Below are 144,179 nucleotides of genomic sequence, written 5' to 3'. Positions count from 1 at the left end.
GAGACCAGAAGAAAGGGGACAACATTTGGACCGGGGATCCACCAAAGGGAATAAGATGAAAAGGGAGAGACTAGATGGCTAGTGAAACCCTGTCATGACCAGGAGAGTGGCCCATTCATCTGCTCTAATTCAGGGCATTAGTGCCTCACAGGATCAACATTGTCAAGGCTACAAACAAGAATTGTTATAGACTTCACTGCTGCAGATTCTTTCATGTCTCACACAGCATTCTTTTATGCAGTAAATTTCACAACACTGTGTGATAGTAGGGCCACTGTGGACGCATCAAAGTGAAGTGCAACACTTTAAAGGAAAAACATGTGAAACTAGTTTAGGGAAGAGAATGATTTCAATATTTGTTTTTGCTGAGAAAGTGCGCTGTGCACATATGTTGTGACCTTAAGAGTAATAGAAATAATAATAGAGTCTTAGCATGATTAATCACCCTCTCTGCCCCTGATTCCTGCAGGACTGCTGATATTCTATCTCCAAAATTTCTATTGATTCTGATCAGACTGTGTAAAGTTGTGGCATGACCTTTCTTTACAATTCCCTTGCTCGGGTCCCTCTCAGCATCTGTGTCTCTCAGCACAAGAAAAGGCTCATTAATGGTTTCGCAGGTTGCCTTTATTGCTACGTCCCATCTTTGGGCATATGATTGATTGTTGGCATCAAGTGAAATTGGAAATGCTCTTTGCTGTGATTGTTTTGTTAAACAACAGCACAGTATTTATTACAAAGGTCAGATCGCCTTATCGAAGAATATATGATCCCAATCTAGCTCAGAAACTGCTTTATTAAGACGTGCCTTTATACTTCTGTGCCACTTGAGTCGTGTTTAGCTGCAGCCTTCAGCTCTACACAGGTTTGTGTTTCTTTTGAATGTGCACATAGAAAGAGCACACTGATGTTTAGATATCTGTCATAGCTATATGGCATTTCCCTTTGTAATTACCGCACTGATTTTAATTAAGCTGCCATATTTCATATTTTGTATATAATTTTTAATAACTGGGACATTTGTTTTTTTAAGTCACTCACAACAACATCTGTATGGTTGGGATCAATAGCTGATTATCAGGGATGATTAAAAAGCTTTTAATTAATCATCCAGCTGCAGCTTTAAACACATAGAGCTCAGTGATTTAAAAAAAAATGTTTTGATTTCAACAGTCAGACATTCAGAAAATGTTGTGTACCTCTTACTACAATACACACAGATTAAAAAGATCTAAATATAACTATAGTTTTTTTTATTAGAAGCTAGTTCATTAATGCACTGTATGTAAAACTGAAATAATTATAAATAGTATATTCAATGTTTAAATTGTAACATAAATATACCTGGACATTCATAGTCTCCACACTTTAATTAGCACAAACCTTGAAATGGGTTCGGCTCAACTAAAATGATGGAATGCAACATTTTTGCACAAATACTGCTGACTCTCTTCAGGCTGTGGAACAAAACATGATAGTGATGTGATACACTGGAGCTATTTTCACATTGGGCATACAAAACAACAATTGCTGCATTATACAGTAATGGAGGGACAGAGTGAAAAGCAAAATGTCTGCAGCAAAGCAAAGCAAAGCATGTTCCAGTTGTAGTAACTGTTGCAACAAGTAAAAAACAAACAAAAACAAACTGTTGTTATTTCATATTCAAATTCAGAAATACAGCAATGACACAACATATGTTTGAAGAATTTGGTTAGTCTTAACATGTTGTACACAAGTCTAAATTTAATTGAAACATCAGAAGTAAGGACACAGCGCTGTGATAATCAGTATAATTGAATAGTTGATGGCTAAGTGCATGCTCATTAAGCGCTCTTAAATAAAGTGCCCTGTACCACTTTAAATGTAACATTTTTATATTTACATAGTGGTTCTTTTCTAACATTTTATTGGAATGAGACTACAAATATGCATATTTGTTCAGGACTGTTTGCACCATAACATCAAATCTAATTCATCAGGTATTGATCAAATCAAGGAGGAGAAAATCATTGGCAGCATAATTTCCCTCTGGTTTCTAATCTAATTGCAGTACATTTAGTTTATTCTCAAGTTTGACAAGTTTTTTAAATGTTCAAAGTAACGCTGGTGTCTTTGACAAGTGTTGTGAAATGACAAATGTGTCCACAGCACACATGACAGGCCATTTGAACTTCACAGTTGATGTGGGATTTGCAAGCCATCAATGTGTATGCGTAAAGAGGAAAATCATTGATCCTTTAATGCTGTCCCAAAGGGTCCACTAGTGGGGGTAAAATAAAGAAGCCCTTAAACTCTGCAATCGCCAATAATGAGCCGTCATTACTCAAATTACAGCATGCTCTGATTGGGTTTAACGTAATGAAGAAAACAACATGATCAATCATCATCAAGGCCGGTGTCGTCATGTCAGAGTCCGGTCCTTGTGCTGTGTGAGTGGCGGGGCAGAGACCAGGCCGTGTCCTTGGGGCAACCATCCATCCTCAAACATTAACATCTCCGCAGCTCCTGGAGTATCTCTTAGATTTGAAAATACTGCCATGACCATTGCTTAATGATACTAACACAGATATATATATATATATATATATATATATATATATATATATATATAAATCAGGTGATGAGAGGAATGTTTGATCAGAAGTTAATTCTTGCTGTATATGATAATAATGGTGTCTATCCAGTGCAGACTTATTCATGGCAGCTGCTGTCCAGATGCTGACTTCACTCTGTCTTTTTGGCAGCCCTAGGCACAAAAGTGAAAATTTGTAAAGAGCTGAATATAATAGTTACTTTTCATAATCTCTCTACCATGGATGGCTTGTCAAGCACCCACACGCTCTATTATCCTTTCAATACCCTGGGAGGACTTCTTTCAGAAGTGTGCTGACAGAATGGTTTCTGAGAATAAGTCGTCTTTAGGAAAGGAAAAATGATTTCCCCCTGGTTCATTGCAGATAGCTCAATTAAGATAAGCAGGACAAATCTAAGTCGCATTAAGAGGAATTTGTAAATGGGAACGAGAAACTCCCACAAGCAATGGGGAGAGTAATTGTCTAATAAGGAGATTGCTGTTATTATTATTTATTGTCTTGCACTGTAATCGTATTGGCCAAATTGAATGCTGAGAATAATCCACTCAACATACTGTATAATAGCCTTGAAGTGTCTTCACAGTATAGTAGGCGGTACATTCTTATTCTCTATGTGTCTACTCATCTTCTCCCACTTATTTTCCAATGAACAGATCATCCAGCCCGGCTGCCCTCAATCTCATGCAGGGGCTGCAGGAGGCACATAGCAAAGTTTTATTGCTGATCCAATCCCTGTTTAGATTCAACGTGCATGAAAGCTCCTAAAGTTGCCTACCATCAATAATGAGGTCTCATTTACACAAATTACTCCGAACGCTGATTAGGTATTATCTAACAGCAAGGGCCACCTCGATCAATCATCATCAGCCCGCACGGCGTCAATGGACATCGAAAGGTTAACCCAGATCTTGGAGGCCCTGCCACAGTCAGCAGAATCAGAGTGGGAGGCCTCTATGCTGTCGATTGAGCGGCCAGACAATTAGGTAATGATTAAAATAGCGGCACCTGGGACTCAATAAGAAAATGAGCCGTCCCGGCATAATCTGGGAATGATTTGTTTACAAATCCATATAGCTGTGGACGAAAGTCACTGAAGTGCAATGTGTTAAAAGCAGTAAGTCCTTTAACTTTTTTTTTTAAGTTCTGTATGGATTATCTTGCTGTTTGACATTCATGTAGAAAAAGGTACAAGAAAAAAGGTGCACCGTGAACTCACACGTTGTCCTCTGGCCTGGAGGTGTTTCTTGCACATTTGAAAATATTTAACCATGTGATAAAATCATAACCTGAAACTTGGTAAGGCCGAATAAGTAAACTGCAGAATGCCAGAGATTATCATGCAATATTTTTTTTGGGGGGGAAAGGACAATTAAATGGGTATCAAAGCAGAAAGCTTACAGAAAGATTTATTCATAACGCATGTATTTGGATTTTATGAACGCTATGTGTTATCCATAGTTAGGCGGGTAGCTGACCTGATTGACAGGTGGGCACAATATAACGGTATATATATATCAAGAGGCTTAAGACCCGCCTCAGCCTTTCGTAAGGTGAACTTAAAAGTTAGGCTGAGACAGGATTTCCAGCATGGCAGCCTCAGATGCCCCATGCCGTAACAGATGGGTGACATCCATTAATATTTACACTTCCAGTCTTTGGTAAATCTGTCTTCAAATCCTGTCAATGTGCAAAAACTAAATTTTTTATTGGGGGTGGTTTCATTACTTAGAACACAGTCTTTTCATATAATGTTAAAGGTTTATTGACCAGCATATCAGGGTGGCAGGAAGGGGGGCTATATGAGCAACTTCAAGTCCCCCTATTCAAAGTAGACCTAATGTTGTGATGAACATGTAGGCTATTTAAAAATGCTAAAAAAAAATCGTTTTGGTTTACAAAATGTCTTTACAGTGTTGATGATGAAGTGACTTTGCTGCTTTTGGGAATTGATTTGTTGCTTTTGTTTTATTCTTGCAAGTCTAATTTCATGTGGGGACATTATAACTAAGCGGTACTGTGAATTACTGTATGTAAAGTCATCATTCATTTCCCTTTAATCTATATTCATGGACATGTCTGCAATTTTTGCAAATTGAAATATTGTTCAATAAGGTTTTTTTTTTTTTGAATTACAAACGTTTTATACTCTATCAGATTCTAGTCTGCAAGGAACTAATTGTCTTAAATCGGTTCAGTGAATTACAACAAATCTTTGTGTTTTGTCAGCTACTTTTTAGCTTTAAGTAGGATATTTGTGCCCGGAAATGTGGATTTTTTAAGTATGTATCACAGACTGATAATTTGCTATGAGGATGCTAACATGGAGGAGGTATTGGGTTTTCCAGGACGGGATAAAGATGAAAAGGAGGACTTTCTGAACGAGCTGCATCAGAACTGTAAGTAAGCATCATGAGCAGAAAGTAAACTACTTATTGTTTCTGTGTGTGCCGCGGGCTGCTGTGTAGGCCTGCTGAAGTTTCTTCATCTGCTTTATTACAGTGTGTTCGCTCACTGCTGAAGAGATTCGTTTATATACAGATGAAGTTTGAAGTGGCTTTGATTTGGATTGTGATTGTGTGCTGTTGTTTACTTTTTGTAAACAGCTTTTGGAGCAGTAGGCTATTATTGCATGGATTGATTAAGCGTATGATATACATAAAGAAACGTGAATCTCCATTATAACCCGATGTTATTGAATCTCGTTTTTACTGTAAAACTATGATTAGTTTTTATTGTTAAGTCATAAATCCCTATTACTTTCTTAAAAATAGTCCTGCCATCTTAAAGTCCCACAATCAGAATGACCTGGCACTAATGGTGCAATGTAGGTTATATAAGCCAAAACATTAGGATGAAATTCATTTCTTGTAATTTTATTTATTAACACTGAAAAAAGCCCATAGGACTTTAGCTGTAGAGTTGACACTACAGAAAATACAAAATGAACCTTCTTTTACTTTGAAATTGGACTGTGAATACACAAAGGAAACACACTGTGTCGAATGAAATCGCACAAAACATCTTGTCCAGTAGTATATCAGAAAAGTGATATATTATCGTGTAAACATCCTCATTTGATTTTATGCAAGACACTATGAAGGCTGTACAGTATGGCGCATATCAAGTTAATTGAATTTCCTCTTGAAAAAGATTAACGTAGATTAACGTAAGTATCATCTTCAATAAGGAACTGGAAGGTGTTTTTAAAATATGAAACTTTGAAGGGATTTACAGCTAATTGTCTGTCCATCGCTGCAGGTCTTAAGCCTTAAACCACAGAGTGGTACTGACAAATCTGACTTAACTCAGTTTGCCTTTAACCATTAGCACAAGATTTGGATAGAAGCCCATCTGGAAAGTTAATCTGGTATCGCTTTGGCTAATATTCCAAACTGGCTGAGCATGAAACATGGTTGAAACAACCTGCACAACCCTGCCCACCACTGACGCTGAAGTTTAGAGTCAGAACTGTGGGAAAAGTGGCATTAGACTTTCATATTAGATTGCTTTTCAGTTTTCAGTCTGAAGATGTGATTCTTTTGGCCGATGATTCCTTTAAACTCAAAGGAATATTATAAAACGTTAAGTGCAACTTCTGCCTTGACAGCATGCATTATGTGAGATGGAAATTATAAAGTTGACGAAAAGCTCTTTTTTTCTCTCCGATCGTGAATGTCGGAACAGGAAGATTGGAAACACTTGTGTGGAGATGAATGTGTGTTTGACAGTAAGGATGGATCAGCTGCTTGTGATCTAGGAATATGTATTAAAAATGTCAGTTAGACTTTCAGCACTTGTGAATTAGCATTCTGAGCACACAGGATTATTCAGACACACAAAATGGCCCATACACAGACCACAGGCATCACTCTTTCTCATATGTGGGCTTCAAAGCATTACTGTCTCCTCTCAGGCCATTATGACCTCACTCGTGCACTTCAGCTGAGAGCGAGGTGCAGCGTAACATTCAAAAGTTTTTTCTCCAGCACTCATCTCTGTGGTAAGTTATCTGGCACTCCATGAGGAAATAACAGCCTCTAGACATGAGCGGGACTGTAACCTGGTAGATACTGTTAGCATGACGGGCTGGAGGGCTAAATGACACGCAGGGGGCAGACTTCATATCTGTGGCTGGCGTTCTGAATTATGGCACGGTTCATTTCTGACATTTGCACATGCTCAGTGAGTCATCTCTCGGTAAACACTGTTAGGCTGGGCTCATTTTTAAAATTAATGCCATAATTCAGAGTGAAGAAATATTCATTTAAACACAAGGTTGTTTTGTATTTAGACTCCATGTGTGGATGTCCCTTTATAATGTGAGAACATGTGGAAAGAGAGGAGAAGAGCGGCTATTTCAAATATACTGCATCTTTCAAATTTGTAAAAAAATGAATTAAAATCGCACACCTCTGTCTTTGTTCCTCATTGTTTGACTTGTACTTCGTCTTGGACAGAAATAGGATGATCGTAATTTGAATAATTTGACCTCCAATTTCAGAAAGTATTTGCATTGCATTTCCAGGAAAGAGATTAGAAATGAAAGTAAATGTTAACGGGAGTGGTACCTTGATCAGAATATCATTATTACACTCCCTGTTATTCACTTACTAAACATTATTATCAGAAGGAGAATTCTGGATTCAACAGTCGCACGTCCTATGTTTAGCTGCAATATTCCAGTGTCATTGGATATGTTACAATGTTTGACATTATCTGCACAAGTAGGATTTGCCCCCAGGAGCATCGTGACACAAAGCCAAAACTGGATAATATCATACTATTCATCACATGCTTCTTATTCAGCACTTGGGAGCTGGCTCGAGCCAAATACTTGCTCTTTGGAAAACCTTGTTACCCAAATCAGCTGGAGGCCCTCAGTATACATCCATCCCATAAGGCGTGAGCGCCTGGTCATGCTGTGTGCATCCTCTAATACAAATGAACTTCTTCAGATAGGTGTGACACTTGCAGCAGTGAACAAACAGCGCGGCCTCTTTATGTAATGGGTAGCAGTGGGACACGGCAAAGAAAAAGATGAGACGTGAGGCGAGTGCCATCGAGACGCCAGGATTAAGACATGTCCCCCACAGCCAAGTCACATGCGTTCCCTTTGCTTGCCGGCAAACAAGTAGGGTTACAATTATTATGAGGCTCACCTTTCAGAGGGGTTTTTGGATGGAGAGATCATTAAATTAACCGCAGGGCACTGCATTTGTGACCAGAAGTACATGAGCCACTTGAGGGCGGTGGCCTGCACTCTGTGTTTCTCCAGATGCATGTATAGCTGTCCTCAGAGAGCCGATACGACACCGAGGTGAGGCTGCCTCTGTAATGGTGTTAGCCTTTTCATCATTATGTGCTTAACACAGTAGATCTTCATTATTGGGGTGATTTTTCACAGAATACACTTAGCCCAACATTATGTTTCAGTGACCCAGTTCAATCTGTGGTGCTTCACGTTGACTTGACTGGGAGCTCTTCCCTCTTAGAGGATGGTGAGAGGTAATGAACGAGTGCCTCAAAGAATTTTTCAGCCATCAGTCTGCCGCCTTTTCAAAGAGGAGGTGATTGACAGCATCCTATCAGTGTAAGTGTGCAGTGTATTATCATAGTTGTCCATCCTGTCTAACAGGAGAGGATGTCCCTGTCTTCACAAGATGCTTTTCACGGAGTGGTTCTGCCCGATCGTTGTCAATAAATAAATCTGATAATTGTCAGTGCAGACAGCTGTTTGTGACAGCTTTGTTGTCTTGACTCACTGCATCCTGTCATTCTCACAGAGGGAAAAGTGAGTTTTATATACTCTGACTGCCATGCAGGGAGCGGAGACATTTGCACATGAATCAATTGTCAGCATCACTGTACTCTGACAACTCAGTGACAGCTCAGATACACCAGGAATGGTGTTGTGCACATTTCTCTCAGCGGCATCCAAAGTTTGTGCTGGATATTTTTTTTCCCAGCCATGTGATTCAAGGAATCTGGAATATCAAGGTTATATCTATCATTATGAAAACAGAAGTGCAGAAATCTTCAGAATTATGGACGCCAGCCGAACGGGGAAAGCAGATGAAACATCTTTTTTTTTTTTTTTTTTTTAAATATCTCCTCTTTCAACAGCTACTTGAAAGTGAGCCTCTCCGATTATGATTGTGGCTCTTGTTGCTCAAGATAACTGCTTGACATTTGCTAAATCAGTCAGTGTCAGTCTTGCATACTCAATTTCCCTCCACTTGAAAGCTCCCTCCAACTTTGGCATTTTGCAATGTTCTGTCACTCAAACAGAATTTGCTATGGGTATCGATAAACAAAAAATCTGACAGCACAGCAAACAAGAAGCTTTTTTTTATAACAGAAATAACTCACAGTGTTTTCCTTCAGAGCATCTGGGCATAAATTGATACAGGAGGAGAAGTAAAAGCAGTGTGTTGCATGCATCAACATATGTATTTTCTAAGCTGCAGATTGAAATAGTGTGCTTTTTTATAAAGAAGCTTATTTTTTTTGCTTGACGGTAACACTTTTATCTAGAGTGCTTTGCAACAAGTAAATTAGAGTTTTGTATCTTAATATAGGATATAACATATCAGATTGCACATGCTATATGCTGCAGGGATTACACTAGTCAACCTCCTGTTACAGAATGGCATATTTAAACACATTTCTCATGGTAGCAGAGGCTTATTGTCACTTTTGGCATGTATTGTAATGCTATTGGTCCACAGTAAGCGTCACAACCCATGGGGTTAATAAATTTAAGAAAATGAAGATGACCTTCTGTCAACAGTAAGCCACTTACACTGTTAGGCCATGGCACATTGATCCGTGCTGGTGAGAGGAGTCCTCTCCAGTTGCACTTCATCCTGGACATGTCTTAAATGTTCTGCCAGTGTCAGTGCACTCTGAGCACTCCCGGTGAAAAGATAATCACTGCGATCAGTGTTCTTTAAGGCTCGACCGGCCACAAGAATCTGTTCACATCAACGATTGTGCACTCACTTGTGCCTAATGGCTCTTAAGTTCCCCTTGCCCTGCAGCCTCCCTGCACCCTGTGACTAGCAGCCTGTGAGCTCTGCGGCTGATCAATTAAAACGACCCAAACGTATAAAGGCCCGTCAATAAACAGTCCCCTATGACTCAACGCTACCTGTTGAAATGTGTGGATTCCATTCATGTGCACAGTCAATGCAGCTCAGTGTCATAATCGCAACTAATTATTAGCTAATGGAGACAAACCTTGTTTAAACTGAGGGACTGTAAAACATGTTAAATGGAAAATTTAGTTGAATCAGTTTGATATGTCTATTTGGAAGTGAAATTTAAATAAATATAAAATATAATAAATCATTGTTTTGAAATGGGTTTTGTAGGGTTAGCTGTTTAGCTGTTTTTGTATTACGTTGTTGATTGTGAAATGATGCAGAAATAAATTTCCAATTGTCCACTGATCAGTTAAGATGTTGTTAAAAGCTGACACTGCACATTTACATCATCTCTGTGTGCTAGTAATCATTAGGAAATCCTCCCTTCACAATAATTTGATACCTTCTTTCTCCTCTGAACTGTGCTCTTTTTTTTTGAAGGACAGCAGTAACAATGTTTAGGAAATAAAAGCATCATGGGTGCCTGGCACGCAAAGCCGTAAAAAATATCATGCAGTCATTATATGCTGCAGTATGTACAATGTTGTTTTCCATCATATGGTGCCAAAGAATGTTCGCTAAATGAACAGCATAAAATACAAAGGAAGCTGTAGCATGAGAGTTAAAGGGAAAAAAAAGAGACATTGCAATTTGCATGGGGAGCGTGCGCTACAGTCACCTCTCCGTTGTTCCAGATGAGATTGAAGTTGATGCTATAAATGGGCCGGGTAACTCCCTTAAGGGAGCCTCGGTTGACATGTGTTACTAAATCTTATGGAGATGCCATCTGCCACTGTGTTAACTGCTGGGAACGCTGACCTCTGCAGACACTGAAGTCATCCAAAAGTGATCAGATCAAGACAGGCAGACTCTCTGAGTTACAACTTTTTGCAGGTTGACAGTCCGATTCTTATTTTAAATATAGAAATCTTAATTTTCCTGCAGAGACATGTGGAAAGAAGTAGCAGGTGTAAACATAACACACATAACACTAGGATGCCCCCCCCTGCAGTTAAAGGTTGAGGTTATTTGCAAAAAATGGATAGAATTGTCAACTTCCTGAAACTTTAAGTAGATGTTGTGTGTTTATTTTGTGAAGCAGCCCAAAGAGTTTAGTTTGGTGATCAAGTCCAGACTTTGTAACTGACACTGTGGAGTTGTTGTGGGTGGATACACTCGCCTGGAGCGTGGGGTCATGACTTTGACGTACCGGGCTCTCTGTCCTCAGCAGTGAGTGACAGGAGGAGGCAGCTCGCCGATGCCTTTCACGTGGGAATCACAGCTTGCAGCAATATTGAAACAGAACCGTCTGCTAAGACTTTGTGGGAAAATTCAATTGTGAGTTTTTTGGTCCCTTAATGTTTCTCTTAAAGTAAACCACTGTCCAAAGTTTATTAGTTCAGATAACATTTTTGTCCAAAGAAACGAGCAGCTGTGTTTTCAGTCCTGCCCACAAAGGTCACTGGATAGACACCGACTAAAAATAACTTCTTCTAAAATGTCTTGCTGCAACAATTGCTGAAGTTCCAGATGCAGAGACGGTACTTGTTTTTCACATACAGTTATTTGATATCAAAGCCATCGTTCTTTGTTTTCACCAGGGACATTATCTAACTAATGAAGCTAATTTAATGAGCGGATTGGTAATTTATTCTGACAACGGGACGGGACGGAAGCGACGTATTAGTGTTGACATTTGGCTAAAAGGAAAGCTTCAAAGTGTGTTCTTCTTAGCTGTGTTTGACAGTGAAGGCATCAGTTGTGTCAAAGTATCTGCTTTGCCGTCTTGAACCGTTGTGCAGCACTAATCAGTTAGCGAGCATTTCGGAAGTTCTCCTGACTACTGAGCCATACAATCTGCACACCTCAAAGACACCTTTCCTATGGAACAGCGGGTGGCTGCTCGCTTTACAGTTTATAAGTTCTTCCCTGAGTGTTGTGTGGAAGTTTGCAGGCTTATTACTCAAGGGGGGGTCTTCAATGTTTCCCTTGCATGTCCCATGGGTGTCTTTTCCAGCTGTAATGAGGCCTCCTGGACCAGAGAGCTCTCTTTAAAACAGGGAGTAATGAGTCCTTGTTGGCAGAGAGAGTGGGGATTTGCTCTACTCAGTGGAAAAGGAAGGTCACTGAGAGGAGTTTTATTTTGGGAAACTGTCTTCTTTCTGAACCAAACAAAGCTTAAAGGGAAACACTACAAAGTCCGAGTCCAGGAATTGACTATCTCGGTCCAAAAGCAATCCAACACCCTCCAAGTTCTAACGTACACCTGACAGCTTATGTCAGATGTTTTCTCCCTGATAGCAAAGAGTAATAAAAGCTGGTAAATGCATTCTTGCACTAGAATATAAACAACTGCAATGCTTTTGTGAAATGCATTAATTCCCTTTTAATGGATTTACATATTAATAAGCGAGCAACTAATCAAATCTAGGGCAAAGGTGCATTCATGTCTTTAACCATTAGGAAATAACACAGAACATGTCAGTCATGTCAAAAAAACATTAAGTTATGTAATTATCGAGCTTTTCAAGGACGTAAAATTAAATAAGCGTTCTGCAGAGAATCTGCAAGTTGACAATGTTATTAAGAGCTTAATGAAAATGCCTTTGTGTTTTAAACAGATACATACGCTTTAAATCAACAATTAAGCTTGTTTTTCTTTGCATGTCTCTATTTATTTTACAAGGCCAAGTACAACACCGTGGATTTCAACCGATCACATGAAGAATAGCAACAATTTTTATTCATGTTCACTTTAACCTGAAAAAATGGGTTCTCGCCCTACACGGACCTACGGTGGGGAAGATTGAGTGCAGCACCACCTGCTTACCTGGGGTTGGGTGAAGAGGCCAGTCGGCACTTTGTGACTGCATGGCGTCATCGCTCTGCACCAGTAATAGCAAGTTGCACCGCGTGCCACCATAACACATCCCGGCGTAATTGTCCCTGACAAGAGGCCAACTTATCAACACTTGCCTGATAAGCATTACGGCCAGATGACAGCGTACAGAACTGTATTAGCAAGTGTGACATATCATATTACCACTGTGAATACAATAAAGGAGATACTAAACACTGTGGCAAAAGCAATGACCATCATTTTGTCATCGTCCTGTCCAGCTTTAATGCCCAATTTGCTTTGGGTAATTTGCTGTGCATTAGACATGTTATCATATGGTGATAGTGCAGATATGGCTTCATTTTATGTGTTTGAGGTATATTTTAATGACATTAGAGCCTTGTGTCGGCACTGTAGGAAAGGCTAAATGTTGAAATGAACTGGTGCTTGTTTTAAGTGGAACTTTTTGCACCTAGAGAGTCATCATACATGAAGTGAAGTTGCAAAAAAAAAAAAAAAATCTTTGGTTCCCTTTCTGAAAATGCAATAAGTTGTTCTACGACTTTTGCTCTAAGACTTGTGCCTCCAATTGGAGCTTTTATGACAAAGACTTTAGATGCTGATTTCTAACATGCAGACAGTGGAAAATCCATTTCCCTTAATTGTTTTACCACTTCTATTAAAGGCAGTGCCATGTGTAACAGGAGCCGTCAGATACTGGGACAGGTCTTGAACCTGATAACTTGTACATGTTTTATAGCTGTTACATTATAAATTATTTCCACAGACGGAGGCCTTGAGGGATCATATTCTCTCAGCTTCAGTTACTGGTAACATCTTTTAATGATATTAACAAATTTGCAGCTCTAGTGTTTCAGCGCTATCTGGGAAATCTTAAACGGCTCCATGGTAAATACTTGGTTATGATATTATCAGGCGCAGCCCATTGTGTGCTGGGTGGATCGTATGGCTATTAAAAGTGGGGCCAGCAGTGGTAATAACTAAGCTCATAAAGGCCTGTGAACAGCCTGTCCGCATTTCCTGTTGTAACAGTGAGATACTGGCAGGAAAAACAGGAAAGAAACAAGCGATTTAATGGTTGCTAAAGCTGCTTTTTATTTGTCATGGCTCTACAGTGCTTTGTTAAACCTCTCATTAACCTCACTTTTAACTTCCGACGCCATGTTTGATACAGTGTTGTGTTTCTGCCTCAGCTTCAGTCGTGCCTTTACTAATGAGGCACTCAGAAAAGTGCGCGCTCAAATAAATGGGTTTTAGGGTTCACACTCTTGTATCCTTTTGTAAGGTTCAATTTGCCTCACGCTGTTGGTACATATGGATTCCTTTGGCAAATGGAGTCCATTCATTATTGGCTGTACATTTACCTTGCCACGTCTTCTCATTAGTTCCATGTGGGCTATAATGTTTCCAGAACAGTTGCCAATAAAGAGAGGTGTTACTCTCGGAGGATAAACAGTACAATACAATATAACATGGTATTTTTTCAGGCATACTGTTACAAATCATATGCCGTTAATCTCATGTGGTGTACGTTCCCAGCTTTAGCCTTATCTAAATATTAATATTAGTCATTTGGAGAGGGAAGCCAATAACACAAAGAAAGTCTTTTTTAAAATGTATTATATTTGAGTTTTAATGTCATTGTAATCCAGAGAAGCATGAAATTAGTTCATTCTTATCTCCCATTTATCTGATGCCAATGCATGAAATAATGAGCTGCCAGATAACATCCTAAAGAGCCATGAAAACTTACTCGAGCTGTGCGGCTGTGCGAGACATGACAACTTTTAATCTCAGCATGGAACTATGCCAAAGCCCGTTTTATCCCAAAGACAGGGGAGGGATTTGCTTCCACTAATGGAGTTCAAAGATTGCAGCATGTCGGATGTGGAGTCATAGTAAGTGAGTGACAGTGCAAGGTATGAAGGTAAGAAAGGGTATGTACATCGCTGTGTGAGTGCGTGTGTGTTGTTTAAAAGGGCTTTAGCTTCATCACTCATCAGACACTGTCACTGCTGTTTTCCTGCAGTTCTGACTTTTTTTTTAATAGTCAAAACCGGCGAGGATGTGCACCAAAGCTGCTCAGAATCTGAGGCAGAGGGGCACCGGCTGCATCCGAGCCGACAGCTATTTATGGGAGATGACAGTTTGCAAATATCTCAATCTGGGGAAAGGCTCTCGGGGTGACGATGAGGAGTGCCGTGAAATTGGAGGAGTCAGCAGCCAGCATTTATTTCATCAGGCTTTTTCCAATGAGGTGCAATTGCCTGACAGCATGAGGTTATTGGCGGATATGTTGAAACACCCACAGACCCATCCAGAATAAATGTGTGTTTCTAATACAAATGTACTCCAAAAAAAAAAGACAAAAGAAGAAGGGCAGGGAAATAAAGAGATAAGAAATGTTTGGGTAAAATCACAGTCCATGAGTGGGGCTTGCTGTGTTGAAACATATAAAGTGTAGTGTAGCCACACTTAAAAAGGTGATCTTCTGGCGTGCTATTTTAGCTCAGTTGTTGGAGCATGACGGCCCATGTACAGAGCTGTCAGTCCTCTCCGTGCTGCTCACAGGTTCAACTCCTGATCCTGATGATGTTTGGAAAAAAGGCCGTCCACTTCAAATAAAGGAAAATAAACTAAACATAAAGATAAAAAAATAATGGGAACTTTTTGGTAAGACATCATGGGGTTTTAATAAGAACAAATCCGTGACACATGGCCATGCAGTGAGGAGTTGACCTTATTGCTGTGCTACTAGAATCATGATTTAGATAAATAGAGGGTATCGCACAAAGTTTTGTTTTGACAGACAGATCAGTGGCATAATGAAAGAGACAGACAGACAGAGAGGGAGAGAGAGAGAGAGAGCCGCTGTCCTGCTTCGATCACTTAGAGCAGCTTCTATTTAACATGAGACATTGGAGTGCAATCAGTGCATCCAAGGAGGCACATAACAGCTCACTTCAATCAATCAATCACTATTTGTATAGCGCCAATTCATAACAAGTGTTACCTCGAGACGCTTTACAAAAGAGCGTATGGGATAATGTGCATGCGGGATTTCTCCTTTGTATTCCTCACGTTCCTGTTGTCCGCAATTCCTTCCCGCTGAGGTGGAGGTTGGAGCAGTCTGTGGATGGATGAGGTTGAAGGTGGTGGTGGTAGCTGGTTGAGGGATGACACAGTCCGATGGTAGTGGCTGGGTATCGGGCGATGGTTGAGGGATGACACAGTCCGATGGTAGTAGCTGGACATCTCTGGGCAGACTTCTCTCTCTCTTTTACCTGCAGAGCCTGTATCAGAATAAAAGCCCTATTTTCTATTCCTACAAATGGTTAATATATAAATAAGACATGTTGGCACAGTATGGAGGATTTGGAGTTGTTTAAAGCCACCTCTGGTTGAGTTGTGCTAAGTTGCAAAAATGTAGTAACAATAATGTAAATTGCTTCTATATCAATTAATATTTTCATAACTTTTCAAATAATTAATTTTGATTAACTAATTAATAACATTTGGATTGACTAACATTACATTAATACTCAGGCAAAATGGTCATGGTGATTTATTTTTCCCATGTCGTCAAACTTTTTACATGTGAAAACGGTAAATTCCCGTGTAGCCTTACATGGCTGTATTCTGACCAAATGACATACAAATGTTTGCATTTTTTTGGCTCTATCACATCGACCACTGAATGGCTACTGTGTGTTCTCAGCACAGATCCAACGAAACCACACTAACCTTATTCTACCCTCTAACAGTGCATGCATGAGCCCTATGTTTCAGATCAAAGCTGTGTCACAGCCCATAGCTTCAGTGAGACACTGGATTAGAGGAGACAGGAAACCCGTTTGCCAGCAGGTATGTGCAGTTCAGTATTACAGCTGCGCAAACAATATTAGACAAACTGGGGAAATATTTTCCTAAGGAAGTCAGTAATTCACCCCGAAAAATCAAGGGAAAGGTACGACGGATCATTTCCAACTCTCAAAGTTTTAAACACAGCCATTTGGTACTTTTGGCTGTACTCAAGTGACTCTTTTAAAAGAAAATATGAACTCAAATACACCTTCAAAAAGTAATTATGTTAAGTGTAGTCATATGTTGGATCACGGGCCTATAAGCTATGCAGTTGTCATTTGAGTCAACTCTGACCTGTAAATGAGGCCTGGAACCAACTGATTTCATCAGCAACAGCTGCATTTTTTCACGACGCCTAAAATGCTTACATTCCTCAGAAGATCATATTTCTGTCCACTTCACAAGTCAAGACCTTTCTCCCTACTCTAAGTCTCACCTGGTTTTATGTTGACCTGGATTTTATTGAGCCTGGCAGTGTGTTTGAGGCACGCTGGTTAGACATCCGATGACACAGCGTTCATTTTAGAAGCCTTTCAGCTGTGATTACATAAAAGCATGGATATCTCCACCAAAGGGAAGTTAAAGATCAGCACCGACTCAGTGTCTGTGAATGTGAACTATTAAATGTAGTCCATCCACATTCATAGATTTGGTTCTCACATGTCTGTGTTTACAAACCCTTTGAACTTTATCTTTAATATGTCACATGTCTCAGCAAACCATGTGTGACTGTTGGAGAAAAGTTGCAGATGTGCAGATCCGGCACTGGAGGATTTTAGTTCAAGAAACAAATAAAGTGAAAGGTATAAAACAAAAACAAAAAAAAACTCCAAAATGAACAGTCCAGCAAACTCAATACACTCATAGTAAGAGGCTTTCAAGCATCATTGGGTGGCAGTAGGGCAGTCTGTAGGGACATGGGTTAGGAACCGGAGGGTTGATGGTTCAAGTCCCAATGTGCACCAAAATATTGAAGTTGGTCTGGTAGCTCAAGAGGTGCCAGGTCACTTCCTGAGTACTGCTCAGGGACTCTTTAGCAAGTCACTGACCTCCCAACAGCTCTGGCACGCCCCCTTGAGCATCTTTGTGCGTGTATATATAGTTTGGCCCTATGTGTGCGAAAAGCATGTGTGTCAATTATAGTGTAAACTGGAATTATGTATGTAAATTTAAATGAAATGAAAATAAAAAATGAAGAACTACAAAGCAGTGATTGAATGTAGACCTCGATTTTGCCAACAATGATTTGATTGGAGAATTAGTGACACCATGTACTTAAGAGTAAAAAAAAAAAAAAAGTAATAGGCAATGCACAACTAGAGTATGTAAACAAATCAAAACACGCATTCCTGGTATCAAATCAAAAGTAAGCCATTACTTTTAATGTATTCATGTCAGATGCTGTTTAAAGTAAGGTCAAAAACAGTGCGGCGCATCGACAGGAGGAGAAGAGCTGATGTAAAACACAGCGTTTAGGAGGGGCTGTTTGCGAGGTGATACTTTTTAATTGCTTCAGACAAATTTGTTTGGAGACGAGCGTCACATTCAGAACATTAAAGTGGATTTCAGCGGATGAGCATGTAAAGGCGTGTCCTTGGGGAGCACTGTGATGCGCTGGTAATGAGTGGAGGTAATGAAAGACTTCACATAGACAGATGTATCCATTTAAAATAGTAATAACTACAGTTAAGATGGCAAAGAGCAAATTACGCACAACTTTCGCTGAAGCAAATGTTTATTCAGACTCTGCAGGGACCTGTCATTTTTTTTTTTTTACCGAGTCCCTGGGAAGTTAAGGGAGCTCCCGACGACTGTCATTGCCACTCAGACAAGGTCGAAACTGTGATAGAGACAGCATGACAAGTGCTGCTGGGTACTGTGCCTCTGAGACCAGGCTTGGCTCGATGTGTTGCGCACCATACATCCGTTGTTATGTGTGCCGAATGTGTATCAGCTAAAGAGTGAGATACAATTATTTTTTAAAGATGAATTATACTATAAACGGCGTCTTTATGCATGATTAAAAAGGGTTTTAAAACCAACCCTACATTTGATTCCACCGTAGGCCTTGTACTGTATAAAGTTGTTGACATTAGAAACAAAAGATATCCTTCTCGGAGAGTGATCTGATTGCGGCTCAGTCTGCAGGCAGAGCATGTGTGACCTACAGAGGATGCGTGTCCATCCATATGGATGTCGTATCTCCGCGCTGACAAGGTAGATGACACTTTATAGAGCCGTGTCACTCATCAGGCTGCATGTGTTTGCCAATGAAGTGTAGGTGAGGCCTCAAAAACCCTTCACCCCCTTGGCTGCTGTTTCAGGTCCGGCCTGCCGGTGAATCACCAAAGGTCAATAGACTCAAATGACAGAGACGAACACTTCTTCATTCTGCTCTGATGGAGAGCTAGGAGCGAGCTAAAGACGAGAAGCGTCGTTTGACAGCGGCCTGCTCCTACCTGAGCAGTCACTTTGTGCCGTGTGATTCCCCCGGCGCTGTGTTGCAGAGATGCTTGTGTGGATTTCAGGCCCTTTGTAGAGGAGTCACCTGAAGTGATGGATAGTGCACGAGTGAATGAAGATGAACCTCTTCCTGCACTATGTGTTTGTTGTTTTCTCCTGGAGGCCATTTATCCTGATATAGACTCGAGTGGGAACATCAGTACTTCCCCTTTTGTGCTGGACGGAGACTGATATTCAGCGTCATAAAGCTTTAGTGGCTTTCTGCTACAAATCTGTGGTGTAAAACTCTGAAGAATGGTGTTTGTTTTAAACTTTGAAGAATGAAGTGGTATTTGCGTGTTTGGAGAACGAGAGAGAGAGAGAGAGAGAGAGAGAGCGAGAGGGAAAAGGGAGAAACTGAGGACATGAGTGTCTTTGTTTGTGAAAACTGTTGCCTCTCACAGTCAGCGTGCACAGAGCTCGCCTGCCTGTGTGCCAAAGCCGCGCTTCCCACGCAGCTAATGGCGGGGATGTGGAAAATGAGTGGCTGGGTTCGGGGCGACGGAGGCAGGGGATGTGTTAATTGAAAGTTAGGATCACTTTGTGGCCATTACGAGGAAACCTGAGACGTGTTAACGCAACAGAGTTAGGCAGCACCTGCTGTCACCGGCTAATTGTGTTGGGTTTGGTCATGTCTGTCATGGAGCGGGTTCCCATCACGCTCTGCCTCCAGTTACAGCTGTATTACTGCCAGAGTTGACATTACAGCAGCAGCCACAGGGGAGCCAGGAGACAACCTGCGACCTCACCGCCACCGCTCAGGCTGATGGATCCTCAAAAGCCAATATATTTCTCAACCATGTCATTATTTCACCAATAAGGTGTGTGTGTGTGTGTGTGTGTGCGTGTGTGTGTGTGTGTGTGTGTGTGTGTGTTGGGGGAGGTGGTTCTTAGATTTTGCTTAGAATTGCAATTTCTTTTTAAAAGTCAGTTTCATTTTATCAAAGTCTCATTACTCTCAGATTACTGTATTGACTGACTGAATAAGCCTCTGCTAGGAAAAGAAAAAACCAAGCAGTGTGTTTCCATTTCATCCTCACTTACATATGCATCAGTCACAAACCAGGGTGCTGTGCAGATGACTCACAGAGGAGGCATACTGTGCTTTTGAGGACCTGCTAGGGGCAGCAATGTATAATCTGATTTAGACTAGAGCAACCTCCTATTTATTTTTAATTGTCCCACTTTAGCATTTAAGAGCTATTGATCCCCGGAAAAGCATTAAGTGACAGAATCACTATTACAGTTAGTGCTCCCTGCTTGGGGATGGCACATCAAAGGACATTTTAATGTCACTGACTTTCTGAGGGAATTTGAAGCCGGGTTTTGAACAGGCCAGCCTATGAACGTAAAGGACACACAATAGACAAACGCAGAAACAAATGTGAGGGCAATTTGCAGCTAATCAAAGAATAGCTGGGAATTGATTTTTTTTTTTTTCTGGGGAAATGTTTGTGGTGCCAAGATTTCACGAAACAACAACATTTTTATAATTGCACCTTTGTTAAGTCTAAAAACATTCATGGTTGCACTTTATTATTTATAGAAAATACACAGAAGGAGTATAGTTCATGTAGGAAGAACATTTCACCTATAGTGCTGCACCTTTTCCTGTCGATTTTTTCGAATTCTTCACATCCCTGGTGCCTTATTTGTCCACTATTTGTCTGCAGAAATCACACCTGTAATCTACCTGGGGCTCTTTGTTGAACAGTCGCCTTGCATTGACTCTGCTCACAAAATGTGTCCCTTTCAAGTGAGACCCCCCCCCCCCCCCCTTCTTCTGCCACCATCCCCAGATGTTTTGATTAGCAGCGACTCGTATGCTGGTCAGATCCCGGGATTAATGATGGATAATTTGCCTAAGGTTGGCACAGCACACCGCCACGCTGCCAGCCTTTGGATGCCATATGGGCAGAAGCAGCTGTTTTCATTACTCTCCCTTGCCCAGATGTGTCAAACAGGATGCCGACTTCAATCCGCAGTCTTGCTGGCACTTGGTGGGGGGTGCTTTCTACTAGCTTGGCAGCTAATTACTTTAATGTAGCCGGGTACGGAGGCCCTGCGTGTTTTTTAAAGGCCTTTTACAAACAGCTGAATGCCAGCTGTCACCTCTGTGCACAATGAGGGAAGATGGATAGGTAGTCGCTGCGAGTCTGATGAGGTTAGCTCCGGGCACAGACCCAGCCCAGACCAGGGGCAGGGTTAGCCTCTGCTCATGAACAATGGGAAGGTCGTCCCAAATACATGCCAGCGAGCCACGTGTTCACAGCACCGCAGTGACACCTCTCACTTTACTAAAATCTGCACTTTCAGTTCTGACCTTGCCCGTGTTGACCATGTGGCTGCATTTGCCCTCTCTCTCTCTCTTTATGCTCAAAAGAAAAAAAAGAAAAAATCTACTGCGGGCCTCGTTCAATGAAACCGATGTGAATGTGGTAATCTGAGTCGCTGAGGTACAGTGCCAAGTCACAGCCAAGACCACACACAGGATAAGCTGGCACAGGAGCAAAAGAACGGCAAGTGAAAACAGAAAGGAGGACGCTGCCAGGATGTCAGCTGGGTCTTTACATGAGATTGCACACACCACGGAACATGTGTTCAATGTGTCCCATTTCCTGCTGAGCAGCTCTGTTTTATTGTTCAGTGATAAATCCTCAGATTTGTCCCAACTGCCACATTTCTCATTGTTCAGACGTTTACGCCGCTGCTGTCTTCAAACTGTGTGTAATGTGCTTTAAAGTGATTGACACCATTCAGATAAAACCTTTCCTTTTATTCCGGGACATTGACACATGTCAAACGGCTTGAATAATACAAATAATAGCTTGGTGCACTCAAGTCAATTCCATCATTACGGCAGCGCAGGGTATCAATAAGTTTTCATTATGTTGAGATGCCATGTCTATAATATCACTTAAACAGTGCCCAGCAGCAAGAGAGGAGTGCTGACATGCTGAAAGGGTCAACAGCAGCTGTCTGTGACTTTGATATTTCCATCAATAAGGCGTCATGTTTTCACACCTGTATGTCCTCTCTCCTGTAATGATCAACAAGGGGTTGCAAGCAGTCAATACGCCGTGATAGTTTCTTCCTATAGGGCACAGGATGATGAAAGTCTTCATGCTGTGCCTGCAGTCATCAAGGTGCTGTAACGTGTTGACCAGATATTTTGAAATGCGTTTAGTTATTTCCTCGCAGGTCACCAGATAAAGGTTGAATTCAAAGGTTTTGGATTTTTGAGGCGGCGCTCGTCTTATTGACGGGCCTCAGAACATGAGGCGGAGAGGGGATAGGGAGCAGCAGAAGCTCTCCCTCGCAGGCCGATTTCCGACAAAGTCACAAGGGTGTTGTTTTGTTGCTGCTGTTTTTTGTTAAGTATTGATCTTAATGCTGCGCTTCATGTTTCGGCCTCCGCTGGGGAAACTGTGAGTAAAGAGAGCATTTAGTAAATCAAAAGATGTTCTTTTAAGCAAGGGTACCGCTGGCTTTCTTCTCCTTTTTCTCTCCCTTTGTATTTTTGAGTGACATTTTGTTCAAATTACTGACTGTGCCTTAGGGAAGGTGATGCCGAACCTTTAAACCGTCAGCGTTGTAAACACAAGTGCTGCCTCATTTCCTCCATGTAGTTCATAATTCAAAGTGGTGTTTGTTCACCGAGGCTCCAACTCTTCTCTGTGTAGTGTGCATCCCCTTCATAGCACTTTTATAGTCATGCTCACTTTTGGGCCTTAGCCTCTACTCCCATAGGAGCCTATTATCCTTCTTAACATATGCAAAAGCTTGCTGGATTGTGCATCATACTCGCTCAGGGACTTGACACGCTCGCGTTATGAGGCTGGTACTTGTGTGCAGGCTGCTCAGCATTATTGTAGGGTTGCTTCTCATTTGGAAAGCTCTCCTCACTCTGAGCGCTTTCACAAAGAAAGTCATTATAAGTTTGGAGCTGACATGAAGGGTCATACAGCAGGGAGGAGACTTTAAGATATCTGTGAATGAAACTTCTAAAGTTTAATGACAACGTCAGACTGTACATGTCATTTATTTGAGTTTGTCCATTTTTTAAGTAACCTTATTTTCTGCCTTCCTGATACAGTACAACACATTTTTTTGGTGCTCAAGTCACCTACAGACCATTCCATTCTTCTTCCACAAGCAGTATGTTATAAATATTTTTAATTAGATTCGAGGACATGGAAAAACTAGCAGTTTTTCTCATCACCACGTCTGCTCGGAAAGCGCACACTCAATAGAGACGGGGGCACCTCAGCGCTGCTTTGATTTCAGCTATGAAATTTTAATTTAAAAAAAGAAAGGAGGGAACATATTGCGCTCATTCAAATCTAACTTTGTTCCCTCAAACTGGAAGATTGGATTTTCTTAATTAAATTATCCCCCTTGTTCACATACTCAAGGGGGCCATTGGCTCAAGGCAGTGAGAAAATGTGTCTGGGTTTTTGGATGCTCGGCTGGCATAATGCTGGTTTGTGAAGAGAATGAAATGTTTTGTTCTGCTTAGACTCCTTTTTTCCATTCCATTTGGACTCCTTTTTTCTAACTGGCCGTCCCTGCTTTCTTCTGTGCTCCTCTGTGTTGTGCCAGCATCAGCCCTGAGCCTCTCACCGAGAGAACGCTTTGATGTGTCCCCACTGTGCCGCCGCCCCCCTGTGCCCTGATTGGTGGATAGCAGGCGGGGCTGGCGGGGCAATGTGGGAGTGGATGTGGGATGAAAGCGAGCGGGGCAGCGAGGGGGCACCTGCACACAGAGCCTTGCCTGTGTGTCTGCTTCATCTTCAACTGCTTCCCTTGACCGAAGGCTGAACTCCTGTGTCAGCGACCATCACACGGTCGCTGTGACCTCCCTCTCTCCTCTCTCCTCTCCCTCAATTTATTTCCTCTCTCTCTCTCTCTCTCCCTCCATATCCTCCTCTTTTCTTTTGCTCCCTTTTGTCTGTTTCTCAATAAATGTGTTATGAGAGAGTAGCAGATGACAGGTGAATTTCTCTGTGTGTGCAGTATTAAGCAGAATGTGAATCAAATGAAATTCCTGCTTTATTCAGACAGATGAACTAAAGCAGGGGAATAAATTCTCATTTTAGGAAGCATAAGGTATTACTTAAATACATCATCCTTGTGCTAAGAATAATACTCACTGAAGACTTATGATGAAAAAAAAAATACCGATTTTAGAATTCAGATGAACAATATCTGACTTCATGTGCTAGCTGTAAAGCTCCTCTTGATTCTCTCCTCTGTGGGAATTTAATTAACCATAAAACAGTGCATTATGTCACTCCTTTAATGTCATTTAGAGCTGCCAAAGGTCAGATCTGAGGGACTCCCCTTTTTTACTTTTATGGGGATGTCTCGGCAATAAGAGTACTGTTTCAGCACAGCTGTATGCCAGGCCGGGCCGCTGTGCAACAATGAACATCTCTGTGCCATCACATTTCAGACTTTTCTGTGTCAAGTGGAAAAAAATGGGGGGGGGGTCATGGCAGGAATATGGTCTGCTCATGTTACTAACAAAAGATGGCAGTACTTTCCTTCCTTTCATAAAACCTTAAATATTATTAGTCAGTTTTATATTATGGTTGATAAAGGTGTAATATCGGAAAAAATAATATAGATGGGAAAATATGTGACATGTTTGTCACTGATTTCTTCTTTCTTTTTCTCCTCGAGATTGAAATAAATGAAAGGAATCACTTCAGTTTGTAGCAACACCTTTGACCAAAAATATAATGCACACTCTATCTCCTGTGGTGATAATTGACCTAACGTCTGCATGCATATATATATATATATATATATATATATATATATATATATTTATATATATGTATGAGAGTATTTTTCAGAATAAAGGTGTTAATTTCTTTCTTCTCATCGAGTTGCTTCTTCTGCACAGCTGTGACCTCTCTCTCTCTAGCTGCTTCCACTCTCAGGAAACACTCAATGATGAAGATCGGTCTGCCTTTAGAGCTTCTCGATGTACACACATCTTAGCTGACCCTGTGTAAATGCAGTTGTTGCAGAGGTGACCTCCTTGTAAATGAGGGTCACGGTTCAGGTGCTAAGGGTCACAGGAGTCGGCCCTCTCTGTGCACGAGGGCACCTTTGTGGCTGCCACTGCTTCAACCCCCAAATGCTGAACGTGCATTTGATTGTGTTAGAGCCAATAACGTATGGTGCTCCGAGGCAACACAGAGGTCACCTCTGGGCCCATTGAGATGTGAAAGGTGACAGGCAGCAGGATCTAAGCCAATAGAACTCAAAGAGCATCTGTCAGACGTCTTGGACAGAAGTGTTTGCTCAGCAATCAGACATCGTTCTTTTAAAGAGACACAAGTGCTTTGTGGATAGAAAGGTATTCTTGAATGCCGTCTGATTCTGTAGCTGGTAAACTGTTCAGTGTGAGGCTAATTGTTTAGTAACACTAATAAAACAGCTGTTAAATAATACATCCTCTTATTAGTCTTTAATAAACCTTGTTTTTACTCACCTATACATGTTTGACAGAAACACAGAGGAATTGTTAAAGAAGTGCGAAAGACTTTCATTGCTGTCTGTGCTTGAGAATTTCAGAGCAAAGCATCACAACGCACAGCACTTAAGCCAAATCCCAAAGGCCGTGACTGGCGCAGCGTGTCCCACATTAGCTCAACCACAGCTCACTGAAATGGACTCGCCTGAGTGGAATGAAACCCATAAGGCACCATGCACACCACGCCGGCGGCTTTATCAGACAAAGATCAATGGACGGCAGCATTCACTCGGAGCACCCAAGCTGCAAGGACAAATACAGTATCTTGGGGGGTTGTGAGAGTCATTGATAGGCTTAGGCTGTGTATGTGTACGTCTCGCCTCCTTTAATCAGGTTTCCCAACAGCAAACACTGGGCGTCAAGTGATGCGTTTCAGGCAGTGAGGCCTTTCAGGCAGGACAAAAGGTGGGAGAAGCTGTGGGACTCGGAGCCCGGCCCTCTCCTTGGCTGAATGTCTCGCAGTTTTCCAGTGGAGCTCAAAAGGCCTTTGCCCTTCCAGCTGTAAAATTGGCAGACGGGGAGCCTTGAAAATCCCCCAATAACTGTGAGTCCACACAAAACTGCAGAGATTACTCTGAAGGAGCTAACCAGGCTTAAACCAGCCCACATCAGACGGTGGTAGAGACGGATAAACAACATGTTTTCCAAAGCGTTATAGCACTATACGAATATACACAATGTTGTGTGCAGTGCTTTGTTTCCCTAATAGTGAACGAATGGATGCAATTATTCTAAGCCATGGTAGAGACGAACACCGTGTGACTGTGAGTGATCATATAGAGAATTTACCTGACTCAGTAGCATTTTATAATTAAAGGGTTGATCTGAGAAGGAAAGATCTTAGTTTAAAGAATTAAAACATCCGTATATAACGTGTATGAAAGAAGGTAGAATAATAAGACCACATTATAGAGGGGTTTGTTTTTACCCTGAAGAATAGGGTGGTGATCATAGTGGAATCATTCATCATGATTCTTCACATTTAAAAATGTTCATATTTCGAGATGTAGTAGCTCTAGGGAGAGAAAATCAGTAATTGTTTCACATCAAAAGCGAACAATTGAAAAATCAGTCTTTCCTAGTTATAATGAAAAGAACCTTCTATGTAGGGTTTTGTTGTTTTGTTACACTATCTCACACCATTCATTTTCTTTGGTCTAAAATGAGTATTAAATGTTTTTGAAATGCTTCAGTATGTGTACATTGCTCTACTGTATTGATCGCCCTGTTGTTAGCATCTATACATTATGCCGTTGCAAAGAGCGAAAGTGCTGGAGGTCTGCGTTCATAATTATTGCATCACAAGCTAGTGAACTGAACTAAAGCCTCTCAGTGGAGAGAATCATTTATTTATGAAGTGGCCCTTGACTTAAGAAGGTCATGGATCTTATGAGGGGTTTTCAGAGCATACCATAAAACAACTGATGTGGATACGTCATTATGGAGCTGTTTATGGCGGCTTCAGAAATCTTGTAAGGAACAATGAACTGCTATGTTAGTTCATTTATGACAATATGTGAATCTTGTGATGAACTTGCAAAGCAAACCGCAATATTCTTTTTCAGGCGTTATTAGACCATCAAGCACGTCTTCAAAATAAAATTAGTCAATGCTAGAAGTAAGAATGCCGATGACATCATAATACAACTTATCAGACCTTTTACCCGGGTGTATTTGGTTCTTCTAATCTAAATGTTTTTATGTGATAGCACTTCTGTGTGCAACATTTGACAGAATGTAGGCAGAGTGGGGTTTTAAGGAATTATAGGGGAAAACATTATGCACTATTTGACCATTTGTGTGGGTGTAAAAGCTTTAACAAGGATTTTTTATATTCTCTTTAACTGTTAAATAACTTGTATAGGCTAGAATCGTCGATGGCAATCTTGACAAAGGCTATAGTGAGCTATAAAAAAAGAAACATTCTGGAAATCTGTGAAATTATATCATTTACTCTTGCAATGAAACACACAACACAAACTACTCTTCGGTAACCTTCAGCAAATGTATGAAATTGACTAACGCCAAGGTTACGACATAGGCACAGGGACTCTGTGAAGGTAGCCAACGTTGGAGGTGTGCAGTTGACACGGAGCACATCAGTCAGGGTTCGGCTGTGTTGTTTACATGATTCACAGGACTCGCTGCTCATCACGGCCTGTGCCACTCCGTCAGGAAGAAAGAGAGAAGGATTGTAACTTTGGCCCTATTGTTTAACAGCTCCCAAAGACAGAGGACACAGAAATTATTCTGAAGAGCAGGAGGCACACGGTGGAAAATGACCTTTAACTGCACTTCCTTAGCTGAATCTCATCCAATTAGAGCACTGTATATTTTCCCTAATAGCAGCTGATGAGGCAGGGCGTATGAGCGAGCACGCCCGAGCGGCGTTGCTATGCAGCGAGATGGCTGCTTAGCACCAGAGGAGCGCTGGGGAATAAGTGAGCAGAGAGCTTTAATTTGATAGGGTTAGAATCCTGCAGGCTCCAGGGTCGTGGGTCACCAGGAGCTTGTCTCACACTGAATATGAAGAAATCAGAAGTAAATTGCTTACATCTGCTGCCAGTGGCTGTGAAGGCTGTGATTGGCTCCCAGAGGTGTGCACTATCTAACGCAGGCAGCGGAAGGGGGCCTTGGTGCAAAGAAGGCTTGTAATTGGAGTAATTCTGCATTAATAGATGTTAAAAATCCTCCAAGCAGCTGGGTTTGAAAGCAGTGCCTTCGTGAAATGCAGCAGGATTACGGGGGCATTATTCCTTTTTTTTCTCCCTCCCTCTTTAAATGCCTGCACTACATTGCAATCACAGCAGCCGGCTATAAATGCTTTGTCTTCCTTAGAAAGGCAATGATGGTTACGTCAGACAGGAGAGCAGATAAATAAGGTAAACAAAAGTGCCATGTGAAAATTACTACCCATCAACATTGTCCACAGCCTGGAATGAGCGGAGATGGCTTGTAATATTACTGCCAATGAATAATGTTATTGCAGGTCAAAGTTTGAGATGCTCCATATTGCATCCTCCATGTTTCCGTCTATAGATTTCATACCGGCTATCTGCTTTGTTTGCCTTGTGTTCATTGTGAAGAGCTATTCCTCCATTGCTTACAAAAACACTGCTGCACATGTTCTCCTGTCTGTGTGACACTGTGTGGTGGTTCATGCGTCTCATCACGGCCCTTCTTTGGGACGCTGTCCAACAGAAAATGGGACAGGCTGTGAATTATCACAAATGCTCTGGCAAATGACACTTCATTGGAAGGTCTTTGTCACCAATTATGTGTCTATTAAGAAACAGTCAATCAGTCAATGTGCAAATAGCTAACCCTCTGAGGGCTCAGCTATTGACAGGAAGCTGTCAATAGTCCATCTGATATGATTTAGCTGTGGAGGAACTCTGTGCTCACCGCAGAAGCTTGACAATCCAGACGCCTGTTCTGAGGCGAACTCCTACTCTAGCTAGTTTATTGACCAACAATTATTTTAATGAGGCTTTTTAATGGAAATGTATTATTCACACTGGATTCTCTGAGCAGCCTGCTGAACCTTTTGATTACAAGGTCTTCGACACATCAAGTGTAGGTCATTTCTGTGCATAGCAAAGTAAAAGTTTCCATTTTTACATCAATGGCGCGGCATATTTTTGTGTTATGTAACACAAATGAGCCACTTTCCTCTTTGTCTTGTGGCCTCCAGCATATTATGCAGCGTCTACATTTGACTAAACCAAAACGCAAATTGGATGTCTGGCAGACTAATTTGATTTCCCCCAAAAACCCCTGAAACTGAAACCCTGTTAGTTACCTCAAATGATGGACACTAATACTGTTTTTTCAGCGTGTAACTCCAGCTCAGCAGACTATCCCATCCCAATCAAAACAGTTACTTCCCAAATGTTATTACATTATATTGCCATTTTCAGATAAATGACTGTAAAACGGCTCCGATTCACCATTGATGTCCATGTACAAACCCATTACATCTAGTGGCTTACTCTGGTTTCATAGAGTCCCACTGTCTCATTTGAGTCACTTGTATACATGAGATAATGTGCTATAATACCAACACTGTGGATTAAGAAATATCTCTTCAATAAATACAGCATTGGCATAAAAAAGGTATTTCAAATCAGGATGCAAAAATCTGTCAATCTCCATAACAAGAGTACGTTCATTTTCAGTGTTTTCTGTTTGGAGGGCATCATCGAGCTCCGAAAGCTGTCACAAGCTGAGCACAAATGAGAAAAAAAAAAAAAAAAACAGGCATATCTGCTTCGTACGGGTGCTGGGAGATGTTGGCTCCTGCTTTTCAGACACTCTTTCCTGTCAAAGACTGACTGGCTTGTCAGTAAGCAAATTATAAAATGAATGACAATCCTATGACATTGCATTTGCTTTAAGCAGTCAGCTGGGTTACGCAGCACTCACTCACACTGTGACACTGCCTGATTGATAATCAAACACAGCCACAGGGCACACGCTGATAACCATACCTCGAGATAGTTATTCCTCACCATAAAATGCATGTGATCTGGCTCAGCTATTGCCATTAGGTAGATAAGTGCATCTTTTTCAATTTCCTCCTCGGAGCTCACAGGAGACTCTTTACGTTCAGGATGGATCAGACTGGCAGAGAGTGAGCAGAGGAGCTGATAGTCCTCAACTATCCGCCATAATTACCATGACAGACTCACTTAAGCTTCTCCTCCATCCAGCAGTAACTGACATGCAGAGATCCCAGGATTCTAGTTGTGCGTAATGGTCGTACATGGGCAGAAAAAAAAAGCAGAGGTTACAGCGTCCACGCTGAGGCACTTGTTCTCGTAATGAAAGGTGTCCAAGGGATGGAGGTTGACTACATTTATTCTACCGCTATGATCTTTAAAGACTGACGGTATTTGAGTTATTAGTCATAGACTGTATGGGGGACAAATCAAGTTTTTATTGTTAATACAATTTAAACCAAAAGAGAAACATACTTATCGTACATCCCTTAAGGAATCTCCAGATATGTGCTCATTTTAAAACAAACAAAGGAACTTAGCACTCCTTTTTTTTTTTTTTTTTTGCACATTTGAATAATAGTTTCCTTGTTTCTGATATGATTTGTGGAGGGAACAAATAAACAGATAATCATTAAAAAAGCAAAGTAGTCCCATAAATCAGTGGTGGGTGTTCCAGCTGAGGTAGCTCAATAAGCTCTCCCTTAAACATTGGCCCATGGTAATGGGAATATCTGAGGGTCAATCGGGGTTAGGTAGTCTTCCTCCACAGGAAATGAGCTTTTGGTGGGCTGTGTTCCCAAGGTAATGAGCAGTGTGTGTGTGTGCGCGTGTTTAATCTTAGCTAATAATGTTATAATAACTGGATAAATTTTTAAAACAAGCAAGTGGTAACATTCTTCGGACCACGTGTGCAACTTGAATTCATTGCATTATTTGACAAACAAGACAGAAGAGATTCTATGTAGGACATTAGTGTGTTTTTATTCAGAGGTCTGACTGTTTTTCTTTTATTGCTTAACTTTCAGCCTTGTTAAGTGGGGGTTGGGGGCGCATGATGACACCAAACAGCCTCAGTATAACCTTTGTTTTCTGGGGTCAGACGTCATTGTTATTATTAGTTATCCAAACAGTTGCTCTGTTAGTGAACTTCCTCATCACATTCTTGTTTGCATGGTTTCCCTCCTGAAATGCTACATGATGCAGCCCAAATGTAACTCTACAAGTCAGAAGTAAAACCTCTGTTCTCTTCGTCTGCTGCAAGGTCATTATCTGCTCCAAACCTGCCGTAAAGAAGCAGCGGTGAGGAGAGATGAAATCACGTCCTGATATGCAAATGACTTCCTGAACACTCCATATTGTGGAACCACATGCATCTGGCATGATTGGGCAGAGTAGGACAAATTGTCCTCGGCCAGGGCTTTTCGCTAGTCAGCAAATACTGCTGTTAAACATCGGAGCCATGTTCACAATTAGCATGACAAAGGTGAGCAGGGGAAGAAAACACTGAGAAATAAATGACAAAAACATCCAATACAGACTGAGTGCTGAAATCACAGAACAAATGCATCCAATAAATACTTTCTTCATGTAGAGCTGATTTCAACCCGCCATTTTGATCACGTCATTCCCTCTGGAAAATTGCAATTAAGTTTGGAGAGATAAAACATGCCAACTACTCTGCATTTCAAGGCTTGATTGGCCTATCAGCTAGTCAGTGTGCCGCCATGGTTTTCATCACTGTTAATTGATCCTTTCTTTAATTAATCTGGAAAGGAAAGCCCATATCTCTATCCTGTCTGATCGTCCCCTCTGTCTGTCATAACACAATAAAGGCCCTATCCTATTGCTGCTAGCGCTGCCTTAGCCTCTCCCTCTGGCTCCCGGCCAAGCCGACTATTTATGGAGCACCTATCTGACGAAGAGCCTGCCGTACGGAGTTCAATGACCGGGTTCATTAGCGGTGCTTTTCCCAAGCTACTTCTAATTTGCATGCAGTGACACCTTGCTTTAATATGGATGTGAAGGTTAGCGGTGGGCCGAGACACTTCTTCAACTACCCATTGGTCTAAATGTTATTTCTCTAGCTCCTTGTTCCTCCTACTGTAACTAACACTGCAGAATTATCCCTGTGATTTAATTATACCCCCGCTTTTTTTTTTTTTTTTTTTATGCTTTGTTCCTCTGCTGGCATGTCATGTATGTTAGCATACACGGTGTTAGCATTCCCTGCTTTCACACCGAGTAAAAATGTGAGACACATAACTTGATTCATGATACATTTTTATGATTTTGAGTATTTTTGAGTATTTTTTTTAATCATCATTCAGCAGTGCACAGTTGTAAAATTAGAGTTAAAATTAAATGTAATAAATTGAAATCGTTAATGTGTTGTTAAAAAAAGTCTTCAAAGTGATGTAAATATGACACGAGCATTTCTGTCTTATCTAATGAAGTTGTTTGTATGATTTTATTTGATGTTTGACTTCATCCAGGAAGAATCCTCAGGACTTTTTTAACAATACTTTCTTTGTCCGTATATATAAAAAAAAAAAAGTCTGTGCCCTCTCTTTTGTGTATCTGAACAGTTGGCCTGTGATTCTGACAGCTCTACCTGCTGTAATGGTTGCCTCCAGGAGGTGTGAAACAAGGTCTTAACACTTTGGCTTCTCACTAAGAATGTGTGCTTCTGTCTGTGCTCACAGTTAAAAGTTACAATTGGACCATAAAGCGTTTTTCCCCAGCAGACTGTAAAGAAATGGATGGGAGGCAGCTGAGAAATGAACATGTGAGTATCTGTTTCTGTCTAATTAAATCCGCAGAACAGCCTCAAGCCTTCCTGTGCCAAGACTGCATTCAGACAAACTTGTACATCCTGTGGTCTGGCTTCTGTGGTAGCACACTGCCACCTATTGTTTAAAGTCGTCCTCTGTGCTCGGAAACCTTTGTGTGCTCCTCTGCTGATTGCTGGAGAGACAAGTCAGCTGCTAACAGATAACTGATGATAGTGACATCAGTCATGTGCCGGGATAAAACACTCTTTTAAGATCACATAGCTCTTTTGAAGGCTTCTTTATTACTATTTGTACAACACATAGGCTACCTCTAATGGCACAAATCATCTGAGCAGGAGAGTATTGTAAACCCCCGGCTCTTATGTGTTATCATTGTGAAATGTGTTTTCTTACTGTGGGATTCTGCAAAGGCTCATTTGTTGTTGTTGCTCTTGAGAACAAAGCAAAAGAAGAAGTGGCAGCTGGAGGAGCAATTTTTGTCCATCAAGGGCTATTGAGAGTTCAATTATTTATCTTGTGAAGTGTTCCAAGGATGTGGTCAGCTCATCAGGGTTATAATGCACCGAGTGAGAGGACATGTGCACGGAGCGCAGGGAGGAGGATGTTGTTATAGTCTGAAAAAAGTCAGCTAAAGCTTGTTTCCAGATACAAGAACTCCCACGCTCTGTGCAGCTGATGAGGAAGTCTTTAGAAACCCACTCTGTTCATATCTGTGCTGTGTGAGGAGGACCGAACTGTGAATGTTCAACGTTTAACAAAACTTCAGCTGAATGACTTAATACCTCTTTTTTTTTAAATTATATTTCTTTACTAAAAGTGCACAAAGTGAAACTCGAGGTCAAGCCTGGCAGCCACTCGCACACAGCAACACACAGTTTGTCCTTCGGAGAAATTCAGTGGGAGTCTTTAGTGGCATTATAGAGTGTCTTTACTATATGAAGTGTCAAAGTTGATGTTGTTTGCTTAGTTTTATTTATCATTGACAGACTTGTTTTGAATGTTGCAGACATTCAATAAACATCATTTTTATTTTAAGATTCTAAACAAAACAAAAGATTTGTTTGATTTTGGAAAGAACATTTCCTCATCAGATGAAACAAATTACTTTGCCAACTTTGCTGAGATTAATAATACCACGGTCTGATTATGTTGCTCATGTGTTGATGTTGGATTAAATATTAACACAGTGAATGTTTGATTGTTTCTGATCACACCTCTAAAGGGGGGATCTCCGCTACCAGCCACTTTTACAATCATCATAAACAAAAGGGGTTTAAAACCAACCAAAAGTTACAGTTTTTTTTAAAACTTGATCAGGCCAGCTGGAGCAACGTGACTATATTTTTCAAACCTCTTGTCACTGTTATAACAGTCAATCCAAGTCACAGTCCTTGCATGCCATTTTTTTAAGATATGGAGATGTATTTTTAAATGAGATTCTGGCTAAGACTATGGTTCATATCCATATAGTTTATGTTGCGCACCGGTTCACCTATTTGTCCTCTCACTGTGTGTCTCTCTTCACCCTCGCTCCGCCTCTCTCCCTCCCTGAGCGAAACACAAAAACAGCCTTTATAATAAAATACACAGCTGTGTGTCGTTTATTATTCAGGAAAAGGAAAAAAAAATGATTTATTTCATTTATTTATGGGGCAATTTTATTTAATATTATTATAGTTTTATTTCAACGGTTAGTGTATTTTATGTCACTTTTCATGTCGTCTACATGTTGACATGCGAAAAGTGTCTGTGTGATATTTGACATTTGGCTCATGTAGATTTGACATAGAACTGACTTTGTTATTATTTTCTTAACAGAATATAGTGTAGAGATATTTATCATGTTGAAAATATTGAGATTTGTTTTTTTTGGCCGCCCAGCCCTAAAGTGTAGGCATACTTGGTCTGATTCTGATTCTGATTCTGATTTGCAGAATATTTAGTCAAATATTAGAAGAGTGGCAGGAGAAAAGCAGCATGAACATAATTTATCATCTACACTTAATGCCAAAGAACCTTCAGCCACATTCTTTTCCAGCAGAGATACATTACAACAGTTAATGGAGAGAGGTTGGCAGGAGAAAACAGGATATGCATTATGTCCATAAAGAACGTCAAAGCCAGGGATGAGATCATTCACTGTTTTTGGTCTAACTCGCTTTAGAGCAAATAATACATCGGAACATGAAAAACGTGTCATCTGCAATAACATTTCTATAAGTTATACTGTTCTAATGTAGTGTGACCAGTGTTTGTAGGGCTCATGTGTATGATTGTTAAAATGCTCTTCTAGGAGAGTCCTACTTTCTGAGTTCTGATTTTACATTTTATTCTACTCAAAAATAACATTTCACCAGCGTTTAAACAGAAGAGAAAAACAATCTGATGTTCTTTGGCTAAACCCCCCAATGCACCAGACCTTCTGCCCCCCTCCATCAAAGAACAACAAAAGCAGCTTCAGCCCACCCATCCCCTGCTGCACATGTGTCATTCACTTTCTTTTCAACATATCAGAACATAAATGGCAACTTGATACATGTCCAGATCTGATGTTACCCAAATGAATTTGGTGAAAGACAAAGTGGAAGTGAGATCTTGTGAATTTCCACAACCCGAGGAAAATACATCACTAGTTTATCCCCCTCAAAAATAAAAAAATGGATCACTTTCAGAATTCCTACTTATGTCCATCCGTTTCTCCCAGTCAAATGGACTCTGGAGAAGTGACTGATTTTACACTGAACTCAATAATCCAGAGACTGTGCAGCTTAAGTCATGGAGCTCCACTGTGCGTATGTTAACACCATTAAATCACCTCAAATGCCTACATGATTCAATCTTTTTCACAGTGGACGACAAGTGAATTGAATTTCCCCAAAGTGGCTGTCCATTTCCTGTCTACATGTGACGAGTGGCTATTCGGTTGCCGGGGAATTCAGACCCACTCTCCCCTTCACTTAACTCTCCATATCACATTTAGCACAGAAGCGGGAGGCTGCCCATTTTTCAAAAAATACAAATCAAAAAGTGTTACACGAGAACGTTGGAGAGGGATACATTCTTCTTCGGATTGTGGATGTTCCCCCTCCCGTCTATGAAACATTTATTTATCTTTGAAAGTGTGCAAATGATCTTAAAGAATACAGTTATTCTTTTCTGGGGGGAAGGATATCTTTTCTATGCCTCCACAGTAGACCATATTCAGCCTAAATTTTTGGCATGGAAGCCAGATGAGGCCCCGGCCTTGTGCGAGCCTGTCAGTGGCACTCTATAGCACAGTGGCTCTTAGTGGCCGTGACTCCCTGACCTGCTTTCCCGCTCCACTGTGAATAGCTGCTGGCACCTCTTTCCAAGCCTGTCTGCTAGATGAGGAGCAAGTTTAAAAAAGACACAGAGTGGGGATTTTTCGCATTACATATTTATCTTGGTTATGTGTTTATAGCGCTGCACAGTTCGACAATGCCCTCCAGATCAGTTACAAGAATAACTGATTTATTACAGAGTTTATTAGGCGCTGAATCCATAACTTACTTTTTGTAGTAAAGGCAAACACCCTGAGAATAGAAGAACTAATCAAACACAGAACAGCAACTCTCCCTGTAGATTTTGTTAGAAACTTTGTTACATTGCTTTATTTAAGTGTAATTATTCAAAGCACTCAAATCAAACGCGAGATAAAAGATTTCCAGCGTGTTCCAGCTGTAGTGGCACTGAGACACACGAGGCACACAAGGGGGCTGCGGAGTGCTGATTCCCCTAACAGACTGTTTGCTATACCTGCTTAAATCGTGGGCATTTTAAAACCATGTTTGGAATAAACGGGCTGAAGGGAATAGAGCACCGAAGAGCTGAAGGGAAAAAAAAAATGGAGAGCTCTGCAGACTTGATTGACAGGCCTTGTCAGTAAGTCTCTTCCAGTAAGAGGCACCTGCCTCAATCCTGGTGGGACCCCACCCCCTCCCCCCGCTCCAAAGTGAAGCGCAAAGGCATTGTCTTAATTATCCCCCTCCCCTCCCCCATCACATCTCAACAAGGAAGAGAGGGAAAAAAAACCACAATTAACGGTAAGCGTTTAGGGGAGAGAGATTATTTACTGGGGCCCATCCAGTGGAGACAGACGCCCAGCGGTCCTGAGAGACAAGCATGTCCATCAGCTTGGGGAAGCCGAGCAATCCAATTAAAGCAGAGATCTTTCAGGCGGTCAGTGCTAACCGGTGGTGTTCTTCATCTGACAGTGACATGGCTTTCATAATGTTTTATTGGCTTCAGTTGATCTTTCTTTTTTAAGGGCAAAACACTTGATTTTGGGTGCAAAACATGCAGGATTTCATTTGTCTGTAGCCAGACGAGACGAAAACAAAAGCCTTAAATGTATTAATCATAGTTTGTGAGATCAAGAAGAATAGTTGTGAGTTTAATTATGACATGCATGACTCCTTAACAGACTTGTTGCACTATCACAAGTTGTTCTACATGGTTGTCTGTCCATTACAGGAGGAACGAGTAAGACAACTAACAGCATGCAAGGATTTGAAAGTAGTAAGATTCCAGCACTAGTTTGCAGACTTCACTTCAGACCCTCCAGGCTGAGGCTAAAAAAGATTGGTGCGATTCAAAGAGCAGGACTTTACTTTGAGTGAGGCGAACCAAATGAGAGTCTGGGCCCCGGGGTCTGCGGGTCAGCTAGCAGGTGGGGGAATGAGATGAAGCAAAGCGGAGGGGTGAAAAAAACAGGGTGGCAGAGTGGGGACGTCACATCTGGGCCGAATTGGGAAAGTAATACGGCGGGGCCGAGAGAAGTGTTTGAGGATCTGGAAGGCAGATCTCCTTTCGTAAGAAACAGCAGGTTAGTGTGTCAGCGGGGAGTCCAGATGAGAGTGATTAGAGGTGGCCTTTGAGGAGCAGGTGCCTCCTCTACCTCTGCCGCGAAGCCCTGAGTGGACCGCCATTAATCAAACATAGTCATAAGGCATTTAAGCAGAGGGTACTTTATGAGCATGTCAAATTCCACCTTGTATGTGGTTTGTTTCAAACGTATGAATTTTCTGCATGTGGACTATTACGGGGCGGCATTGCACGGCCTTGAAGTTGAAGCTGTGATGGAAGAAAGAAGTAAAAAGCGGCCTCTTTGTAATTGTTAGTGCATTACCTCACTTAACATTACATCATGGTAGATTTTGTAGAAACACTATTTGACAATCTAAACTCATGTGGCCAGCAGATTTAACAGAGCCTGACCAGTTGTTCCCAGCTATTAAAACAGAGACACATCCACTGACAAAATCCTGTTAGAAGCCAAGAGTAACAACAGTGTGTGCTAATAATCTCATAATTTCCCCCATGGCTGTATCATCCTCACTGTCTCTCTCCGCTCCCCGGGTCCCGCCATGCTCTGCATAGCAAGGACGGACACGTTTGAGCATCGATTCAGCGCTACATTAAGTAATCTAGTAATCATTTACACCAACTGTTTTTTTTTTGGGGGGGGGGGAAACAGAAGCATATTAAACAGGCATTAATGTCACTACGAGGAGACCGGAGCGCTCTGGCTTGCGATGTGGGAGCTGTCTCACTTGGACGGCCCACGTTAAGGGTTTCTGCTCTCAGTTACCTCCTCGAGCTGTACAATGAAGTGGAAGATCTCCTTTTTCACGCCACCATTTCCACCCCATTTCTTTGCATTGCATTGTTATCCCCACCTCCAAAACAAACAGAAAAAAAAAAAACACAAAAACAATCCAGTCAGTCATGAAGCTCTTCCCTTAAAGAGAGCGGAGCGTGCATCTGCTTGCAGGCGAGTGGGCAGAGCAGCTGTGGACACAGACCACTGCATGAGAACCACAGTGTAGGTGTTTGTCAACATAAAATGCTTCTAGACAGACGCAGAGACTCTTTTGAAAAATACATTTAGATCTGCATTGAAGCACTGCTTTGGTATTCACACCGCCACATGATTGCATGCATTTCCCTACATTCAGGTCCACTTGAGCATCGTGATACTGATACATGTAGTAATGTAGGGAGCTAGATCATGAAGCCTTTATAGTTTGACAAGTTCTCCTTAAAACAGTTTTTTGTTCTTTCAAAACAGGATGTTAAAACACACCTTGTCTGTATTGTGCCTGAAACCTGGAGAGCTTTAATAAGAACTGTATGGTCTGTAGCTGTGAGCTATCCTAAACCTTAAACCTTGGACAAAGACAGGAAGATGGAGAGGAAATCTGAGCCGAAGGCGGTCTAGCTTGAACGGATTTATAGACTTGCCTCAAGTGCATGGTGCAGATGTTTTGGTTGCAGAAGATTGAAAATGTGTTTTTTTCTCACCTTGCAATGGTGTTCATAAAAAAAAATAAAAAAAAACACATTATGGTGGATGCTTTAGAAACAACAAGATTTAAGAAATTGATTTAAGATTGATTGATTTTTTAAAATACTGAACATTGAAATTTCATATGCTTAAAAACGATAATTTACAAACAGAAAAAAGATTATCAAGCAAAAAAAGTATGGATGGACTAAATAACCTTCATACAAAAAATACAGAAGCTGTTTACAGTGTTTTACAAAAACTAATATTTAATATGGTAACACGTGGAAACACGTAACTTTAAAAACTATATTTCTTCCGCTTCCAAACTCGGGCCTGACTGAAGTGCATTCTCCTCCTCTGGCGTAGGTTTTACGAAGGAGGTGTGGGTGGCTGGGAATCAGTAATGATTTACAAATAATAAGTAGAGGAATGAAGAAATCAATAAATCAGTAGATCTCTGGATATTTGTGAGGCAACCTTTTTTCTTTATTTATCCGCCTGTTTTATTTGTTTTCAGCTCTCCAAGGCAAGAGCAGGAATCCCAAATTATCCAGGGGGTTAGGGGGCGCAGTGCCCCTGAGCCCCGAGCCCCATAGCGGAGGTAACGTATTCAATGGCCTGGGGCGAGTGGAGGAGAGAAGCGGCCCTGCTGCATACTGATGGCAGGGAGAGGAGCCAGTAATTGGAGCTGCAGAGGAGAGGGGAGAGGAGGGCAAGCACTGGGAGATGATGGCTTTGTTTTCTCTCTCTCTCTCTCCCTCTTCCTGTCTGTGCCGCTCAAACTCCTCCCCCCCCTCCCAGACCTCTCTCTCTCTCTCTCCCTCACACTTTCTGAGTAGAGATATGGAGAAATTGAATAGAGATACTTGCTAATTGGTCTCTTGCTGCTTGCTTAAAGGACCATAGACATTCTTTTTCATTTGCCTATTGAAACTAATAAACTATGTCTGTGTGAGTGTGTGTGTGTATGTGTGTGTGTGTGTGTCTCTTAGTGTGAGAGTGTAAATCAAGGATTACATGACACTCTGTGTACTTCTAATGGAGAAAGGAGGAAGGTGTGACGGACTGCTGTTACAGTGCGTTGTTGTTCTTCAGACTGAAAGAGAAGCTGCTCAATAAAATGAGCATGTTCTTTAAAAAAAAGATTGGAGTGTATTTAAAACAATATCAAAGGCTGACTGGATCATTTGCTGCTTTATTTCTCCCACTTTGTGTAAAACATATGCTTTCCGTCTATGAAAGCCAATTTAAACCCAGCGCCGGCTGATATGATGTAAATTGGTAAATGCCATTTTAATCAGAGCACATCGCCGCTAATTAAGAAAATTACTCTGACAATTGGTTTGAAGCCGGTGTAAGAGCTCAAGCCAACATTGCAATCAGGCTTGTTCCTTTTGGTGCTTCTCCCTCATGTGGGTGTGGAATGCTGGGAATGCGGTTACATACATTACAGAGCATCACCATTAAAATCAGACAGGAGAAAAAAAAAAAAAAAAGTGACATTAAAGTGAATCTGTAGCTTAAATAGCTTCCAACACTGCCTCATTATACCCACGATGTCCTCGGTTGACACAGTTAAACGGTTTTGAAATAAGCTGGCAAATGGCCCCGAAAGAAGGGAAGGCGGTTGTTGTGGCACGTTGAAGTCATCGCTGTTGGCCGGTCTGCCCTGCACAGGTTGAAGCCCGCAGGTCAGCAGAAGGACAGAAGCACGAGGGGGCTTTCATTTCCTGTCAAAGAGGAGCAGAGAGAAGCTTTCCGAGGCATCAGTCGCAGGCTAATTGGGCCCCTGTGGGTGACACTGCAGCATCATAAATAAAACAAACACAGTTGTGGTGTTTCTGCCACTGGACTCTTTTAAACCTTCATCACAGAGCGAGCGGTTCCGATGAAACACCCGGCCTAATTACTCTGGTACGGGGGCTGTTATCTTTTCTGCCTCGCTGTAATTGATCCTCTTTTTTTTTTTTTTCCTGCATGCATTTATGTTTTTAATCAGAAATGAGAGAGCGCGGTGCCTGAGAGCTGAAAGACCTTGTAGGAGCTGATAATTAGCGGCTTTGGTTAATGGGCCTAACTGTACTCAGTCGCTACGTGACTCTGGTGTCACGACGTGGCAGAGCTTGGGAGAAGATGGTGCTACAGGGGTGACGCACGTGATTAGTCTCCACACTTCACCACAGCCCTCTTCACACCTCAGCCTCAGCACACAAGACTCCGGTGGAGAAAATTGCACACCCATAAACTGCTCTCACTAATCAGATCGACTGTGAGTGTGTCAACCTCTGACTGATCAGTGACCAGCCGCTAAGCTATAATCTTTGTTTCCAGTTCTCTTGTGAGGGACAAAAACTATGAAAACACAAGAGCACGAGGAGTTATACTTCGAAGTGTGACAGATAAAAGTAGCGTGGAGAGACTGTAATGTATGTGCTGCATTTGTATGTTTGTGTAGCAGCATGTATGCTAATTTGGATAAATATACAACTTGCCCTCGGCCGTGAATTATAAATTGGGCTAATAATAATACTCACAGTCTCTTGCTTCTTTTAAATTCACATTCGATCAAAATACATCAGCCCCCAGATTGTCATGTCGTGCATTCTTCATTCTGTGGAGATTTCACTTTGTTATGCAGCCAGTGGCTCCTTCCTTGGGACCATATATCCATATTCATTCAGAACCTATAGAATGTGTCAAACAGAGGTGTCCTAATTGTGTCCTTGATGAAAGGCTATTAATATTGAACACTTTCCCATTCACCCGTGTGCACGCACGGAGAAATGTGTTTTCCCTTTTCTTTCGGTGAGACAAAAAGCAGACCTGTTCATATCTCTAATGATACCTGATTCCCCAGGGGTTAGCGGGCGGCGAGACTAGCTGTGGCTTTAGCAGATTCATCAAACAAAATATGCCGCTCTTTCCTCAGGAGGCTGAGAGTCACATTGCGTTATATCACTGTTAATTAGAATGAAATATGCAGTTCAATTATTCTTTGTATTGTTTCCCCGATGCGTGTGCTTGTGCTAACTATAGGGCACTGATGTAACGCCAAATGTTGGAAAGCTTAACACTTTATTCCCCCTCTTTTTCTTTCAAAGCCTCCGAACAGTTTGTCTCCATTTTTTTCTGAGTAACAAAAGAAGCCCATAACTATTCTGTTTAACAAAGCATTTAACAGTTTGAAGGTTCTTGCTCTTCTCATAAGCAGTTCTGTCATGATTGTGGCAGTATAGCTGGCCTGATTGGCTGGGTGGCCGCATGTCTGCTCCCATGTGACATTGTGTTTTTTGAGGCAGGCGGGAGCTGTCCTGTTGCCGATGTCAGTGCCCGACAACCTCTGATCCTGCAACAGCAACTGTCAGACCTGCACCTGTAACACTGAGACCTTGTGTTCCCCCCGTCCACAGAGCAGGGCCACGCTCAGACATGCTTTGCATCTTGCCAGCGCTCATTGGCCCAAGCAATGCTCCAGAGACTGAGCATGATCCCAGCTGTTGTCTTCATTTTAATGCACTCTGAATAATATTAAAGCAGAATCAGTTGAATTTATTAATAGAGCTTGCCCCTTAGAGAGATGCTTTTAAAGGCCAATGATTTCATTTCAGCTCTTAAAGGCCATCTTCTATTCTTGATGCTATAAAGAATTATGGCTTTTGCCATGTCTTAACACTGCTGTGTACTCTGGGCCACAAAATGAATTATTAGTAAACTGGAAGTACTGAAAACAGCCGCTATTAACGACCGTTTTTTCTCTGTGTTGCTACCCCAGATATATTCCCACCCGCACTCCCAGAGACGACATCAATCCTGGTTATCTTGATGTACATCTTCTATCATAGGGAGAGAATAAAGCAGAGCGCAGTCTGGTTGAGTTATAATCAGGAAGAAAAGGAATAGCAGGAGTTATTTAAATAAAAGCTCTCTATGAATCCTCATTTGAACGTATAGACGAAATCATTAGGGAACTGTTTCAAACTGCTTGTTTTTTTATTTTCCTTTTAGGTTGTTTCCAACTGTGTTGTTTCTCTCAAATTCTGATCTAACTTGGTGTCAGCTTTCTCTCTGGAGGCAGACCATAACCTCTGCACCTTTAATTTAGGCCATTTGGGACTCTGAGTGCAGTCCCTGATCTTTGTGACCCGCTTCTCAGGTGGTACACGCAGACCAAATAACACATGCATACGAGCTCTAACACATGTAAGTCAACCATGAGTCGTGCTATTCTTACTTTGTCCTACTGTGCGCAGTGTGTCTCTCAGAGAGGAGGTCAGAGAACCTTAACGGCATTGCACATGTAACAATTACTAAGGAGGTGCAGAGAGAAGTGGCTTATTCAAATGAGGATTTCTTTTTTTTTTTTTTTTTTGCTATGCATCTTTTTTTTTTGTAAAGCAGCACAGAACTGTGACAGAGAGAAAGGTTGCAGTGTTCTCTCTCTCCTCACTCTCTGGTAGTTTGACGCCCGCTCCGGGGCTGAACATCAGAGGAGCGGCTGCTGAAAAAACAGGTTGTATGGGTCCTTGCACACAGCCTGCCTGTGGTGCTGCCTGAAGGACTGCCATGGAAACAAGGAGTGTGACAGGCTCAGGGGGGATCCGCCACAGCTGCAGGCACTTCCTTTTTGACAGCCTGATGAAGACATCACTGCCACACCATGCACAACAACAACAACTACTGGAGGAAAAAAAAATGTGATCAGACAATGTTAACTGCTGTGTGGCTCAAATGTTCATTAGCAGGCTTGTAAAACATCCAGGGATTTTCCCCACTGCACACTGGGACCATATTGCACAGTGACTTGTTCTGCAGAGATTCTTTTTTTTTTGCCTTCCCAAGAGAAAAAACATTAATAAATAATTTCTTAAATCTGATTAAGCCTCTTTGAAAAGGGGCTTATACGTGTTTTTGTTTATCCACTATTTAAGTTTGTTTAAATAGGTGGCATGATTGTGCATTGGTGCATGCAGTGCTGAATCGACAATCAGCGTAAACCCTGTCAGGCTGAATGATACAGGGAACATCCAAGTCCACAACCTCAGTGCCACACAATCAAAGATTTGACAGCTCGGAGGCAGGGAACCGTATTCCTGCACGACCAATCATAATGTCACCTGTAGCATTTGCCTCAGTAATATAGTATATGCCCACAACTGTTGTTGTTGGAATTGGAGTTTCTGGGCTCATGAATGATCACATCTGAATGTCCAGATGCAGCTGTTTGTTTGCTTAATATCGACTAAAAGTACCCTGAAAGTTTTGCTTTGGTTCCACCCCTTGGGGACAATTCATCTGGTCTTGCCAGGGATCCGCTTGTACCCTGCTCCCCTCATGCCCCAGCTCTGCGTTCCCTCCCAGCACAGCCAAGCCCCCCACTCCCAGCCCCGATGGAGCCAAGAATGTAGGAGGGTCTCAGCCAGTGTGTGGGATTTAGCTCGTCAGAAGCTCAGGGTCACCTCCACACCCTCTCACTTTGAAATGGACCCCTGGTGGCAGCTCCTGGGAGAGCCCAGTGATGTCTCTATCAGCCTGTCAAAAGAGATAGCCCGGGGCTCCACCAGGTCCCCCTGAGCCAATCAAACTCTTCGCAAAGCACAGATGGATGCTCTTTCACCAGCGTGCTGCTGCTGAGGGGAGGGGGGGGGGAGGGGGGGGCACCCGACCGCGATGCTCAGTCCCCCAATCAGTTAGAACAAACTCCCATCGGTGGGGTCTAAGCCTCAGTTCAGCCCAACTTCAGATCAGTTCTGTGAGTTTTAAAAGAGAGGACATGCCAATTGTCTGCCATCAGAAAGACACAAAGCAGGAAACTTTGCTTTACATGCAGATGTGTATGAGCACAAATGCCTCATACATTTAAAAAGTACAGCATAGCTATATGATATTTTAAAGTTAATTTCTTCCTTTTTTTCTGAATGTTAATTTCAGTTAAAAAAAATACATAAAAAAATGACCACAGCTGTTTTGCAATTTTTTGTCTGTGTACAAACTTGATACGTCAGAGACTATTGATAAAGGATTTACTACATCTCTCTCCTTGGAAAAAAAACTATTGTGGGGAGACTGATGGAAAAAGCAGAGTATGTGTATGTTGCCATTAGATAGGCCAGGTGTTTTTAGAGGAAATGTAGAGCACTAAGTGCTGAGGATGGAGGGAGTACTCTCTGTGAGATGAGCTCTTTCTCTCTCATCTGGACCCTGTTATTGTGAGAAAGCAACAAAGCACTGCATTAGGAAGCACAGTGGAGACACACAGCTTTGATGTGAGCTCGGTAACCAAGGCGCAGCGGTGGCCGGTGTGTGAGCTCTGTTCCAATAGCTGTGTTGTGTAATCAGATGTGTTTACTGTGTATTCAAGTAAAGAAGTGGTGTAATTCATCCTCACTAGTGAACACTTATGTGGGGGAAAAAGAAAAAACAATTGATAAAAATGATCAAGACTCTTTATTTGGGATTTTAGAGGTCTCAATTTGATGCTGAAGATTTGATACTTTGCAAAAAGGAAACTCAAATTAATCAGTCTGAAATACAAAAACTTAAAAAAAGTCAGCATGAGATTACTACAATAAATATATAGAGGCTGACAGAATTATATACATTAAATCAATAAGAATAGTAACATACTGTACTCTGATGCGATATTATAAGGGTGTAGAAAAACATTATTTTGATTATTATTCACAAGTCTTAAGGAATATATGTAACATTATGACCTTAAATTTGATTAACACGTGGATAATGTTGCCACAGCCTGTTTAACATAAACTTTTCTCCAAACCTAACCTTTAGGCAAATTTCTCAGTTTCATCGAGTTAAAAACAAAACTTAAGAGAGGATGTCTACGGTAAGCTAAACCCGACACTTCTCATTCTTTTTCTAAACTATATCCAAAGATGAAGGCTGAGCCTTTCTTTTCTTTACCTCCAGGCTTGTGATTGACAGCGCCATGTGCTGCCCCCCTAGCTGCTGCAGTTCACAGCCTCTGTCAGGGGGGTGGCAAACACACAAGCCAGAGAGCGGCTGGCTGCCCCTCAGCAGCAGGGGGCAGAGTTAGGGTGGTACGTTGGGGTGCGTGGGGTCACAGCTCTGCTGACACTGGAGCATTGTTGTCAGGTGGACAGCATCGTACCATACTCAAAGGGAGAGCAGCCCTCCATCCTGCATGTCTGTGCAGCTTACTTTTTCTTTCGCGGCTGGCTGGTGGGCGCTCTCAGCGCGCTGTACTGCACCTGTAAAAACAAACAGGAGTTTGGTCAGAGGCAGGTAATCCGAGCTCAGTGGAGCGCACGGTAATGGCTCCCCTGAGGAGAGCTGGTGCAGGGGAAAGCGAGGCGGGCTCGCCTGTAATGAATCATTTTTTAAACACAGGAGCAGAGGGGATTAATCACAGAGAGGAAGGATTTGAAGAGTCAAGGGTGCCGTACCAGTGTACGCCCCCCTCATTCTGCACCACAGTCACAATATTAGAAACAGACATCAACTGTTGAGATGACCTGCCAGGCCAGTGAGGGAGTAGCAAACTGCATAATCACAAAGTGTGAGCTACGTCCCCTAAAGAAAACTTTGATAAAGCTGAGAATAGTAGCAACTTATTGTTTATGCTGCCAGCATCGGTAAATGTGTAACTTTTCTCAAGCTTTACAGATCGACCCTTGATGGGACTTTGATTTCTTCAGGGGAAAAAAAGGCCTAAAAATAACATTTCAACCTAAAACTTTTACATTTTTCAGTTTTTTACAAATGAAGAATAGTGCAAGATATATTTCCTCTTTACAGAAATTCCTTGATGTTCAAATATATGTGCTAGATTGATTAATGTTATTGAATCATAATTTTCTTAACATTCAAGAAATTAGATTCAGTTGTCCATATTTCCTTCTTTTTTTTCAAACTACAACCAACATCCAAAGAGGGCTGATCATAGGGTAAAGTGAAAAAGAGAAGAGCTGGAATTTGCAAAGTTGCTTTTGAAGCCTGCTTGCTGAGCTCAAACAATACGGTGAATCTGTTGAATAAAGGTAAAAACTCTATGCTAATTAGCTGGTGTCCATTATTAGAATGGGAGATGGAATGTGGGAACAAAGTGACTGCCTCCTGCATCAGAACATGAAACTGTCCTCAGAACTGACAGATGCTTCTTATTTCAGGACAGACACAGCGTTGTCAGAAGTCCCCGTTTGAGGCAGACTTTGTAGATGTGCGCAGGCACTAATTGCCAAGTCACATTTGCAAGAAAGACAGGAGTCAATTTTCAGCCTTTGTGGTGTTTTTGTGTCCATACCTATCTGAGGTTTGAAGTTCTAAGTCAACAAAAACAAAATATGTGGTCTATTGTTTTGGGTCTCCTGTGTATATGATGTTAAGGTTATTTTTCACAGTAAGTAATGAAACACACTTATGATGAATCTTAAGGGTGTTTTGTTTTTTATGATTGGCGCTATTTTCAAGATGTACTTTTTCTTTTAAACCAGGCTAAAAAGTATTGTCTCCATGAGATTTGAAAGTGAGTCGCTTTCAAAGCTCAAACATTGTATCCCAACGGGGGAAGAAGACATACAAAGGATTCTGAATCAAAATGTATTCACCACCTTGTTTTGCCAACTCAGTCAGCCAAATCTCAAACAACACAGGCTCCCTCCAACATCACAGAGAAGTCAGGAATGGCTTGCTGCAGGAGGACATCAAGGGTGCAGCAGAGAAACAGACTGGGGTGAGAGTGTCTTTCCAGATCCAGACTGTCAGGATTTCTCACTGAATTCCGTCTGGCGAGTTACCTGCGAGATGAAGGCACTGTGTGGCACTTCATTTCCTGGCCTAGCAAAAAATCTCAGTCAGAGAACGGCGAGCACCCAGCACCCGCTTTACAGCACCCTGACAGCTCTCCTCAGCTCTGTGATGTAAATGCAAATGACATATCAGCCATGGCTAATATGTAATCACATATGGCACCCAGCAACACGACTGGGGCTCACGACTACATTAATTGACTCCACCACCCTGAAGTGACTGAGGCCACGTCAGAGTTTCTGTGCTGACACAACAGCCGGAGACGTCAGGGGGGCCCATGCCTGCCCTCGGCCAATCACCAACCTTCATGTCACAGTGCTTCAATCAGACAGACAAAATTGCTAATAACGGAGCAGGCTGCAGCAATACGGCTGAGGACAGGTTTGAGCATCTCCTTATTCAGACACTACGGCGACTACAAGGAGCTACACTGAGGAATAATTGGGCCAGGGCTGCTTTAGAGGCGAGAGTCCATTAATAATCAAACAAAGCCAGAGGATATATTTCTGCAACACTTGGGAATTCTGGTACAGCAAATAATGCAGACATCTTTAGGGAATTCCATCCCTATCTGTATGTAAAATTGGACCCTTACCTTTTGAACATCACAAGGCACCCTCTGGAGGAAATTCAGTATTTCATTATTGTCAATAGTATATGGGTTGCGCAGCTTCTTGGTAAATTTGTTAATGCCTGTGAAAACAAGTACACATTAATAAGTAAGTGTGTCATACCAAGCTGCATTACCTGCACTGCTCTGCAGAGTAAAAGAGAATCATTCTAAAAGAGTTATGTAACCCCATCTGTGTACTGGATAGACTTCCAACCAGTGTATCAGTTACTGCCAGTGGTGCAGCGGATCATAGTTGATCTGTGATCAACCCCCCCTCCCCCCCCCCACCACCCCCCACTGTTCAGGCTGTTTGCGATCAACAGATCAATGAAAACTGTATCATGCTGGTGTAAAGTAAATGTGCTGCAGATAATGCCTTGGAGAACTGCAGTAGAAATATGAAGACTGTTTTGAATTTTATTTTAGTGTTGGTGTGGTCAAGAACCTCACAATTAAATTAAATTTCATTTCTTTAGGTCAAGACTTGATTCCATTTCGATTTAATAAAGTGAAGAAAACTGAGGATGTGCACTGTTTAAACTCACAGTTACAGTCATAGAAAAGTTATACATTTTTTGGCCAATCGACGATCTGATCTGTGACACAAATCCATAATCCAATCAGAACTGTGAGATTTGTGATCTGTTGCACCACTTATAACTGTATAATGCAGAAATCCAAATCCAAAGAGACAAATCAGTTACGTAGATGATAACGATAACTTTTCCGAGAAAAACAGGTTTCATATCATAAAAACTTCTTTTTTTCATGCAATCATTTCTAGCCCATCTATATTTACTTTGCACATGGCTTCATACCACAGAGAAAACACTATCTCTGGGGTCTTGTAATAGGGACCATTATATTCACAGTTTGCTCCCGCCTGTACCTCAACATGCAGACAAAGAACCTAAGGACTTAAATATGTGCAAGCAACTTGAAAGGCTTGCCTTGAAACCACAGAGATGGGGGTTAACTGGGGAGGCAGAGGAGTGTCTCAGACTGTGTGTTTTTTGTTTGATATGATGGTTTTTTTTGGTATTGATTGTGTTGAAGGCAGTGTGGAAGTACAGTGGTTGTGGGCTTACAGCTTGAGGAGGAGAGCCTGTTAAGGGCAGCATATCTCCCTGACCACTGAGATGACTGTCTATTCTGTATGACTACAGCAGATAATGAGAGGCTAGACCAGGAGCCTACAGACTGCCCAAGGACATCATGTATTATATACAGCTTACTACTCTACCTCTGCTTTGTTTTCACACAAACCCTGGGCCTTGCCTCTGCTGGGCTCTGCTATATCTGCCCACACAGAACAGTGTAAACCTCTGCAGCTGTCTGATCTGTGTGCGTCTGCAGAGGTGTAGGGATGGCAGGGTTCTGAAATTACTGTACTTCATTAAATCATGGATTTACAGTTAGAAACATTGAATAAGAGTTGTGTTTTGCAACAGTAAGTAACTTATTGCAATATAAGTTTCTCTTTATGCGATTTGGAAGAATGTTTTAGTCTTTGTGAAGAACGATTAGCAAGAAACAGATAGTGGAATTGGTTAGCTTTAAGTATTCATCCGGCACACTTAAATGATTGCATTTGCTTTTTTTATATTTTCAATTTCATGTATGAACTTGTGGCTTGTTGTAGAACTTACCCCAGATCAGCACAAAGTATCGCAGTGGGATATAATATAATAAAACTGTTGCCACAAACAGCACCAAGCAAGCCAGGCATGACAAGAATGGAACAGACCAGTTGAATATGCTGAAAAAAAAAAAAAAGAGAGTCAGTAAAATGTACATTATCATTATTATTAAGAGGTTCATTTTAAATAGAAATACTTCAAGGATGAAATTAAAAATAGTCAAATTACTTCTTGGCCCGCTCTCCGATGTTTGCAATTTCATCCAGAACATTCTGGACAACAAGAACAACTTCCTGCACCATATGTATCTTATCCATCAAACCCTTTTTCCCGGATTCCTAAAAAAAAAAAAAGGAAGAAGAAAAAAAAATGATCAGACAATGATGAGGTACACCGTATGTCAATTGTTGAGCAGGGTAGACAAAGAGCAGTTTATCTTTGCGATGTCATTATGTGTGATTTATCTATTGAATGGCCCATAATGAGCAAACACAGTACATCTTCAGACTCTGCTTTTGAGGATGAGACAGACTCAGTGCTCCGACGCGGTTCTGTGGATGGCTGAGAGATTTCAGCTTTTGTCAGCCACACACAATAGAGCTGCAGCACAAGTGCAGCACAATCAACACTCTCTGGTAGATGAAAAGTACACAAAATGGCCATCTGCAATCAGACAGACTAGATGACCTACACGAGAAGAGGGGGGGGGGGCGCAACAACTTAGGAAAGATTTCATTCCAGAAGCGAGCACAGGATAAGTCTGAACAGGTTTTTCCAAATTAGTGAGATCCTAACGCTTCTGTGCAGTAGAAAAGCCCCGTTAGAAAATCCTTGGTTTGGTACTTGTTCACTCAGCCTCTCGTTTGATTTTTGTCGGAAGTAACACAGCACATAAAGTATCATTTTCTCTAAATACACGTACATAAAAAAAATGAAGTGACTCAATGAGTCAACATGTTAGGGGGTTAAAGGGCTTCTCTTCCCCAGGATCACATCAAGGCTGGAAATAAGGACTAGCGTGAAGCCTTCCAGAGGGAGAGGAGTGACTAAGATAACACAAGCTAAAGAGGCTTGAGAAGCCTCAGATCAAAAGGAGAAAATAATGACAGCAATGATGACAGAGGGTAGGGGAGGAAGAGTGAGAAGGGAAGATGAGTGTGTTTCTTTTATGTGTGTGTGTGGTTGGGGAGGGGAAGGGGGGGGGGGGGACCCTAACAGGAGGCCTGAGACGTCTATATGTTTATGTTACAAGTCAGCCGAAGCCGCAGTCTGTGCATTGACAGCGTCCAGACAGAATGCCTTTATCAGAGCTTCATGAGGCCACCCCTGGGAACACACTCACTGCCAGCACAGAGAGACTCCCCACTGTCAGGCCTGCTCTGCTCCACTAAAGGCGCAGGAAGAGAGCAATTCCCACACTAGCAGAGCCTCCCCCCACTGCGCTCGGGGTCTGGACTCACACTGGAGGCTCCGCATTGTCCAAAAAAGGAAGAACTATCACAAATATGCTTGTTTTGAGATTAAGATCTCATGGTCTCATCTTAGGGGAAGAGGAGTATCTAGGTCTTTGCATCATCTTACTTCTCTCCTCTGTATCGAGGGGAATGAGCAAACCTCGCGTGTTTCCTTGATTCTACATCGGCAGTTCATTAAGCTTTTAATTCTTAGTTTGTTTTGGAAAAGAGGAATACTGTTAGAGTCTGCTAAAAGCCATTAAGATACATGTTGTTGAGCTCCTGCTGGACCCAGAGAGCCGTGCATTGAGACATGATAGCTCTCTTTTTTTATGGAGACTCATTACGCACTCTCATTCCTTTTCATATGTTTCAATGAAACTGGTTAGGCAGTGTAATTACATGATTCAGAATTCAAGCCTCACAGGAGATATGAAGCTAAATTAACTTCAGTAGGTTCATATGTAAAGGTGAATTTGCCCAGAAAAAAAGCGCATCCATATTGTCTTTCATTTCTGAATAAAAAAAAACAGGCAAATAGATGTTCTCTGAAGTATGCATGGAGACAGAGCTCTCATCATCATCATTATTCATGTGATTTAAAAAGTCTCAAAATCCTCCATCTCCTTAGCGACCAAAGCTCCTAGTCTTGCTCCTTCCCACATTAGTCATTTGATGATATTCTTTATCTTTGCTCATTTCTCTTTCACGTCGAACACGATTGCAGAGAAAACAAAAATAAATGAAAGATCTCCTTCGGAAATGGAAAAAGGGATGGGTAAACTGGGGATGGACTAAATAATTCCTAAATGTCTACTGATTAGAAAACCTGTGCGAAATCATGTTCTCATTCCAGACAAAATTGTAAAAGCTTCCTTTTAAGGTGCAGTAATGGAGAACCAATTTGATCTCCCGCGCAAAGGTAAACATACTTTCACAGACATGTGGGGTGTTATCAAAGGCTGGGATAAAAAAAAAAAAAAAAAAAGCTCATTTAGCATCACTTTAATTAGAATAAACGCTGCCAAATTTGAATTCTAGGACTGCATATTTTTCTACTGACTTTTCTGACAAAGATAAGAAGTGCATCTAAATGAAAAACACCTGTGTTCCTGGCAAATTATCTCACATGGAGCTAAAATAAGTGAACAAACAATTTGCTGAGATAAAATGCCACAAAAGCTCTCAGCGGCTTTTAATTAGACGGCGGGTCCGTGTGTGATTTCTCACATATTGAGAGCTGCAGATTGTGACAAAGGCAGTATGTCTGACCGGGGGTCTCAAGGAGAACCAGCGGTGAATGTGGACTATCGGGTGAGAGATGGACTAACTCCCCCCCCACCAGCCCAGTCTCGCAACCCCACACCAGCTCTTCACCCTGCCCCCCTCCTCACTCCCCTGGGCTACACTCTGGGAGCAAGGCAACCCCAGACCAGCAGTGCCAGCCGGGGGGCAATGAAAGAGCTGTTTCATCTCCCCTGTTCATTTCTATTGGAGATCTATGGACTTGTTTTGCCTTTCTGTTTCTTTATGTTATCATTAAATATTATCTATCTGCACAATTGATACCTAAGGCCAAAGGGAAGTCACTTTGCCCACACATAATCTGTAAGCTGTCTCTTTCCCCCCCGAGGACAGATTTGTTCACAGGCAGAGAATCTGTTCTGTATTATCCTGCTGTAACACTGCCTTGCCTTTCGTCTCTCTTTAACGTCATGCCTTCACATTTTTTGCTGCTCTGTCTGAGGTTTGAATATTTCCTTCCTCAGGGGGGGGAAAAAAAAAAAGGGGGGATAAGAACATATTTGAGTGGTAATCATAACCTTCTCAGAGGAAAAAGCCTTTATTCAAATGTTGGAGAAAAGACTAAGGGGAAAAAAAAAAGCAATTGCTTTGAAGTTGTCAAATTTAACACTGATCACTCTTTAACCCCAAATATTTTTAAAGAAGACTTTGATAGGAGGTGTAAAGCTACCCTGCTTGATCTAACTGCATGATACCACATCCAAGTGACAGCGAGACCATAACAACACTTTCAAATAAGCCACTTTAAATTAAAGCTGACAGCTTAAAACAAACATGGGTGACTGCTTAATTAGTAAATGAAAGGAGATATTTCATTTCCTCGGAGTGTGAAAGGGCTTAAGGAGGCTCAAGGAAAACCTTTTAAACAGCTTTAACAGGCGAAGGCTGAGTTCAGAAACGCACGCCACGTATTGAGAGAGTCTTAAAACCTTTCTAAAGCCACCGCCATCTCTCCAACTATTAACGCTCGTCTTTTCTGTGTTGAGATCTCAAGGTAGAGAAAAATGTAATAACCATTGTGTGCAGCAATTGTATTGTATCTAATGCTTAAAGCTAACTCCTGCCTGATTCGATATTCATAAATACACAACATTTTCTGTTTGTTTAAGCACCCGCTTGCCTGTTCATAGCAATGATAGCAAATGCAGTTTCCCCACTTTGTGCGCAAAGACATATCATGCGAGTTTCATCTGTGAATTAGCCCATCCTTTCAGACAGGATTTGGTGGATGTGCCTGTGTTTTTAAAAGAATCTGGCTTTTTTTCGCAGCCCCAGGTCATCACAACAGAATATATTGAGCGCATTATGGATATGAATCCTGGGCCTAGACATGCAGCACAAGGGTCATTGCTTGGAGGCTTCGCGTTAGCTCCACACTTCATTGCCATAAAGCAATAATACACATCCCTGTTAACTCTTCCTGCTTTGCAGAAAACAGTGGGATGAGTTTAATTGAATATTATGTGCTGAGGGTAAGTATAATTTTCAGGCTACTTAAAGACTTCCTGTTGTTTTTGTTTTGCGAGAGACACTAGAGAGACATGTTAATAAACATCACTATTTATGGTTTCTCACAAATGAGCGAGTGAAGCGACTGATAACCTTTGGGGCGATGTGTACTGTTTGCTGCTGTGTTAACGTACTTTGTTCTATTTGTTCTAGCAGTAAAAAGGTCATCCTCAACATCACTCTCCCATTTAAACAATGATGATACAAAAATATCGACTGATTTTGTCCCAAACAGCTGTGCAAAATGTAATTGATGGTGCCGTTTTAATTTGATTTATGGATTTCCAAAGGGATGCAGTGTCTCAGCGGGGCACATTTGCAGAGTGACACTGAATACCCAGAGGAACACAAACAAAAAAAAAAATAGAGCTACATGCTACAACTGCTTCATAGATGTTGCCCTGATTTTGGGATGCATGAAAATATTTCTATTCTTAGTTTAAAAGAGCTTGTGATGAGTCGGTCATTGTCGCTATTCTTAAACAAACAAGACTAACACCTGCAGGGTTCTGTGTAAAATATTTTCTAGTTTCTAAGAAGCAAGGGTTCATTTGTTTAAGAATGCCCGGATATATTTGCTCGAGCAAGAATTTGTACATACGAGAACATTGGACCTTGGTTATTAATTAAGAAATTTCAATAAGAAATGTTAGCAAGGTTCACCCATCTGTCAAAACAAACCATTTGTACACAAGCTTTGAGATATGTCACGGTGAAACAGTTCATGTTTATAGTACATTTAAACATATTTTTATATTAACAGTTTAATCCTCGACCAAAGCATATTATCCTCTAAAATGCTAGAAAGAGACAAGATGAATTACCTTCTCGTCTTCCTCTTCGTCATCACCCGTGCTTATGTTCACCTGAGAGAAAATAAAGGGTAGTGGGTGATTTCAAACGGACAGGACATGTGGGCACTGGAGCATTTTTAACAAACACCTAGTAATGAAATTTTCTTTGAGTACATTCACCCCTATTGGGAGAGGCTTGTTTCCATAGAGACTGCATCACAGGGGTGACCTCACACAAAAGGAGAGGTGAATGAGGGCCTTCCTCACAAGAGCACTGTCACACCAAAGCAATCTCATTTCTCCACAACATAAGCACAGAAAAACAGAAAAGAGAGGGGGGGAAAACACATTTAATTTGGATGCTGTTGCCTAGATCACTTTATATCAAGTCATCCCTGACCCCAATGTGGTGCACACTGTGACATTGCCTGGGAACAGGGCTGTGTCATTGCCGGCCAGAGGGTCACAGAGGGGTGGCAGAGTGTGCACACTGGATATGAGGGTGAGCTTTAGATTCAGCATTGCCCAGGGACAGCATCTTTGCCAACAGCCATAAACACAATCACCAGGGCCGGATACGTTGCTTTGAGGAGGGGGGAGGGGAGGGGTGTGAGTGGGCCAGGCCCCTGGCTGGCCGGTGAGAAGGCTTACAACACAGTGAAATTGGGGGGCAGTCGGAAGTGTGAACAGCATTAACCTTCACAGACATGTGTAGGGCAAACATAATTTCCATAACAGTAGATGGAGGGGAGATGGTGGTGTGTTTATGGAGAACTACAGTCCTGTGTTCACAGATGTGGTGACACTGTATGAACAGACTAAAGGCTATACATACATTTACAGTGATTTTATTTAAGTGGTTCTTACTGCTTGGTGCTTTATTGGGCCCATTGAGACAATGTAGAAACTAGTTAACGAGAGAATACTGCCACACCTGACTGTACTGTGAGATGCATTTCATAAAACATCTGTTGTTATTTACATTGCACATGCAAGTGCAAGAGCTTTTAATTGCCATGACTATAAAACTGCATTAAATGTGCATCAAAAGGATTTCATTCTATGAAGACCGACCAGAGTTGGGTTGCCATATAGATTTCATTTGCACTGTAACAGCATGTGTCTGCAGATGTATATGGAGTTCAGAGTCCTCGTCACTCACCGGGTCTTGGTTGGAGCTGGCCTTCCCCACGGTGAGCTGGAAGTATTGCCAGCCAATGAGCAGAAGCAGGAACAGGGGCAGCATGAAGAGCTCCCAGTGCCACACCGTCAGAAGGAAGATCTGAGGAGACAGGACATGACAGTATAACGCAAAGCTCATCATACTACGCCGAGATTTGAAAGCCCAGTTATCAAATCTGAATGTGCCCGCTCCCAAAACAAAGTATATAATGGATTTAACCACATCCTAAATCTCATGAAAAGCTCTACAGACTGTAAATCCTCTGAGATTTATAGCCGATGGCAACAGATTTTACTCTTAGTGGTTTGAAAGTAACAGACATTCAGAGACAACTTTTAATATCTTGAAATCCTATTTATATACACCAATAACACTGTGCTGGCAGGGTGCCTTTCTGCTGAACAGAAAGTATGACATGGATAGGCATGGTATGCTGTCTTTTAACTAGCACATCAAATCCTCTTAGATGGTGAGGCAGCGAGGCTGTCTGACGGGGCGCATATGGCAACCGGAGAAGCAGTTGCAACATTTACCCCCTCCATGGCGAGGATACTGAGAAAAGCCAAGACCCCTGGTAGAAATAAGATGGATCACACTGAATGAGTAATCCCTCATAATTCTGTAAAGGAGTGGTGCTAAGCACGTTGCACAACACCCACTGCATTTCACAGCAGAGGACTAATTGGACGGCTGCATTTAAACCCATTTAGTGAGAGCCTAATGAGTCTGTCTCCAACTGAAATGATCAGGAACATGTGAGGAGGATCACACCAGCAGGTTGACAGGGATGAAATAAAGATGTCCCCCCACAGCAAGTTGAACCTTCATATCTATTATAATGTGATTATGCGCCAATGCACCCAACATATGGTCCATTTTTGTTTCACAATGTCAATTTTGAAATTTTCCCTCATACTTTAAATACAAAATTGTTCTTTAATTAATGCATCCTTTCAAACTGTGAGATTCTTCCTACTTTTTTGGACCCTTTTCTATTGCAAATTGCATTTCAAATGTTGCGTTTAACTGCAAAGCTAAACTAACACAATGGCAGCACAGTGTAAGCTCAAAGAGCTGGAGGCCGCTCCGAGTATGAACAATATGTTCGAGTTAAGCCTGAGACAGGATGTGAAGCACTGGGGCCTTAAGGCCTCAGTAGCAGGCCTGTAAACAGCAGACTGCTCCTGTCATAGCGACTGTACAGAGTCCATTCATGTTGCTCTGGGGGCCACTCTACCTATTGCCACACAAGGCGTAGGTTCAAATGGCCACCAGGGGAAGGTGAACCATGAGTAATGCAGACAACACTTTGGCCCAACCGCCCTAGGCTTCACCACTGACTGTCTATAATCCCTTAGTGTAACCTGGGAGACCGTATGTGAGCCAAAGCGCCATGCAGCACCCCAGCAGGATGAGCAAGATTTTAAAAAAAAATGTACAACATGAACACCATGTTATAGTTATTTCATATTAGAGCTTGTCTGAATTACATATGCAGCAACAAACTAGAGCTGGTGGGGGATAAAAAAAAAAAAAGGTAAACAATGAATATGCATGATGCACAGAGGAAGGTGCAGTACATACCCTCTCTGTTATGAATAACCTACGTCATGTGTTGTCACCTCAGTTCCCATGAGAGGATTCTAAAGCGACGCTCTCCTCACCCCAGAGGAATTCAGCTGGCTGCTGGACAGGTAGCTTGTCATATTCCCAGTATTCTCATAAAAAAGGAGAAGAAAAGAGGGGAAATGTGCCTGGAGACTGACATGAGCCCAGCAGGAATGTTGAACCTCCTTGCCCTCCCTGCAAAAGCTGCTACATTAACCACTAAAGTCTAATTGCTTGGTCTCTGTCTTCCTGTGGAAGTCAACAGAGGGAGCCAATTCATTTCCACCCAGGGAGCCAGCAGGGAGAATCTGTCACAGGTATTCATAATCGCCCACTAATGCAAATTTCTGCTCACCGCGTTCCGGCTCAGTGGACAAGATAAAAGCCTACAGAAATACAATGCCTTGTGTCTAAACTGAGTGCTTAAATGAGGGTATAAACCAAAACTGTCAGAAATATCTTCTCTCAATTCCTCCCTTATGGTATGTCAGCCCATGTGTTCAGGATTTACATGCTATTTTAACACTAATAAAAAACGGTGGAGAGAAACATCTGGGAAAACCTCTCAGATTCCTTCACTCAGGTGCACAGACTGAGACTCTGCCGTCAGATTTTTGTGCAGTAATGAGCAGAGGCAGGACTATACCTTCCCCCTGTCTCCTCACATTCTCCAGAGTTTCTTGTGAAATGGAGACAGAACTAATTCCCCACTAAGTGGTTTATGTTTTATTAGCAAGCTGCTGAGTGATTAAAGGACATGTTGGACAAAGTGCAACCTTTCAGGCGTAAGTGTAAATTTGTATTAAAAAAATAATCTACATTTTAATTGCCACATAAGAGGAGCTCCATTTCGGTCTTAAGGGAGCGGCAGCAAAACAATTTCCCCCCTCCCTTAACAAATTGCTCATGACAAGCAAAACCTTGAATTTCCGAATTGCTAAGATGTTGCACGGGAGGTAAAACAGTCATTTATTTAACCAAACAGGACATAGAGTAACAAACAAAAACAAGCTTGGTGATAATTAATGATATACCCGAGTATTTTAGATTTATACAAGGCAGAATTGGAAAACGAAACGACTTGTAATTGAACAAGTGTTAGTATGTGTGTCTTGGAGGAGTGTCTCTAATGTAGGAAACCTCCCTTGACAAACACCATTTAGCTGAAAAATGTCTGTGTGATTATGCACAGGGTGCCTAGGGAGGGAAAAAAAAAAGAATGAATTAATAAAACTATTAGCACACGGTGGAGTAGATGATGGAGATGCACTCTCCTTAGCCACCTGTAAGCGCTTGGAGAAGGGGGCAACCCCGGGCAGAGCAATTCTGCCAGCAGGGTTAAGAACAGCCTGACAGATTTGTTTTATAGTGCCATTAATATGATTCCACTAAATGCATTCTTCGCCTTCCCATGCAGATCCCCTGGCCAGCAGAATCCAGCACCTAATAATAAAGCACTCAGCGATTAAAAGTGTGAATAAAATAACTTAAAGCTGAGCAAGCACGGCAGCTCCCACCACCCACACTCTCCCAGGAGAGGGAGAAGGGATCGTAACAGGAACAAAGGGACAAAGACACCATCTATAAGACTTTCTACCATCCTGTAAATTGATTAACAGAAGAGGTGGTGGCCCAGTCTACCAACCCCAACTACTGATTGGCAGACATGGCACCAGACTGCAAGACTGCCAAATGCTCTCCTTAAACACTACATCAGAGAACAGCCCATAAATATATGCATCACATCAGGATATGCTGGTCATGAGACAAATTCATGCCATACAATACCATTACTAGATGTATAAAAAAAGGAAAATTAAGGAGAACCTTTCCACTATTTTTAAGTTGGTCTCTTTCTAAAAAGAATACCCTCATTTTCAATACTATGTACCATCATAAAACACACCAGATTTAATCTTGGCTGTATCTTCACTACTCTCTTCAGTTGCACTCCACTTGGAAAGCTAAACAAAGTGAGAAAAGCGCCAGCCAGCATTATGAGGGTCAGTCATGGGGGCTGTGGACGGATGCCAGATTACATGAACATACACTAAAAGAGTTTAACAAGACTGACTACAGGCTGCAGGGTCTGTGTTTGTATGTATTTGCTTGTCTGTGTTGGGTTTTTATTTGTTTGTGAAAGGACAAAGGACAGAATCCGTGGATGTTACTAAGTACAAGTATGAGATAAAAAAAATAAAATTAAGCAAATTATTTCAAATGATTTTTACTTATAAATATAAATCTCAGCATGAATACTGTTTAACATGATAGGGTTGTAGTTTTTCTGGTTAAAAATCAAGGGCAATAGAATTAATCTGCAATGTGTCCTCAATTAAAATAAAAAGGAGAGATTAATAATGAATCAAAGGCACAAGTAGCAGCTCAGCTCACGCAGGTCTCTTTTTTTTTCTTCAGCCGGGCTGAAACAGAGTCTTGCTGAGGGCTTATGTAGGGGACAGGAGCGGCAGGCTTTAAAGTAGCTGTAAACGCAGAGCAATGAGACATGTAATTTGTGTTGAGCTCGGGCCAGTGTGGGGACAGGCTTTCAGGGGGTTTCGAAGGCAGAGGAAGCACAGATAAGATTTCTCTTCAGGGCAGGTAGAGTGTGTGGGCAGCTATGGCGCTCTGAGCAAACGCTGAATAAATATTTCACATATGCTCAGCTCAAGTCTTATTGACTGGGGAGAGGGAGAGAGAGAGAGAGAGACAGAGAGAAAAAGAGGGAGAAAGAGAAATTGAGAGGAAGAGGGGGGAAATAGAGAGAGGGAGACGATATTGAGTGAGAGCTATAAACTGGGGGAATCTAGTGTCCCTCTTCAGCAGGCAAAAATCAGATGTACCAGTTTTGGAGTGTGATGCAATTTACTTTTCAATTTTGAAATCCAATAAGGAAACAGCGTCATTGATATATATTAACTGTACTTAAGTTATTTGGTCAAGTGTTTTCCTATTTGTTTACAATTGTACTGACATCTAAATAAATAAATACAATTTAAAAAGCATTTTAAAAATAAACACTGAGCCATAAACCTAAAAAAAATATTCCTAAAGGGTAAAGTAAAAACTCTAAAATAAACCATACCAATGCTGCCAAATAGTCCAATTTTGGTAAGTATAGTTTTCACAGTTTTACAAATGCCAACAAAAGCTTTGGTCAGTAATCATTAATAACTTTACTATCCAGCTTTTTATGATATCTTTACAGTGTACAAGTGAGACTAAAAGCAGTGTAAAAAAGCAACCGTGCAAAATAGAACATTAGCATTTGCTCACAGGGGCCAGCTCTGGCGGTTGTCTCCCCAACTGTCTGACACATGCCGGGGCCAAGAGTAGCACCAGTATGAGACTGCAGCAGGGCAGTCAGCGGGGGCCCAGTGGTGCCTGTCAGTGGTGGCTACACTGACCCCACACTCCTGCACTGGCCACTAGTGTTTAATCCGTGTCGGGAGCGTTAACACTGAGCGACCTCCTGGGTGACAGATCTGCCATGTGAGCCTTTTCCCCCCCCGAGGAGGGATGGGAGGGAGTGGCACGGACTCTCTCTCTCCCTGTCAGCTCGGCTCACATGCACGTTAACGCGCCGGGGCCAAGACCGGTCCCCGGAACAGCCACGCACAAGGGCGGACAGGTCGCCGCCTCAGCTGCCTGGGGAGCGGTGTCCTCTGTGACTAGGATTGTGGTGAGTATGTTAAAGGCAGTCATTAGGATATGGCACACATTGGGGTTAAACACAGAGCATACTTCATCTAGGCTGAAGCATGCATTAAACAAAGCATCAGTACAAGAACAAGCGCAGCAGATGCACGGATAAAAAAAACGCTCCTCGGGAGGCAACACTTTTATTCAGTCAGCTATAATAAATCTGAAGGCTCGACACTTGTTTGTTCTTAAAAGTTACTTCATGCTGTTTAATAATGCTTACTAATAATGATGTGATTCACTTCAATTAAATCAAATGTGTTCTCAAAACTGAAATCCATGTCCTTAAAGAAGTGAAAATGGGGAGATTTTCACAGCTCTAATGAAGTGAATATCACCAGAGAAGGCTTATTAATCCCACTAATAAGGGGACATGTTTCAAGGTTACACACAGCGTTGAGCCAACCCAAAGAGCTGTCAGCTGACACACAGTCATTCAGGGCAGCTAAATAATAACACTGTGTTAAATCAGGAGGCTGTGCTGGCCATTCGCAAGTAGTCATAGCCTATCATTTAATAATTAATAGATTTCAGATCTTTTTTTTTTTTTTTTTTTCCACTACTCAACACATTTGCAGTCTGTGAGAACTCCCACAGCCAGGGAGATGGCGAGTGCAACCCCCACGGGACTGAAGAAACCCACTCCTTTAAGGCCTCTAACTTTTTTCCAAGAGAGACAAAAGAGATGAAAAGCAGAAACAAGGAGAGAACTCACAGGCGGGCACGGTTCTCTCAGTGTTCTCACAGAAAGCACGGCCACACTGCATTGCAGTAAAAAAACCACAAATAAGGCAGATCCAAGACTCACAAAAGGATCTCATTTTCAGGGACAGTGTTAACAAGAACAATTATGACAAGTCTGATTACGGCTTTGATCTCGGCTGGGCTGCTGTTCTGGCTAATGGCCCCGACTGCTGAGGCTCAGCACAGGTGGTCTCCTGAGACCTCTGGAGCCAGATCTGACCCTGTTCTGCCCTCCTCTGGGCAGACGACAATTCTATCATCTCTCCCAACAAAAAAAAAAGTGCCCGCAGCAGCTGCCAAGTGTGTTTACAGCTGCACCGCATCAAACATTCATCAAATGCCATCTTTACAGTGTATGATGTGAGGCAATCAGCATTTCACAGGCTGTCAAACGATGTCTAAAGCGGTTGCTACCTGGCAGTGTCAAAAAGAAAACGGTTCAAATACTCACATAAGGTATACAGGTTTCTTTCTAGTCTTAACTCCTGACAGATGAGGTTCCTCATATGTTAAAATATTAATTCTACTTAAATACTTAAAGCGCTCTAATGACAGCAAAGCTCAAAATCAGCTTTCAAGTGTAAATGATCCTTTTTCGTTTTTTTTTCCCCTTCCATTTCATCTAAATCAAAATTGTTCTCAACTTTTAACTTCTGAAGCAGATTAATTTGGCTGGCTAATTCATGCTCATTTAGATTTGTTCCCCCTTACTTTTTTGTTGTTGAGGAAACTTGTCTCTTGGTTTTAATGCACAGAATGGAGGATTTCACTCCCAAGTTGTTCCCACAAATGGCTCTTGTTGGGGGAAAAGTAAGCGATCTCCACAGCGCCGCCACTCATGTTTCCAGCAGTGCTGTAGCTCCATCTACAGGTCCTATTCTTGTGTGCAGCAAAGAACTCTGGGTGACCCCTCTGCAGTCACTGCTGATGTATAGCACATTCATCTCGCTCAGTGTTAGTGAAAAGCACATCTAAAGACGGTTATTTTATGAAGATTTTAGCTGTCACATTTTCTCTCTCTCAGAGAAAGGAACATGCTGTTGTCAAACTATTGAAAGTGCAGATCCCAGGCTCATTACTCTAGCATAAACAAGAGGATGGAGGGGAAAAAAAAAATCTAAATTTCTTGTTTGGATTTCCGTCCACTGATGAAAATGTTTATGAGGATTTGCCAGAACTTTGTATAAACGCGTGAGAAAAAGTTCTCTTTTGCTTTTTTTTTGTTACCTAATTAAAGAAACATTTCTAAAACTGCTTCCCATTGGTTGAAAAATGGAAGGAAACTTCAAACAGAATGGACTCAGCAGATGAGTTTGCACAATCAAAACAGGTAACCTCCTGCACTTGGAAACACTAACAACACTGCAAATATTTCAATTCTATGCAAGGTTTCCCCCAGTAAATGCTAATTTTAAATGTTCCGCCGTGTGAAGTTTTCTAAATGCCACTCATGAGGGAAAAGTTATCTTGATAAGAACAAAGAAAACTTCTCTGAGGGGGAAAAAAAAAAACTGTTTATTTTTTTTCCCATTCACTTGGTTTATGTGAACCTGAGCAGTGATCCCTCATGCAAAAATATGAATACCTTACACACCACACACCAACAACCACTTCATAATGCATACACGAAATCTACATAAACAGGATACAAATGTAGACTGCATGCTGCGTGGAGGTCAGAAAATTGGCCTGTGGGACTGAGTGATATAATGGCTGAGTATTCCTGGTAAAGCACTACGCGAGCGTCCCGCAGTCCCAGTAGAAACCACAGCAGCGGTAATGCATTACAGGATGTATATGGTGTAAAAGGGTAGGACTGGTCTGCCGGCTTGATAAATAATGTATTGTAATGTATATTAAAGCTAGACCCACCACTGCAGCGTTTCCTACTGGCATACCCTGAGAAGCCCTGCGCTGCCTGCCACTGTGGAAAAGAGCAAGCACTAGTGGTATAATTATACACATCTGAGAGGCAAGCAGAGGCCATCTGTCAATGTCTGAATCAGTTACCTTATTACCACTGCCTAAAGATATAAAGATAGGAGTGGGAGCTGCTTTCATTAAGGCACACGGTGGCATGCTTCTTTAGACAGCTCCAAACACTAACTTAATTGCAAATGATGACTTGGAGGAGGAGGAAGTGGCTCGCCTTCGAGTGGGCAAGGCCACTAGTGTGGATGATGGCATGGCACTTGGGCTTGTAATGACAGTCAGTGAAGACCCTGTTGTTGCCCTCACTGACTGCTAAACGGAAGCACGAGTTCAAAGTTTTTTCTTGTTTCTATCAATTACATGAAATATACACAAGTGATGTGCATGTTTTAAGTGTGCTGGTTACTTGCTTAGAATATAATCATTCAATGAAAAGAAGAACTTTTCACTCATTGAACTCTCAGTCTCGCTGATGAGTGGGTGATGAATATACAGCAGCGGATTCACTCTGGGCAATTCTCACCATGCACCTTCGACACTTAGACTTTTTTGAAGCACACCTCTTCTCAGACGAAAAGCTCTGCTCTGACTACTCGGCTTGATATATTTTTAAAAGCAGACAATAACAGTGTGCTGGTTTTAGTGCCACAAAACTGAGCAGTTGTTCTAAATAAAAGGACAAAGCAGCTGAAATGAATGTCATAAGCCCACCATCTGCACTGACAGGCAGCCTGCTGACGCACAACTGTGAAAAAAATAAGATCGGAATATCTGTGCACTGCAGTAACAATAGGTATCAGGAGGATGAAACTAGTGAGTGTGTGAGTCTTTTTCACTTCATTCTAAGATCTCTATTTGTGTGCCCAAGTCCTAAACAGCAGGTGGAGTTGAAGTGGAAATGAAAGATTAGAGTGTGCCCCCACACACTCCCATCGCCCGCGGAGGATCTAATTATAGGTGGAGGAAGATGGCCCCCATCCCGCTGACCTGTCACCTGTCAGCCTGCCTATCCTCCCGCTCTCCTGCCCATATCCCTGCCTCCGAGCTCCTCGCTATCTGCCTTCATAGACCGCACTCTAAGCGAACTGTCTCCCTCCTTCTTTGCTCTAACTTTCTTTCCCAGATAGTAGCCTCCCTCCCACTCTATCCTTATACAATCGCCTGCATTGTTCTCCGTCTTCCTGACTGTGTGTCTGTCTGCCTGTCTGTCTCTTCTAAAGGCTGTGATACATTGAGCCCGGCCATTGCCTGGGGGGATTTGCACCTCAGGATCAGTGAGAAGGGCTTATAGAATACACCAGGTATGAATTGCATGTCACTCTGAGACAGAGCAGACAGAAGAGAGGCGGTGAAAGGAGAGTTCTTCACACACCCTGTCTGTGACCGCTTCCTCACCCTGACAAGGCGCTGGCAGGGCTTTCAAGGCAAGTGTACACTCTTAATCATGACATTACATGTGCTGTACGGAGGGGGATTCACGGGGTGATTTAAGATTATTTAAGCTTAGGACCTTAGATCACATACCCTCATTAAAATCTGCTAAACAGAGACATTTAAACAAGGTTCAAATCTCGGAGGCAGACTGTCACTCCTCCACCCAAGGAAGCTGAGACTGTGATCCTCCTTACACCGTCCCCGGGGTCAGGAGGCTTTGCAAAGAAGTCAGATGTACAAACGCCCAAACCCCACCCCTTCAAATGCACTCTAATGTCATCAGAACTGAAGGGAAAGCCAAGTGGGGTTTGATTTAAAGGATAAAGCACATCCATCACATACGCATGGGATAAAAACAGAAGGCAGCCATTGTTTTTTTTTTTCATGGGAAAAAGACTAGCAGCAAGAAAACGGCTAAACCAAAGATTTTCCAGAACATCTAATTCACATAAAATGAAAGAGTTAAAAACAGGGCTGCAGTGAAATGGGACAAAACTTGTTCGCCCTAAGGCTTAAAGAGAGTTCATTAACGCAAGGCAATGACTTACCAGAAAGGCTATTAGACTCCGTTGCGTGCTCTCCCATTGAAAACAGCTTTTAATGTACTGTAACGTGTACAGAACTGCTGTGCTGATTTTTCGAACCCGATATATATTCTGGGCGAGAACCTAATGGGAAATAATTGGAACAAAACGCTGGTTAGCATCGTTTGATACTGGACATAATGTTTATGACATAGCAATGAGGTTGAAGGAGCTGCAAATCCCCTTACTTGCCACTCGTGAAATTAAATGTTTAAAGCCAATTAAAGTAATTAGTTTGACTATGTCCGATCCAAACTATGACCATGTATGGCTTTGTTGTGGCTACTTTATCACTTGGATGTGAGAGAAACATACTGGCAAGCTTTTTTTTTGGTTCCATCTGCTAAATTCTGCTAAAAAAAAAGAAAAAGTCAATAGAGATAACCTTTTTGGAAAACTTCACATTTTCCTCGGTTGGTTTTGACTGCTTCGGTTTGAAGGTTCTGATGCCAGCTCTGACCTGAGGAGAAATAAGGAAATAAATATACTGTAGTATAACTCGTATTTTGAAATTGCAGTAAGCTGCCACCTTTCCAACAAGCTCTTACATATTTAATTAGATACTCACTTTGTTATAAATAACCTCCAGCACCAGTGTGATAGTTCCTTTTGAGACACTTCCCAGGTCTTCTTTCTTCAAGAACAGACAGATCTCCTGCCCATTCTGGACCTTTAACAATGTATGCATAATTTATATTGTGTACATTAGATAATAAAATGCAAGTCATGTACAGTCACAGAAGTTATGTAATGGCCAAACATAAAAAACCTCCACTTACAGTCAGTAATGGAATGGCCACTTTCCCCAAAAAGTTTTGGGCTTTGTCTCCATTTTCATCAAAGACAGTCAACTCGACCACATCATGAATGTCCTTGATTGGACTGAAATGTAGAGGAAATGATAAACTTGTTATTCACAACAAATAAACAGAGAAAAAAACGCAGAAGTTCTTTTTTTCCGAGATGTTTTACTCACAAGGTAAAGGCTTTGTGCCACTCTGGATTCAGGGTCTTGTGGATAGTTTGAGTTTGAAGTTTGTCGTTTGAAAGCTCAACTACACATATGGGGTTGCTTTTTCCTGAAAAATGACAACAACAAAAAAAAAAGGGTTAGACTTTTATGTAAAGAGAGAGCCAAGACTATGAGAATGGAAAACAGAGAAGCAAGTTTTTGATTACCATTGAGGTCTGTTGCAGGAAGATCATTTGCCTTAATGACCTTGACTTGCAGAAAGCCAACCTCCCCCACTGTCTTGTATGAATTCTTCAAGCTCTGGAAAAAGAAAATGTTTTATTAAACAGAGATTTGTGGGGGATAGCTACTGATTTTATAGACCATTCATTTGCATTCTTGATAATTACCTTTCAACGAACTTAAATAAAACAGAACTTACAAATCTCTCCACCACGCTGTCGCGCTCATCAGGCTTCTCAAAGGTAGCTGTTTCAGTGTCAGAGATGGAGACTCCCCAGCAGGGTCTCAGGGTGACCAGAAACACCAGCCTGCCCTTTCCAGGGTCCAGGACATGAGTGTAGAGCTGCCTCTCATTAAGTGGAAGTCTCGATAGGTCAATCTCAAACCTGACACAAAAGGAAAATAGTTCCATTGAAACACATGAGGCCAACTAGGTCTGCCTTATGTGTTTCGGGCCAATATGAGCAAAATTAACACTATCCACCTGGAAATACTCACATCCCCCATGATTCCTCACACTTCCTCCCTTTCTTTGAGAAGACCTCCACCTGCAGATGTTCCTTATCTTCAAACTGATTGAAGTCGAACTGCTCTCTCCACTGGGGATTGGCCTGGATGCAGAGGCTCTGAGGGCAGTAAAGACACCGGTTCAGCACATACAGTAATATGGAAACACACACACTTTGATGCCAATGTCAGTTTTAATGCATTATCCGACAGAGAAGCTACTTCCTGACAGGTGGATTAAGTCCTCTTTCACTCCGACCACAATGAAGCAGGAGAGGAGAAAGAGAGGTGTGTTGAGAGTGTGTATTCTATTTCGTGTGTGCTTGTATGTGTACACCTCAGTAGCCACTCTGGGATTGTAAACACTGACAGCTTCCAATTAGAATCAGCTTTGTCCAACAAACAAACAAGCGGAGAGGAAAGCAGAAAGGTTTACAAAGAAATAACACGACAACACAAGACAAGTGCGGCGAGGAATCATCAGGGGGGAGGCCAACAAGTACAGGTAGATGAACAGGGCATGCTGGGTATGCAAATTAAGGCAATGAAGCCCAGCGCCTGAAGCACAGGGAGAAGTGAGTGGCAGCTTTGCCCAGTCTAATGAGCTGCCTCTGCCATGGCCCAGTGAGCCAAGGTGGAGGTGAGTCACTGACAGGCACCTGCTGAGAGAGAGAAGCGGGGAGGTAAAAGGAAGAGGCTGGGAGAAGACTTGGAAGTATAAAGAGAAGACTTTAAAAGACCCAGGAGCATGAGAAACGGAGTTGTAGAAGTGGGGAAATACTTTTAAAAAAAAGTCCAACCTTGCTCTTGTACTTTTGATCACCCATGCGAAAGCGGACGTAAACGTCCCCGTTGCCGTATTGAGGCAGGTCCTGTCCTTCCACTAAGGCGATATTGAGCACCCCAGTCCACGTCTGGTTTTTCAGCTGATTCTTGTGCGTTTCGGCCAGCCGCTGAGCTGGTGGGGCCTGGTTCTGCTGCAGGGCAAAGTCAGACAGTTATAGTTTTTTTTTTTGTTTTTTTTGTTTTTTTTAGAAGCACCATGTGTGAGGAAGCCCCGTGCACTCACTCCCCTCTGTTTGCCTTGCTCGTGCCTCAGCACTGGCACCTCATCATGTTCAACAGAGTTCATTAAACTAGGACAAAGGTTTACACTATACAGCACATCTCTGTTGGAGAACATTAGCACCTCTCTACTGACAGGCGAGCCACACCATAGAGGCTCCTGGAGAGAGAGAGAGGAAGAGAGGGACGTCAGCAAGCGGCCAGATGTCCCCGAGTGTGACAGTCCCACTCATCACTGGCTCACAGACTGAGTGTGGGGAGGCAGGACACTTGGCATACTGCACCAGAGACAGCAGGCAGCAGTGAGTAATGATGCAAACCACACAGCTCTCTCATCAGCAAATTATGCATACATGCAGTATGTATGGCCTGCTTCAGATTATTTATTTTTTTTAGTGTGTTGGTCATCTAACTTTAATCTAACTAGCTGAATAAAAAATATTCTCGGCCTAAGTTAAACTCTAACACTCAAAAAAATGACGCTGTGCATTGGAGGACTCTTTGGCAATGAAGGACAAGCCGAGCAAATAATCCACTTTTCCTGTCCTGTGTCACAGAGGGAGTGAGAGAGAGCGGCCTTGATATGTTTCCATGTTAGAGTTCCCATGAGGCCATGCGGTGATAGGCCAGGGCTGTAAAAACAAACAGCAGAGAGGTGGTGTAGGGCTGACTGTAATTAAAGAGCAGGGCCATAATCTGCTCTAGCCTCTTTGATTGCCCGGCTCCTTCGACTGCCCCAGCGACGCTGCTTCAAACGGCCCTGCTACAACTCCCCTGCCACTCCGGCCCCTCCTCTTCACTACGGGGTCGCAACCCACATTGCCACCCAATCCGGAGGGGATCAAAGCACGTCTCAGGGACCTGAATTAACATGGAATACCACAGGCGCAGCCCTATAAATATCAGCCCCCTTCAAAAGAAGAGGAACAGAGGGAGTGGAGGAGCGATATAAAACAGGCCTCAGCCAAGTCATCCCAAGTGTTTATCTTGGACACATTTCTATCTCAGCGGCCAATAAAACAATTCCACTTAACTGTAAGTGGCCCCTAAAGAGAATCTATTCCTGGTCCTAAAAGGGCTGCACGATTGCTTCCATATGGTGGGACAGCATGGGGACAAGCACGATGAGCTCAGACCCGGGTCCATTTGGCTGGTACCTCAGCACTGTCCATCCACAGCTGTGATATTACATCCTAACATCTGGGTTATTGCCCACTATGCCTGGGAATTATCAGCGTTGCAGATCTTAGGCATCCCGCACTGGCAACATGCCTTGAACAGCAGAGCCCCCCCCCCCACCCTCTCTCCCACTTCTCCCATACACCCCCTCCTGTTTGAAACACTATCACACAGCAGAGTTTTAACTTAGGCACTTGCCATTCCCTGTCTCTGTGGTGGTAACACAGAGGGAGAAAACGATGTTCAGAAAGAGGGGGAGTGGAGCTGTAAGAGCTGGGTATTCAGCACTTCCAGGATAGGTGTTAAATGCAATAAGATATTGTACGTTTGTCAAAAATGAACCAGGAAAAAAAAAAAATGGCATTGTTACGTTGTTAAATTAGCACTGTGATTTAGGCAGCAGAACACCGCGAAGAGCCCCATCCCACATTTCCCCTCTCCCTTTGAGTATCTTTAACCATCTGTAGCGGATAGCCTACAATGTGTATGAAAAAAGGCTTCATTCCTTTGTCATCTCATTTCAAATTGAGATTGTCGGCTGGACCATCAAGAGACTGAACAGTGGCAGATGTAGTGACTACATAGGTGTGAATATAAACCCACTCGCTGCAGTGCAAGTCCCAAACAGCAACCCTCCAATTTCACTCTGAATCTAATTACAGCTGCGATATATTGAAAACCACTTGAGAGGAAATGGAACTTTGTTTACAACAAAACCAAATACAGCTCTATAGCACTCATCTAAGGGCTCTTTCATGACAATGTATTCAGTAAATATTATTATTATGGTTTTGATCAGAGTGTAATACTGTGCTATACTTTCCCTCCAGAAAATGATACCAATGAAAATAATATGCATTGCGAATAAAAAAAAAAAATGGATCAAAATAAAACCACAAAAGAAATAGGCTGTGCTGAAACCAAGGTTACACACAAAAGCCTGAGTCCTGAGCATACACCTCATTCTTTGTTGCATCATATTACAGTGAGCTACTGCCCCCTAGTGGTCAGGATTAAGGAAAATGTAAAGCCGGATTCAAGAATACTTTAGGCCTTCTATAAACTATTTTAGAAATTCCATTTAAAATAAATGTTATGATGAATAAAATCCATACCTTGTTCTTTCGCTGTGGCCATCTCTAAAGAAAAAAAAAAACAATTACATAAATCAGTTCAATTTTTTCTCAAATAAGACTGTAGGGACAAAACAAAAACTGCATCAAGAAAAACTCGTCATATCACGGAAATAATCTTACAGGGCTTCTTTTGACGGTGGCATCTCGAAACATTAGGCAGACTTCAACAACAATTACTCCCATGTCATTTTCTTTACTTTTTGGATCATCAAGATGCAGCTCCAATTCATAGGTTCTTTAAGGAGACAGACAAGGCATGAAAAACAAAAAGGAATGAACACTGAGTAATATCCTTATGATCATGTATTCTCTAAATAATTTTAAAATATATATTTACATACTTGTACAGTTCAAGATTTTTAAGAGGAATCATGCTGGAGCCCATGAACTCATCAGCAGTCCGATTCTTATCGTACACCTGCAACGAAAATAACAAACATCCGTGAGATTATAAACTGAATTTGTGTTTTCTGCCACGTGACCTACGATAATGCACTTCTGTTCAAACAAACAATGCCTACCCGGACGTCCACGATATGCTCCCTGTCACGAAGAGGATAGCTAAAGGACTCGTTCCACCGTGGATTCAGGTTTTTATAAACCACTTTGCTTTTATAAAGCTGCTTTCCTTCAAGTTTGAACTTCACATAAGGATCACTGGTACCTTAAATTGAATAGAAAAAAAAAAGAGCAAGTTAATGTTGTCTGACACAAGTGGTAATTACCTTAACTGTTATGTAACAATCCCAGCATATACACACGTCGTTTCATGGCAATTCATGGTGAAAGTGAAATATTTAATGCAAACTGTTTATCCTTTTGGAGGACATATTGTCATTTTCAAATGATAAAAGTATGTATGAAAGCACACACATTGAAAACACATCCACCTACACGTCCGCCCCCCATGCAAGCCGTGTGAGAAACGGAGGTATGTGAGAATGAGGTGTACCCCACACATGGCAAAAACAGAGTGATGTAGCTGTTTAATTGTGAAAGAGTAGAAACACTCGCCAGCATGAGGCAACCACAAACCAAAATGGAGAAGCAACCAGTGTTAATCTCCCGAGCCTGTTAAGAAAGTCTGTCTGTGAGCAGAGTGGGGGTATTGGACTTCTTTGTTTCTGCAATTGCATGCAGATTGGCCAAAAAAATGAAAGCCAGTCCCATGCCTTCATTTGTATAGAGGAATAAAGGGGTGCTTGAGAGAGCCTGCAGGGAGGCTTGAATCACATGACAAAGGCCCTGTGGGGATGGGCTGTCAGGCCTGTCAGCTCCCCACTCCAAATGAACATCTCGCAAAGGCAGGCAGGACCCACAGCAGCTCCACCCTGCCAGCCTGTGACAGGGAAACCTCCAGGCAACTTGACAGGAGGAGAATGTGGCAGCTAGCAAGGAGAAAAGCTCTGGCATGACTGAGAACGGTGACGATGGAAATTAATGGAAAAAAAAGGCGAGAACAAAAAACTGAGGAGTGGGGGCTGGTGGCGTGGGTCCTTTTAGAATATGTAATGACAATGTATGCCATTGGTAAGCCTTTGGCACGGGGTTGATTGTTGGGCAAACAGTGGAGAGACAGGGGGCGTGTGGGGAATGCATCATCTTGGTGCCATCTTGTCAGGGAAAGTAAGGTCTCAACTAGCAGGGAGTAGGGAACTGGGCCTGGAGGGGCTGTGACCACCCTACAGGTTTTACATTTTTAAATGGATTAAGATTTATGTAGCATGAAATTCTGTCATATAACAGTTTCAACTATAGAATAAGTTCATCAGTCCAAGTAAGGTCTAGTAAGGGACAACATGTGATTTTACTAAAAAATGTTGTAGTTCCATTTGAGGCCACCGGGTGTCACTGCTTCCCCAGAGCTGATTAATTGAGACCAGTGTTTCTATCTTCTTTTACCCGGGTCAACATCATTTTCAAAGGGTAATAAATCTGAAGTCATGAACATAAACGTACTCAAACGTGTCAAATTCAAAACTGTCTTTCAAAGTTGATGATTGTTTTTACAAAATGTCTAAAATGTACTAATAATAATCAAATAAAATGAATAATCCAAACGCACTTTAGAATAATCTGCAGGACTAGAAAGAAAATCTGAATTTTAACATCAAACCTGAACACATGAACAAAATAGTGCACAATGTATTTTGTGGGATAAGTGATAATGACTTTTCCTTGTTAAGACAAAGGCTTTGTTTTCAGATAGCCCATCAGTCTAATTATAGATGTGATTGCCAATTAAGATTGGCAAAGGGTCCTCTTCTATTGCATCTGGCATGCCATTTTAAAATCAGTTGTTAAACCAAGTTTTAATACCCGCGGTTTCATGTACAGATTGTGTGTTCTCTTTAATTAGTATTGATTTCTTGATACCAGTCTGTCTTTCGTCATACTGGTCTGACTGCATTCTTCTGTAGTGGTTTTTTTTTTTCTTTGTACAAACGGAACTTCACATGAGACGTCATCCTTACAAGTAAACAGAGGCATTAACTGAACACAGCCCATCTTGCCTTTATACACAATAACACATTTTCCCATTCTCTACTTTCAACTGTCTGCTGGTTCATAAGCACTGAAAGATTACCACGATGTATAGGCATTGTATGTATACATGCAGTGTTTCATCAAAGGCTCAATCTTAAGCCAACACTCAAAAGAACCGCTTTCTTTACAAGAAATTTGATATGATATCTCTTGATCTGCTCTGATCCAAAAGGGGTTTTCAAAAAGTCCCCACAGTCAAGACAACAGCTTGATGTTCGCTTGTAAAGGGAGTAATTATCTGCTAAAGATCCATGTGAGACAGATACTCACAGACTGAGAACAGCTATAAGGCCTTACGGATCTCCTACAGGTTGTTGACCTACCAGAGCGCTTGTCTCGGATGACCAGGTTCTTCCCCTGCTTTAGGTTGATGTCCAGGAGATATCTCTGGAATGGTTGGGGTGCTTGAAACTCAGGCCCTGCTGGTAAAGAGTTCTCCAGGGGATCTTGCAGATTTTCATCGAACAAATCACAGGGCTCACTGGACAGCTAGATGAGAAAAAGGTTGTGATTTAATATTATGAAACAGTAAAATGCTAACTTTTACTTCAGTACAGAGAGGCTAAAATATCTGGGTGCGCAAACAATCCCGTTGTCCAGGTTATCTTTTTTAAAGGTTTGTTCTTTGAAATGTTTTGTTTTTTTTACTTTAAAACATACTCAAAGGTTTCCTAGTGACTACAGCTAATGTTCTTCAGAGACAAAAACCTGGTCAGCAGCACAGCAGTAAACATTTTCAACAGCACAGCGAGGTGAGATGTTATCGGTGGTTTTGCATACTTTCTGTACGACAGAGTTCCTCTAACTAGACACACAGGTTCTTGAATAGTTTCCGTATCTCAAAGGCATCTGGACAAAAAAAAAAGAACACAACGGTCTTTGTAATACCCCAAGTCAGATATACCTATACTGTTTTTGTCCCTTACATATCCTAGTGTTTATGTGAGAGAGGGGGAAAAAAAAACATTTCAACTCAGACTTTGAAAAGGAATTTCTAGAAGCTGCCTGGCTGAGGGCCACTCTGAGTTTTACAGCTGAAGTATGAGGGGGGGGAAAGGAAAAATATTTGAAAGTGAAATATAACTATGCAAATATGACCAGTGTGAGAGTATATCACATGAAACTAAATAAGTAAACGAGGTGTTGCCAAACTTTTTTTTACAACAAGATATAGCCTATGTTTGTTTGTATGTTTTTTTTTTTTTAAATATAATACTATTATTATTCAACACAAACTCTTTCAGATCATATTTTATATTTTAAGGGCACCAGAGCTTGTATACGTTTGATTAGTAATATAAGTTGGAGTTCTTAAGAAACTGTTTTTGCCCACATCTGGATTAGTCTTGAATTGAATCCGTTTCATTTTTTACCAAAAAGAGAATAAAGTTGATAGGTGAATACAAAAGATTCAAAGTGCTGGCAGACTTCAACAACAAATGACATTTGGGCATTGGATAGCGGTTATGTGTCATGCCCCCATGTACATAGTCTGCCGTCATGGGTTCAAATCCGGCCTTGGCCCTTTGCTGCATTTCATCCCCCACTCTCTCAGAGCAAATGTCCAATTTAATAAATGCAAAAATTGCCAAAAACTACAACTTAAATACAACTTAACGAAAAACAACTTTCTCTGACCATACATGTCGGGGATTTCAATTGGTATAAAACTAACCTCAATTTCTTCCTGGGCGTCTTCCAGCCAAGCCTCCTCCATCTCAAACTGTTTAACGAAAAGGGGGGAGTAAGGTTCTCGTTCCAGTTCCTCTGTCGGGTCTGTCGTCCAGGGCATGTTGACCGGATCCTCGTTAGGACTGCCACAGGCAGAGTCCGGAGAGGTGCCATCTGTATTTTCCAGAGTATCCAACACCAGAGACAATTTTTCTGCAGCAGATTTGTCTCTGATTCTTGGCGGCGTCCCTAATCCAGATAACGGCCTTTTCGGCTCAAATGATGCGGGCCTCCTTTCTGGGTAAGGGCTTTCTCGTTCTCCAAGTGAGCTCGCTCTGGCAATCGCTGCAACAACAGCGCTTGAAGGCACCCTGTCTGTTGAGGAGTCTTCAGCAGAGTGACTTTCCCTCTCCACTCTGTCTTGTCTCGGTGAAAGAACATATCTTGGTGCAGGAATAGGGTCAAAAGTAAACTTAAGCGCATTCCCCTCGGCTTCTCTATCTGGTGGGGCATCAACGCTGTCTGTCATTACCTTGTTCTCTGAATGGATCCTTTCTCTGAAGTCCTCATACAGGGCGAACGATTCTGCAGGTGCACTTGCTCTATTGAAAGCAGCCATAGTGGGATCCCTGGGAACTTTGAGTCTCTGAGTTACTGGGGTAAAATCGTTCATGAAAATTGGTCCATCAGCAGTCAAACCACTTGAAACTGAATCATTATCACTCACACCAGGAGAGATGCCAAAGAAGTTGGCATCTGAGGCAGTGGACCCCAAGGCGCTGTCTGTATATGATTCACCTGGCACAAACCTTAAGTCTGGTACAGATATACTGCGCCGATGGACCAGCCTCCTCCCCTGCTTGGCGAGCGGCTTCTTGCGGGGCTTCTTCAGGTTGGCCAACTTGGTTTTCAGCCTCAAGTTCTCCAAGAAGGTCTTTTTCTTAACATCCATCGTGACCGATTCCTTTTTGGATTACAAAATTAAACAAACAGGGACATCAAGATTCTTTGCATTACTTACTTCTGTGGTGGAACTTCTGTAGCTATTTAGATTATAATGTACAGACATAATTAGGGTTATTCACTGTTCTCTAACGTCAGTCAGACCTGACAGAGTGACACCAAGTACAGCTAAGAGAGTGTCAACGGTTTTACCTAATATCTGCAAGGATGTTTGGTAGACTTGTTGTCTGTCAGTGTAATCGACGTCACAGATTAGTCTAGGTGGGTCAATGTGGCCCTGATAATGGTAACGTCTTTTGGGATATATGCGATGCCTTTCGAAAAAAGTTCAGCAGATGTGATTGAGCAAGACACGAGTACAAAAGTGTGATGTTGAATCATGTCTCCTCATGAGTATTCTTCTCATGACTTCCATCTGAGTCAACTGAGTCTTATTGTGTGGAGTCAAGTCTTTTCCTCGACGACTTCTGTACAGGTCTCAACAAATACCACGTCAGAGCAGGTGCTACATTATCAGATCTTACTTAGTCCTGACACTTTCATATGATCTCAAATACATTTTCTGAGGAAATAAAACGTCACCTGAATTTCACTAACTGGCATAACTTTACAAATGTATCAAGTCAAAATTAAGACAAAAAGACATTTCACTTTACCTGTCCAGCAAACCGACACACTGAGTTAGTATCCACTGAGGGAAGCAGTACTTTTCCTGAGAGGCGGCTCAAACATCCTAACTATTATGGAAGTGCTACAGCAACACAAAATGTAGCTAGTTGACTTTCCTGCTAGAGGACAGTTGATTGGTGGAGAGGCGAAACTGGGTGAAACCTGACATACCTGTCTCACCAGGTGAGTTTCAACGACTTTGACGCTAGCAGAGAAAAGTGATGAGCCCTTCCCAAAGTCTTTTTTTTATGTCTGTAGCTACACACAGACTGACTTTAGGATCAGATATTTGGGATCCTTTGACTGTATGGTAGGATTAGAAGAAAATCTTACGATAAATATTGAGTCTATTAAGACATTGAGACATTAAACACACACTGAATCACTGATACAGCGATGAAACAGTTGCTCACAGCACAGCAAGTAGGAACAGTCTGTTTAATGTTGATTTGAATATTTAGCTGTTTATTTGCATTTGTGGAGCTATTTGTTAGTTTTAAGACTTGCATGCATTACACTTCCTCTAATATGGGTTCTTCATAGGACCAAGTGTTTGAAAAAATAAAATACTTAATGCCATAATCTAGCCTAATTCTGCAATACAACTGTCCTTCTTATCTGTCCAAAACAGACCCAAAATACTGCTGATGGATTCTACGACACGGCTGAGGCATATGAAATGTTGGCTATCTGTTCATCTTATCTCATCCCCCCGATCTTCGGCAGGGATCTGGCGCTCGGGGGCCGCCTTGTCATATCAGACTCCATTTCTTTCACGCAGCCACATTTTTGTTGACAGTGGAACATGGTTTAGCCCGAGCTCGTCAAAAGTGAGCATTTGTGTTTACAAAGTATAAACTCTAGCTTTCTGTCCACACATGGGAGCCAATGCAACAGACCCGCTGGTGTTCACTCTCTGCCTCATTGCCGGTGCACAACAGTGGAGACTGTATGACAACAGATGTGTTTGAGTCTGGACTGAGTCTTGTTCAATATTTGCTGATGTCTTAAAGAGATCAGGCCCACATGAAAGCACCCCAAACTTGGCTTCCAGTTGAAAGGCAGGGCTGGGGATCCAAAACAGGGCAAGCCCCTATGGCAGGTGGCCTGTCGCCCTTCTTCTCACACAACTCAAACAGCCCCAAATCCTACTTGGTTACTCTACACATGCACACTGGAGCTGTTCCAGCCTGCAGCACAGCTGGTCTGATGGAGAGGAAGCCAAGTACATGCACTGAGGGACAAATACTGAGTAATGCACATGAAGGCCTTCACAGTGAAAAGAAAACATTACAGAGTAAGGTTGTAAACGACACAGCTGACCCAGACCCGTTTATCTTTGCAGTCATTTTTTTTTTTTTTTTGTATTTGTCATGCGTGGCCTAAGTGTTATATGCATAGGCTACATCAGCAATGCAACAATGTTAAAATGCTTATTCAGTTCAGCATCAAAATGTAGAATCCGGCAAGCGACTGTAAGTAAAATAGGCTGCTTTTAATGAGCAGTCAAACTTCTGTTCTCTGGTTATTTGGATAACATTAACAAGGAAATCCACTGGCCTTACGCAATGCTAAACGCAGAACTCTTCCTTTAGAAAAAAATCAGACTGAAGAGGAAATACTAGGGAGCCTAAAAAGTTGTGTTTTCCCCACTGTGTGTTCAAAAAGACACAATTCAAGAGAGGTAACTATAACGTTAGCAAAATGTAGCCTTATTAACTTATCGTTTTTTACTTTGACACTATCTTTCTAATTTCAATTAACCACAGGTAGCCTACATTTTAACATTTTAACATGTAGGCTACATTTGAGAGTTTAATCTGAACTTATTTGTTTTAAAAAACACAAGAGCACTTGTGGATAATATAGGCCTACATTTTATTTGCAGCCCCCCAAACAGGCACAGTCGACGGTGAATTATCTGCTATCTTGGATAGGGAGGTAGTGTTTCGCTAATGTTCATACATTTCTTAACTTTTCCAAACCTGTGAGCTTTAATGGTTAATCAAACTTACCTCAGAATGTATCATGGAAGTGTGCAGGCCAGGAAACCAACACTACAGTTTAACGTTTTGTATTACAGCGCCTCCTGCTGGTGGTAATGTGGAAATGCATGGGCTCGTCTTGTAAAGCACTGCTGTCACTAGTGGTGAAACTCATAATAACAAGACTGAGGTTGAGTACCTACATCCATTTAAATATTTCCATATCTGACAGTTACTTTTTACTTCACAGGCTCGGATGTTTCGTTTGAAATATCCCTTAATTTTAAAATATGATTTAGATATTAGACTTTAGCTACAACATCACATCTTCTGATGGGTGGTAAAATAACCCAACAATACAAATAAAATCATAATAATAACTCTTTACATTTTGAAAATGTTAACATTGAAACAGTTAAGGTTTCAAAAGCAAGATTTCCCTTGTGATCATTGTTCTAAACTGCAGTGATGCTACATTATGTTTAATAAGATAACTAATAGGCCTCTGCATGAAGAAATTAATACATTTTTACAGCAAAAACAGTGTGATTTTCATCGCTTTTTGAGAGCCAATCACAGTGACCTCAGTGTGCTAGCTGATGCATGCAGTCTATAAAATGAAATTTAAAGACAGAATTCAAAGATTGATAGACATCAAGTTCGAAGTGAGCATACACTGAGGTGTTTAATAAAGTTGACAGTTTCTACTGTTTGGGACTTCACAGGAGAACAAATTCTATGTAAGAGTTGTTTACTTCATTTTATACAGAATAAGAGAGATAACCTAAATTACACATTAAAAGCCAATATTTGTACGTTTGTGAAGAATACAAATTTGTACAACAATATCTAGCATAGTATGTTAATTGTTTAATAAAAAGTTCACTTGAATATTTATTGTATGATGAAAATAAAATAACACATTCAAGGGAAATAAAATGTAGGTCAACTTAAAATCTTTCGATTTGGAAACAAATAATTTCATTATTGGCAACAAAGTCCAGCTTGTGCCGCCAAACGGTCTGAGCATTCAAACCGAAAACAGCTTCTTCAGTTAAGTGAACTATCAGCTACAAACACTTACCAAACACATAGTTCTGTTTATAAAAGCCATGAAGCAAAGCAGTGTACTGTTACACAGCAAAGTGAAGAAAAGTCCCTCCAAAGGTTCATTGATTACCGTCTCCGTTCACATTCATCAATTGTGCACAATTTGGACAAAGACCCAAAAGAGCAAAGTGTATCACAGTGCATTCACTGTGCATGTTAAGAGTGTGAGTCTTTTCTGAGGGGGAGGCAGGTCTGGTCGAGTTCACATACATTTGTGTTTTTTTTTTTTTGTTTAATGAAAGACAATAAAATGAAAAAAATCTGTCGTTTTTCTTTGGGATAAGGCATTTCCTATCTGTGCATATTCGGTAAATAGAGAAACTAGAAAATTCCCTGATATGTTATTAAGTGCTAAAGTGTGTGCTCAACTAGGATGTGGTGCTGCCAGAAAAAGGCAGACATTTTTTTGTTGTAGCCTTTCATTATTGCTATTTCAACCAGCTATATTAAACCTGATTGTATTATGGATTACTGTAATGTCAAGTATTTTGTAGAAATGTATATGAAAAAGAAAATACTTCTGGGGGTTTATTCAAATCAATCATGTAATGAAAGGTATCATATGGAACTTTTTTTAGTCCAGCAGTGTCCAGCTGTGGCACTTCAGGATTATAAACTAACAGTCTACCCTCAGATGCTCTTCTTCCTGATGCTCTGTGGACTCAAAAAATGACCTGTCGGGACATCATAGTCTGTTTAATGTCAGTGTGAACTGGGGGGCTAAAGCTGCATAGATCAATAGGGGAGCATACTGAGAACTAGCATGGTGCTGATGATGGGGGTCGCAGAGAACAGAAGCCTCAGTAAAGCACACTGGATATGTCACAGTGAATGCAGAGTAATACCTTTCTCGTACAGCAAACTTCTCATACAAATGTGTGCGATCCAGCAGTGAGATTGAAGTCAATGACATTGCATTGTTGTCGATGTTATAATGATGAATCACCTGCTGAATTATTAGCTTCTTTGAGGATGGAGAAGAAAACAAGTCACAACTGCCTCCCCCCCGCCCCCCTCCCCCCCCTTCTGTCTTTGCAAGACACTTTCCATCGTACATGAATTAAACTCCTTTGGATAATCACTTCTCTTAGCTCTAAGGTTCCCAATCCAATAGTACTCTTTTTAAGTAATAGGGCATTGATGTAAGATACAATTTCCACGGTCAATTCAGGAAATACATGAGTTTGTTTTTATACATAATTATGACTCACATTTCAAGTAGACTGCAATATTTACAACCACATACGGGCACAGGCATGTTGTTTTGAGTGAAGGTCGGCAGCCTATTCTAACACATATATGTCCTCTGCTTAAATTCTATGAACCAATAACAGGATAGGGAAAAAGGGCTCGAGAGATGGCATGTCTTTCAGATGAGCTACATGCAGTAACAATAGATTATTCTTCAGTGTGGGGCTGGGACCTTGGGTTTGAATGTTGGCAGTGTATTCAGCAGCTGCTGGTATACAACTAAGAAGAGCTACCACAATAGAAGGGAAGAAACCCTATTCCCGATTTCCCTTAGCCTTGTGATCATCCTTCACAAATATATGAAAACAAGTGGAACTTCAACCTCACAGCATTGTTAATACAATGTCTTCAGGACAAACAATCACCACTAATAAAGACAGGAAAAAAAACAAGTCAACCATCTGGAAGTAACACACATGGGAGGTTATGTTGTATATTCAATTTTGAAGAGATTACAGTAAATTAACAAAAGAAAAAAGCAAATATTGACCAGTGAATGATCTACTTTTTAAGGGTCTACTCTTGTAAACTTGGCTGTAATCCACAAAAATATACTTTTCTTGAAAACGGTGATTATACAGTACATTCAGTATGTACTATCACCCTGGTGATATATATTAAAGTCCTTATTTACACAACAGAGGAAAATGTTTGGCTCAAATTTTCATTTGTACAAACAGAACAGCAAATGTTCATGGCTTTAGATATTGATTCAGATTTACATGACCTTACACCGTTTGTGATGAAGCACAATAAAATATAAAACTACGATGAAAGAAACGGTGCATTTGAGTGAAACTGTAGTAACTGTACAAAACAACACAAAAGAACAGCTTTGGCTTATATTACTGATGAACTGTTACACAATTGTGAACATGTTGATTTTCTCACCAGTTCAACTGGACAGGTTTGCATTCTCTTAATTGCACATTTATATATCCTACTCTTTTTAAATTAAAAAATGATAGTATGTCATTATTGCAATAATTCTGTTGCTATTTTTGTTTTACCACCAACAGTACTGTTTCATTTGATCACTAAAGTAGTCTCAACTGCTGCGTTTAATTCACTGCATGTAAAATCCTGGCAGTATAAAGTATAAATTAACTCCATGTTCTCTGTATTTCCTGATGAACTGATCGATAAATGAGACGAGGCCACTTGAGTTAAAGGTCTTGTCTTACAGCATGATTTCAAAGATAGTTCATCATATTCGAGGGGTTTTTTCTCAGCTTGAAAGCGACGTCAATTTTTCAGATTTTGTTTGCAACTTGCAAGCACAACAGCATTACAGCAACTACATGTAAGTGTCTGTCTAGACCGGTGACTTCAATAATCTACCACTTATTGTTTAACAATTATTCTTTAAACGTCCTCACTTGCAAATATGAAATGCACCAAGTACCTGATACCACCTGTTTGTGCACGTTATTCAGTCCAGCTAACTGAGATTTTTTTAAATCTTCCTGCTTCAGGTTGAGAATTATTTATGTGGATATGTTTTGTAACATTTTGCCACTCAGTCTTACAAATTGAAATGGAGTTGAATAATAGTATAGTAATGATAGCTCTAAGAACCCTTGCTCTTTCATTTGTCTCCATGTCTCACCCCTCCCTCTCCCCCTCTCTGCCTGGCTGGTGACTGGAGGCCTGATCCCGGCTCTTTATGTCACCCACGTGTCCATGCGCAAGCGCTTGACTGAGGGGCTCTCCCTGTCCTCGGAGCCAGCTGGGGGTCTGCCCAACCCAAGTGGGGAGTGGAAGTCTGGCCGGTGGTCCTCTCGATCACTGCCGTCATAAGAGCTACAGGAGGAGCTGAGGCTGTCGGCAGGTGAACGTCCCAGAACCTCCTGTCGGCTGGACCCTTGCTGCGGCTGCTGAGGGGGGAAGCCGGAGGGGGTGACACGCTCTCGAGGCGGTGAAATGGGCTCTGACTTGATGTTTATGCTGTGGCTGGTGTTGATGGAGAGGTTGGAGCCCTGAGGTAGGTGACCTCCACCACTGCAGAGAACAAAAGCACAACATTTTGTGTTCAGTTTTGGAAAAAAGAAGAGACTACAAAAGTGAGGTGCAACAACGGCAGGAACATGTAAATGTGTGATTCAGCATGATATCACAGAGCACAGTGGGTGTTGCTTTTATGTGAGGGTGTCTGGAGAATGTGCCTTTGTTTGAAAGTGTGTTACTCACACCAAAGAATTAAGAGCCGCCTGGCCCAGTTGATGCTGTTGCCATGCCGACATGGAGCCCAGCGAGAGCCCAGGAGAGCTGAAGCCCTGAAGGGAGGAGATCTCTGCACTGCTCAGGGAGAACTCTGTAAAAACAAAAGCAGCCACACACAGTGAGAACTCCTCTCACATTGCAGCTACAACACTGTACGCTGCTGAGAAGAGAGCAAGAACCAACAGTGTACAGTACAAAGAGTCACAGCTGAGGCTGTTGTGTTAGTCTGAGGGGGAAGCGAGGCCAGACTCACCAGCAGGGTTGTAGGAGGTGGGCATGCCCGAGTAGACAAGACCCTGAGGGGGTAAGCTGGGGGTGGTGACAGACACTACTGGAGTGGCCAGCTGCTGGGCGGCCTGGGAGCTGCTTATCCTCTGGGTGTTCTGCAGAAGAAATTAAAAATAACAAGCATAAAACATGGGAATTGCATTAATGGAGATTTTAAAACACAACACCCTCTTATAGTTCTTTAATACAAAGATTTAGAGTGTGCAATTGATGTACTGACATATTGGAAACACATGGTTGTCAGATGCCTGAGTACGTTACTAAATGCTGCCACTAGGTGGCGGTGTAACTTCATGACAGTATTCTGGTCTCTCTGCGTTACACACTTTACTGTATGTGAATTTTTTTTACATATGAACAATATTGTCTGTGTTTAAGGGGAAGAGATTTAAGACATTTATTCAGACATGACTCACTAAATGTTTGTGTATTTACTAATTTCAGGTAAACTTTTCCCACATTCAAAGTAGTAACCACATGCTTAATATATATATAGATGGATTTCAGTTTAAAAAACATTTTACATACTTTAATTAAAACATTAATGTAATCATTTGTTTTTTCTTCCATTTTTTTTTTTAGTAGAGAACTCAGAGATGTAAACAGTGCAGTTTATTACTGACATGCATAAACAGGCGTTGTTAGATGTGAAAAAGGACCCTGTTGGGGGAAAGTGCAGGTGAGGAACGCTGAGTGCAACAAACTGAGGTTTCACAATCAAATTAACAGCTTTTAACTGAGCGGGTGCAAAGAGCTAAATAAATGACTCATTTCAAATCCCACGGTGACGTACAGTGAGGCTCCAGTGGTTTTTCAGCGCAGTGACTATAGCATGCCGTCCTCACAATCCCACCTACACAGCACAGTGTGGTCATGCAGCAGACTACGCCGTGAGAGCTACGAACGCACAACCTCCTACTACACTAATCCAAAGCAGACATAGTTTGAAACAATACGAAAACAAATCTTCCAAATATAATGTGACCAGCAGCTGCCAGCGGCTACGTTTGAAGCAGCATTGCATCATAATGTAGTTGATGGCTTCCTCGCATTGTTCCAACACTCTCCAGCCAGATGACTTCACCCAAACCAAGTATCGCACAGAATGATATCATTAAAGATGACGTAATCTTCTCTTCCTTAGAAAAAGTATCATTTATATTTTCTACCCTTTTTCTGAAATGTTTCAGAAAGTGACTTTATTGTTATAGTTTAAAAAAAAACAATCTTAAAGAAACTTTCACTTAGCTTTAGCTTTTTCTCTTTCTCCTCAAACTCTCTGTGGTATATGACTAACATTTAGCAATTTAAACAGGCTGAGGCAATTTTCACAGGCCAAACCCAAAACATGCAGTGACAAACATTTTTTTTTATGTATTATTGCAGGCAGTTCTGAGAGCCAGTCTCCTGTTTAATCGCTCCCTTTTGTCTAGCACGTCTGGTTACCGGAAGCATGTAACATTTTAGCCATTTGCTCAGGCATTTGTCAAAACTCACCAAATCCATTTCCTCCTCCTCCGACTGATCCCGACAGAAGAAAACAAGAGAGGCAGAGTTACCGAAAAAGTAGCAGAGCAACTGTAAATCGCTCTGGAATAAGTGACAGCAGTCTGGATACTGGAGGTTATAAGTAATATGAGGTGTGGATGACTTCTTATTCCCATAGTCTGGTGTTAACTTTTTCATAAAAAAAAACAAACAACACTAAAGTATTCATCTTAAGTTCAAGACTGTGGCCATTATCTATAAATGTTTGATGTGATTTTCTAATGTTTAAGTATGTTGGGCTATAAAGTTGTTATGTTGTCAATGATGAGGAATCAGCAGTCAGGTCCTGCAGGACAAAACTCACTGAGGGAAAGTACGTTTAGTACAGTAAGGCAGCAGAATAATTCTGAATGCAACAAAGAGATTGTCATGTAATCAACAGAAATCAAAGAGAAGAAATGACTGCGTAGTACTACGCCTCTCAAATAGTATCTCAACTCCTCCCTGCGCCGAAAGAGGAACCTGAAGCTCGTCCTCCATCTTTTCTCGTGCTGCGGAACATACAGCGACCAGACCGGGTCCGTCTTAATACCCACACTCAATCAATAGCGGCAGGAAGACACGACAAGGGCGACAAGATATTATCTGGCTCACACCCTGGCCCCCTGATTAAGTCTTCATCTACACTCTGTCACACTGAGATGTGATTAATTTAATACCATTATGGCCTAATGACAGGCTGTCTGCAGACCTGCCACAGCCTGCGCCCTCACAGCCTTTTACCATTTGAAACTGCTCTATTCGCTCAGGCAGAACAGAACCGACCTCAAGCCAAAGCATAACCTCTTCCAGACCTCTCACAACACTACCTGCCATGTTCTACTGATTCCACATGCAGACATGGCAACGCGCAGACGTTAAAACAAAGCACGAGGGCCAGTTGAAGCTTGAGCACCCCCAGTAACCCGAGGTTTATTTACCAAACACAATCATTTTCCTGGAGTGGCTCCTGTTGCTGTCAGCAACAAGCACAGTTTGAAATGGCATATCATCTGCACAGTGTCTGAGAATCCCCTGCCTGTAGTTTTTTTTTTTGTATGTTGATTTTTGACCCGAGGTCTGTAGTTTGCCTTAAGGCGCTCACTGTGGTCAGAACGCCCTGTTCTTTCATTATTATTATCATTAGAGAAAGTCTTCCATTTAAATGTGAGCCATCGAGTGAGAGCTATGACACCTGGGCTGCAGATTTTTGGCTCCATTTACATTCAATGGAGGAGATCTAAGAAAAACAGAGCACGAGAGAGATGCCGCTCAGCTCTGCACACTGTGCGTGATTCCCACTTGGCAGATACTCTTTGGTGAGGTGACAACCTCACTGGCACGGCGCGATGCTACATTGATGTGATAATTTGTGGCAAAATACTGCAAGACATTCTGCGATTAATGTCTGGATTGAGACGTTGAACAAGGCACTTGTCTTCCCTGCAGGAGAGATACTTGAAGGTCCTTTAGTTGGTGTGTTTTTTTTTTTTTTTGTGTGCAGTGGTGTGCTTTGTACTCACCAGTGGGGGCATCATCCCTTTGCTAGACGGAGGGATAACAACCCTTAGGTCTGGCTTGCGGCTTCCCATTCCCATGTTCCCTCCAGGGGGCGGGGGAGACTTGGTGGGCATGACTTTACCCAGGCCATTGCCGCTGGATGAGCTGAGGACGCCTGGGGAGCCCCTGGGGTTAACAAAACCGTTCCCTGCAGAGGTACACAGCGATAGAAACACATCATCAAACCACGGACTGTGACTGACAACACTCTCAGTCATCAAGCAGCACTCTCACACAGTGTTGTTTTCCCTGCCGCAGCACGCAACGTTAAGTGTTTCCAACCCTCTGGGAACTTTTAATAGACTTGGATAATTATCCTGCACATTTACAAAAATAAAATGTCCATTTCAAAATTGATGAGCCTTTTATTTTTATCGTGAATGATTGGATCAAAGTCAAGTCTTCGTATCATGGGAGGAGGAGCAGTTCACTGGCAAATGTACTGTGACTGCTTAAAAGAAATAGCTGAAGCCATTACAGCTGAATAAAAAACAATAAAAGATGTCTACATGTTGTTTTAACATGGCGCACACAAACATTAGCAAAGTGTTAGACGATCCCTTAAACATTCACAACTTGATAAGGAGGGTTGTTAGTCATTTCCTTTTTTACAATAAGTCAGAATGAGTCCCCACCAACTTATTTCAGGAACTACCCACCCTCATCTCTCCCACTCCACTTCTGGACAGCTATTGCATGCAAAATGTAAGCTTCATCAGCAGATCATTACATTCAATAAGAAGGTAGTCAATGTGTTGTGTGATGTGACTGAGACTTGTACAAATAAGAATTCTAATGAAAACAGAATAACGCAGAGGAAAAACTGCAATAGCAAAATGACCTGTAAGAATTGTTAGAGCGGTGCAAGTGCTTCATTTCTAAAAGACAGGTTTCACAAAAAATATGACTCCTTCAAGGTTTTATAACCTAGAGAGCTTTTTTTTTTTTTTCATTTGTAATATACTGTGTGACTCATCTGAACAAGGTCTGCAGTGAGGTACTGCAGATTCCACAAAATCGACGCCAATAGAAATAAAGCAATGATTTGCTATGAAAAACAAATTATTGTAGTGCACTCAAATTCTAAGATGTGCAGTGGCATTATGTAAGGCAAAATAAATGCATCCTTTAGAAATATATACATGTGTAAATCCTGAAAAGAACGGAAAGAAAACTGAATGGTATCTAGCACTGCATCAACAGATCACTAACACTTCAACAAGTTGCTAACCTCTCCATTGTGTGTGGCGTATCCCACTGAAACACAAAGTGTGTGCACAATGAGTAGGCCCTTGCGTAGGAACATAATGGAACAATAGCCCCTCTAACTAAAGATAAGGACAGCAACAATTCACGGTCAAATAAACAGTTATGAAGCCAACAATAGTATCACACAGCTGAATCAACAGTATATACAAGCAGCTATCCCCATCAGCGCTTGGCTTTGATCACACCAGACTTGGCTGCCGCAAGAAAACAATGTTTACAGAATTAACAGAGTAAACGTCCAAGAGTCTAAAAATAGACAACCTGATTTAAAGCAGTGAAGATGTCATTGAGTGGGAATAAGACGTTAGTCCAAAATACAATTTCATGTAAGGGAATGTAATTATTCAGAATAGCATTATTGCATGTGAAGAGCTTTCTGAAGGCTGTTGATGAGAAAAACAAGACAAAGAAATCCCCCCACCCCACCCCTGTCATAGCTGGGAAAGGACAGATTTACTTGTAACATGTATGATGACTTCATTTCCAATATGTACCTCAACCTCATCACACAAGCTCACCCTGTTAGATAGCATGCACAATGTTCTAAAACTGTTAAATCCAGAATACAAATACAACACAGCCGATTAATGATGCCAGTCCTTTAACTGTTTGAACTTATTGTAATTTTTATAGTGAAAATGGATAAACATATGCTTTGTCCATTCTGCTTTCCTACACAGCACGTGATGGCTATATTATGTTCACATACAAAGCATTTGAGCTGCAGCTCAATTATAATTACACAAATACATCTGAAACTGATAGAGGCTCTTTTGATTTGGACACATATATACGTATATTTTACAATCAATCTGTAGAGAAAGGTGTAATGTTGCTCACACATATGATGGCTATATGAATACTACAAACATGGAGACAAAAAGAAAAGATAGAGGACATCAGAACCTGGCAAAAAAAACACCTTCATAAAAAAACATTCACAATACTTGAAGAAAAACGTTAATTGTAATTGAATACTTAAATAGCCCGTATGCCTGAGAAAGACTACAGTATTGTTCTTTGTGCATGATGTACATAAAAACTTCCTCTTTATATTAGGACTCAGTAAAAAAAGAATAAAAAATGTATTTTCAAAGCTTTACATGAAATGTTGTTCATTGTGAATGATTTAAAATGACTGATTCTGAAATGTAGTTACTCTGTGTTTATCAACATTTCAGTTATTTAATTTTTTTTATGTTTGAACCAACATAATGTGTTCTGATAACAGTGTGATTCTGGACACATAACAAGTGCTACACATGGCAAAGACAGACAGACAGACAGACAGACAGACAGACAGACAGACAGACAGACAGACAGACAGACACTAAGTACTGACTTAACTGGCTAATTCAAAAAGGATTAACCCATTTGACTTGCATATCTTTAGAAAGTGTCTCTGATTATGACTTCAGATGTCTGATGATGATAAAATCCCACACTGCTTTTCAAGTCACTGCCAAAGACTTTGACCACAAAGACGTATTTGAGCCAAGGTAACAGCCAAAAGTTAAGACCAAGCCTTTCAGCAGAGACATTTCAATAGGCTTTTTCTGATGTCTGACTTCTTTCCATATCCAGACTGAGACTCCTCTAACGGACTGGTAGTGCCAATAAATCTTCCCTGGCAGGAATCTGTGCATGCTGAAAGCTGTTTAGTTTCAGTTCATTGTCCTGAATTATTAACACGGTCTGGGACAGGGCCATTACATAAGGCCTTGTGTTCACAACTGAAACATTCAGTTTTCATTTGGAGTTCAGGGAAAGAAAACACAGTGACTTATTGTGCCCAGCATCCCACATGCGTCAGGTTCAGGTAAAAAATGTCTTTGAGAAATGGTAGATGTTGAATCAAGCCCTCCAAAAACACATTTTCTAATAATAGACGCTACGCACAGTCCTATTGTTGTGTCTCAGAAAAACTAAGAACGGACAGGATGTGAAGAGGAGGTAAACGATTGTTCTTCCCCTCAACTCTTTTCCTGTAGAAAAAAAAAACCACACATAGGCTTTCTATAAAAAGTGGACATGGACACCATGACATTACCTATTGATTTTTTGACTTCCGTTTCAAATGCTCAATTTTGGCCAACGCCATCTTTGTTGACTGGAGTCAGAAGTTGCAATATTTTTTTTTTTTTTACAAAAGGCCAGAAGTTTAAGGACTTGAATATGCTGAGGTAACACCACAAACAGCTCGCAGCACCCATATGTCACCCACAGCAACTCCTACCTTAAGGACGCATACTTTGAAGGCTTCATATAGTATACATAGGTGAACTGAATCCAAAAATGTTAATACACTAAAATTCTTCTTCCAATTTTGTGAAAGGGGAACCAAGCTAAGACCAAAATGTACCAGACTGTTGGCATGTAAGTGTCTGCGGTAAAGCTGGGGTTTTTTTAATAGGAAGTTCTTGGTAATCAAATAGCGTTCGGAACCATTCGGAAGTGGCCATTCAAGTTACTGCAGACACATTTTGGCACTTTTGCATTGGCTTCATTTGTCAGCCCATAAGGTTGACGAAACAGTTCACATTATTGTTTTGTTTTATCCAACATGAACAACATTTCAACTCTGAATACCTACAAACATGTTTTTCATTGAGTTTTAAGAGCTTGTAATGCTCAAATTGCATAAGAAAGAGAGAAAGACACACACACAGAGAGAGAGAGAGAGAGAAAGAGAAAGAGAGAGAGAGGCCTCTTAAGCCCTCCCCTGTTCACCACAACTTTGTTCTCAAAGCTCACAAGTCAAGGATCAGAGCTTTTAATTCGCTGTAATTGTATGAGTTGTTGGGGGGAAAAAATCGGTAATAAAACTATAAAATGAGACTTTAAGAGTTGAGTTTATGAGGGTGTAGTGGAGCTTTAAAGACATTATCTAAAGCCAAAAGCTAGACAAAAACAACAGCAGATGGCTTATTTAAGAAAGAACAAGAGAAACACTTCTGCTGGAAAAATCTCACCAATAATGTTCACTGTGACATCAACATATGCCACTTCCAAGTCAGGCAATTTGAGCAATCTGCCAGTAGGTAAATAATAGCTCCTACAGTGGTTGTTTGGGAAGTCATTTCTATTTTTGCCCTAACTTAAAAAGAAATCTTCCTGTACATGTACATGTAAGTAATATCTTCTCTGTGTGGTGACACTAGTGAACAGGAGAGAAGATATCACACGGCGCATCTTCCATCTGGCCACTTTGAAAGGCTTCTGCTGTGGTCATAGCTGCTACTTGTGAAAAATCAGAGCTATGTCAGGAATGGTCATCTGACAGCAGGGCTGGAGAGGTTTCCCCTCCCTGTAGTCTCTGTGCTGTTCTACACACTTGGTACAAACAACAGCTGCAGCATGCACACACTGTGCCAAACACTGACGCCCCCTGGCAGAAGATCTTATCTCTACCCAGAGCAGTCACCACACCCTGAACTTAAATCTTACCCGGCTCTTTGAAAACCGATCTGAGGTGGTCTCCATATGTTCTGATCAATATCTGACCAAAATATCCCATTGTAAGCCTATATTCTTATGGACTTCCAAAACGTATAAGAACAAATATCTAACCATGTTGTAACTTTATGCAGCATTCAGCAGCAAGCTCATAGACAAGTAAAGAGTTAAACTCCACCTGCCTCAGTCTCTCACAGAGCACATAGCAGCCATGACAGGCTGTTCGGTCATTGTGTACTGAGGACTTAGTGGGATGTCATGGCTCAAATACCTACAGGGTTATGCTGGTCTAGGCATCTTACAGACCCTCTCCAGCCATATAAGGGCTGCCAGAGCTGTGGGGGTAAACAGATGCACCTGTCAATAGAGGGAAAGGAATCAGGACGAGAAAAGGCTACACAGAGGTGACAAGTTTAAAGGAAAATGCTGCGTTTATTTACCCGCCAGAGTCGGTTGGATAGCTAATTGCCTCGCCTGGTAACAGGGGTTGGTTTCAAGCGCAAAAAAACCCTACTGTGTGAAGGCTGCTGATCCATTTCCCAACTCTCAAACATGCATTTAACAAGCGTATCATACAATTCCTCCGCTGGGTGAAGCAACACATGTATTCCTTTTGCATACAGGGGGAATGGAGTCTGTAAAAGGCGCCATCAGTCAGAGATAATGGCGATGTCTTGAACCAATCGCAGATGGATACACAGCTATCCGGCTCGCGTGCTTAGCAGGAGGCCTATTGGGCAGAGCTACAGAGAGCTAATGAATCTCTCCGGGAGGACTTACCCGCTGGGCTGGAGCCCACAACACTTGGCACTGAAAGGTCTGTGGTATCCAGTGTGCCACCTAATGAGACGCACAGAGTGATATGATTAACCATCTGCATCCTTCTGCAAGCTAGCAGAACATGTGACAGAGATGCCTGAGCAGACATGAAAATGTCACAGAGATCGATCTTCACAGCAAACGAAAGGGAGACATGTGCTCCTGCCAGTGTCCTCATGGTGAGGGGTTTCGATATATGATTAAAGAGGGGGCGACACCATGCTGTGTTCAGCAGGTTTGTTATGTTTGTAAAGTTGGATATGGGAAAAAGAACACTCTACTAAGGAGACTCAACTGAAGAAGTCATCATTCATTCTCTTGTGAATAATGTATCCAATAGAGTTTCTCACAGCACATATCAGAAATCAAACACACAGAAAATGTTTGCCCCATTTGTTCAAAATAAAAACACAATTGTGACCATTTGGCAAATGATCAAATTGCAGTTGTTGAAAAAAGAAATGAAGTAAATCCCCTACAAATGAGAAGGTGTGAGCCAATTCCGATATGTGGTTAAAATTGAATGAGATATTTCACACCTTGATGCTTGTTCTTCCATCGTATGCAGTGAAGCCGACTCTTGCAAAAGCCATTTGGACTGACTGAGTCAGACCAGTAACACAAGCATGAGCATAGCCTGACATCATTTTTCCAACAGTCAATAGTGTGATGATGATCATATCAGAGGGTGTGAAAACCATATCACACACAAAAAAACAGGGTAAGGGTGTTAGTATGATGTGACTTTCTGATCTTAGACCTCTTACAGCCAAAGCTATCTTTGTAAGAAAAAAAAAAATATGTGTACTAGAGACAACAAAAGAAATTCAAAAGTTATCTGAAGAGAAAAGTTTGAACTCTTCAAACAACAAGCTTACTCTTGTTCCCTCTCTTGTAGACGATTACATCAGAACCATGTCTTTCTACTTAGTATCCAGTAAATAAAAACAAAACAAAAACAAAGACCGTTAGCCAAGGTAAGCATGAAGGGAGGGCAAATTCCTATCCTGGTGTATATCACTGGTGTGACAACAGTTTAAGGCGTAGTGTTTTTTCAGGGTTGTTATGTGTTGTTGCTAGCAGATAGTTTGGCAGTAAAGCCTGCAACTCTCTCAAATAACACTCATTACTTTTTTAAATTTCTGTTATCAAAAATAATCACAAAGTGAAATGAAAGAAATGTGAAAACATTTCTGATTGTAAGAAGTTGTTTCTTGTTAGTTAGTTGTTTTTTTTTCTTTGCAAAAGCCAGGCCCTGATTCTAGTGGTTATGCTGTGTTTTCTTTTCAACTATAACAAAGTTTTCAGTTTGAAGTGACTAGTCTGGCTCCATCCTGAGTGAAAAGAATCTGCCCAAAACTCCCCTATGGTGTTTAGTTGTTTTGTGTGGTTGTTATGGTTAGTTGTTAGCTAACAGCATGTTACACTCATGTTTTTTTATTTTTTTTATCTCACACTCTCTTTATATTTTACATCTATCTTACTATAAAAACTCCAAACACGAATGCTTTCTGGTGAATGAGGGACTCGTTATTTAGTTGTTTGTTTGTTTTTTACTTTCTATGCTAAGCTAGGCTAATGACCACCACGTTCATTTTACTACTACTATCAAATTCTTCAACATAGAAAACATCAGATTAAAAGATGATGTAATCACATACAAATACACACAAAGGGGCTTTTAATGCACCGGATAAAATAACTTTTGAGTTGTCTGGATCTTCCGAGACCAAATAACAATTGTTGACTACTAACCTGCACTGCCTGCACTGGTGGGCCTCTGGGGGCCTCCACTCGAGCCCACATTCCTGTGCAGAGAGGCCTGGGGAGGGGACAGCATCCCGCTGTCACTCAGGGAGACTGTGGCTGAGGCCAGGGCCTGACTGCCCAGAGACCCTCCTTGCTGGTACATGGCATTAGGGTTGGAAACGGGCACCGCCACATGCATTGAGAAGTTCTGCTGAGGCAATGCTGAGGGCTAAAACAGAAGGACAAACACAGATGATTACATACACACTCAAAAACATGACGTCAGGTGGTTGGTCAGAGACTGGCAATGCATTATTAATCCAATATAAGAAACAGTTGCTGTATCACAAAATAAGATAATCATTTCTGCCTAACATTTGAGGGCTTTTGAGTGACATCTGATAACCATCAACAAAAAAAGTTTATTTTCATAATCATCATACACAGAATACACACATCTTCAGTGCTACTGTAACACAGAAAAAACAGGAAACACAAATCCAAAAAAAACATGCATTCAGGTGATCACTTTGGCATTGCAGCAGTCAGCACTGGAAACAGTCTTTTGTCTTATGCATAAGCACTGTGTCGTGGGTTTCTCAGCACAGCAGAGAGGGGAAACAGGGACTCACAACTTACACGAGTCGTGACTCACCTGCATTTAGCTTCAAAGTGCTGACTGTGCAAAGCGTAAGTGAGAATGACAGGTGGCAGTGAGAACGTTTCATCATAGCATTATCCAGTGAGCCAGTCGGGTGTTATCATTAGTTTGTTAATGGCAAAGTGATGCTCTTCATGTAAGGAACATAGAGAAAATGACTGCTTAGTAGGCGCTGTGTCCTTGCACAATTCCAATATTGTCACGCATGATAAGATCACAAAAGATTTGTAGGGACTTTAAAGGGTGAGCCAGTGTGGTATTTGATGAGGGAGAGGGAAGATGCTAAATGATAGTGTGGTTGTTAGCGTGCTGGAACTGTTCAGGGGTATGACTTGTTTATGTACTATAATGTTTTGAAAGAGAAGATGTTAAAGGAGAAATTGTTAAAGTTACATCATCAAGAAAACTGGAAATGTAAATTTTCTTTTTTTTTTAATAAGGGTATTTAAATCACAGAACATAGTTATCTGACTGACGAGTATTCACATTACTGTACATGACTGATGTGTTTGAGAAACGACTCCTGTTTGAGTTTTGATAACATGATACTGTGGTGTAATCTTTCCAGCAAGATGCATGCAACGATTCACCTGTTCTTTTGAAATGTGATCTTATCAGGGTGTGCCAAAGTATCAGTTGCTGAACAAATCAACGTATAAACAAACGCACACCCAGTGAAGGGGGGTATTAATCGTAAGCCAGAGTAGTTCTGAAAGAGGTTGACAGAAGTTCTGGGTGGGGGTAACAAAAAGAGGAAAAGTTAAATGAAAATAAGAGTGAAAATCCTTGTGTGCCACAAAGCCAAGCAAAGATGTTGCATTTACAGTACTTACGATTTTATGATTTCTCATCATATTATCAAACTCCTCATTAATTTTTTTATACTTTTCTTCAGTGTGAGGAGTGAGGACATATGAGGCATCGGGGTCCGGGCTATCACAACCTCTGTGTTCTTTCTTGTTTAGCGCCTGTAGTGAACATCAACATAAAGACAGGAATCAACACAAAACAGCAGGGGACAAAGGAAGTACTTACACCACAGCGCTTGTACATTAAATCACTCTCTTCGCTTAGTTTGCCGAAATGGTCGTCCATGAGGGGGCTGTGCCCAAAACAGTCCTCTGGATCGGGACTAGCACAGTCATTATGGCCTTTGTTTCTCAATTTCTGAAATGAAATTACACAGTTGAAAAGAAACAGAATACAAGATGTGGCTCTGTGTTTGTGCTGCTTTTTTACCTAATAAATAAATTCTCACCAAAATAATGTCTATAAAAGCATAAAGTGTAATCTGTCCTTCAGTTGTGTGTTTTGTTGCATCACAAAAGCTGCTACACCAATGCTTCGTCCAAACTGTAGTTCAACTCAAGAGTATTAGGAAATGGGAAACTGACGTGTCACTCTATATCCTTCCAATCTTTAAAAGTGTATCCTCCTCCTTTTTTATCCCGCTTCTCTCTCCTTCTCGACCCCTCTCCTTCCTTTCCTGTTCTTCCCTCTCTTGCTGCAAGTGTGTGTTTTTTCTTTTTTGCATTTTTCATCACATTTCAGCCATCATGAGCCACCCAGCTGGAAGAAACCTCTGCATAAGGAGATCCTACAGCAGAGCACTTTAAGACTGTCCCAATTTAGTATGGTTGTCACTCGCGGGATCTTATCACAATGAATGCATGTGGAGAATAAAGCGGATAATCAAATGTGGTCAAAGATGCTTATTTGAGCATGAAATTAAGCAATTATTGTATAAGCAAAGAGCTCATAAGTACTGCATAGGTTTGGGAGTTGTGGTGCAATAAAAAAACGATTCCAATTTCAGAGGGGGAAAAAAATGCCGTACAACTGAACATATAAAAGCTACACTGCTCTTTTGCTCAGTTTCATACGGGCTGTTCTCTGCTCCTCATTACAGCTCTGAATAGCGGTGTTAACAAGACGTGCTGACAGCATGTGACAGCTTGAGATATCAAGGCAGTGTACATCAAAACATGATTTATGTGTGGCTCTCGAGGTTCCTCTATCAGGCTACTGCAGGTCCACAGCAGCGCCCTGCCCTGTCTGCTAAGCTGCCTCGGAGGTCTCGTGTCTACAGGAAGGTCACTGACTCTTGCGGATGCAAGGGGTCAGAGTGTGAAGCCAGAGGAGAGGAACCTACAACTAATGAGACGCTCGCTCTCTTGTGTCTGTTCTTTATCGCCTAACAAAGTGGAAAATGGTGTGTGCAAGAGAAGAGAAGGGAAACTCTGTGAGAAGCAGTGTGTGCTGCGTATGTGCAATGTCTGTGAGTCCTGGTGGTGGTGGGTGGGTGGGGGGTGGGGGTGTTTCTACAGCTGCTACATCCTCTAACAGAGATGTGGCATTACGTTAAGGTCTGTGCAGACAATGCGGCTAACCCAGGGTAGCTCACCACAACCCCAGTGCAAGTTACATTTCCTAAGACACGGTCCATAACCTTTAAATGCCTCTTATAATATTAACACATTTTAATTTAAACACCTCGATCCCCATGCATGCATTTTCTGAGCAATGTTTATTTTTTGCACGAGAGTAATGTCAACATGCATTGCACAGACACAGACAGAAATGTGTCGCTTTTTGCACATTTGATGGAAATAAGGAAGTTCAGAAGAGCACCCGCAAAGTCTTCAGACTTCACTGTCTGCAATGCCAAGAAGAGAAAAGAGCTCCTCTGGATAATGAATGGCCAGCACTGTACCAAAGATGGATTACTGTTTGGTGTGGTACAGAACAGTGGCATTCTTCTCATTCTGAGAAAACGCCTTGCTGGTTCATTTCCTGTTTACTGAACAAACCCTCTTTAGTTAGGGTCCTGAAAGGCCTGTGTTTACTGGGGTTAGACTGTGCACTTTCTCCACCAGAGAGCCAAAGATCTGATCTCAACCTGCAAATTTAAATCTCAAACCTGCTCATTATGGGAATATCTTGGTCAGACTGGTCGGGCACGGCTGTGTGCGAGCTGGGCAGGGCTGCTCTAGTTTCACAACGAGCCTGGCCAGTCTTCAGCACACCGCACCCACTGGCCCAAGACATGTAGGGAGGGGTGAGGCTGCACAGTGGGTGAGAGGGGAACCAGATAGCAGCGGACAAGGGCAGGCAGATCTTAGATCTCCTCTGTGATACATGAAACTAAGCACTACAATGCATATTATCTTTTGAAAAATGGTGCTATAGAGATTGAAGTGTGAAGAGTTATTCATCAATGTGGTGTTTTTAATGCTACAACATTGAAGGCCTGTGAAAGCATGGCTGAAATTCTTTGTTAAATGACTTGGCATGTCATGAGCGTCCCGCAGAAGCTTCCCACAGCTCCCAGCAAATGGATCACTAAATCAGCACATGGCCAAACAGGTGTCCCTCTTCCAAACACCTGTCAAGACCTGGCTCACCGTTCTGGCCAATCAGAGGCAGCCGCGCACAGGCATGGCCGTAGAAGGGACCACATGGAGCCCTGAAGGCCACCCGACCCCAGATCAGCTTTGCTCTGACATGTCAATGCTGATCTGGGGCTCTTCACTTTTCAGACAGCTCTGACCTAGAAAAGGACAAGCTAACAAGATGCAAAAAAGAAAGTAATCATTGAAAGGAGAACTTCTTTTTGTATACGACTAATAGTTGAACGGAACCGAATGCCCCTCAAATGTTGAGTCAAGTTGTGGGGGTTTTACTTTGGAGAGTTAATTTGGCTAAGCCTGAATAGTTGAGGTTTGGGTTTTCAGTAGCATTTCTAATGGCAGATATGGGTTGTTTGTTACCAAAGGCAGGCTGTGTAGAGAGCATAGACAAGGGAACTTGTGTAATCTATTTACAAGGCCCTCAGAGGCTCACAAAGATGAGTGGGAACAAGGCCAGGGGCTATTTTCTCACAGCAGTCCAAACCTGTATTGATAGATATTTGGCTCTTCAAATAAAAATGAGACTCTGAGTAGCTGACGTCAAACCAACCGGGCACTATTGTCAGTGTGTGCATGTGTGTGTGTATGTGTGTGTGCATGTCTGCCTGTCTTTTGGCTTGTGTGATAGTTCTTTCTCGAACGTTTTCCATTGCAGGAGGCCTTGAGGTTTCCTTACCCTGACGAAAAATAATGTCATCTCCACCTGAGTCCTGACTACAAACCCAGCTGTAACCAAGGAGGAGACATCAGCATAGTAACCAATCCATCTCTAGATTTAAAGTATGGACAAAAAGGCCACATCACTGAAATCTTACAAACCATTTTATTCAAATTCAGACAAACAGAACCTGCATAACAATCTGTCCCCAAACCTCAGATTCATTCTCAAGCATAATATTCACCTTTTCTTTTTATTTCAAAATTGAAGCAAACACTCTATTCCATGGATTAAAAATAAAACTCAACCCTTGCGTAAGCCACCTACATCACCTGTTTCTTAAGAAGTACTTCCAGTGGAATGGGCCCAAGCAATTTACTCGGCTGCTGTGAGTCTTGAAAAAACAATTTTACTGTGATGTTCTCCCTCTCTTGTGTCAAGAGAGCTTTCTGCATTTGACTTATTCATGTACTGCACAGTACTGTACCTGAATAGAAGGCAGGGTGAAATAAATAGTGGCTCGGTATAAAAGCTGAACTACAAAATCTGTGGGGGAGATGGCTGAAAGGAAGGCATGAAGAGGCTGTTTTTTTCTATAGTCTCTTCCATTGTGCCTGAATCACAGTAACGTTCACTTACAGCAGCTTTCACTATTGGCAGAGCACCACCTGACCTCTGACTGCTCCACCACAGCTCTGATTACAGGCCCCTCGAACAGCAAGACAGTTTGTAGAGTAATGGCAACGGAGCAGGAAATTTCACAAAATGTTCCTAAAGTGGAGTGCAACATGAATGTTTAATGTATGTTGTGTTTATTCCTGCCTTCCTACACAGAAGCTATATTTTAACCGGTTGCTCTGCAGCCGCCCCGCTCTCTTTACCACGATTTAGCCAGGTCTCGCAGCTTTTCACCCTGCAGTGCTGTGAATTAGCCCTTGTGCCCGCCGCTACACTAAGCAAGGTAGCGTGCTAATCCTCATGACATCACCATTGTGTCCAGGCCGTTCCATCTAATGTGCTTATCAAAGGGCTTCTTTGAGTGTAAACGCACTAGGAAATCAGCATGGGGAGGCGGCTGATAGGAAGGCTTTTATCTGGTAAGGAATATTTCTGCTCTTATATAACATCTTAAGAGACTTTCACTACCAGCATGTTCCCCCTGTGGTGATGTAGTCTTCACTTGAGGTGAATAAAAGCCTTTTTTGGCTGCTCTTTAAGCACTGTATGCCATAGTCAAGCACAAGGTTACTGTAATGTAGAGAGCTTCCTCTCTTTCTCTGTGTCCTACCACATATTGTGAGTTGGGAGTGGTGGGCTGTTAGATAGGGAAACTTCTGTAATTCCCAGACATATCTTGTTTAATCTCATAACCATTGCACATTACTGAGTGGACTGATATCAGGATATGAAGCTGGATTCATGTCCTTCCTTCAGCTGTCTCTATTGTCTACTTACTCAGTGGACAGGAAGAGCAGCGGGAGGGGGAAAGTGCTCAACATGACTGTCTGCGTTTTATTTGGAATTTGTTGTATTGGGAGTTGTTATAAAAGCAAAGTACAGAGTGACATTCAAGTCCACCTGACACAGAAATGACAATTTCCTATGCTCAAATGGTGGCCATTTTTTTTTTTTTTTACGTCAGACTCATGGTGGGAAGCTAGAAAGCTGTAATAATGCCGTACTACTATATTACAAGTCATATAAATGAGGATCTGACCATGTTTTTCATCACACCACTTCTCCCTAAACTGAAAATAAAGATCTTAATTATCCAGAGGGACATTTGTTCAAGTAAAACCCACCAGTTACCACAAACATCAACTACGCCTATAGCTCACATTATGTCGTCCTACACTTATTCAATGAACAGTATATTAGCCTACATTATGTTACTAAATATTACATTAGCTAGGGAATTTATTACATCCCTATTGTGTCACTATAATTACTGTATTGTTCTTGTAGAAACCAAGTATATCCTCTGAAAATAACTCTGTGAGTCATGACTGTCTACAATGGGTGTAACACCCGAGTCCCACTGTCTGTGATGCTTTCAGAGTTTTCAGAGTCCTATCTTCAGTTTGTTTACATCGCCAGGACGGCCGGCTGACTCCTCCCCTCGTGTATAAAAGTTGTTTAATTGAGGGACTAGAGAAAAGAAGAACAACATACTGTACTCACTGCTTAACTGTGTTTCTAGATCACGCTCATTTCAGGTAAATTTACATGCAGTGTGAAGATACCAGCATAATAAAGATCACTAGCATTAGCATGCTAACACAACAATGCAGTGCGAGTTGTTTTGGTTTCATGCTGGAGCTCAAGGGCGACATCTGCTGGATCAAAAAATCGCATATAAAGCCTTTAACGATAATATTACCAGGTTAGTAGCAGAATGTAACGTTAGCTTTGGTCCGCCTGTAGCTAAAGGGTCATCATATATGTTGAACTTGAAAGATGGCCAGTTTTAACATCTCCAGATTTTCATTGTCTTTTGGTAGCTGATAAATGAAGATGAAGGGATGATAGGATAATAATTGTGTCAGATATCCAACTCTGAAGGACTCTCAACCTGGAGACCCAGTGGTCTGACATTAAGCCAGCAATTGAGTTGATATAATTTGACCCTAAGCATGAAATAAAGGGAAAATAAACACCATGTTGAAAAGGTCAATGGAGCAGAACTGTTGGTTCAGAGTCAAACAGGTAGTGATCTATTCGTCTAAAGTAAACAGCTTGCACACGAACACGCTCACTTGGGCAGTGATGGATACACGAGGGAACAAAGGAATGGTATTCTTGTGCCATTCACTGGACCGACTCGTTCATGCTGTAACTGTTGAGGCCGTGCTGTGCAGTGTGCAGTCCCTTCATAGCTCTCACCTCTTGACAGCGTGGTAAATGACTGATGTGACAAAGCTATTAGAAGCCGCAGTCAGAAAGAACTGCCTCAATCAGCCGACTGTGAATTTTGTGTATAGACAAGAGGGAATTAAACTATAAAATGAGGACAGGCAAGCTACAGTCATCATTATCTACCAATGAAAAACAATAAGAACATATACATGTACTATTCACACTCCACCTTAATAAAAGGTTGAACGCATTTTTAAAAAAGTATAGAAATGACAATCCATACTGAAACATTAACATATAGATTATTGAAAATCTTTCCAACCATCTTTGCGCCCATTCTCCCATCTCTCTCTCTTTCCCTCTCTATGGTCATTGAGTGGATCATTAGCTGTCAGGGCCCTTGAAACCATACCCCCAACCCTGAACTCCCATTCCTGCTTGCCTCTAAAATATTCATAAGGACAATTAGGAGTTCCGATAAGGCGAGTACGGAGGGTTGGGGGGCGAGTGGCAGAGAGGGCAGGATGTGCCAGCAGGACGTCTGTTCTGCAACACTCTATACCCGGACCACAGACCTGTCCTCATCAATCTGAGACACAGCAGCCTCCCTCTTTGCCCCCAGTCAGGTCAGGCAGCGAGGGGAAGGTGGCACAGTGCCAGCTAGCCCCCCTTATCCCAGCAGGCTTTGCTCTGTCCTCGCCCCTGGGCAGGAGGGGTTGGCCGCACAGCGCGCATATTGGAAGGAGAGGGGGGGGGGGGGGCACAAGGGCAAGCTGATTGTTGCACGAGCTAACTCACAGAAGCCGCCATGTTTGAACGCGAGGTCTCATTTCAGGCGTTTGGCCTGCAAGGTCAGCGAAGAGCATACAGAGGGCGGATTCACGGCCTGTGGTTCTAATGATCTTTAAGATGTTTAGTAAAAGCGATACTTTGTTTACAGACCAAGCCAAATTAGGTCAGCTCAATGTCTGACCTATTTCATTAGGACGGTACTAACACAAACCACTGACTGGTTTGTGGTTTAGTTTACAGTTTTTGAAAATCACTGAGAACATTATAAGATGCCATCAGTCTTCTGTTATAAGCTTTACTCTTCCCCGAAAAAGCACTGACTTAAAGTACTTGCTGACATTACATTTATTTTGTGTTATATCTTGCGATATAGCCCAGTCAATTAGGTTTAATTAAGGCTCATTAATGGCTTAATGTGTGTAAGTTGTATGCAGTTAGGTCAGGGACAGGGACTGCAGGCCAGACATTTTTAGAGACCTCAAGGAAATAAAGCATAACATTTAAAAAAATATTCTGAAGTAAAAAACTCACAATTTTGAGAAGAATCTGAAAAAAAAAACATTTTTTTTTAAGTCTAGCTTTATACAAACATATGTGTGTTATTCTCTTTGGTGTAAAAAAAAAAACCTGCATGTTTCAAGTTTCAGATTTTTGATATCCTAATTTAGACATTTGAGTATTGACTCATTAGTTTCAAAGGAAACTAATGTTTAGAAGAACACACTTTGGCTTGTGTTTCCTTTCATGTGAGGCCCTCTTAAGAGATATTCATGAGACATTGGCTATACAGCTGAGAGGGTGGAAAAAAGCTCTGATGTAAATGACATACAACATGTGCTAAAAACAAAAATCTCTTAGCGGTATCCTGGTAACAAGCATATCACGATGGAGAGCAGAGCCATCATAAAACGTTAAGATGGGGTTCATAATGGGTTTGGAAAGTACAAACCTGATCATTTGAGTCATAGGTAAAGCCATTCAGCAACCCTGAAGAAAACTGTGCAGCCCAACGTACAAAATAAATGAATATTGCTAAACACTGAATGCTGCTCTTATTCCAATAATCAAATTACATTTACAGTTTGAGACTCAAAGGCTAGTACTCTGCCATCAGGAAACAATTACTGTGTGTCTGTTCCATAACCAAGGACATATAACAGAGTAGTTTGAACATTACCTCAACTGTTTCATTACACTGAGAAAACTACAAAAGAGGACTGGTGACCCTTTTTCACTAAAAGCCCAGAGGAAAAGGAGTCCTTGTCCTACAAAAAGGGGCACTTTGAAACCCAGCGTGTCGCTCGCAACAGAACCATTAATACTGCTTCACTCACATGGAGAGAGAAGACTTTGCACACACAACCCTCACCACACTGCTCCATAAGGGATAAATGAATAATTTATTGAACATGAGAATTAACACTAACTAAAGAAAGATGGCATAATAAGGAGGGTTGGAGTTGCAGGTTAACTCATGGTACCATACTTTATCATTGGATACGCGCTATGTGACCCACAATAACGATCGTCTGTTACAATCCGACAACCTCTGATTGGTTGATACCTGTTGTTGAGAAGAATCAAGCCTCGGCTGCTTGGTGAGTGTCATCATTATGCTCTTATCTTGAGCATCACTCAGGGCCCGGGGGGTCTTTGGCTACTCGCTTTGAATTTTTGAATTTGAATGTTTTGTTTTGTCCCAAGTCCCTACGGCTGAGCTACTGCCGCCCCGTGTTAGCATGTTGCTTTAGCAGATGCTTGGAAAGATTTGATGTCAAGAGCACAGCAGTGGAGGGCTGTTTTCCGGCCTGGGCACAGTTTTGAATATTTTCAAGCCTCAGAAGATGTTTTGATCCGAACCGCTGTTCCCTTTTTGTTTCCTCCTTTAAAGGACTCATGCCAACGTCACACAAGTTATGTCAGATAAGTGTTGTGTATGCGTGCATGAAAAACTTAAAGTAACACAAGTTTAACCAGATAATTGTTTGATTATTAACAGTAAAGTGATTACTGAAGTTAGAAACCTTACATTACTGTGTTACAGACGTAATTACAAATGTAATCTTATTACAGTAACGCCTTACTTTGTATGTGGAGTCATGAAGTAGTGACATAGTAAGTCATATAGGCAGGGGGGATAGTTTTAGAGTGCTGTATTTTATGATATATAAAATGTTGATATTTGGCATAAATTCAATAATTGTATCACGCTGTTCAGGATGCGATCGATATTTTGTGCCCCCCCCCCCAATAAAAAGGTATAACCACCCAGCTATTATAACCAAATCTATGATATATTTATCAAATGTGCAACAGAAAACACTTTTTGAGGGAATGCCAAGTGCATCAGGCTGACTTGTGAAGTATGAAGTCACTTAAATGTCAATAAAATGTCAATCATTTGTCACTTTCTTTTTAATAAAAACTGCAAACTCTTGGTTTTAGTATTCTCTATAAAAAAAAAAACTGTGTGAACTGCTTTTCACTTTAACTGGAAAGTACTGACTAGTGTCTACAAATGTTTAGTTTCTAATGCCTACTAATCGTCTGTCGATAGTTTAAAGAGTTTGTACTGTTCCCAACTGTTTTTCACTTTAACTGGATAGTCCTAACAGGTCTACAAATGCTTAATCCGGAATAACAACCGACAGTCTGCTGATGGTGATCTATATATATATGTTGAGTTGGTAATCAACAGAGTGTCATCACGAGGTGACTAGTCAGTCATTTGATGAGTGAGAAACCTCGTGAATGAGGAGGTCATACTATCATGCTCTTGATCATATGCTGACATCATAATGACAGATTGATTCAGAGTAGTTGATTGTCATTTTCCAAGAAGTTGACAATCTACAGATAGTTGAATGTCAATCAATGAGCTGTGTCTTCTGACTATCACTTTTGGTAAAGTCTTGTAACACCTTAAAATTCACCTTATAGTCTACTGGCAGGAAGTTGAATGCATGTAACTTGTCTGTTGAATGAGTCTTGTTGAATATCAACTGATACACTGCTGACATGCAACTGAATATCTACTGATAGCTTGTTGAGTGTCAACAAGTGAGTCATTATTTTTATTGTTATTTAACATTAACATGAATCCAGATTCACAATCTTTCCTGTATGTTTACCACAGTTAGCTGTAAGCAGAGGCTGGATTGAACCCTGGACTCTGCTGTGACAGTCCTGACCTGTGTGGTACAAAGGACCCCTAGCCCTACCCACATGGAACATAATCAAGGCTGCTATTTTGTTGTGACTATGAGGTTACTATAAAAGGGTTGAATAAGAAAGAAAACGTGATACACAAAAAACGTGATTCCTCAAAAAATAAAAAAAAACAATTTTGAGAGACTTAAAAACAACTTTTGTATTATTAATGTTGTTTCAGGTTTTATTTTGTCATCTTAGTAATATTTACAAGGGGCTGACTTGACAAACGCCACTGACTGAAACAGTAACTAACATCATCAGTTGTGGATTCGTAGTAAACAAAGATAACCCTTCACTCTGTTTTTGCTTAAACATATGCGAGTTATCTATTTTTAACTTGTCCTACTGCACTCGTCTGAAAATAGAAGCTGGTGCAGCGTGAACAGTGAGAGTGTTTGTTTTGACTGGAAACACATGCTAACCCTGGAGCTGACCAGCACAGGCCCAAAGGTGGAATGTCTGCGCAGGTATACACAACGCTCTCAGCACTCAGGAAATGGGAAATACCTCGTCTTCACAACACATTCCACCTTCCTCTCAGATAAAGGAGAAATAAGAGGGTTTCAGAAACACACATTAATGACCGCCCATGCTGTTACTTCACCACCCTCTCCATAGACAACAGACTGATTGGCAAAGCTTAGAATGAATATGGAAACATACAGAGTGAACTTCCTACAAGGCAGTATCACAAACAATCCATTCATTTATAAACAAAGTTTCATAACAGTAATCACACTTAAGATAATACCGTCTTATTTAGGATAATCTACAGTGCCTGTGCGTGACCGATACTCAAGATGAAAATGTAGAAAATCATTTTAATATCACTCCAATAAATCACAGGAGAGCAGAAGTGCACATACTTTTTTTTTCTGTAATAATAAAAATGGGCCTGCAGAAAATTTCACATATATTGAAGCCTTGAAAAATCAACATCAATCCAATAAGTCTAAGTCAATAGCAATGACATTTGATTTAGATAAAAAGGGATTTCTCATCATTGCTGCTGTGAGCTCATAGAAAGGAGAAAGGAGGAGTATGATGATTGCGTTGTGGGGCGATAATGGCAAAAGTGTCATTAAGAATCGACAGTGAAGTCACAGAACCTATTAAATAACAGCAGAAATTGTCCTAAATGCCCTCTCCTTTTCACCAGACAGTATTCTGTTTGATTTGACCCTTTTCCCATTGTTCACAGTCCAAATTTAGTAAAGGCCAAAACACGTTTCTTTGTCTCTGAAATATATATAAAATGGAGCCCAGAATCCAGTTGTTGTCCTTAAATGTAGACTTCTGTTCTCCCTTTCTGAACCACAAGACCGATCTTACACAATTACATAAAGTGAGAAGCATGAACAACTTCAGAGTCAGACAACCAGATCTCTTTTTTTTTTTTTCTCAAACCAGAATGATGACTTGAAAAGCGTTTCTTCCCCATATCAGAAATGTTGATTTGACTTTCTATTCAATGTTCCTGGAAATGCTGGTATGATGGTTTCTCGGAAAAAGATGGTAGAAAACAAATATCAGATGAGGTTTTTTTTTCCCCCCCTAAGAGCACAAACAACAGCCCTTCAAAATAAGACAAATATTAAGTCAGATAACTAGGCAAAAGGCAAAAATAAATAAATCTAAAAGTTTAATATGCCTTGCCTGTTTATCTTTACATTTTATTTAACTCAATGGAAATTATCATTTTAGTCGCTTTTAACTGTGTTCTCATGACATTGGAGTGACAGTGCAGACCAGGGCGGTGCTTTAGATTTACACCCACACAGCAGAGATCAGACGCAGGAGAAAACACAAACGTAGATAACACAAACGTAGATAACGTAGTTCTAAACTATGAAAATAATGATTAATCTTGAATGTTTGAATTATTTTATCTCTTAAGATATAACACTGCACAGCCTCTCCACCACTACAACCAACAAAATGTTAAATCACGCTTAAAACCAAAATAATGTGTGAATAAAATGTGAAACAATAAAAGCCATTACATTTCACAAAAGAAAACCAAGGCAAACCACATCCTCCAAATGATGCACGATGGTGAAATAAAAGCTCATTTAACCTGTGACACGTTAAAAGGTTTTACTAGACAACTATTCGTTTAATGATCAACAATAACTTATCATCATTTACAGCTATTATTGTCATTTAACTGTAATGAATAATTAACCGTGGTAATATTCTATTGCCTTATTAGCTGTGGGCTATATATAGCTGCCCATTACAGAAGAGCACACAGTGATAGTGATAGTTTCCCTGAGTGCTGACCTGAGCCTCATGGACCATCCTGTAATGTTTCTGTATCACAGCTATATACACACAGTACCCTAGGGCCCGACCGATATGGGACATTTGGAGCCAATGTTGATATTAGGAAAGGAAAAAATCTGTTACCGATATATCGACCAATATCTTTCTGAGATCGATCTCCGAACTTTAGAGAATGATAGATTTAGATATACAAACACATTTGTTGTGTTGATCCCTCAAAAGCTGTTACCAAACACACTTATAGATTTATAATGAAGACAAGCCAGAATAACATATGTGGCTGATAAAGGCTTTTGTTCAACCGTAAACAATACAATTAGAAATGAAAAAATATAGAAATAAACTATAAACTATATAAAAAATAAACTCTAATAGAATAAGCCTTTCTACATCGGAGATAAAATAAGTCGATACCGGTAGGCACGGGATAAGTTCATTTCGGCCGATACTATCGTAATCGGACGGGCTCTACAGTATATCCAGGAGTATTCTCCTCTGCTTCTCAGACTAGTCTCACCAACATGCTTCAGGGATCTTAGCTTTATTAAAATAAACACAAACATGTTGCACACAACATTATCATCCACATCAGAGTTTAGAGAGTCACTAATGATTGCATGGCTGGATTTGATTTCTCACAGGAATATCTGACCAGAAGATTTGCTAAAGTAGAATCAAAGGGAGATTTCAAATGCAAATGTAGTTTTTGTTTAATGTGAGTTGATGTTGTGAAGATGTTAAGCAGTTAGTTGCATATGTGTCTGTTGTAATCTGAAGAAACGCTTTGAATGGCTAAACTGTATTGTTAGGTGCCAGTCTGGAGGTTTTTATCTCTGTCAGAGATGTTTTAATAAAATCTGACCTTTTTTATTAAACTTGTCACTGTCTATATTGTTTAATTTGTTGAAGTGAGTACCCTTTAAAGTGAATTAAATTTTCATTTTTCCTTTAATCGAAGCAAATAAATAATCTGATATACTGAATAAATCTACAGTGCAGTTTTTCTACATTTGTTCTCATGCTCTCTCATTTCTCCTCAACCTCCCCCATCATCCCTCCCTCTCTCTTTCCACATCTTGCATTTTCAGTGAGCCATCAGCAGGAGGATAATTGGTCAATCATGCTAATTGAAGAGTTTGGACAGCAAGCCCACCATAGCAGATGTGCCAATTTGCATTCATTACGAAAGAAATGAGTCTTAATCACTGCTCGGCCTTTGATTGACAACATAAACATCCCCTGTCTGAATCTACCTTTGACTACCATTCAGTTCCAAAAGAAACCATAAGGTACCATTCCATAACTTGTAATATTATTTTTCTCAAAGTAGGCACTGCACCTTTAGGCATTGTTATCTCCGTCTGTTAAAGTGAAATGAGGAAAATGAAAGCCTCACTGTGATTGTTTAAAAAGCTTTTCTCAGAGGAAAATCGGCAAAGGGCAGCTGCTCGGCTTGGCATTCAGTTTGGGTCGAAATTTTCATATCTTATTGAATTATTAATATGATCAATTTATAACAACAAATGATAGTGATCATGAAATAAAACTAATGGAAATGACCTGATAATTTTATGCTTTTTTCCTCCCACTGAGGGTCCTTCATACACAGAGAGTAAATAGTCTGTTTATCCTGACAAAGGCCCTCCCTCTTGATTATGAGGACGATAAGCAGCATATGAATGAACGCTGGTTGTTTACTCTCACAAATCATCAGGGGAAAAGACATTTGAGGAGCAGTGAAAAGGCAAAGCTTTACCCATTGTGCAGTCCATTTTTTAAATTACAAAGCAACGGTTTTTCACTCAATCGCGTCTTGAAATTTGGTTAAAGACAAATCACAGCCTTGATTTCATTACGATTTAAGTGTTGACTTTATGTCAATAGCGTGTGCCTGCAGACCTGAAGACGGTTAAATGCTAAACGATGCCTGTGAAGTTAAGAGTGTCATTTTAGGGTTTCTCCATAGAGACACAGTGATGGTTCTGTGTGCTTGAGAACAGTGTGAGGTTATCGTGTAGCATGAGCAAAATCTCATTAGCTCCAATAGCGGAGAGGGAAGGAAGAGTAAATATTATTAGATTAATCTAATGACTAACAGCAGCATTTTCATTTGGGGTAAACAAAATCCAATACCTAGCACAATAGGAACAACAACACAACACATTCAGGCATGAGTACTCCACTGGGTTATAATAACAAGAATATATTAAATACCATATTATTTGCAAGTTAATGAGAATTTGATCTGGAGAAGGAGGTAGGGACAAGTCCAGAATTTTGACTGAGGTGGCCAATGCAACTTATAAAGTGGTGGTATTTGCATGAGCACACACACACACACACACACACACACACGCACAGCCTACAATAACCTGTTTCATTTATTAACCCTTCTGCTCCACTCTCCAAAGTCATGATTCAGAGAATATAAAAAATTGTCTAACTTGCAAAAATACATTGAATGGGATTGTTTCAAATGGAAATGGAAATGAGTCCAGACACGTTTCCCTGCTTCTCACCTCGTCTTATCAAAAAAATCTGCAAAGTATGTACTTGTTTAGAAACAAAAAGTACTACTACACTCCCTAAAGTGTGTCAGCAGCCTGTTGCAACACATCCCAAATATTTGATTCTAACACAAGTCCTCTGACAAAGCAAATAAACACCCAGTCATAGTTTGAGATTTTGGGATGGCCAGCCCATTTTCTGGTGAAATTACATCATAAGAATAAAGATACAGCAAACGTGGCCCTCAAAGAAGAAGATCTGTATTCTGTGGAAACCTGTTTTTCCTTTAGTCTGAATCGCAGCAAAGGAGAATGAGCACAATCATTCTATACTGTTTTTTATTATCAGAATGCTTTTTACATTTATTTTTTTTAGTTAACAACAGCATCTAAATGAATTTTTTTTTATTTTTAAGACTGTTTACAAATGTCTTTTTCACATTTTGTTTGTGTGTCATACACTACAGTAGATTACACAGCTACATGTGTGCAGATTGCCTACAACAGTTCACCTGCTGCCTGGAGTGTTGGTAAGATGAAAACCGTCGACGCATGCAAACACTCACAAACACACACACACCCACTGAATATCGGAGCTCACAGTTCTGCTTTGGACTACGAGCCAAGTTTGAGACAAAGTCCATAGCCCTCCACTGGGTTATCAAACTGTGTCCCAGGCATGCATCCATCTGTGGAAAACATGGAGACTGTTCTCCCACACTGCAGAGCTCGGCCTTTATCTACAGATGGTACTACTGAGCAGGAATGTGACCTTTGATTTAGTATCTCTCACGGAACAAGCTTCACAAACGAAAAAAGTAGGAGAGGGTTTCTCTGGCCTCCCAAAGTAGACAAATGAGCACATGGTTGTTTACATGGCAACGATTGCTTTAACACAATTTAATAACTTGGATAAGTGTCCACAGTAACCGTCCTCATGTGCGGCCCATTTCACTTAATTAAGGGCGGTGGGTTGGATTCTTCCCATCAACAAAATTGCATCAGCTCCTTCATTTAGTTTACAAGACTGCTGTAAAATAGCAAAAAGACAAGAAAAAGGTTTGAATTTCTCTTAATGTACGATCGTATCGTATCTTTTTCCGGATAATAAACTAACTCTGACGTCGGTTTCTAGTGATTAGTTGGGTCGTGTGGAGATGCTGTGAAGTGGACTGGCTTGGTTACTTCTGCTCCGTTTCTTCAGTTCTGAACCTTGAACATGTAGCCAGCAGGCAGAGGGGGGGTTTGTGCATATCTGCAAAGATGCTGGCCGAGTGAGCGTGGACAACAGCGGCTTGTTCTCGCCTTTTGTGCAGAAAGGGGAAGCTTCCTTGAGAGTGGTACACAGAGGGGCTGCATAGGAAAAAGCAGCAAAGGGATCACTGGTGCTACATTACGCAAAACGCACATTCAAATAAAATAAAGCGGCCAATGTAAACTTACTCCGCAGATACATGGGACATAACAGCCTGCAGGAGGAGTAACCCCCATTTGATTCAGAGTATGGGACGTTATTTTGTTTGCTTGTTTCAATTAAGACAGCTTCCAGAGTCGAGGGGAAAAACAAATTTGTGGTCACTGTTACGTAAGGAAGGAATGCATCCATGTATTTTTTATGTAGGTGAGCCCCTGCTCAGCTCGGAAGGGGCCCCTGATGGAGAAGTGACTGCATGAGTCTACTGGATGCCAGAGCACTCTTTCTGCAGCTCTGCCAAGCAGGTAATTCACAAGCAGCAGCGGCATGAATAAAAGATAATGGGCCACAGCTGACTCCTTTATGCTGCATGTAATTTCACTAATTTCTCCAAGTGAAAGTCTCTCCAAAGCAAAGGAATCTTGAAAATGTGCAAATCTAACCCGTCTTGAACACTTGATTTCTTTTAATTGAACAGCAGCGATAAAAAAAAAATTCAGCGGGGCGGTGGCAATAAAAGTATTACAATATAGAAGGCTGCATTGTTTTTGAAAAAGACATTAAAGCATGAAAAGAGAGTCTACGTGTTTAACGAACTAAAAGCCACACAAAGCAGTGTCAAGATATGAGGGAAGGCCATTAAAGGGAATTAACAAACATTGTATATGCTTTATATTCGTCAGACTGAAGATATCAGACTCTATAAGTAGATCTTGAAAAGACAGAGAAGCCGATGAAAGACATTCAGAACAGGATGTATCCCTAATCATTCTCATTTACTTTGGCTTTTTTCACTTTTGGCTGACAGTTTTTGTGCACTAGCATAGCAAGTGGCTTAATCTTCCGCTAGTCGCCAGGCATGCACGGGCTGCCAAGAAACCCCGAGTGCTCATTGAGTCTTATAGAGCGTTAAGGAATGTATGAAACACTGTATTTTCACCGCAGCAGTAGTCGAGCTGTTGGTCTGTGATGAGGAGCAGCAAGAGCCCTACAGGTACAATATCTCTAGGAAACACAAGCAGCAGTGGTGGTCAGCAGCTAGAGTGTGCAACGATGTTTTCCATGTCAGTTGACGGGCGCAAGAGAAGCTGAACTTATCAGGGAGAGCAGACCTCCTGTGTCCTATCTGCATGGTTACGAGAAGGAAACTGTTACTTGTGCATGCCTCTCGTTTATTTAAAGACTCGCCCTTGGAGCAAAGCTTTTGAAGCCTACAGTTGTCACAAAAATATATATTTCATAGTCTAAATCCTGTGCTAAAATAATCTATCTAACCAAAATCTGATGAATAATGACACTGAATTTGTAAAACCAAACATAAAGAAGAAAAAATGATCACAGCGAGGGGAAAAGGCCTGCTGTCAAAGAGCTCTTTCCTCATGAAGTAACGAGACGACACTCACTCACCTCTACGATGTCAGAGTTGGTTCTGCTCTCGTGGGGTTCGTTGTACTCTGTGTATTTCAGCAACACTTTGTCCATGTCTGTGCTGGCGTACTGGAACAGTTTGTTAGAGCTGTTGAAAATGATGAGGGCTATCTCGCAGTCGCATAGCACGCTCAGCTCGTAGGCCTTTTTCATCAGGCCGAACTTCCTCTTTGTGAAGGTAACCTGAGGGGACACACAGGCAACAAAAACTATGCATTACACAGGAAAAAAACAGTTTATGTTTTTAATTAAAGAGAGGATGAAAGACAAGTAAGGTAAATGAGAAACTGTACATCAACATGCTATTTGCAAAAACAGTAAACTCTAGGTGAGCCTTTGGTAGTTTATTTCTCCACTAGGCCCATGTTTATTGTACAACCATATTAGTCAGTGGATGAAGTATTTAGAAATAGTTCCATCTGGTGAGTGCAATGTAGGTTAAGCAAGGTATAAAAGCAGTGTTAACAGTCTCATTAATTGAGAACATTGTCACTGTAACCAAGGTGACAGATAACGAGATCATCCCTCCTTTAGGAATGATCGCAATGACATTGTGCACGTCTGAAATGTCTAGTTATCAGGACAGAGGTCAGGGTTAAAAGGCACGAGTCAGCCCGCTGAGTCAGAGCTTTGGCAACAACAGGGGTCCATACATTACCGTAGCCCCTGACTCCATATACGGAAAAGCTATCTGTGTATTGCAGCATAAGCCTTGTAACATGAGCCCTCAGATGGGACTAAGGGTCATACATCACTCCGATGGTAACGCAACCCCTCTCTGCAAAGTGACTTTCTGTCCGGTATCTCTGCAGCTCTGTCTCTGTGGTTGCTTTAGACTCATGCACACACACATGTCATTATGTTACACCACCTCTTTACAGCACACGCTATACGGTCATTTCTCAAGCCGAAAACATCAGTCACAAGAAGGAAGGACAGAAATAAAGGTGTTTTCTCCTTTGGCTTTCTAATGATTGTTTGCCTAGAATAGTAAATCGTGGCTTCAGATTCATGCGGTCCTTAAGTGCATGTGTCTTGTCAAATGTGTGTTAAACAATGTGGCTGCGAGTAAAAGCTATGCTCAGAGCCCCAAAGGAGTGCATGAGCCTGTATTCTTCATCAGTTTCTCTGACCTACTAAGAGAGGAGTCGAGCAGATGAGCTGGCTTTGTTCAACTTTAATTGGTCACAGCTTGCGGCTATACCCTCGTTTGACTGCTATAATGCAGCATAATTCTATGTGTTCCATAGTGTCAATGAAGCCGCCGAGGCAAGTCAGGTTACTCCAGCTATGATAAATACATTTCAAATGTTTCAAACTACAGGTAATTACACAGAACCATTATTCCTACGGTAGACACTAAGGAGCCTGCTGTCATGTTGTTTTCTATTCAATGCAGCCGTTTTACTCGAGCCCAGATAAAAAAACAAAACATGAAATGTCCTTTATTGAAATGACAAGGTGCAGGAGAATGTGTTTCCATCCACACACAGACATTCTTAAAGAATCATGTGGTTTAATGGGTGTCATTTTGATGAGTTTCTAAAAGGTAGGTCTTCATAATGTCCATTCCTACCCACTGTAAGCACCTGCAGAATCCCTCCGTTTACCTGCATGCAAATTTTGTTTGTTTGCCTAACCAACCGGAAAGCAGGAACAATCACGAGGGGAAAATGATTAACAAATTGTATGCTCTTTAGCAGATGAATGTGGTTGTTAAGCCATGTAGATGTCACCTTACAGCAGGAAGCCCGCTGGATGAGACGCTGAGCGAGGTTTTTGTTCCAGCTGGATGCATGGCAGAGTGCTGAGTGCGGGGCTGCTGACCCAGCCACAGCTTCATTTCAGCCTCAGCTGCAGCACTGAGACTCGCTTCTTGCCCTGGCTCCTGAACACAGTAACTCTACGATAGCCAGCCGCTGCTCCCACTTACAATAAAAAGGTGACAACTATATTATTTTTCTTAATCTGCAAAGTTACTTTTAAAGGGAAAGAACTAGGCTATTTTGTGCATTTATTTTCCCTTTCATTAGAAAAGTGAAGAGTTCAGCTTAGTTCACTTGGAAAGTCACGACACAAACATTTCAGAGCATGAAGCCCAATATATACAAAGATATCTTCTCTGGTTGATGGTGAGACGGTGGAAAACCACAGCAATCCTTGAGGTCAAGTGGGAGGTTTCAGTGACAGAGCTTTCCAAGTCAAAAACACCCACAAAGACACTCAATGTGGTCTTAAAAATGTCAGCCCCTCCTATAGAAAATGTGGTACACATGTAGTCTAGGTGCATTATTAGTTCATGTATTACCCAAATGTAAGTTTTAGCATCAGGATTGTAAAGCTATGTTGTACCAGGTTCAAGATCTTTTAGTGGCACATAAAAGAAAATCAGAAAATCAGCTGTTAGGGTGAGAGAAGTGAGGTCTTCCAGCTTTCTCTGCTTTTGATAACAGCTCACACAAAGCCAGATAAATCAGTGACTAAACTAGAATTTCATTTAGACTGTGCCATGCTGAAAAGCCTGACCTTCTAGGAAGCCCTCACAATGTCACTCTCAATTCACACCTGCTGTATTTCCAACTTCTTCTCAAAGGCCTCGCTGACATTACCTGTTATTCAGTGTGTCTGCCATAGAAAGACCCACAGAGTATAATAACACACTCCTCAACAAAACCCCCCTCACACTCGCACAACGAGCAGAAGTGTCAATCACGAGGTCTATCAATGTCTGTCCGCAGGCAGAGGTGCCAAGACGACAAACAAGACATCTGGGACTCAGAGTGCAGCTGTGACTGGTTCATGGCAGGAGATGCCTGAGTCACTAACACCTTCAGAGGGGTGAGGAGCTGGCGGCCTTATTAGAACCTCATGTCACCTCAGACGACCCCCGTGGCAGACATGAGAGCGGGATGGACAGTCACAGAGGTCTGGCACCAGCTGGCAGAGTGACCCAGGCCCTGTGGCTGCTGCCCTGGCTATGTAGTGCCAGAGTGTGCAGGCCTGGGAGACAGGCCGAGGCCAGCTCGACTGTCTGCGTGGATCAGTTCTCACTGGGAGAGAGGACGGCCCCAGGATCCCTATTTGGACAACTGAGGGCGCAGAGGCCTCATCCACTGAGTGGGATTGACCTTGAAACCTTCAGTAGCCCGTGACTGATCCTGTTTAGTGGGGAGAGTGACATGCTAGTTAGGAAAACAAAGCTACGTCTCCATTGAAATCTGTGTTTTCAAAAACAAGGATGATCCAAACTAAGGACATGTGGCTTGTTCAGCTGTATGAAAACTGTAATTACCACAGGAGACTGTTGTGTTGACAACAGTGTAAAAACTCCAAAAGGCAAGGTAAGGCAAATTGTAGTGTGGCATTAAGCTGAACACCTTTTCTGTAACAAAGATTCAAACTTTAACTTCATGTTTAGCTGCTTCAGCGCAGTTTAATGCCAACTACATATCATACTGAACAATCATAACACATGCACATTCTGTCACATCGAAACAATGTTCCTCTGTTCTGTTCATGGTCTATAAACGAGCTCTTTACCTGTCAAAAAAAATAATGACAACCGCTCAAATCTTCGGGATTGGGTGAAGGCTGAATTATGGGAAGGTGTCGCTCCCTGGAGAGAAGGCGAGACAGAGAGCTGCTCCGTGCCTACAGGCAACTCAAGTGCCAGAGCTTAGAAAAAAATCCAAAAATGAGCCACAGCAAGGGCAGGCAATCCTCCACCAAGCAGCAAAATCATCAAACTTTTAATGACTTGGGCAATTACCCCCAGTGTGCCCGCCTAATGGCATCCAGGGGACGTCACTAGACACTGCTCACTGGGCTACAACAGCTGCTTCATACAATAACTTACAGGGGCTAATGTGTACGCTCCCCTTTCCACCATATTTCTCCGAGTAGATCTTTGCACAGCATGACAGTTCCTCTGACAAGTTTTGACGCTTTGCAAAAACTCCTGAAAACTTCCTGAAAATTTCCGGGGCGAGCTGCATGTGCGAACGCAAACAGACAAGGTTTCGCATCAAAAGATAATGCCATTGCCTCTAAAGCTTTGAATAAGGAAGATCTAACCGGGCTGGGCTGTCTGTTTTTTCTTCTTCTCAGGAGCCCGTTTGCTATCAGCATGTCAGTCCTGATGACTGTTCGGCTGTGTTGTAGAACCATCATAACTAATGCAGGGCATCGCAAAGGAACACTCTCTTCACCATCCTACAGTATGCATGACAGGACCTCTGCTGCCTTCATGTCTCATCCTGTACACTTTCACAAAGCAGAGACACACACTTCTGTGCAAGCATAAAGCTGCACTTAATGCTGATGTATCAACAGTTCGGACACATTTTATGTAATTTTCCCTCGTGCACTTTATTAGTCTAATCTGTGAAAATGTGTCAATAACACACTGCACTAATGACTTAGCGCTAAATTTTATAAAACTATAAGCCAAGCTCACTTCCTGTCTCTTCTCTGCACTCACAGGTCCTGATAGATTGTGCAATTACAGACCCCCTCGGCCTTTGGCACGCTGTGTATTATAAATCCTCAAAGGTTAACAGCCCGCCTAAAGAACATGCAGTGATAATGCAAGGGAGCCCCAGTTGTCCCCACACAACATCCTTTATAGCAATCCACCTAATTAGTCCACTTAAGGAGTTCTCTTATTCTAATGCTATGAATATTGGTAGCTAGCAGCGGAGAGTGTGCAGATAAAGATTCAAATTGTCTCCCAACAACGGGGAGCGTATGCTAATGGCTATTCCCCCTTGGTTAGGAGCGTGCCCCAGGGAGAGATGGCACGACGCGCTTCATGGCCCAGGAAAAAAAAAACCCGAGGAGGATATACACAGGCATCACTTTACACCAAAGCATTATTTTAACATGGTGGCCTACTGTCAGAACCGATTTTTTGTGCTGAGCCAGCTATAACCAAACAAAATGCGAGCAGAAAAGCCTGTGCTCCGCTGATAAACTTTCTCACAAATTATTCAGTGAGACATTTAAAATCTGATGCAAACACTGAGGCTTCGGGAAGCACATTAATAACAAGCAACGTCTTTCTCTGGCGGCTACACTTTTCTGTGAAACAATAGAGTCAAATCCATTCACTCCCCCCCCCCCCTCGATGAATAGAGAACGGATCATCTGAAGGTTAACTTGATCACACTTGAAACAGTTGACAACCTGTTTTCATAAAAATGTCCTCTCTTTTTCCCCTCCGATGTCAAAGGGTATTTGCACACTGTGCAGATACCAGCAGTAAGAAGTGAGGTTCTTCCGCTGCCCTCCAGTTTGGAGACCAACAAGAGCAAGGTGTTACACTGATAATTGCCCACAGTGTGGATTGTTGAATTGCACATGGCTGAAGTGTTAGTCTGACAGTTACAGGTAGATGCAGACAGCTAGTGCCATTTCGTGCTAACACAGCAAGAGGAAGTTCAGTAGCTACACAGTGCACAGCAAAATTAAAGTTGTTCCAAGCGTGGAAGGATGCAACTTGTATTTCAAAGGATTGTTAAGTAAATGTATTGCACTGATATATTGAGTACTAAATTCTTATTGGTCAATTGTAGCATTCTTAGTACGACCATTTTTCTATAGCGCAAAGCTGCTATGAAGATCAGACTTTAGAAATATTAACCAGCAGAAACAGTCCAGTAACAACAGAAGAATCTAAGGGACTTTTTGGTGGAATTAATACAATCTTTTTTCATTTAGTAAAATCATATCCAAATCTAGATTTTGTGTCAAGAAGTTGATTTATATTGTTGCAGTGCAATTCACAGGATAAGATACAGTTAGCAGGTTACATTTTACTGTAAATAATCCATTACTTCTACAATTCTACAATTCACTTAGCAGACGTAAGAACAACACAAGTAAGGATCTAGACAAAAGGGAACAATGTGAGTAAGAGCAAACAATCAGCTTTGAGTCTGATTGGACACACAGGTGCTGACAGGAAGTGACCAGAGGCAAAGCACAACATTGAGGGCAGTTCTTGAGAGCTCTAATCAGTATAGAAACCATCTTATAAGTCATCGTTATCAAACAAAAACCATCGTCATTACCATCATCATCATCAATAATATGGAGACCATCATCATGAAGTTAGGAGGTATTCATGAAAGAGCTGGGTCTTTAGCTTTTTCATGACTTGTTATATTTAGCTATGGGAAACCATACATGTTTAGAAATTGGTCAAAATTACCAAGAGGAAGATTCTTATGTATCCTCTGGACGAAACCATCCTTCTCTATAAATAACCGTGCCTGTTATTCTTGTTTCTAACAGACCCAGGCTGTTTTGAAAGTGTTTTGCTGTTTAGGAGTTTATATTTAACATGAGCAGACAGAGTGAATTCCAGCTCTCTCCCTCTCTGCGGCTAGCCGGGACCAGTGAAGCCAAAGCAGAGAAGGGTGCTGTGTGTCCTGCTGACCCACCCTGCAAATGAGAGGGTGCTGTGGTGCAGTGGCTGTGTCTAATTACTACCAAACAGCTGCAAACACATAGGGCTACAGCGAAAAGAGGCCCCAAGAGGGCTTGTCCCCTGCCAGGCCAGGGGACAAGCCCTACAGTGTGGGGAGGCCACAGGCAGCCCGCTGTGCTCCTCGCTACCCTCAGCTCACTCCCACGCCATGAGGCCCCCGCTGTAGCCCGGCGCTCCTGCTGCCTCATCAACTTCTCTGGCTGAAATTGCAGGGTGGCAGGGGAATCATGTCTGTAAATATGACCGCACTGACAAAGAAATGTCATGGTCCCTGTTCAGCTGGCGGGGACTTTAGGGAGGGAGGTATGTCTGTTTAGATCCATGCACACCATGACAGCTGCTGAACTCAGGCAAGGCAGGAAGGAAAGCAGAAAACGACTGTAACGTTCAGACAGGTACAGACTGGACTGATTTATCAAACACAACAGAAGGATACAAGCAATTCAATGATTTAAGGTTCCAACTGATTTGATTCAATGTTCTTTGGTTAACTGTATTCAAACATTTACATAAGTGCTTGTGATGGAAAGATGGTTGCCTACATTAACAGCGAGCTAAATAACTCTCCATGTAGCTAGATGGATGGATATAGACGCTCAGAGAAGACAGACAGACAGATAGAGAGACATGTAGCATTGTGACACTCACCTGCCTGTTCCTCTCATCCATGATCCTGGTGATCTGTATCTTCTTCCGCCCCATGGCTGGGTCCTTTCTGTTCTCTCTGACACCTCGACAATATCAGAAAAACAACACAATTTCTTCCCCCACTCTCCTAGCACATTGTGCAACAGTCGCTCTTCTGGTTCACACTCTTTCTTCTTTCTTCTCGACACCACAATCTGCAGGTGGACAAAAAAGAAAGAAAGACAGAGATGGGTTAGAAAGTTAACTTGACACTCAACGACTCCTCGTACACTCAGCGCCTGTTTTCTGTTCTACAGCACATTCAGAAAGAGATCCACATGGTGTAAACTTATCATACAAGTATCAGCTTGTGGCTGCATATAACATCAATCAGAAACTTGATGTTAGTTACAGCCTGTTGTACACTGCAGCTGTAGACTTAGAAAAACAATATCTGTTACAAAGCGCTGTGTTTGCTCTTAAAAACTGAAGATATAGTTCCTAACAAACTCTCCCTGTTTGTTTTGTCTGGCTCTTTGTGCAGCCTGTGCAGACACACACACATCCACTACATGAATGAGGTGTGTGTGTGTGTGTGGGTTACAAAACTGTCAAAGATCATTTAAGTATAAAACTTATTGTTATAAATATAACAAAAAAGATTTTTAAAAGATTTCTGTATTACAGCAAACTTGTTATTAACAGAAATGTTTCTTTGTTTGCTAAGTTGTCCCTGATGGCTGGTAATAAATGAGATGAGATGAGATTCAACTTTATTGTCATTACACATATACAAGTATAGAGTAACGAAATGAGGTTAGGCATCTCACCAGAAGTGCAAATAAGCAGAAAGTGCAAGAGTCTGTGCTATGTACAGTAATTACAAAATTTACAGATGTAGACTAAAAAAAGTGAATTATTAGGTATATATGGATGGCTGGATTAATGGGATGCTATAAATATAAATAAATGCTATAAATATAAGTGTATTCTTAGGATTATAATATACAGATTAAGGTGCAGTGAGCATGCTATACTAGTTTACAGATAATATAAAGAATATGGACATATTGTACAGGTCGATAAATACTGTTATTATATATTATTACAGTCTGTTGTTCTCAGATTTTTAAAAGCACTTTCTAAATAAAAAAAAAAAGAGATCTAACTGCTTGTATTTTTATTATTATTGGAATTGTAGCATTCAGAATATAGTGAAGAACATTGAGGCTGTGATACATATTAAAACACATGGAGATGCATTCAGATTTTCACTGCTGTTTAAACGCACAGTTTGACTAATGGCCAGCTGAGGAGAAGAAACATTTTATTGCGCATATCTTTCTTTTTTCTGTCCATCCAGAAAACTGAACATTAAATATCTTTGTTAGCGAAAACATTTAAAAATGGACCTGCATTGTTTTTGCACTTTAGATCCGATAAAAGACATTTTCCAGTCAAATATTTGAAGTCTTTATTTTAAAAAGTGTTTAAATATCTCCGTGTGTCGTTCATGAGAACCCAATATTGTGTATCTTTTTGTCTCGTGAGCGGAGTGTATCGTCACAACCCTAATATATTGTGATATTTTAATGAAGTTACGTTAACCTTCATAGAAAGTTTTTCTACCTAACCCTGCCCGTGAAAACACAGCAACCAATCCTCACTCTTCCTGAGCTGACACACCTTCATGCCAGCTTTGCCCTTAAGATGATTAAGAGAGCACCCAGTCTGGGCTGACAGTTGTTGAAATCTCCTGGGCTGGACGAGAAGCCATGGAGGGAGAGGAGGAGGAGGCATGGTGGGTGGGGGTGTATTCCCACATGAGCGTGTAACTTGGCCAGTGTTTGGATCATACTGGGCCCCAGGGAACATCTAACTCTGTCCTGTCTCTGCTTCTCTACAAGAAGAGATATAGCCCCCCTCCCTGGAGGCACATCCATCACTTAGACCCAGCAAATAGAAAATGTCTAAACAACTACATTTCCCTTGAGTATAAATGTAGAAAGGTTAACAACCCGGGCCATTAGATGCAGTCAGCAGTTGTGAAGGGAGGAAGCCAGGGGCCGAATTGGCAGTGAAAACGAAAATGACCAGTTCCAGTGGCACACAGTCATTATGGGTTACAGATGGACTGGCATTATGGTGTCTGGCTGTCTGAATCGGGGCTCCGCTGTAGAGAAAACTCGACTGAGATCACCTCGCTAACTACCCACGCACGGCTGTCTGAGCCAGGGAAGAAACCGCCCGATCCCCCGCAATGAATTTCCCCAAACCACATCACAACAGGCCAGGGAGACATTTGTTTGTTCACCATTTTCTAAACACTGACAAAGCAGCAGTCAGATAAGAAGGAGGTCAAGGGGGGGGGGGGGGGTTCAACTCCCTGGGAATCCTACCTGACACATCCTCAGAGTGGAGGAGCAAGCTGCAAACTTCATGCTTTTATATCACATTAAAAAACTGAATGTGTCTCTCTATCAATTTGGTGCATAGAGGATTTTATCTGAGAAGGACAAATCTGTAATCATCAGTTTAAACTGGATCTGACCACAACAAGTTCTGTTCATTGAGAGCATGTGAAGCAGGTGCTCACTCACCTTCAAAAAGGAAGGTGAGTGAGCAGTGTATCGGATACAATACATCTGAATTTACAATCACCTCCTCCAGTATTTGCTCAATCCAGACAGTCTTCCAAACACACACATAAGGAAATCTTGTCCTTTCTATACACAGACGAGCTGTCACAACGGGACTGTTCAACTCTTGAGGCACAAGAGACCGTGTCATGACTTTTACATCTATACAAAATGACAGGCTGAGAGGGCCTTCAGACTGCAGGTGTGCTGCTCTACAAACTCAGAATCCACATTCATCACAGGTTATTCAAAAGCTGAAACATCTTTCTGTCTAGACCTCTCTTTTTTAGTAATTACTCTAATCTAATACTGCGGTTCATTATATCACATCATACATCACTGTAGATCAAATAACACACATTTTATCACCGGAACGAAGTTGACACTTTCAGCTGGCACCTCTCAGCAGAGTGACATATCAGGAGATGGTCAGAGTGTTAAAAAACAAAAAAAACAATGTGAGTACTGTGGCAGATATGTTAATGGATGACACTTCTCCAGAGTGTTAAGAGTAGGACTGAGCATCTGTTTGTGGCCTTAATCATGTGCTTCTCTTCTTGTGTGTGTGTGTGTGTGTGTGTGTGCATGTTTGTGTCTTTTTGGTAAGGAATGGAGACAAACAGATATACATGTCTAAATGTCGCACCTCTATAAACATAATTCTGTAAATATTAGTTTGGGTCATTAAGCTTGTTTGTTCTAATAGTGCATCAAACGGGGGGGGAGGGTGTGCCAAAGCTTTCCCTACGACTTTCTGTTTGTGCTGCACAACACTTGAATGCTAATATATATTTCTAAACACACACAAAAAAAAAAAAAACGAACTGACCAGGCTGGCGGGCTAATGTCATCAAAGATTTACTACATTTTGCTTATTCAACAGTAAATTTACTCAAGGATGGAATACATTTGTAATATGTCTAACAAGGTTTAAATTGCTCCAGAAAACATGACGGATGTTTCAGCTCATAAATAGTTTCTCTGTTGGAGTGGATGAGTTCCACAGCAAAACATATTTAAGCCAATTTAAAAAAAGAACTTTAAGAAATTGGTCATTTCCGCTACGATTTCATGAACCACAAATAAATACGCACAAATATTTACAAGTCAAAAAGTCCCAGCTGTGTGGAACATCTTTACCCACAGTTCCAAGGAGAATAATAGTTAAAGGTTTACAGCAGCAGAACTTTTCTTGTTTGGATAACATATTGTGTCGTGGGATATATGTAGCACAGCTTCTTATCATGTACATTTAAAAGACCTTGATATGATACACCTCGTCCTATTTAATGCTAACCAGTCCAGCACTTCTGAAAGTTGCTTACCAAAAGGTTTGCAGCACATAAATCAATGTTCATAGAGCACGTCGCCATAGGAACGACCACGTCGGGCCCGACAGAAAGTCAATATGACATGTCTAACCGAACGAGTCCCCGTCTTATACTGTACCTTCTGTTGAATACACGGGCAGTTCAAGAAACACATTATAAAAGTAACTCAGCGTTGCATCTGTTTTCTGAACAGGACCACTTTGATCCTTTGTGACGAGGTGTGAGACTGGCCAGGTGAAAGGAGGGCCAGTCTGCCTCCTCGTCCTCCCTGAAGACAGAGCCTGGAGACACTGGGAGGCTCGGTGACAGGCCCAGCCCGGCCCTTTCACAATCAATAAAACATGCTCAATTCCCAGTGTAATTACTGGATCCAGCAGCACGGCCTCCTCCTTCTCTTGTTGTAAGCACTAAGTTGAGTCATTCCTCCCTTAACTGTTGTCCCATTTTAAAGGTAACATACAATTATAGAGTGGATCTATGTGCAGGGTCGAGCTAATGAGTAAGAAATGAGGCCAGTCTGTACGTCTGTAACATAATTAAACTGCATATCAACCGACTTTAAAGCCCTTTAAAGTTTAACAAAATGCATCTCAAATGTCCAAATTAAATCAAGTATAATAAAGTTTATTGAAAATGTTACGCTAGCACCCACTTGAAAGTGATGGACATCAGCCAAAGCCTGGAGCAGAGCCATGACAGTTGTGCTTCCTGTGCAGGCCAGCGTCAGTCTCAGTATCCTACCACAGGCCTGCGGTAGGATATCTCGAGACAAGACTCAACTTCCTGCCCCCTCCACTTCCTGTTATTCAGGACCCCCCTCTACATGCCCTCTGCAGGGGTAGTAAGAGGGAGCGACGGAGAGAAGGAAGAAAGGGAGGGACCACCTTGGGGACACCCTTCCCCTCTGATCCCTTCCCTTATTACCTTCCTGACTGTGAGTCCGAGACTAAACAACAACAGAGAGGCTCATCTCTTGTGACTTGGCTCTGTGTGCTTATTATGTTTACTGGAAGGATCATTACGCAGGCTGGACGCCATGCACATTAGCCACTTACTTTAAAAATGAGCAGGCACAGGCCTTTTTTCTTGTTATTCCATCATGCACTTGTTACATAAGAGTGGGTAACAGCTCTCCAAACACAGGTTCATATACATTGGAGGAACAAAAAATATCATGTCTGATACGATGCAACAGCGCGGTAATCTGATGCGCATTGGAACAGGGATTCTGTGAAATAATCCATGACAACGTTTTAAAGTGTATCGAACTCAAAGTGTCAACACTGAGGCTCAGTTACGATTAGCTCCTGGCAGGCTGAAGACACAAAAGCAAGGCAGCCTAAATCCACAGTTTTACCGATTTTGTTTCAATGGAGCCTTGACACCGGCGCAGCAGGAAATGAACATCCACCTCTTTGTTCTTGCTTTCATCAGGAGGTGCTGCACCTGTAAATGGGGGGCTGTTGGCCTGAGGGGAGTGGAGGCAAGCCAGCCCTCTCACGCTCCCTCTCCAGCTCCCTTTTGTGCGAGCACGCTTATCTCCCTCTCCAGCAGTGAAAGGCAGGATTGTGGCCCCAGCAGCATCACTAGTGTTAATGTCTCCTGATGCTAATCTGACACACGGCTGATCCCTCAACAACCACTTTCTCCATTCCCTCTTTTAAACCCTCCCCCTTCTTTCTTTCTCCCTTTCTTTAGCTCTTTCTTCTTCTTGTTTCTCATAATTTCTGTCTTCCCGTTTCTTTTCTTTGAACTCATGTTATACATTTCCTCACCTCAGTTTCCAAGGCAACTAATGAGATATAATTAATAAGAGCTATTGCAAGGGCATTCGAACAAAAAAAAAAAGTGAAAAAGGAGGCTTTGAAAAATGTAGAGAGGTGGGGCAGTGTGCAAAACACAGACTTTCTGCAGCACTTCACCTACCCCTATAAAGCCTTTGCTCAGGGTGACACATTTCCTCCTGAGGTATGACTTGAATAACATTTAAAGGAGAAGTTAAAATAATTAGAATACCTTGAAGCTGTTGAAAGAAAATTGAATACATATGCCCGCTAAATAAAAACCTACAGGCCAACATCTTGACATTGTAAAACTGAGATTGGTAAATGTTTCTTACAGATTTAAACCCTTGTAAGGTCATCTTACTGGTCTTGTTTCATTAAGCAGTATATTTGCTCTACTTATTAAATCAGCCTAAAACTGACTCAATCAAGTAAGACATAAATAGGCATTGTTCAAAAGGAGACAGTGACCTGTGTGGTGGGGACACGCACAAAGCCAGTACACTGAGAGGCTGCACTGAAATGGCAGCCAGGCAGACAGCGAGTGGTTAATCTGCCCTGATGACTGGTAGCTCAGTCCAACTCTCCAATGACCAAGCTGTAATCCCACATTGGATCAATGCAAGTTCAAACAATCCTCCACGCTGCTAGCACCTTGCCTGGGCTGAGGGGGATGGTGTTGTAAGACAGGGACCGGGAGACGGAAAGCTACTTATCACCTCCAAAATGACATCAAAAGGAAAGAAAACCCCACAGGATGAACCACTCACTGAATGAGAGTGTTTTTCGTGGTATAGGCGGCGTTACACAGGCGACTGAATGGAAATGATGTCGCTCTTCAGATAAACACCAGACATGTATCTAATCTACGAAATCTGAACGAGTGGTTATTACAACCAATAAGCAAAGGACATCACATACTGACAGCATTAGCAGACAGACATCCTCCATCTCACTCTCACTGTACTGTCAGGGGATGAGAGGACTATGCAAGGTGACTTTGACTAAGTGCCTTGGGGTTTCATGAGAAAACTCCATTGACATTACATTAATTTTATGTCTCTTTTCTAACTGACTTAGGCGCCTAGAGTCCTGGATAGGAGGGAAATAAGAAGCAGACTTTTTTTGCAGCAGCGGCAGAGAAATAAAGACCAGGAAGACAACAGAGTGACAAATATGGTATGAAATGATCAGCTAGTCACTTTTGGTATAGTTTAGGAGTCATTCAACAGACGGGTGAGGCCTTTGTGAGACATTACAGGAAAATGTAAGTCAGAAACTTTCCACTAAACTTATACGAGTCTGGGTTGAACAGCAGGTGAGTGCTGGTGAAAAAGAGGCAGAAAGTAAACAAGAGAGTGAGAGACAGTGGAAGGCTGTATGACTGTGTTAACTGTGTGGAAGGGTAGAAGAGAAACAAGGCTCAAAGAAGCGCCCCATACCCATCCCATCCCACCTCTGTGGTAGTGTGCGGCAGCAGCGTTGTAACATAATTACTGCTGGGACACTTCTATTCCCAATGATCCATTTGCGTCAGTCAGGTTTCCGAGCGCAACCAATGAGTGGAATCTCAGTTTCTCAAGGATAAAGAGATGACCCTCTCTGAACAGTTATATCCATTTCATGTGGAAAAGCTACTCTCCTTCTCAAGGTAAATCCCCAGATGTACATTTGAGTGAAACTTTTATGAACAAAGAAAATTATGATAACTTCCTTGATGCAAGGGCGGGGTGATGAATTATGTCTCATTAAAAATGAATGTGCTTGACAACTGAGGATTCATAGACATGCATTACAGTTACTTAAGTGTCAGACTAAAGCCCTATAGCTGGTGCCTCGAAAGTATTATCATTACATTTGAGCTATAGAGCTTCGCATCGGAGAAAAATCAATCCGGCGGTCACTGAAAAGCCCTGAAGGTCATTTAACAGTAAAGTTGTGTCCAAAATTGTTTAACACGTCATAAGAAAATATTCAACTATGCCAAATTCATTTTGTATTTTCAATCCGAATGTAAAAAAAAAAAAATCAGGAAATTCTCAAATACTTTTGACTATTGTTTTTTTTCTTCTAGAATTCTGCATTTTCACACATACTATTAGCTTATTATTTGAGTTATGAAGCGTTGGGACTGCAGCTGCAGTAGTACGAGTTTTTATATTTTATATTTCTTGGTTGTATTTCACTGTCCTTTATCTGTGTCAAATTTCCCTTCCAGGGACAATAAAGATCTGAACTGAACTGAGTGTCTCTTTTAGACTAGGTGATCATTTAATGCCTTTTAGAAGATATCATTTTTGTTATTTTACATTCTACTGCTAATGATGAGAAATGTAGAAACACTGTAGAAACACAGTTTTTAAGATAGTTGTTTTCATCTGCTTTGGTTTAGGAATGCCTTTAGAGGGCATCTGAGGTCATAACTAGACACATGTCATTTCTGGTCATATGGATTTAGAAATAATATATTTATCTATGCTGGTGGTTCAAGAGTTAAAATACCTTCAGAAGTTAATTTTAAATACTTCTGTGGATTTCAACGGTTGCTGCGGTGATTAATTCTATTTTGCAAACTTGGAGGCAAAGCTCTGTGAGTTTACTGAGGATCATCATGAAGTGTCATCTTCTACTAGAGTTTCAAACTGCTACGGCTACAGTTTTTCGCACAGTGCCACAAAGTGAAGCTCGATTGTGCCTCATTCACGTTTTATTAACTTAACCTCCTGACCATTGCAAATAACTCCTAATCAAGCAATCTACTGTATGTCATGCTGTATCTGTAAAATGCAATTGACACACTAATGACTAGCTACTCACTTCATATTAAAGCCTTTGGTTTAACACTATATCTCTGAGCTAAGCCCTCCATCAGCCACAGTCCTTACGACAGGATGTCACTTTAACAAGTCAGTGTCTTGACATGGACCAACATCAGTATTCAGGACTCTTTATGGACGAACACTTCCTGTGTCACAATTTCACTGCTCAGATAGAAAGAAAATTTACACCTCTGGGTGACATTTAATTTTCAATTGCTATATATTTGTTATAAACATCTGGAGTATAAATAAATCACAAATCTCTTCTCCTTCATAAAACAATTTGAGAAAGACACCCAAACACAAATGCACAAATAGTGTAAATCTAGTGCCTGCATGGTCCTTGAGGTTTAAAAATGTGTATGGCATTTTCGGGTGGTACTGTGGTCTTCTTGTGTGCGATGGCATGTGGTAATTTGCATGGTTGTCTATATCAGATGGACTTCTCACTAGGGAGCAATAATAATGCCAACGCCATGGGGAGCAACAGTCCCCCACCCTCCAAGGAACCCTGCAAGCTTTGTTAAGTGCCATGGCAGCCTTTTGATGTTTCACAGACCGCCGCAACTCAGAAATGGTAAACAGAGAAGATGAACCAAGATCTTCCTCCAGGGGGAATCCACAGTGTAAGGATATTAGGGACGTCATGCATAATGTGTCTCAGCAAGCAGCACATTTTACAGGATCTCAACACGTCTTTGAACGTACTGTGGACCCAGATTAGACAACAAGATTTTAGATATTCTCTCCTCCCCTGGAGTTGAATGATCAGCAGTAAGATTTGAGTAAATAAAAACCGTTTTTTGCCCATAGTCCATATTGTTTAGGCTTACTCCGTCTTCAGAGAATATGTGATTTTTTAATGGTAAAAAATTGAAAAACCTGAAGATAAATATTTGATTTTGTCTTCCCATTTTTGTCTTCCACTCGATGCCTCTTTCCCACAGTGTTCCATTACATAAAAGGTTTATGCAATCTGAGCAGTGAGGATGGCCATGAGTCATAACTACAGGGAAAGGGGCTGGCTAAAGTAGCATTGATTTTTTTTTTTCTTACAATTTTTGTTATAGAATAAGTCTGTTAATGAGCTCCTTCAGTTCGAAAAGTAAGATTTTATTTCAGCTAAAGCAATAGTTTAGATATGTCATAGAGAAAAATGTGATACACTTTGGTTATGTCATACTGAGAGATAGTTTTCATGGTGAATAATCAAGAGTCTTTAATGTTAACAATATGTTTTAACAGAAAGCCTTTCCATCTTTATGTCTATCTCAATTAGAAACTCTGCTAACATCAATGAGCAGCATTTACAAAAGGGGGTTTTCTGCAGCTGCAGCCAACAGTTACTCCCAAATCAGATGATGTGTGCTAGCTGTCACATGAACACTGTGTGCAAGCAGTGTGATGGAGAGAGAGGGAGGCGGACTGAGAAAGTAAAAGAAAGAGAGACCCCTAAAGGCGCTGCTGCTGCTCGCCTCTTTAGGAATCTTTTCAGTCAAACTGTTTGTTGGTCGCCTCTGGTCCCAAGTCTCTGGGTCAGCTGCTGGTACACTCCCCTCCTTCTCCTACACCCCTACATACGTTCTGAACAACCCCCTCGCAGTCAGGCCAGAAACAAAATCAAGAACACCAGTCTGAGCATGAACACAGGCTGGCAACAGCTCACAGGTGGAAACACTACACCATTTTCAACTAGATTTGCAACCCACAGCACACAGATGGAAAGTGGACTGGGAGAGAGGGAGAGGACAGACGGGCAGACGCACAAACAGCGGGCAGACTCAACACCTCGCTCACAATCACAGTCACACTATAGAGAGCTGGGATCTAGAGACTGGAGATTCAATGACAATACTCTCTGAATGCCCTTGATTTAAAAAAAACTTAGACACCGACAGAAGTAGAAAAAAAGGGCGCAACATATTAAATTGTTTCCACTAATAATGGGGAACAAATGAGAATCGTCCATCTCTAAACAAAATAATTTGTAAGTTGCTTTGATAATGAAACCAGCATCATTACAGGTCATGGTGGTGCAGCCTAAAAAGTAGTATCAGTACTGGGTATTGGCAAGATCCCAGTCTATATACAGATCCAATACCAAAAACTTTATTCACCTCAAAAATAAACAAACATGAGTTTACAATACAAACAAAAACCACATTATGCTAGAAGAGGGTGTAATGTAGGTCAAAGCTTACAAAACCATAAGCCCTCACTGTATCGTATCAGCCAAACGAAAGGCTAGACAGATATCATTTCTGTCTTGAAAAGATGGTTTCACAACACGTTTTGTAAAAGAGGTATTGATGAGAGTTAAAATTCCCCCAAAAATGAGCGAGTCAAAACACATTCCTATCAAAATATGTCTACACACAGACCAAGAACACACCAAATGGTACCTTGTGTATAACAAGTTGGCTAAAAAGTACACCCATAAGGCGTTGCAGTGTTCATGCTGCGAGAGTTCAGCCCTCACAGCAGAGAGGAAGGCAACTTTGAACCAGCAGTCAGAGCCCTGCGGTGGACTGGAGCAGCATCCAGAGAGCAGAGAGGGGACCTGGGTCACTTCCCCTTCCCAGTTCGTAAGGATGATGTGTGATTGCGGGAATAATGGGAGGAATCACATCCCCCCCAGCTGTCCTGGTTCACATGGTCTCCTCAGACAAACAGAAAAACAACAATATCGCAAGGCATGGCCTCCTTCCTGCAGCACGGGAGGCCACAGGGGCCAGTCCGGCAGCTGCAGGAGATCTAAGTCTTCCTTCCAGCAGCTACTGGACTTTCAGTCAATGTGCTCGCTGCAGGAGCTGACACGCAGCTCTCACAGCTGGATTAACAACACCAGTCATTGACAAACACTTGGGTTCAATAAAAGGGGGCTAGATTAGGGTAAAAGAGGCTGAAACTCTTGTTTCATATAGAGATGTTGTGAATCCATTTTTTATTCCTAATATTGATGCCTTGGCTCCAGAATTGATACAGAGAAACCCTCCGATACCCCACACTTTGTAAAAAAAAAAAAAAAAACCTATTATGGGTAATATTTAACAGCTAGAGGCTTTAATAACCTGTAAGATTGATATCATTATTCTATGGCACAACTCAAAACATAAGAAAAGCTCACCTAAAAGAAAGTTATACACGAAGAAACCAGGAGCTCCTAAGGGGTCTCCACGACGTCTGGTGTCGGCCAAACAGCATCAGTGAAAACCTTGATTTTAAACTAAAAAACATAAAAATAAAAGATATGTGTTTTGACCAATTTTTGGAAAATACAGCCTTATAGACTCTCGAGAGTCACAAAAAATTGCACTCTACGTTATCACTGTTCTTTATTTGGGCTCTAAAACAGGAGTTGCTTGTGGAAGCAATGAAATAAAATGATTTCTTAAAGGAGAATGGGTCGAATGGGTCGAGATTTGGGGCTAATACATTATGATATAGTGTCTTAAGTTGATAGCTTTCGAAATGTCACAGAAGTGCAGATACTGGTATCAGCATTATATTAAATCGAGAGTCAAATAAACTACTCTAGCACTTGGTATCATAACAAGAAACAGCTTCATCGCGCAGTGAACCACATTTTGAAGGAAGTTAACTTTGCACATAATTCAATTGTTTGTCTGTTTGCTTCCACTCAGACGAGTCTGTGCAAAGGCAGAGCGGTGAAGTCTCCAGTGAGAGACGCTTTTTAAGATCTACAGTAGAACATCAGGAACTCTATACAGTGGGGTATATTAGCAATCATGGGAGATCTTTTGATCTAGTAAATTAGATTATAATGTATTCCTTTGATTTATGTTTTTTCAAAGTCTCATTAAAATTCAGTTAAAATGCAACTCAGCAAAGAGATGTCTTTCTTAACTTCCTTTTTAGTTTTGCTTTCTACAAGAACCAACTTAATACCAGCACGGAGGAACCAAGTCCCTCACCATTTTGTATCTTATATGGGCAAATGTGTTTAAAAAAAAGAAAGAAAAAGAGACGATTAAAAAGTGACAAAAACCAAACCACAGGAAAACACACCTTGGGGTTACATGGCCTCCAAGCGTAGAGCCCACTCACTTTTAAGATGATGAACGGTGTGAAACTGTGGTTTTTCTTTTGCAGTCTAGAAAACAAACAAGGAGGAGGAGGTATCATAGAAAGGTGCTAAATGACTTGGATTCTCAAAGTCATCACCTTAATTCTGCTGCATGCATCACAGCCTGCCATCCCCCAAACCACAAGTAGTGCAAATGCCACAGCACAGCAGCCTGTTGTCAAAACTCATCAAAGTAGCTGGTAGCTTTATCTTTGTTTGTTTTTTATATAGTAAATACATGATATGGAGTAACTATTCTGTTCTTTAAGGACACTACTTTGGCGACTCTATATGTTAGTTTCTAATCACATTCACAGTCAGAAGTGGGGTGAAAGCAGATTAGCCATATAGTGCTCTACTCCAGGTTCTTCCTGCTGATTCTCCGCTGTGGTCCAGGCTGCAGAGTTGAAGAGACCTCCATCCAGTCAGGCCTCGTTTGGAAGAGCGCACGGGGGGGGGGGGGGGGCAGGAAAAGACGGCACGGCCATAAGCTGCTCTGCCCCGCTCAGCAGCACATGTGCTGAGTGAGCCAAAGAGGTGGCTTACCAGCAGAGGTCTCAGTCAAGGGCAGGACAGTTGAAAGGTCACTATTAGCTGTGCTGCTATACAAACAGGGCTCAGCGAGTAATACATTTACCCTCTACAAGCTTACAGCAGGCTATTATTATAAGTGTCAAATCAAGTCATGGCGATTTATTAAGGTTGGAGCTTCATCATTTTACAAAGTAATTAGGGCTTTTGTTAAAGATAAATACTTTGACATGTTATAACCTTAAAATATGTTTTTTTTTTTAAAATTGACTCAAAGATTTTTGAAACTGTTTTTAAAAGTACTCACTGGATCTTAATGTTTTAAAAATGAATTCAATAAACTTTGAGTTAAACACTTCATGTAAAACAGTGAACATTATAAAATAAGTTGAGGCTGTCTTTTTTTTGGGGGGGGGATTTTTGTGCCTTTAATGCAGAGAGAGGACAGTGGACAGAGTTGGAAACCAGGGAGAGAGAGCGGGGAATGACATGCGGAAAGGGGCCACGGGTGGAAGCGAACCCGGGCCTACCACTCGAGACGAGAGTCTCAATGCTTGTGACGCGCGCCCTAACCACTGCGTCACCAGCGCGCCCCAAGTTGAGGCTTTCTTGACACCCACAGTTCACACTCATACCAATGGCTAATGCACACCGCACACACTTGTACCAAACAGAGACAGCCAGGAACACCATCCAAAACCAAAGCCATGTAGCAGGTAAAATCAAAGGCCCAACATGACCTTTTAAAGCATTAACCAAATCAAAAGAAACTTCAAACAACTTGTCTCTTGCCTTGATCAAAACTCAAAAAGTCTCAGCCATAAATTTCAGTACAGGTTTGCACAAAAAGGGCAGCACAAGACTTTTCCCTTTAGTCTACCAGGGACAGTCTACAGTTAACTGCGGTCTAAAACATTATCTGCAAGGCTCCAAATTCTGCATCCAACCTCCAGGTCTCACAGGAAAACGCTGGAATCTCCATATTGATGATAGCGCTCCAATAAACAATGAATCATGTTGCTAAGATGCGTTTGTTAGTTAAAGAGAGGTTGAATAGTTTCAATGTGAAACTGAAACTCACTTTGTTTCTGAGTGATGTTGGAAAAAAAAAATAGTAAATATTATGAATATTAAATTCATAAACTGCCTCTCTCGGCTCAATGCATTTGCCTTTGAACTAATGCAAACTCTGATGTTTAAGAACCATTTATAAAGAAGTTTCATTAATGAAACCAGCCAGGACACACTCATTGTCAGACGACTGAACTTCAGCTTTTAGACAACAGCAAGTCAATGTTGGAACAAAAGGTAAGGCAAAAAGGATTTTTTAAATAGTCACAATCACATTGAAACAACTTTAAAAATCGTAAAATGCAAAACTGCAGTCATTTTATAAGTAAATTTATAGTTAAAAAAAGGAATATACTGGCTTACCAAACAATAAAAGATACACTATCCTCTTTATCAGACCAAGAATATTCAGAATCTGTCTTGTTTTTTTTAATTCAATACATCCTTGGCTTTCAGCTTTCTGGTGTTTTGTCCTTCTTGGAAATCAGAAATGTCCTGGGAGGAGGAGGGTGGAGGAGAAAGACTTTCACTCAGTGATTCAGAGGCATCGAGTAAACGCCAGCATTCTCTTTCTGACAACCAGCGTTAATTGCAGATCCGACTCGCCCACACACTCCACATTTCTCCTGGAAGGAGAAGCTGAGACACTGAGATTGAAGTGGGATGAGAAGTGCAGTAAAAGATGCTGCAGCTGCCCGTTCCTCACACCGTCACCACCTCATATTTCTCCCTTTCCGTTGAGAACTTGTGCTAAGACACTAACAAGCACTTACGCACATTTACAGAGACATGCAGGGGGGCACACAAACACAACATGTAACAAGGCTAAAACGTTGCGTAAACAGAGGTAGTCATCGTGGGAAAATCATCCATTTAGCTTGCCATCCTTCATCAAAATATTGTTGATGAGATGATGCAGAGGGAGATCTAATAGATAAATACTCAAACCTCTGTGTGTGTGTGTGTGTGTGTGTGTGTGTGTGTGTGTGTGTGTGTGTGTGTGTGTGTGCGTGTGTGCGCTTGAGTAATACGAAAGTAGAACATTTGGGGTCTCTGAGGTTAGAGCAACAGTTCAATACATGCATAAGAGAGACGTTAATACTGGCTCTAGCTGTGCCTTCACAGACATCATATTCATTCCTCTGACTAATAGACAACATAAATTGTTAAAATGATATTCATTTGAGCGGCACTGAAAGAAGCCCTCATCCACACATTAGACATAAGAGCTCACGTGATGTGGATCATGAGCAACAAGGCCCATTACAGGCCAGGCCCCGAGCTGCACAGAAGCTAATGACTGCAGATTGGAGGGTGCTTTACTGCCTTTGCTTTAGAAATCACTGGCAACCAGCTGCTAATGTACACGCCGCCATAACATGGAATGTGCCGTGAAAAATACAAGTAATACGTCTGAAACAACTGATCCCTGAAGGACTACTTTAACAATATATGTCATTAACTGGACTTAGAACATACTGTAAGTGATAGAATACTAAATATCAGGGTTAAGGCAGGGTATAAAAACCTTTTGAGGTTGTTGATACACAGTTTGAATTTGGCAAAATAGATCAAATGTGATTTTACCCGTAGAATAACACCAAACCACCACATAGATGCAATGATGTAATCTTTTCTCAATTAAACCTATAATCCAAATTTAAGTTGTTAAAAAAAAAAAAGGAGGTCACAAAATACAACTTCAATAATAAAAAGGACTCCTTCAGTACAATATTTAACGAGACGTGTGTTGTACACATTCACTCGAAAACATTTGAGAAGGTCAGGTTACTGCTGGCTGTTGCCTTCACTGGCCAAGGCTTAAGGTCATAGGAGTCGCGGAGATTCAAAGAACTGTCACACAGCACAGATCCTCTCTCTCAAAAGCTCTCATATCAAGCTACCGATACAGATTATTACAAACATATTGTACATTGTTCCATAGCATTTCACTTTATGAGATTTTAAAAGGCAGTTTTTATTCATTTTTTATGGAGAAAGTATCAAAATAACTACTATTTCACAAACATCATGAACCATTCATAAACCACTATCATCCAACCTCTCTTATAAAGTAAAGACTGGTTTACTTTAAAATAAGGAGATCAGAGGCAAAGCACTGTATAACATTCAAATAGCATGGTAAAATGTACAAGTAATGACTTGTGCTTAGAAAAGTGGACTCCCTTTATGGTTGATTATATCATTGTATGACATAGTTGCAACACTTGCAACAACATGTATGGTGATAAACAAGCACGATGGTGTTAATGTGCAGTGACTGTCCAACACCATCTACATTTCCACTATAATTAACTTCAAGCAATTATGAAAACTGGCAACCTTTTCTTGCCAAAGTCCTTAATTTAAGATTGATTTAATCTACATTTTATTTAAGTTAAAATACCTCAGGCTGTTTTACACGTTTTTAAAAGTTGCATGTAAACATAAAACTTTGTTGTAGCCCCGGTATGAGACATAAAACTTAAATGATAATTCACTTTGAGAACTGTACCCTGCTGCTGTAGCTCAACAGTATCAACACATTGATTACTATTTTTGCTCCGCACGATGCGTTTGTTTAACAAGTCCACTCTTTCAGTCCCACGTTGAAATCTTTTGGGAGTTTTAAGAATCACATAATTCACATTTAAACCATCACTTAAGAGCAATACTAAAGGCATTTCAGCGACGTGTTAGGTTTAGGAAGATTCCTTTTTTTAAAAGTTTCTCCTGATTCTCTGATATCAACAGCGCCCTTTAAAATGATCAAACGTAGTGCGACATCAAAGGCTTGACTAATAACTCAAACATAGCCTCTGAAGTGACACTAAACGGCTTTTCGTAGTCGTGCTGTGTCGTATTTTCTACATGTACCCCGGTAAATAGAAAGAACAAACAGATTTGGAGATATACAGTTAATGTCTCCCGTCTCCCAAATCCACTCTACGTCTCCCTCTTGCGCTTTTCTACTCTCACTCTCTCTGTCGCTACAATGCCGCGCTGCCACACTCTCCGTAACATTGTTTCTATTTCCGTTACTCACCTTTACTCCCGAGTCAGACGCCGAGAAGCCTATAGACAACTCTATATCGGTGGCTCCAGTGGATAAGCGTAATTTCAGTTCACATTTACACGCTGACTGCTATTTTAGGGGGAGCTGACAAACTCAGAAAAAGCCTTCTCCCTCTTGTCAGTGAAAGACTCCTCCCCTTATCTGACGAGCTGCTCCCTCCCTCCCTCCCTCTCTCTCCCTAACTCTCTCAGGAACACACACACACACACACACACAGAGACACACACACACACACACACACAGAGAGAGAGACACAAGCGCACACTCCGCCGTCAAAACATTACAAAAGTAGTGAAAGTCCCAGGAGTAGCCTATATTGGAAAAACGCAAATAGTGAGAATGGCTTCATATACAGTAGGTAGCACATAGCCTGCTTTACAGCATGCCTGTTATTGTAACCTTGCTTAGTTGCTTTCCATTAACTGCTGATTCGTTTCATAGTCCCTTAGAATGACAACTCACTTTAAATGGGGAAATATAGGATATAAACAAACCAAACTTCTAGAAACTTTTGGCAGAGCTAATCGACAGGAACGACTAATGCACATACAACCATCTCAAAAAAAGAAACAATTGTCATTTTTTTTTTCAAAAATCTGTTTCTTCAAGACAGACTACATCTGGACAAAACAGCTACTTGTCCAAATTACTCCGCTCGGCCTCATCACATTAGTTACATTTGACGTCATATCTCTAAGACAACGGCAAAAAGGAATTTGATTCGAAGGACGTCTCCCTGGGCCAATCAAAAGCTGCAGCGTCTGTTGAGCTGCCAATTAGAGGAAGAAGGCGGGGACTCGTGTCACCCACATATGAGTTGGTCACGTGTACATGCGAGGATCACAGGAGGAGGTGTGGTAACTGGTGGAGCCTACTGGACAGGCTTTACCGTCTTCTGGAGGCAAGGGCGAGAGAGAGCTATTTCGCACGATTATCAGCTGCTGTTTCAGTTTTATATTTGGATTGGATGATGGTGAGGTCAGGTTAAGATATGGCCTACTACGAGCACATGAGCAATCAGACTATTTCGAAGAAATCCAATCAGTAGTATAAAACTACAAATATAGGCCAGGGTTACCTGTTTTTATTAAACGTGGCTTGTTTACACAAGTTGGTAGAGGTTAATCGAGGTAGGCCAAATAAACTACGGTTTACTAAAGTTCTATTTTCTGCACATTTTGTTCTTCTACTCCACAACACTGAGCAGGGAAACATTATCCTAATATAAAACGATGTTTAAAAATAAATATTTGTCTCAAGTAAGTAAAGTAAGGAACTCTAAAGTAAGGCTTATAAATTGTTAGAAAAAACAATTGAAAGTGGTCAGTACAGTTCCAACTTGACAAATTTCAACATCAAATTGCTCTTACACCCTTAATGAGTGAGTACTGTTTAACTGTTGCTATTCTAGTTTATATATAATTTTAACTTTGGTAGAAGCTGACTCAGGGAGAATCGCACAAAAAATTCCAGTGTACCTGTGCAAAAGGTAATAAACATTTATTCTATTCTGTTGATAGTTTAGTAATTTTTGTTGATAATTCTAGTTTTCATCAGTAAGATTATACATAATGAACTTTACTTTGTTTTGTTGCTTCCTGTAGGCTACTTACTACTGCAGTAGTGTAGGCTACATAACTTTTAATTAGGCAGTGAGAGTAGTTTCACAACCAGCGACTCATGCTCTTAAAGTAGGCTACTCACCATCTGTTATCACCCATTTGAACAGTAAGATTATTTTTTATTTGGAGCAGCAAAAAACTATTAGTGGGTGATTTTTTTTTTTTTTTTTTTTTTTTTTTTTTAGCCTTGTTGCTGAAAATCAGGGTTTTTCCTTCTTTAGCTCTAGCAAACCTAAACCATTCATTTCAGGGTAGCTGAGGTGCATCTGGGTTGAGATGTCGTTACAAAAACTAGATAAAGTTACAGTACTTAATTGAAACTTTAAATACTATTTAAAATGTAATAGTGCAAAGCATAGCAGACTAACTTTGTGCCTAAATACACACACATCTCTGTCTATGTTGAGTAGTCAGAGCAATCTGGTATCTTGAATCAGTAATTTGATGGTACAACATCCCTGTCTGAATAGTAAAACAAGACATAGACCTCCTCTACTAATTAGATCCTGTTTATTAGATCCTAAATGTTGTATGCCTGCTGCAGTGTGTAGCTCATTTTTATTAATCTAGTACAACACTGTCCTTTTTTACCAGTCACTCAGACTTCAGTCCTCATTCTTGAGTATTCTTCAGTGCTCTATGCCGAGGAAGAAACAACTGTGAATACTGGCAACTGAAGGCTGCTTTCTGCATTGACAACCAATCCATTAAACATAAGTCAAATTCACAATGGTCTTATTCCATTCTGTGTATTGGTTTTTGCTACAAACTGGTTGAGTTTCAACGATATGGGCTTAAAGTTATTAAAGTTAGTGTCCATTATCAGGGCTCCTGTCTCTTGGCCATGTTCTGTCCGGGTTAAAAAAGTGTACACTTAACAGCCACATGAGGCTATGTGGGTGGACTCTCCGCAGTTAACTTGAGAATTGGTGACCCTGTTTGTTTGACTGTGTAAACTGCTCCAGCAAATACTGTTATAGCACTCAAGAGTTCCACCTGCCAGGTTTTAACAGGTCAGGAGAGACATAAAGGCCATTGTCCATATCTGCATGGTAAAGAGAAATCATGAGAGAGTCACACATGATGTGAATACAAAGGAAAAGAAAAACAACTCATAGTGTAAATATAAAACTACTGTTATTGTCTTTATTGTAGTCACAGTAATGATTGATTTACAGTTGTCACACACACAAACACGCACGCACGCACACACACCTAAGAATGCAGATAAATTGTTGGGCAACATATTATTATTTAGCGACATGCACAGTAGCTTTTGGATGTTATTTGTTGCCCTATGTTCTTTAAGTTCCTTTTTATATATCTTTCCATTCATGATTAAATAAGAATTCAGCCAATTTTTCACTTGTAAACATAACTGCAATCTTTAGATTAGTTAGAAAACTTTCATGGGGGGAAAAAGAAAAACAAATTTTGAGACCAAATGTGCTTCTGTGGTACAAAAATAACTACCACAAAATGTACATCAAAAACACATTTCTTTCTGCAACATGTGACAAAAATGTAGAGCAACACCAGCTATTATAACTTCTCTTCAAAGCCCAGCACCTCATGCATGTACGCTCCTTTAAATGTACATTCCAATGCCCCCCAAAAAAATCTGCTTTCTGAGATTATCAGAAAAAAAGAAATGGCGTCGTACAAACTCAGCACTCATTCATCTTTTCATGTTATACACAGGGAAGACAATGTCCATCGAATTGAGATGATTTTTAATTTGAATACGTTTTTCATTTCAGAATCTTATTACTGTAACTCAGAGGAGTAATTGCAACTGACTGTTATTGGGAAACATGCTACACAAACACATAGGCCCATTCAAACTGCTGTATCATCACTTGAGAAAAGTATCTTAGTAATAAGCAACGTTTTTCTTTTTTGTTTTCTATTTGCAAGTGAAAGCCTTTTACAGTAAGGAAAAGTGGTTCAGCATGAAACTTTTTTTTTTCCCAGTGAAAACAACTTGACTGCTGTTCTCTGTTTATCATCATACACATGCGTGTTATTTCCTTCTGTGTTAGTGACAATAGTCGTGACAATAGAGAATCAGACAGAAACAGTCCCCAGCTGTTTTCTTGAAGTGTTTCTCAGTCAGGAAAGTTTCTGCTGTGCACTGGTTCCTAGTGAGTTCAGGCTGATGCCAACTGACAACAGAGAGGCTCCAAATTGCTCTCAGCATCTCCTTTAGCAGCACTTTTGTGTCGACATGCATCCCTCCCATCCTCCCACAGTGATGCCAGCAACACAAAAACAGTTGTGTGAGTTAATATGCAACTTCATTTATTTAGCATCCGCTAATTAAGTTTCACCTGAACTGATTTTACAGTGCATTTGGTCACACAATCACACAAAAGACACAATAATGTATAAGACTCATCTGAGCAATCATGAAATTACACAAGTTGTAGGTGTCATTACATTTCAATGAAGTGTAAGTAATCGAGACCTTTCCTGACACCTGGGTCTCACCTGTTTGTTGTTGCTTTCAAAGATCCTGCTGTTCCAATCTCTTTCTCTTCCCTCTGCAAGTCTTGACTTTCTCTATCTTCTCTCAGACGCCTTTGTTTTCACTCCGCCTTTCGATTTACCTCAAAGCCAGACCAGCTGGCTTTGGATGCTTCCCCTCCGAGCCCTGAGAGGCCTGTCTTCTTCACACCCTCTTCCTCCTCTTGTCCCTCGGTCTCTCTGCCGGCAGAGAGCGAGGGTGCTGGGGTTTGAAGGGTAGGACCCCAGATGGACATAGACATGTCGGGCATGTGTTACGTGATGGGGCTTGGCCAGCGGCTCTCTTAACCAGCCACAGCTGTCAGTCACAACTCTGGAAGGTGTTGAGGATTTCTTCTTGCTCTTCTCACAGAAGGCTGGAAATAATTGCAAAAAAGATCTTCAACATATTTTTCCACAACAAAGTGAATTATTTTAGAGAAAAATGTGCATCTGTTAGGTGTGATTCCTTACTGTGGTCTGGTCACGTCGGGCTTTCATGGAGATTAAAGCATACTTTTTAACATTATTGATTAAATGTCCATGCAGGGTTGGTTTTAAATTAAGGGGGAAAAAATTGTGTTTTTATCAAAACATAGTCAGTGATTTATTTCAACAAGTTGCAGGGATGTGCGCAAATAACGGCTTGTTCCAATGAGGCTTTGATGCACGACAGCTGGCATTTCCAACATCGCACCAGACCACAAATAGACCCAGACACTCTTTTCTCCAATTAAAAAAAAAAGGGACTAAAACACCCCGCCGCATGCAGCAAGCTTTATTAGGCTATGCAAGTCAGGTTTGATGTACATTACGATAGCAAAGAGAAAAAAGAAAATAGATGTTTATTTCGTAAATAAGAAAAGCAAAAGACAGATCACTGAGCCTCAGTTTTCTGAGACATCAATCTGACCACAGAGCTCTGAAATAACATTTAATTATCTGAGGCTCATTAAAACAGACTTTCTGAAAAGCTCTCACCAATCCCTCGTCCTCCACTCACTGCACAACTTTGGAGTCTCTCATGACTCTGAAATACACAGTTTCATGCGCTGTAGTTCCTTACAAAACCAACCAAAGAAATGTACACATTAGATGCAGTCATTAATTACTCAAATAGCCTAGATTACATTCAAAATGTTTGATTTGTCAAACTGATGGTTTCAAAGTGATACAACTCTCTCTCTTCCAACGCTTACTCTCTCACGCTTCCAACAAAGTCATATCTGAGGAGACCGCAACGACGTGTTAGATAATAAAGATCAACATCTAAAAATACTCCTTGTGTCACAGTCTAGATCTCTTCTCTCATTACCCACTGTAATTAAAGCTGCGAATAGTGCAGGTGAGCGCACAACTGTTAATGTGAAGGGCTGACATTAGGAGTGGCAACCTTCATGGTGTCATTTTCATCTGGGAAAGTGGAGCAGATAACAGAGCCACGAGATGTAGTGAATGTGGGTCAGTAGAGGAGGGGCCTGAAGTGCTTTGTGGTCAAATGTAGTCAAACTGTTCAAATCAATGCAGATTCAGTGTATTTGTTATACAGGTTTAATGATAGGAACGACTTCTCCCACCGCTCTGTGATGTTTCCTCCTCTTCTTTATGTCTTGCTGCTGTACAACTTTGACACGTCGCAGTAGGTTTTGCGGAGCGACTGTGCTCTTCCCGAGGCAGAGAACAACAGCACACAAAGGTCCCTCTGATGAGCTGATGATCTCTCTTGGGAGTTTCCGTCTCCTGGGTTCCTTCAAGTATTCCTCTCTGTTTATCACATTGCTGAATGCTTATCAAC

At 41.4% G+C, this 144,179-nt stretch overlaps 2 protein-coding genes across 11 annotated transcripts; both read right to left on the bottom strand.

Moving 5' to 3' along the window:
* Nucleotides 1-45,540: 45,540 nt before the first annotated feature.
* mctp2a (multiple C2 domains, transmembrane 2a) lies at nt 45,541-79,614 on the bottom strand. 2 transcript variants are annotated; one of them, XM_020643561.3, is made up of 22 exons: nt 79,356-79,614; nt 75,713-76,672; nt 74,361-74,526; nt 72,012-72,154; nt 71,832-71,908; nt 71,611-71,725; nt 71,470-71,493; nt 68,911-69,087; nt 68,102-68,229; nt 67,803-67,989; nt 67,588-67,681; nt 67,385-67,487; nt 67,188-67,290; nt 66,977-67,078; nt 66,794-66,868; nt 66,373-66,492; nt 56,384-56,503; nt 55,252-55,293; nt 50,388-50,497; nt 50,169-50,278; nt 48,502-48,599; nt 45,541-46,348 (listed from the first exon to the last, which is right to left on the bottom strand). In XM_020643561.3, the coding sequence occupies exons 1-22, from the start codon at nt 79,368-79,370 to the stop codon at nt 46,295-46,297; spliced, it is 3,123 nt and encodes a 1,040-aa protein (XP_020499217.2). In that variant the 5' UTR covers nt 79,371-79,614; the 3' UTR covers nt 45,541-46,294. The 2 variants fall into 2 exon arrangements, with proteins under 2 accessions (XP_020499217.2, XP_065813352.1); XM_065957280.1 differs by lacking the exon at nt 79,356-79,614 and adding an exon at nt 77,328-77,415.
* A 377-nt stretch (nt 79,615-79,991) lies between these two features.
* On the bottom strand, nt 79,992-142,603 carry mef2aa (myocyte enhancer factor 2aa). 9 transcript variants are annotated; one of them, XM_065957282.1, is made up of 11 exons: nt 142,370-142,603; nt 120,941-121,134; nt 113,782-113,985; nt 96,072-96,206; nt 94,584-94,806; nt 92,790-92,849; nt 87,248-87,432; nt 85,695-85,718; nt 84,163-84,292; nt 83,877-84,000; nt 79,992-83,687 (listed from the first exon to the last, which is right to left on the bottom strand). In XM_065957282.1, exons 2-11 carry the CDS (start codon nt 120,992-120,994, stop codon nt 83,351-83,353), a joined length of 1,476 nt encoding a protein of 491 aa, XP_065813354.1. In that variant the 5' UTR covers nt 120,995-121,134; nt 142,370-142,603; the 3' UTR covers nt 79,992-83,350. The 9 variants fall into 9 exon arrangements, with proteins under 9 accessions (XP_065813354.1, XP_065813355.1, XP_065813353.1 ...); XM_065957283.1 differs by lacking the exons at nt 96,072-96,206; nt 142,370-142,603 and adding exons at nt 96,274-96,405; nt 138,228-138,387; XM_065957281.1 differs by lacking the exon at nt 142,370-142,603 and adding an exon at nt 138,228-138,387.
* Nucleotides 142,604-144,179: the final 1,576 nt, after the last annotated feature.

Source organism: Labrus bergylta, chromosome 7 (assembly GCF_963930695.1).
Source record: "Labrus bergylta chromosome 7, fLabBer1.1, whole genome shotgun sequence".
In the NCBI taxonomy this organism is placed as follows: Eukaryota; Metazoa; Chordata; class Actinopteri; order Labriformes; family Labridae; genus Labrus; species Labrus bergylta.
Note: the sequence above shows the minus strand (reverse complement) of the source record. Positions and strands in the feature narration are given on the sequence as shown.

Excerpts from the sequence above, each read along its gene's own strand:
- mctp2a (XM_020643561.3), bottom strand. Across the intron at positions 67,079-67,187 it reads TGGCCATTCCATTACTGACT|GTCCAGAATGGGCAGGAGAT; the intron begins GTAAGTGGAGGT and ends ACATTGTTAAAG. Across the intron at positions 55,294-56,383 it reads CCAGCTCCAACCAAGACCCG|GTGAACATAAGCACGGGTGA; the intron begins GTGAGTGACGAG and ends ATTTTCTCTCAG.
- mef2aa (XM_065957282.1), bottom strand. The coding sequence starts at position 120,994 with ATGGGGCGGAAGAAGATACAGATCACCAGGATCATGGATGAGAGGAAC. Across the intron at positions 87,433-92,789 it reads TGTGGGCTCCAGCCCAGCGG|GGAACGGTTTTGTTAACCCC; the intron begins GTAAGTCCTCCC and ends GTACCTCTGCAG. Across the intron at positions 83,688-83,876 it reads GCGGCTCTTAATTCTTTGGT|TGGTGGAGGTCACCTACCTC; the intron begins GTGAGTAACACA and ends TGTTCTCTGCAG.